The sequence below is a fragment of the Cryptomeria japonica genome, chromosome 6 (assembly GCF_030272615.1).
Source record: "Cryptomeria japonica chromosome 6, Sugi_1.0, whole genome shotgun sequence".
NCBI classification, from domain to species: Eukaryota; Viridiplantae; Streptophyta; class Pinopsida; order Cupressales; family Cupressaceae; genus Cryptomeria; species Cryptomeria japonica.
This window is the reverse complement of record NC_081410.1, coordinates 105,126,328-105,270,506: the sequence shown is the minus strand read 5'-3', so window position 1 is coordinate 105,270,506 and position 144,179 is coordinate 105,126,328. Positions and strand designations below refer to the sequence as shown.

The 144,179-nt window shown below is 35.7% G+C and overlaps 1 protein-coding gene across 1 annotated transcript; it reads right to left on the bottom strand.

The window, feature by feature from the left end:
* Positions 1–31,980: 31,980 nt before the first annotated feature.
* LOC131876509 (uncharacterized) lies at positions 31,981–86,784 on the bottom strand. Its single transcript, XM_059221929.1, has 4 exons — positions 86,760–86,784; positions 65,280–65,520; positions 38,923–38,986; positions 31,981–32,217 (listed from the first exon to the last, which is right to left on the bottom strand). Exons 1-4 carry the CDS (start codon positions 86,782–86,784, stop codon positions 31,981–31,983), a joined length of 567 nt encoding a protein of 188 aa, XP_059077912.1.
* Between the last annotated feature and the right edge of the window lie 57,395 nt (positions 86,785–144,179).

Here is a 144,179-nt window from a genome sequence, read left to right as displayed (position 1 = left end):
AACAGAGTAGTTGAATCTATGAACAAGAACATCCTAGATGCTATTAAGAAGCTACTTGAGAAAAATCCCAGGGATTGGCATAATCAGTTGAGATACGCCTTATGGGCTGATCAAACCAGAGTAAAAGCCACCTTGGGAATTTATCCGTATTACCTTGTATATGGCCAGACCCCTATCTTCCCAATCAACTTACAAATACCGGTCCTCCAATTAATGAAAGAACTTGACAATGAGGATCCGGTAGAGGTTTGCCTCTTAAATTTATTGAGACTTGATGAAAAAAGTGTTAGGCCCAATATGGAAAGCTAATGTATTGAGAGGGGAGGGGTGAATCAGTACTTCAAAACTTTTCTTCAACAATAACTTTACTGTTATGCATAAACCGAATAGTGCAGTAACATAATATAAAGCTAAAACAAATAGATAAAAATCATACATGATTCACTCCATAACACATATATTTTGGTTACGCAGAAAATCTTCGTTAGAGAGAAAAACTACGGTGGGGATGGCACCCACAACTTCACTACTACAATAATAAAGGTTGCTTGGTTAGAGCTACATGTTTAGCTATTTCTGATAGCTTACCCTGTTAGGAGTATCAAGATCTGTTAGATCTGTTAGGCCCAATATGGAAAGCTAATGTACTGAGAGGGGAGGGGTGAATCAGTACTTCAAATCCTTTTATCAACAAAGCTAAAACAAATAAGTAACAATCATACATGATTCACTCCATAACACATATATTTTGGTTACGCAGAAACTCTTGGTTAGAGAGAAAAACTGCGGTGGGGATGGCACCCACAACTTCACTACTGCAATAATAAAGAGTGCTCGGTTAGAGCTACATATTTAGCTATTTCTGATAGCTTACCCTATTAGGAGTAACAAGATTTGTTAGATCTACCTTGCTAAAGGATTTTACAACACTTTATATAAATGTTACACCTAGTTAGAGGCTTTACAATTTATAGACTTGATTAGAGTCTTTTACCCTGTTAAAGGTTTCTCTTACAACTTCAAAATATTACAATAAGACTTTACAAATATTTGCAACTTTACATCTGAAATGTTGTAGCAGATTCTATGTGCTCAAAATAAGATTACCTTGCCTATAGCATACCTTAGTAACTCATAAAGTAACTCGGTAAACCCTTCCGTTTACTCTGTTCTTTGACTGTTCTCTAAAAACCTTCTCAGTGACCTCTGTGTCTCTGTAACAGTCATAATACTCTGTGATTTCTCATGTATCACATAAGTCTTGCTTCATACACATATGCACACACATTTCTCTCATTCACATATATCTCTAACCCTAAATTCATGCTATATAAATAGATTTCTTATGTCAGTGATTTGATTCATTGCTTCGATCTGACAAACATGATTTCTCAAATGAATATCCATGCAAAATATTTCATTGGTTAGATGACCTCAAACTTATACAAAATCTATATGTGCAATTTCCAATGCGATAACGGTTCTATGTGCCTCGATCTTGTAACACATTTTCATATGTGTGTCCAGGTTCAATGAATTTGGTAACACGTTTCACTTGGTGTATATCAACTTGGTGTATTATCTTTACTGCTCGGTAGACGTGAAATAACACTTGGTAGACAGTTCGGTGTATACTGGGCTTTGTGACTATTTTCCTTCTGTAACCAACTAGACTATTCATACCGACTAAATATTTCGGTAGTAGTAACCGACTAGAGTATATAGAATGACTTTGGATATAAAACTAATGGCAATTTGATAAGTAGTAACAATCTCCCCTTTTGACATTAGTTGAGATGTTTGACAAAACTACTTTCAAAGTCATTACTAAAAAATTTGTATACTTTACAAAATTTGACTAAACATATAGTATATACATTAGTCAATGAAATAGTATAATGAAATATACTCCCCTTATCAATATACTATACAAAATTCTGATTATGTGTGTTCGGTGATCAATACTCTGTAATCATTGTTCTTTCCTCTGTTCACTACTCGGTTCACTACTCTTGGATACTCTGCTTATTCTACTCATCCTGCTCGGTATACTCCCCCTGTATACTACACTCCGATTGTTTGATACTTTGAATACTATACACTCCCCCTGTGTACTTTGATGCTATATATACTCTGATGATATACTCCCCCTTTTTGACAAACATCAAAATTTAGTTACCATTTGGAGGTGGCAACTGATCAAAAATGGATTTGTACTTTGTCTTGGCTTTGGTGAGAGCGACAGAGAGTGCATCCTTTACACTGTCCATTAAAGAATTCTGTGCATTAATATTAGCCAATAATGAAATTAAGCCATCTAAAGTGCTTCCCTCTTGTGTAGTAGAGATGTAAGTGGCTCGGTTGAGCTGTTCTTGAACGAATGAAAGATGAGGAAGGAATAATGTTTGAAGTGTCATTATGTCCATCCTGATCTTGTGTTCTTCATTCCTCAGTTTCAATTGTTGAGCCATGAGCTATTGTAGCTTAGTATAAAAATTCTGAACTGAATTGGGCTCGAGGTCAACTTATTTGAGAGATCGGTGATCTCTTTCTCAATTGATTTTGTTTTATTCTTAATGTCCTTAATGAATAAAGAAAATGTGCAGAGTTTCTGAAATAATGAAATAATGTGCTTGAGTTGAGGGGACAACTCAGCAATAAATTTGACAAGTTTTACCTTGCCAACAACAATGGATTTCTATACTTCCTCTATCATTTTAGCAGTTAGCTCCTTGTCTTTTAGTTTGCTCAAGTATTTAGATGCATCTACTCTAGATGTCTCAATCTAATTTAGGAGTTCATCCAATTGAATATGGATGGCTGCATCAGTTGATACTGTAGTTGAAGGTAGCATATCTGATAGTAAGGTCTTTACCTTCTGAAGTACTTTATTCTTCTTTTGTATGGCTAGTTGCTTCTCCTGTTCGGCCTTTTCTTTGCACAGTTCATCAAATTCAGTGAGTGCTTGCCCTTTCAATTTGGAGATGTTTACATTGGGCAACACTATCGGTTTCAATAAATCTATTTTGAAACTATGCTTTTTCAACTTCTTTTCTTTACCTTTCACCGGGTGAACCACTACAATAGCTTGAGAGGCTTGAGGACGCTCGATAGGTTGCTCGGTAGAGACAACACTTTGGTCAGTTTCTTTAGCCTTGGTAGTGTCCTTCGGTGTCTCGGTGCTTGGTGTCTTAGCTGTAACATTTTCCGTGCTAGAAGGTGCTTGAGAGGTTTATTCTTGTGAAGTACCTTCTGCTGTAGACTTTTGACCTTTGGTGCCTTCATCTGTATCCTGAGGAGCTTCGGTTGTAGCAGGTTGATTGATCAGTGGGTAAGGCTGAACTTGTTCCAAATAGATTCACTGGAGACAAGTTTTGCATAAGCATTGCCTTCTATCATTTCTTGTTCAGGTGCCTCTACATCCATGATATCTTCATCTATTTGAATGGTGTCAACAGGGTCTTGCTCGGTGACATCAAGCTCTTGGTCAGTGACATCGACTAATTCCACTGTAGATTGTTCACCAGCATTCTTTCTTCGAAAGATGTCCTGCCATTGCTCTTTTGTTTCCTTCTCCACTTCTATATACAGGCCATTCATCAATTTCAAGGCCTTTTGTTTTACTGTAAATTGTGTTTGGCTATTTGTCAGATGTTCTTTTATTTCATCAACCGACATATTAGGAAAGAGATGCACCAGACTTCTTTCTCTGATTTGTTTCTCCGAGTCTAGGGCATATTGCCATCTGGTTTCAATATGTGCATATAATTCCTTAGGAATAGAATTACATACTTCTAATGGGACCACTCAGAATTTTAGAAGTGTGCAAATGATAGCTTCTTCAATTTGCCTCTTTTCATTAGCAGATCTGGATTCATATTTGACAAATCTGAATCCACCAAATCCACCATATTCCTTCAAATTATTACAAAAATTTTCTACACTATGTACATCTACCTTCTTGCTTTTCACAATCTGAAATTTACTTGCATCTTCAGATTCAGTATCACTTGACTCTTTTGGCAAAATGAGTCTCTGAGTAGATTTCTTGTAAGTTCTAGTTACCTTAGGAACAACAGTAGTCTTTTGTTTCTTACTCGGTGATGCAGTAGATGCCCTTGTGTTAGGTCTCTTTGTTGGAGGAGTCGGTAGGGCCATTGAAGTGTCCTGTTTCTTTCTCTTCAACACTTTTCCCTTAGGAAATTCAGTGCTAAGTGTTATGGCTACTTCTTGGGCTTCTGTCTCCTCTTCGATGATGGCTAGAATGCCTTTGATAGGTGTGGAGGAAGACTCTTCTCCGAATTTCTTAGTTAATGCCTTAATCATCTTTGATGCCTTCCTTGTAGCTTTGGGTACTACAATGTTCATCTTTACTTTTTCTTTCACCTCTTCATAGGTTCCATACCTCAGCTCAATAGTATGCCTTGGTAGTGTCAGAAATGCATCGATTTGCTATTGTGTGATATCAAAATCAGTCTCGTAACCCATAGGTGGCAAAGATTGAGTCCTCAGTTCCACAACATTCTCATAACAGTAATCGGTGTCGACTTCAAAACATATTTCATCTTTGTATTTTTCTACTAGCTGGGGTGGAATCCGGTACTTGTTATGCATTTTCTCTTGGAACTTACTGAAGTAATCATCCATTATATCATTAAAGTTATCACCTAACTTCTTGATGAAGTCATTGATCTGATGGGTGATTGGTCGGTGTAGTTCCCAAACAACTTTACCTACTGTTGGAAAAACTTCTCAAAGTAGAAAAACATACATACAAGTAGTGATCCAAATTTTAGAGTATTTGCCGAGTTGTTCTTCTTCGACTTCCTGATTGTGTTCAGATTTTCAAACAATTTCTTCAACAATACTTCACACAAGTCAATTTTCATGCTTTTCTTAACAATTTTGTATGCTAAGTCCACTGCTGCACAGGGTACACTATTTTCCCTTGCCGATTGGAAGAAACAATAACCAATTACTCTAATGGCAAATTTGAGTTCAGGATCAGTGACATTGTTCAACTTCAGACCTCTGCAATTAGATTCTACTCTAGTTAAACTGATCAATTCCTTCTGTGATATCATTTTCTGTGCTCGGGCATGATCATAGATAGGATAATCGGTGATCAAATGAATGATTTCTATAGTGATCTTAAATGGTTTCTCTTGTAGCCACATGAAATCATCATGCACTCAGCTTAGTACAACTTGACCCACTGGGGTTTGAACACACAGGGATAGGTTAGGGATTTAGTCAATCCCTTGACTTTGATGTGCTCATACTTGCTATCCATTTTACCATTTGTGCACAATTTATCATATGCATCTTTGATCTCAACATGACTGAGTTCTTCAACACGACATTTGGTGAAGAATCTCACATCCTCGACTAACAAGACTCGATCCGGGATGAGTGAAAAGGCAGTTTTGTCATCCAATTCAGATGCAAATTTGGGAGTCAAAGAGTATTTTAGTGAGGGCTTCTCTACATTCTTGACAACAATGGGGTCTTGGGTCTTAGGTGCCATTTTGATTTCAGATAAAAATTGACACAGGAACATTAGGGTTTGAGAACTTAACAAATGACAGACGCTTCACACTCAACAGATAATAACAACTTAATGAATTCGGTAAACCAGCTTAGCAATGCGATGAGATTTGATGTAAATACCTTAGATTTCACTTTGAAGATGGTTTGATCGCCTTGATTCACTCTGCTCTACTTCTCGAAAACTTGGTGAATGAAAATGACCTCGAAGAATGCTTTAAGTACATAATAAACTTTATCGGGCTCCGTGCAAGTTAGGTCAAAGACATTAAATGCACTTGGTTCTACTTAACTTTCTTTCCCTTTTTTTGCTTTAACCGAGTAACCAAATTTCCTTCATATACCAACTTGACAGGCTTCCTGAATTCACCAACTTGACAAATTTCTTGTAAAGTGCTCCAAAAGACTTTGATAGAATTTCAAACTTACTACTACATCTTACTATGCAGATTTTGAATTCAGTACATACTAAAATAGGAACTGTTTAAGATTTAACCTTGTGAGAATGCAATCCCTTCATACCTTTACCAAATAATTTGGAGTGGGAGCACCTAACTCGGTAGGTAAGGTGCTTTCTTTATTTGACACACTTTCCTTCTTTCTCCAAATCATCTTTAATTTCTCTTTTATTTCCTTAGTGTCTTCTCTAGGTTGATCTTTGCAATCTCTAGCCAAGTGTCCAACTTCGTGACAATGAAAACATGCCATACCAGGATTTCTCCATGATCTTCAGTTGTTCATTCCAAACCTTATAAAGTAGTTGGCACTTATATGTCCATATCTTCCACAACATTCACACCATATCCTTGTATTGTAATCCCATGGTACTGCAGAATATTGTCGGTAAGGATCTGTGTGAGTTCGGTAACCTCTAGTATTTGCTCGATGTGCAGACCACATGTGGTTCTTTTGCTTAAACCAACACTTCTCAGTACTATGTCCATATCTATTGCAGTTTTTACAAAACCCTTTGAATTTTGCCTTCTGATAATTGTTAACAGACTTTGTCCTACATTGATTAGATGTGTGACCATATTTATTGCAATTGTAACAATAACCATTGGTCTTAGTGGCATTCGGTTGCTTACCTTTTCTGATTTGACACATGTTGGCAGTATGACCTTGATTTCTACAGTAGTTGCAAATAAGCTTCTTTCTTTTGATGTTCTTCTTGATTCCAGCTTGCTTTGATGATTCTCCTCTCTCGGTAGTGCAGATTCCCTTCTTGGTAGAGTCTTTTCCTTTGTAACCGAGTCCTCCTTCTTTGTAGGGTTGTCTTGTATTCAATTGCTCATCCAACATCTTTGATGCTTCATAACTCTTCTTCAGTGTTTCCTTGGATTTCTTCTTTGTTTCAAGTTCATTGCTCAACCTTGATACTTCAAGTTTTAATGCTTGATTCTCATCATCTTTCAGATTTGCTTCATGATGTGCATAACCTAGTTGATCTAACAGATTTTGTTGAATCCTAGTCAACCTTATGATTTCATCATCCTTATCAGATACTAAAGCTTCAAGTTGTTGTTTCTCTCTTTCTAGATCTCTTACTTTGTCCTCGGTTGTCCTCAATGCATCAAGATTTTTAGTCATCTGTGTGCTGAAATGTTCATGTTCTCTTTTCATTGTTTTTAGTTGATCAACCAGTGCTTTGTTCTCTTCTTTCAATTGTCCAATCATTTCTTCAGTCTCTTTAGACATACTGTTCTCAGATGATGTCTCAATTTGTTCCACTAACTCTTGAGAGTCCTACAAATCATGAGATAATCTTCTTCTCACTTTCATAGATTTTTGCATTTGCCTTTGCATGTCTGCAATCACTTGATTAGCATGATCCAATTCTTCTTGCAGATACACAATCCTTTGAGATTGTTTGTAGCCTTCCATTGATAAGATCTTTCTCTTTAGGTAGTTAAACCCTTTTCCAAGATTCAAGCTTTGATACCAATTGTTAGGCCCAATATGGAAAGCTAATGTACTGAGAGGGGAGGCGTGAATCAGTACTTCAAATCCTTTTATCAACAATATCTTTACTATTATGCATAAACCAAAAACTATTGTAACATAACATAAAGCTAAAACAAATAAGTAACAATCATACATGATTCACTCCATAACACATATATTTTGGTTACGCAGAAACTCTTGGTTAGAGAGAAAAACTATGGTGGGGATGGCACCCACAACTTCACTACTGCAATAATAAAGAGTGCTCGGTTAGAGCTACATATTTAGCTATTTCTGATAGCTTACCCTGTTAGGAGTAACAAGATCTATTAGATCTACCTTGCTAAAGGATTTTACAATACTTTATATAAATGTTGCACCTGGTTAGAGGCTTTACAATTTATAGACTTGATTAGAGTCTTTTACCCTGTTAAAGGTTTCTCTTACAACTTCAAAATATTACAATAAGAATTTACAAATATTTGCAACTTTACATCTGAAATGCTATAGCAAATTCTATGTGCTCAAAATAAGATTACCTTGCTTATAGCATACCTTGGTAACTCATAAAGTAACTCGGTAAACCCTTCTATTTACTCTGTTCTTTGACTGTTCTCTAAAAACCTTCTCGGTGACCTCTGTGTCTCTATAACAGTCATAATACTCTATGATTTCTCATGTATCACATAAGTCTTGCTTCATACACATATGCACACACATTTCTCTCATTCACATATATCTCTAACCCTAAATTCATGCTGTATAAATAAATTTCTTATGTCGGTGATCTGATTCATTGCTTCGATCTTACAAACATGATTTCTTGAATGAATAACCATGCAAAATATTTCATTGGTTAGATGACCTCAAAATTATACAAAATCTATATGTACAATTTCCAATGCGATAACAATTCTATGTGCCTCGATCTTGTAACACGTTTTCATATGTGTGTCCAGGTTCAATGAATCTGGTAACACGTTTCACTCGGTGTATATCAACTTGGTGTATTATCTTTACTGCTCGGTAGACATGAAATGACACTCGGTAGACAGCTCGGTGTATACTAGGCTTTGTGACTATTTTCCTTCTGTAACTGACTAGACTGTTCATACCGACTAAATATTTCGGTAGTAGTAACCGACTAGAGTATATAGAATGACTTTGGATATAAAACTAATGGCAATTTGATAAGTAGTAACAAGATCTACCTTGCTAAAGGATTTTACAACACTTAAACTAAATGCTGCACCTGGTTAGAGGCTTTACAATTTATAGACTTGATTAGAGTCTTTTACCCTGTTAAAGGTTTCTCTTACAACTTCAAAATATTACAATAAAATCATTACAAATATCTGCAACTTTACATCTCGAATGTTATAGCAGATTCTATGTGCTCAGAATAAAATTACCTTGCTTATAGCATACCTCGGTAACCCATATAGTAACTTGGTAAACCCTTCTGTTTACTCTGTTCTTTGACTGTTCTCTGAAATCCTTCTCGGTGACCTCTGTGTCTCTGTAACTGTCATAACACTTAGTGCTTTCACATCTCTTGCTTCATATATTTCTATATCTTCCTTTCTGTCATGCTACATGTGTATTTCTGATCTTAATCCATGTTGTATAAATAGACCTCTTATGATGGTGATCCATTCATTGCTTCGATCTTACAAACATGTTTTATCGAATGAATAACCATGCAAAATATTTCATTGGTTAGATGACCTCAAAATCATACACAATCTTTAAGTGCAATTTCCAATGTGATAGCGGTTCTAATATCCTTGATCTTGTAACATGTTTTCATATGTATGTCCAGGTTCAATGAATCTGGTAACACATTTCACTCGGTGTGTCATCTTTGCTTCTTGGTAGACATTGAATGATACTCGGTAGACAGCTCGGTGTATACTGCGCTCTTGACTACTTTCTTCTATAACCCACTAGACTGTGCATACCGACTAAATATTTCGATAGAGATAACCGACTAGAGTATATAGAATAACTTTGAACATAAAACTAATGGCAACTTGATAAGTAGTAATAAAAAGGATTAATACTCTACAACACTTTACCAAATACCAAGTCGTTGTTAAGCAATGGTTTGATAAAAGGGCTAAGGTGAAAGATTTTCGGATCTTTGACCTAGTCCTGTTATGGGACAAGGCCAAGGAGAAGAAAGGTGATCACCACAAGTTTGAAAGGTTGTGGTTAGTTCCTTACCAAATAGCTAAAATTTTAGGCGAAAACACCTTTAGGTTAAGCTCTTTGATTGGAGAAATTGTACCATTGCCCGCCAATGGTCAGTTCCTCAAACATTACTTCGATTAATCCTCAATGAAGCTTGACCTGTTGTATATAGTAGATTAGTTATTTCTTTTGTTTTGCTTCATTGGTTGTTTGGGTTTTTGTTTGTTTGCTGTGTTTTTGTTTTGCTGCATGCTTTTTTCCCTTTTGTTTTGTTTATTTTGCTTGTTTGTTTGATTGTTTGTTTTGTTTGTTTGTTGTGTCAGGATGTACATATTTTGTTCTCAAAGATTCTAAAAGTAAGGTATCCTTTGCATAACATGTTGCCAAATTTTGAGAGACTTCGACTCTCTGCTATTTACGACTTCATTGTCATTTGGTTAATTTTGAAACTTTTGTCTATACTCGTTCAAGGTGGTATATAATCGTTTAAATGTGATTTGAGTTTTTTATTTTCAATTGAAAAAGGCTAACTTGATAAACTCAGCACTACTGTCACATTACATTAGAAAGTTTTGTAAGATATCAGATAAATTGGTTTTCAAGTGAAAAATCTAAAGTCAGGATATTTCACATTATCGACCATTGTTCCCAACCCAGTAATCGAACTTCAATGTTTGAAAAGTTTCTTTAAAGGTTATTAAGGAAAGAAGTCATTTTGTGTTCTATAATGTTTTTAAAAAAAAGAGAGAGAAAAGAAATGATCCTCTTAAAGCAACTAAAATGGGTGTCTCAAGTAACCTCCACCGGGGCTATGGACACCTGGCTGGCAGTGGAGCACTGCTTGATGGGAAGCATAGGTATCTCTGTTAGGGCTATAGATGCCCGGATGGTAGCAGAGCTATGCCCAGGATAACATTGCATGAAACACATTGGTTGGATTCACCTACGTAGCTTGCACCCAGTTTCCTCTGATTATCTGCATTACTGAAAAATGATGGAGTAATAAATTATACACACACTTAAGAGTTAATCATGTCAAGTTCTTGACTTGGTTGTTTGTTCATTGGTTCACTCATCTTTTTCTCTTATACATCCTTTTGAATGATAATAGCCTTAGGCGTTGGGTTAACCAAAGATTCTAAAATTCTAAATTTCCTAGAGCCATTTTTCTCAGATAGTCACCATTTGTTATGCCTTGCATATCCATTCCCCATTAGTTTCCTTGTGTTACAATATGGGTCCCCTTTTGTTGCTCGCTTTTGCTTTGTTCTTTTCCTTTTTGTTCTTGCCTCAGAACTCCGGAGTCCCGTGGTCTCTCTTTTTGTTCTTTTGCTTTCACTAACCTCAAAACTTCGGACCCCCGAAGTCCCGAGGTTGGTCTCCTTCTTTGTGTCTTTTGTTTTGCTTGTTCTTTACCTCGGAACTCCGGAGTCCCAGAGTCCCGAGGTATGTCTTTTGTTTGCTTGTTCTTTACCTCGGAACTTCAAAATTTTAGAGTCCCGAGGTATGTGTCTTATGTGTGTTTGAGTCCTTTACCTCAAAACTCCAGACCCCCAGAGTCCCGAGGTATGTGTGTGAGCTCTTTACCTTAGAACTTCAGAGTCATGTGTGCCTAATCCGCCCCGGAACCCCGAAGTCCCAGAGTCCCGAAGTGGATCCTAGTTTGCTTTCCTTCATACCCCAGAACCCTGGATCCCCGGAGTCCCTGGGGTAGGATGTCTTGTTTGGTGTTTTGTTTGTTGAGCTCAGAACCTTGGGACCCCGAAGTCTCGTGGTCCTGTTTAAATCGCTTGTACAGATGGGTTTTGGGAGGGGGTATAAATAGGAATGATGAACTTTCAAAATTCATTTGTTCATTTAGAGCTCCTTGTTCCTTGCCTCCTAACCGCGAGCCTCCGAACTACCGAGCTTCCTTTTACATTCTTGATCCACCAAGTAGGTGATTTTTCTTGCCCTTTTGGTCATTTTTAGGTTAGATTTTATTTCTTTGTCATTTTTGTTATTTTTTGTTTTCTTTTATTTTCATTTTTGTATGTCTTTCGCGTATCCTGTGTGCCCTAATTTACATACCTTAGAACCCCATAACCTCGAAGTTCCGGGTGGTTTTCTCTTCTCTACCCCAGAACCCCGGAGTTTCGAGATTTTATTGAAACTTTCTTATCACTGACCCCGGAACCCCAGAATCCCAAAGTCCCAGATTATTTGTTTACAAGGGAGCTCGATCAGTTACCCTAGAACCCCAGAGTTCTGAGGTCTATAAGTCCTATTGGTTATTTGGCTCAGCACCACGAGATCTCGAGATGAGCTTAAACTCCTTACCCCGAAACCCTGGAGTTCCGGAATCAAGTGCTATCCACCCAACCTAGAACCTTAGAGTTCCAGACTGTAACCATGAGTACCTACCCCAGAACCCTAGAACCCTAGAGTTCCGGACCTTGTTTTAAAAAGAAAAACTCCCTTCTCCGGAAGCTCGAAGTGAAGGAACTTTTTATGTTTTTTTGTAAAGAACTGATCCTTGTTTTCTTCTCAGAAGTTCAACTACTTAGATGGACTCATCTTCTAGCAAAAGAAGCAAAGATATTGACAAACTTCCTACTACCATGAAGTACCACTATCAAGGACAAGTCTACTCTTCAAAGTTGGATGATCTAGTCAAATGGGTTACCTGTTGGCATTATAATAGACAAGAAGAAGGTTGGCATTCCAATTACAATGAGAGATTGTTGGAATTTTAATAAGGATATTGAGAAGGTTGTTGATGACTATGGATATAACTAATTAAGGATGATTACTGTCTTAATATTATTATTTTGTCATTGATGTCAAGAAATTGATTTTCTAATTCAGTATGATATTGCCATATCTTAAGAAGTATGATTTGATGAGTATAAAGATGTTGGTAAAAGACACAGAAAGAATATGATGAATAAGGGGATAAGTTATTCAATGGGTAACTATTACCGAGTTAGACAACGATGAGATCATGATGTTTAGATTGTTTTGATATCCTACATATGCTATTGTTTGAAAGGTTAATACTATACTATGTTACCGAGCAAAGAACCTAGTCGGTAAACCCAAAGGTTATCGCTATCGGTTAATGAAGGCAGAATGTCTATCGAGTGAAGTTTAGTATTTACCGAATTACAACCGAGCTATAACAGAATGCATTAAATGTTTACATGTGATATTTAATAAAGGAAGCTGATGAGCTAGAGCGGATTAAATGAATGGTAAGCCATGTATGAAGATTGTTAAAGAATCTATGGTAAAGAAAGATCGACAGGAAGATCTACAACTCAGATTGAACCGTAATAGCCTAACACAAGTTCCAAGGTGAAAATGCAAGTTCCAAGGTGGGGTAAAACATTTTCAAATTGAAGGATACATTGAACCTGGACAAGATTGAAGATCTAATAGCTATGATTGATCATGGGAAATGTGATCAAGGAGATTAAGTGGTTGGAAGATTGTTTATAAATAGGAAACTGTTGATAAACAATGTATGCGGGCAAGTGTATGCACATGGATGCTACATAGTGATTACCGAGCACAGAAGCTTGAAGATTTGTTTTGATAACAGAGTATAGAGCCCAACAGAGGGACAAGATAAGTCCTATGAATTGATTGTATTGAGCAAATAAGAATCTGCTTCAACATTTTTAGATGTGAAGTTGCAGACATATTTTTATTACTGTTATTTTGAGAAGTAGCAGAAAATCTCTTAACCGAGTGGACTTAACAGTCTTATTTGTAAAATCCTCTAGCAAGGTGACATTCTTATTGAGTGTTTGAAATCCTTTAACAAGGTCACTTCTAACAAGGTGAAGATCCTAACAGATTTGAGGGAAATCCCTTAACCAGGTCACATCTAGCAATGTGTTTGTAATCTTTAACAGGATTTGCTTTTAACCAAGCATACTCTAGAAGAGTATATTTCTTAGTGGGTCTGAAATCCCACAGTGGTTTTTCCCTATTTGGGTTTCCATGTTAAATCTGGTGTTATATGTTTGTGATCTTATCTATTTATGGGTCTGCATGCATTACTATTTTTCTGATAAGGTTACCAAGGTTGAATCTATTATTTTTATTGAAGATTAAGTTTGAATGATTCACCCCACCCTCTCATATTGTTAACTTGGCATCTGTACTAATCATATTTAGTATCAGAACTATCAATTGGTATCAGAGCTTTGGACTACGGAAGAAAAGTTTAAAGGCACTTAAGTTAAAGATCCAAAAGATGTATAAGAGGGATGCACTGAAGCTGAATAAGTCAAGTTTCTCTACATGGCAGAAAAGGATGAAGCTGCATCTATCAGGAATTGGAGAATATGCTATCTATTATCTGGAGAATGATTTCATCACACCAAGAACCTATCCATTGACAATGGAAGAGATAAAGGCAAAGTAGGAACATATTCAAGCAATGATTGAAATAACATCTGCATTGACCGACTTAGAGTTTAATGATCTAGAAGGATGTACTGATGCAAAGGCAATGTGGGCTAAGCTCATATCTGTGTATGGTGGAGATGAACATGTTCAAAGAGCAAAAGTGGATAGTCTACGAGGACAACTTGAATCTATGAGGATGAATGAAGGTGAGAACATAACCTAGTATAGTACAAGACTAAAGGAGATTGTAAATCAAATCAAAGGAGCAGGAGGAACTATTGAAGAAAAGGATGTAACAAGTAAGATGTTGAGAACCCATCTACCTGCCTATGCAATCTAAGTCTCTGCAATCAATGAATTGAGGTCTGTACCCAATATGCCAGTTTCTTTAGATGCTACTATTGGTAAGCTACATGCATTTGAGTTAAGTAACTTTGATAACAGTGGGTCATCGGTAAATAAAGTTGAATCTGCATTCAGTTCTTTTCATATTGATGAAACTGATGATTACAATGATAGAAAGTATAAGTACTCTGAAGGGAATCACAGTGGAGCAAGTGAAAGATTTCACAAAAACATGGAGGAGGTACACAAACTGTATGAGGAAATTAGAAAGCAAGAAGAGTTTGAAGCACTATTAGCCAGAAGGCTACCGAGAGGAAAAGGTAAGTATAAAGGAAAGCTACATTTAAAATGTTTCAATTGTGATAAGATAGGACATATGGCTTCTAACTGTCCTGACAAAGAATCTAGTGAAAAGAGAAATTACCGAGATGACAGACAGAAAGATAATCATTACAGAGGACACTGAGACTTTAGGAGAAGAGATAAAAAGACATGCCTAATAGTTGATGAGGAATCTAATGATGATAAATCAGATGAAACTGATACAGAGGAAGTTGTTTATGTGGCTATCAAAGATGGATCAGATGAAGAATGGTATGAAGAAAAAGCTTTAATATCTCATATAAATACTAATGATTCTTGGATCATAGATAGTGGTTGCTCACATCACATGACAGGTGATAAACACAAGTTTATTAAATTAGATGGTTATGATGGAGGCTATGTAAGATTTGGTAATGATGCACCATGTCTAGTAAGAGGTAAAGGATCCATAACACTTGTTGACAATGCTAAATGTAATGATGTTTATTGGGTTGAAGGTTTGAAATACAATTTGTTGAGTGTAGCACAGCTAAACAACATAGGCTATCGAATAGAGTTTGAAAAAGGAATTGTCAAAGTTCATGACAAGCATGGAAAGTTAGCTGCTACCAGGACACAAACAAGAGGTAATACATTTCATCTTGACTCAACTCAGAATAAATGTCTATATGCAAGGATAGATGATACCTGGTTATGGCATAAAAGGTTTTGTCATGTTAATTTTGATATTCAGATCAAAATAAGTAAGAAGCATCGAGTAAGAGGTCTACCGAGTCTTGAAAAACCTGAGAATGCTATGTGCCAAGGATGCCAGATGGGTAAGATGACAAGATCAAGCTTTACAAGTAAGTCCTACACTTCTAAGGGAATTTCAGATCTTGTGCATACTGATCTTTGTGGTCCTATGAAAGTTTAGAGTTATTATGGTGATAAATATTTCATATTATTTGTGGATGATTACTCAAGGATGATGTCAGTAATGTTTTTAAAAGAAAAATTAGAAGCTTTTCAAATGTTTAAAAGGTACAAGGCTAGAGTTGAAAATGAAATAGGAAGACAACTGAAATGTCTCAGATCAGATAGAGGAGGAGAGTTTACTTCTGATGAGTTCAACTTATTTTGCAATGATCATGGTATAAAAAGACAAGTCTCTGCACTGAGAACTCCACAGCAGAATGGGATAGCTGAGAGAAGGAACATATCTATTGTGGATTGTGCCAGAACCTTGATGATTGAAAAGAAAGTTCCACAAACATTTTGGAGAGAAGAAATAAGCACAACAATTTACACCTTGAACCGAGTACAACTGAAGAAAGGAACTTTGAAGACACCTTATGAAATCTGGTATGACAAGAAACCTAATGTAAGTTATTTTAAAATCTTTGGGAGTAGATGCTATGTTCACAAAGATGATAGAAATGGTAAGTTTGATAAAAAAAGTGAAGATGGAACATTTCTAGGTTATTCTTCTAGAAGCAAAGCATTTAAATGTCTAATCAAATCATCTAACAAAATAGTAGAAAGTGTAAATGTGAAAATTGATGAATTTACAGAAAGAAATGATGAAGGAAACTCCAAAGAACCAAAAGATTATGAAGGATTTGTCTATGTTCAACTGAGAAGTCCTACCGAGAAGACTACTGAAGAAAATGAAGAGAATATCCAGTTATCGAGTGATGAAGAAGATCATACAGAGCCTACCGAGCCTGTATTAGCCAAGTATGTCAGACGGAATCATGCACCAAGTCAGATTATAGGAGATAAGAATGATCTAGTGATGACAAGGAACAAACTGAGATAGAACACATGTCTAATATCTGAATTTGAACCGAGAATAGTGAAAGAGGCTTTTAATAGTGAAGATTGGATAAATGCTATGACAGAAGAGATTGATCAAATCAAGAAGAATGACACATGGACACTGGTCCCAAGACCGAAGGACAAAAATGTAATCGGTACAAAGTGGATCTTCAAAAACAAGCTAAATGAAAAAGGTGAGGTCATTCGGAATAAAGCAAGACTAGTTTGCAAAGGTTATGCCCAAGAAGAAGGAATTGATTATGGTGAGACTTTTGCACCTGTGGCAAGACTTGAAGTAGTAAGAACATTGTTGGCATATGCTGCTTACAAGAATTTCAAGGTATATCAAATGGATGTCAAATCTGCATTTCTGAATGGTATATTAGAAGAAGAAGTTTTGATTGAACAACCTAAAGGATTTGTTTAAGGAGAAAATAATGATCAGGTATGTAAATTGAACAAAGCTTTATATGGTCTGAAACATGCACCTAGAGCATGGTATGAGAGATTGCACTCATATTTGATCAAAATTGGTTTTATAAGAACAAGTGAAAACAACAATATGTACATGAAGAATGATGAAAATGGAATACTGATCTCAACCATATTTGTTGATGATATTATCTTTAGTGGAAATGACTCTCTATGCAAGAACTTGGAAATGAAATGAGTAAAGAATTTGAGATGTCACTAATCGGTGAGATAAAGTATTTTATAGGTCTATAGATACTGCAAATGAAAAATGAGATTTTCATTACTCAATCCAAGTACATAAAGGAAATCTTGAAGAAATTTGGAATGGATGATTCAAAACTAGTAAGTACTCCTATGACTACCAGCTATAAATTATCAAAGAATGATGAATCTGCATTTGTTGATGAGACACTCTACTGATCCATGATTGAAAAACTACAATATGTTGTTCATAGTAGACTAGACATAACACATGCAGTAGGTATAGTTGCAAGATTTTCTGTAGATCCTAAGGAAACACATCTGATGGCAATCAAAAGAATTTTTAGATACTTAAAAGGCACTGAAGGTTATGGCTTAGTATATCAGAAAGGAAATGTTTTTGATTTAAAAGTTTATACTGATGCTGATTGGGTAGGCAACATTGATGATAGGAAAAGCACAAGTAGAGGAGCTTTCTTTTTAGGAGAAAGACTAGTGAGTTGGCTTAGCAAGAAGCAAGGATGTGTTTCTTAGTCAACATCAGAAGCTGAATATGTTGCTGCAACACTGAATTGCACCAATATAGCATGGATCAAACAATTGTTGGAAGGTATAAATGAGCAAATTATCGAGCCAATAACTATATTCTATGATAACACTAGTGCCATTAACATTTCAAAGAATCTTGTTATGCACTCTAAGACAAAGCACATCTCTATCAAATATCATTATCTTAGAGAAGAAGTTCAAGAGAAGAAAGTGGTTTTGGAGTATGTTAGCACAAATGAACAAATTGCAGACATCTTCAACAAACCACTGTCAAAGGACACTTTTGAGTATCTCAGAAGTCAGTTAGGGGTCCTACCCCTATCTTCCATTCATTGACCGAGTTCGGTGAAAGTATCAATTCGATGACTCTGCAGAATATCTTTTAGGAGTTGATGCTGATTTACACACTTTAGGAGGTTTTCTAAAGGTGTGCAGAAAACAATAAACAGGGAATAGGAATTGAAGACAAAATGCTCTGACCGAGACTGAATTGATACATAACAGTATGGAATTCACTTCTCAGAGGAAGAAATTATGTTTTTAGTTCTTTTCATTTTTGGCATTGTTGTCAAAGGGGGAGAAGACTAATGTATGGGGGAGAAGTCTACTGACTGAAGAAGAAGACTACATTTCAGAACCAGGGAGAAGACTAATGACAGAGGGAGAGCATTTTAGAATTTCACAACAATCTGAATCTGAATCAATAAAGTCAAATCAATTGGTTTTGCCATCAATGCCCAAGGGGGAGATTGTTGGCATTTCAATAAGGATATTGAGAAGGTTGTTGATGACTATGAATATAACTGATTAAGGATGATTACTGTCTTAATATTATTATTTTGTCATTGATGTCAAGAAATTGCTTTTCTAATTTAGTATGATGTTGCCATATCTTAAGAAGTATGATTTCATGAGTATAAAGATGTCGGTAAAAGACACAGAAAGAATATGATGAATAAGGGGATAAGTTATTCAATGGGCAACTATTACCGAGTTAGACAATGATGAGATCATGATGTTTAGATTGATTTGATATCCTACATATGATATTGTTTGAAAGGTTAATACTATACTATGTTACCGAGCAAAGAACCTAGTCGGTAAACCCTAAGGAACCTAGTCGGTAAACCCTAAGGTTATCGCTATCGATTAATGAAGGCAAAATGTCTACCGAGTGAAGTTTACTATTTACCGAGTTACAACCGAGCTATAACAGAATGCATTAAATGTTTACATGTGATATTTAATAAAGGAAGCTGATGAGCTGGAGTGGATTAAATGATTGGTAAGCCGTGTATGAAGATTGTTAAAGAATCTATGGTAAAGAAAGATCGGCAGGAAGATCTATAACTCAGATTGAACCGTAATACCCTAACACAAGTTCCAAGGTAGGGTAAAACATTTTCAAATCGAAGGATACATTGAACCTGGACAAGATTGAAGATCTGAAAGCTATGATTGATCATGGGAAATGTGATCAAGGAGATTAAGCGGTTGGAAGATTGTTTATAAATAGGAAACTGTTGATAAACAATGTATGCGGGCAAGTGTATGCATAGGGATGCTACATAGTGATTATTGAGCACAAAAGCTTGAAGATCTATTTTGATAACAGAGTATAGAGCCCAACAAAGGGACAAGATAAGTCCTATGAATTGATTGTATTGAGCAAATAAGAATCTGCTTTAGCATTTTTAGATGTGAAGTTGCAGACATATTTTTATTACTGTTATTTTGAGAAGTAGCAAAAAATCTCTTAACCGAGTGGACTTAACAGTCTTATTTGTAAAATCCTCTTGCAAGGTGACATTCTTATTGAGTGTTTGAAATCCTTTAACAAGGTCACGTCTAACAAGGTCAAGATCCTAATAGATCTGAGGGAAATCCCTTAACCAGGTCACATCTAGCAATGTGTTTGTAATCTTTAACAGGATTTGCTTTTAACTGAGCATACTCTAGAAGAGTATATTTCTTAGTGGGTCTGAAATCCCACAGTGGTTTTTCCCTATTTGGGTTTCCACGTTAAATCTGGTGTTATATGTTTGTGATCTTATCTATTTATGAGTCTGCATACATTACTGTTTTTTTGATAAGGTTACCAAGGTTGAATCTGTTGTTTTTATTGAAGATTAAGTTTGAACGATTCACCCCCCCTCTCATATTGTTAACTTGGCATCTATACTAATCATATTTAGTATTAGAACTATCATTACTGACATAGAGATTGACCATATTGAAATTGAAGATATCAGAACCTAGTTAAATTAGCCCAAACTAGAGGCCCTACATAGGAGAATCAAAAGATCAGGCTTAGTGGAGACAACTATTTTTCCACAATTAGTGCAAGCGCCATAATTTATAATGACAATATCTTAGTTCTACAACCCAGACACTAGAAAGTGCACTGACGCACAGAGAAGGACAGTTATAGACTTGTCTCCCAACATGCCGGGATTCATGTTTGGTATCCCAACCAGAGAAGATATATTCCTCTCAAATGAAGAGGAGACCTTGAAGGCATGGAATGACAAAGTTGCAGCAAATAAAAGACACATGAATGAATAATGGCTAGAAGAAGAGAGGAAAACAGGTCTCAAGGCAACATAGATCTCGAGGGCGGACTTCAAGGAGCCCCAAAGAGACTTGATTATTATGCTAAGTAGGGCCTTTGTCAAGCCTGATAGTAAGCATTTCCATCCATGGATGTTCCAGTTTATGACCACTATCCTAATTAGAAAATAATATTTTGATTGGCCGTAGATCCTCTCTGACAACATTTGCAAACAAATGAAGGAAGTCCACCAGACTCAAAAGTTCTTTTTCACATCTTATGTCATCTGGGTGGCTGCAAGAGATGGAAAGTTTTCAGGACTACAAGTAGAGGTTCAACTAGGGGAAGAGGAAGGACAGAAGAAGGTATGGGAATATTATTACCAACTCCCTCTAGCCAATGCAAAGGCTCATTTCAAAAGAATTAATGATGCCATTATTTTTCCAATAATAATTAAATTGACAGGAGACACAGGATACCAGATTAGCCCAGAGGCCATGGCTATTATCCGAGAGTGGGCATGTTGGTTTATCCAGAACCCATGCTCTAATTACATTAGGGTCAGTAGATTCCCAAGGAACCCAATGTTGCTTCCCAGATACTACAATGATAGAGTAATCTTATTGGAATATGTAAGGCAACTATTGGGCATCCAATCTCTCTTATCTTCAAAACATAAAACAAGCATTGATTTTTTAGTATCTATTGGATACTTCTCATGTTCTAAGATACAGGTTGCAAAGATAGCAGAGCCAGAGCTTCAAGATTTGAACTTGAAAGAGTATGATTATGCTAGGGAGTTTTATGATCCCTATGGGAAGCTCAAACAAGCTATGCCTAAGGAATATGAGGGACACAGGTCGAGACTGGAGGATTTTTGGGCCAACCTCTAGGATAATTTTGAGGTTAGAGAGAAGAACTATAATAGGTTATTTGTACCATAGATAAGAGATTTCAAAATTGAGACCAATCTCCCTAAAGACCTTAGGGATGATGGAGACCTGCTCGATGCGGCTTATAAAAGATTAGAAATGAATAAGGAGCCCCTCTCCCCAATAAGGTGGTCCGCAAATGATGATGTGAATATTGAAAAGGTTTCTCAAGTGGTCATCAATAGGACCAAGCAATGGTTAAGCCAGAGGGTAAGGTCCAGTGTCTCAAAGGCGAAACAGAAGGAGTCCACTTCAGGGGTACCCCAATCAAGGGGTTACAAGAAGTATGCTCGGAAGATGAGGTCAAGCTCAATAAAAAATACATCCACTGATCCTGATGAGGGGGAGAAACCTCAAGAAAGCACTGAGGACTTGTTGAAGAAACTCCAAGAGAAGATGAAGGAGAATGAGTGTTGAAGAAGGCAACAGGCCTTGGAGTGACTGATGGATTAGGAGCAATACCACTGGCTAAAGTCCTCCCACCAAGGACAACTATAGGGCAGACTCCAGGAGAGGGTACCCAAGAGAAGGAAGAAGAAATAGAAATCACTAAAGATATACCTACTCAACCACCTTCAATAGATGCCACATATGATCCAGGTACCAACACCCCTACACCACCACAAGTTAATATACCCACAAAGCAGCCTGGAGTGTAAGGCTTCGGGTCTACCACTTAAGGAATAAAAATTAAGAACATTGAATCTGATTCAGATCAGGAAGAAGAGGATCTTGAGAAACATTGACTGCTAGAAGGCGAGAAAGAAGGGGATGAGGCAGAGGACCTATTGAATGAAAGACTAGTTCTAACCCCTCAAGATCAAGAGGACCTCCTCAAGGATATAGCAGTTGAGCAAGGTGAAACAAAGGTAGGTGAGGAAGAGATGAAATTCAATGAAGAGGTCAGTGGAAAATTGGGAGAGCTACATAAGCAACAGGCTCTCCAAACCAATCTAGCCCACCAAGCTACCTCACCTCAAGATCCCAGGCAAACAGAGGCAGAGGAAAGAGATGAAGCAGAGGAGCAGACAGAGGTCCATGTTATAATTGTAGATATAGTGTCACATCAAGGTGACAAGAATAAATATATACTGCAATGGCTTGAGTTCACTTTTGAGAAGAAAAAGAGAAAAGAAGAGCTTCCTAAGGTCACTTTGCAACAAGTAATCATTGAGGAGCCACCAAAGGCTAAAAAGCTAAAAATTGTACATCATTTATCAAAAATGGGCTCCGGTGAAGTGATTGCAGATGTGGTAGTTCCACTCCAAGCTGAGGGACAAGCTTCCTCCAAGTATCAAATATCCTAGGTAAATTTGGGTAAACAAACCAAGTGGGGAGAGGTAGATACTTTGGAGCTAGCCACAAGTGTTGTCAGGGGGCATTTTGAAAAAGAGCATACTTCAAACATGGAGCTCAAAGTGAAACTAGGGCAATACAAGAAGCTCTTGATTGAAATGAGAAAATCATTAGACTCTTATGGTGCCAATGACCTACCTTCAACCTCATCACTGCCAGAAGGAGAAGTGAAGGCACTAGTGGAGGTGATACGGGTGGCCGCTACATCCAAATCATGGACCCAAGTAAATGCAGCTAAGATTAGATTATTTTTACAAGATACTATGAGGATATACTAGAGGGAAGTACAGACAGATGAAGCTCTTCTTGTTCTATGCAATGGGAACAAAAGCTAAGCATTTTTAATAAGCAGTTCCGAATTTTGAATAAAGTATTGCGGTTATGGGAAGAGACAATAATGGAGGAAGAGATTTTAGGAGGGGACAGTTGTGAAAACTTACAGTCCTTTGTGTACATTTTGGAGCTGAAGATTGAAATGTTTCAACATTATATGAAGGATGTGGTAGAGATTTGGATCCCTCTCCTCAGACAAATTTTGTCATATGAGAATTTTGTAAAACATATGCTTGGAGCCTTCGATTTAGGATTAACTAGTACTAGAATAATGGAGCAACAACAAGTTTTGAATTAGTGGGATGCATACGAGGCTCAACACTTAGGACCTTCAGTCCAGTTTGATGTTGCCCTCATGGACAGGTACACATACTTGATCACTCAGTGTCAAGAGGTGGCAGAGACAATAGGGGAGATAGAGAAAGGAAAGAAGCATGGAGATGAAGTTTTGAAGAAGTATAAATTTAGAATTAAACACATAGTTGATCTTCCTATCCAAGTAATCACATGCATAGTGGATAATTATAGAGATTTTATTAAAAAGTGAAGGATGAACATACAATTACTAAAAATAGCAAGGTTTTTGCATGACCCCAATTTTGTATTTTCAAGTTGCAGCTCCAACTCAAATTCCAATTTTGAGCAAAATTCTACATGACTATGAAATGTGGCTCATCCAGCATGGTCTTCGTAGTTCTCATGCAACCCCCATTTCGTAGTAGTTAATTGCAGTGTCAAGGCAGGAACTTGCAAGTCAACTGCAACTCCTAGTTTCAGTTCTTAACTTAGGTTAGATTTATTTCCTAGATAATAGGGTAGAAAACTTCTATAAATTGAGAAGTTGGATTCATTTGTAAGGGTCCACGAATTGATGACTTGAGGTCCAATTAGAGATTCCATTTAGAGGGTCCCCAAATTGATGATTTGTGGCCCACTTAGAGATTTTAGAATATTTTGTAGATTGTTAAGAAGTTGAGTTATTTTGTTATACATTCATTAAGATTAATATAAGAAGAAGCTTGTATATTGGCTGATCTACGTCTATATTCTACCAAAATGTTCTATGTAATCTAGTAATGTCTATTATTTGGAGTTAGCAATGTGGTTTGATCTTTTTGTTTATCACTTTATGAATCATATTGTGCATGTCAATGGTGTATGAAAATTACTGTGATAGGCCATATTGTTAATGATTTTGTTTCTATAAGTCTATGAAATTGATGATTTTGCAAGTTTTCTGGAGGTCTGTTGTTGAATGCTAACTTGGATAATATTTGATAACTTATTGGATTGCAGGGATTTAACTGAGTAGTTCACTAAGTTTTTATTAAGTAAAAATAGGTATTTGAAAGGTACCCGAACCTTTTACAAGCCAGGAGAACAGAAAAGCATAAAAAAGTGCTCGATCACTTCAAAAAGTCAAAATGAACCCACCGGAAGGGCACAACTTAAAACATCATTACATAATTACATAAAACTTGGAACATACAGCAATAAGAAAGCAAAAGACAGCAAAGAGATAGAACCAAGGACAAAAATTGGAACTAAATACTATTCAGGATCTCCTCAGCATGAACAACCATTTGTTTCATGTTATTCGTTGAGGTCTTCATATCCTCCAGCTCACGACCTTCGATGTCGACCTTATTCTTTGTGTTGGCTCTGGTCCTCCTTTCATGAACCTTCTTGTTCACTTGCTCTTTATCACCTTCCTTCTCTGCATTGTTCTCATACCTATTGATAAATATGTTCATGTTGTCCACTGAAGATTTAAGAATTTGGAAATTTTGATCAACAAGCTGCTTGACATTGTGCTCTAGCTTGTCAATTCTGCTACCAAAATCTTTTAGTTTGTTGTCCATTTCCTTTCTATATCCCACCTCATTGACCTTTTTCTCAGTGGCTAAGATTTTTCCAACCATACATTCAATAGCTTGCGCATTATGCAGAATGACCACTAACTCTTTAACATGCTCCGCCAAGGGCTTGTCACCAACTGTAATTCTTGCCATGGCCTGTGTATCTATTTTCAAACTATTAATATCCTTCACCAAAGTAGTGATGGTCTCATAGAAAGCCTTAATGGTATCTTTGTCACCACTATCACTTTGACCCCCTTTTTCCTTGTTATGCAGTCTAGTGGTTTTCACGGTCTCCACGGTTTCCAAATTATCCTTAACCAGGTTACCCTCCCTTTCTTTGTCCTGACTATCAATCCTCTTATTATCATCATCCTCCTCCTCAGACTCAACCAGAATATAATTGAGATTAGAATTGCTACCCTTTTTAGTGTTCTTTTTCTGAGCCTTCTTTCTAGAGGCTTTCCCTTTCTTCTTTTTAATAGGTTTTTCCTCAAGGGAATCAGTTTTAGAGTCTGACATTGCAGATTCCACAATAATCCTCCTCTTCTTAGCCCTAATCCTCCCTTTTTTGCTAGTTTCTTCTGACTCTCCCTCGGTCTCAGAATCAAAGTTGAAACCACTATCCTTACTTTCCATAGTCTCATCTCTGACATTTTTGCCTTTAATAGGCTTTTCAATGCACTTCCCCTTTAGCATTTTATAAACCAGGACCATGAGCCCCTAGTGGAGGGCATGATCACCTTTAGGGTCCTTCTGGATCTCCTTTATAGTATGATCCATTGAACATGCCAGGTAATAGGGTAGGCTAACCCTTTCACCATGATGGAAATGGTTAAGAAGGACGAAGTGATGCCCATAAGCCCTGGTAAACCTACCATCTAAGGTAATATATTCAATAGAAGCAAATAAGACAAACCTCCATGGCTTACAAATTCTCTTCGGGGAGTGGTAGGAGTTGTCAATTTTGATCATCTTTCTTCTCTCACCATCCATAATAGGAAACTTGTTTGTAACCTTATCTGATATCCCTCTATCCCTGTAAAATTTTATACCCTCGGTAGTCGTCCCCGTGGCCTCAGGGATAACCTCTTCGTCTACATTCATCATATGTGATCCAATCAGAACTTTTCCATTTTTCCAGTTCTTGATGAAGTAGCTAGTAATTGTGGGGTCCTTCCCATTCAGTCATTCCATGAAAACATTGAGCCCCCCTGCTGAAGGATACTCCAGACTTCTTCATTCTTTCTCCATTTAGAGCAGGATGCAGATTCAAATCTCTTCTTGTTTCCTCCCATTTTTCTAGCACCTTCCTTGGAATGCCTTCTCTCATTTTGATAACTTTTCCTCTGGTTTCTATGGTTATTCTATAAGAGTGCCCATAATCCATGCCAAATAATAATGATATGACACCTATTTAATAGCTCATTATCTTCAAGCAAGCCCTGCATCGAAAAAGGCGGAAAGGTCATTAGAAATAATGATTAAAAGTACCACATTGCCTTGTATAGCTTCGGTCCTGATTGAGCAAGGATTTCATTTCACTTGCAATCTCCTTTTCACCACAACTAGTGATGATGTCTCCCGATTAGCAGGCCAGGTTGGTTGCCCAATCGGCACAAGAGTTGGCCTCCCTATAAACATGTGTAAAAACACACATTCAAACTCTTCGCTGATTTTCCTTGTTGCTTTAATAGCATTACTAATCGACCATGACGGTGGGAATTTCATATTTAAACAATTGATAATGTTTAAGGAGTCTCCTTCACACCAAACTTTAGTGCATTTGGCTTCTTTGGCAAGGATAATCCCATGATAAGCCACCATGGCTTTGGCAACATGGTTGGTTTGTTTTCCTATAGGAATACATTTTATGATTTTACATATTCCCCATTCATCCCTTAGGACCACTCCACATCCTGCAACCCCTGGGTTTCCCTTAGAGGCCCCATCAAAATTAATTTTCATCCATCCCCTAGGTGGGCTGGTCCATATCACTCCCTCTCTAGGGTTACTCTGGATACTCTCTTCAGCTTTTAATCTCCATTTTTTATAGACAAATTGATCCTCCTTAGTGTTAGGATTATCAATACCACCTATAATATTCATATTTTCCACTATGCTTCTTCTTAGTTTTTCAAACACAATGTTAGCCTTAGTATACTTTTCTCTAAAATTCCTATCATTTCTCTCTTTCCATATACCCCAGCACATGTGTGGTAAAGCAATTCTCCATAGCAAGGTATTGGTTCTATATTTTGAAGGATGATGCCATGACTTGAAAATCTCCTGAATCGAGTTGGGGAAGCTCCAACTGATATTGAATTGATCCAGACAACTTCCCCAAACATCAACTGAGAAGGGGCAATGAAAGAGCATATGATTTATTGTCTCCTCATTCTGCTTATAGAGTGTACAGAAACTTGGTATGCTGGTACCTCTTTTTCTTATATTCTCTGTTGTAAGAATTTTGTCTTGGAGGGCTATCCAAAAGAAAATGTTGATCTTGAGGGTAAGGCCTTGCATCCATGCTTTAGCCCAGCAAGGACTTTCCATGTTATTGTACTATTGATGATAAAGAGATGCCACAGTAAAAGTACCACTAGCAGTGAGTTTCCAAATTAACTGGTCTTCTTCTTCAATCCTCACCATTGAGTTCATGACTTTGTTCAAACTACCCAAAGACTGATCCACTTGAGATAAGTCTTTCCACTGTCCATCTTTCCAATAATCCTCCACCTTGGTTCCAAATCTTTCCTTGCATTGGTTCTGATATCTGTTCCACTCAGGGTTTTCATTTAAAGGGATCTCCATAAGCCAAGGATCCTCCCAGAACTGAATAAGATTCCCTTTCCCCAACTTCCATTTTGTACCTTTGATAATTAAGTCTCTAGTCCTAGAGATATTTTTCCAAATATTGGATCCAATTGGGATAATCTCTGCTTTGAGGAAACTTTGAAGATTTGGACATTGGCTTTTATATTTGTTGTCCCATATTTTTTTCCACTCTCCTTGATTTCTATATCCTCTCCAAATCTGCTTAGCCATAAGGTATTCATTTATGTCTCTTATTCTTCTAAGGCCCAAACCACCTTTATTCATAGGCTTACAGACCTTCTCCCAAGCAATTAAGTTCATTCTCTTCTTCTCCTCAACCCCTGTCCATAAAAAGGATCTCTGTATTTTTTCAATGGCCTCAGCATACTTAGTAGGAATCCTAAACAGACTGATGGCATAGAGAGGGATACTTTGAAGAGTGGTTTTTAGCATTTGAACCTTACTTGCTTGACTAAGTAGAGCTCCCTTCCATCTAGATAGCTTTTTATGGAATTTATCCACCAAGGCTCCCCAAAAGGTATCCAGAGGATCTTGACCTAAAGGGAAACCCAAATAGGAGGCAGGCAAGCTACCAATTTGGCCACCCAGAATGTTACTAATTTTAACCCTCCTTCTCTTTGGGGTATTGATAAAATAAACAAAGATTTTAGACCAGTAGCCTCTCCATAGATATCCAAAGTTTTTTTAGTCTTCTAGCGTCCTTCACAGTGGCTTTTCCCATTATTATAGAATCATCAACAAACTACTGATGAGAGCATATTTGATCTACTGAAGAAGGTTTCAAACCACAAAACTCCCTTTTCTCAACTAGTTTTCCAGTACATCTCCCCAAACATTCCACCATGATGATAAAGATCACTAGAGATAGGGGGTCCCCTTGCCTAAGACCTCTTGAGGCTTTAAAGAAAGGAGAGGGGGAGCCATTCATTAGCATAGAGAAAGTGGCCGAAGAAACAAGTTGCCTGATAAGTCCAACACTCCTAGGATTAAAACCAAAAGCTGAAAGAACATCCATCATAAAATCCCAATCCACTCTATCATAGGCTTTAGAAAGGTCAAGCTTCAGAAAAAAAACCTTCTTTTTTAGAAAAGGCCAGAGAATGGATATTTTCATGAACAGAGATGATAGAGTCCAAAATTTGCCTTCCTGGGACAAAACCACTTTGCTGAGGCGATATAATGGAAGGAAGCAAATTGAGAATCCTAGAGGTAAGGACCTTAGAGATAATCTTGTAGAGAAAGTTGCATAAGCTTATAGGTCTGAAAAGATCCATTGAATCAACCCCCATCTTTTTGGGTATAAGAGCTATAAAAGTACCATTAACTTCTTTCAAAAATTTTCTAGCACCAAAAAACTCTTTCACAGCTCTGGTAACATCATCTCCAATAATATGCTAGTACATTTGGAAGAAGAAGATGGGAAAGCCATCCAGACTTGGGGCTTTGCTGCCCTCAAAGGACTTAATAGCTGTCAGAATTTCATCATGGGAGGGAATGGCAGTTAAACGGTCATTGTGATCTTCCCCCAGAATGGTAGGTATATTGTCAAGAAGTTCCCTTTGGGCCTGTTTATTCAGATTCTGATCCTTAGCAAGTAGATTAGAGAAAAAATCCATTGCAGCCTTGCTCATGGAATCATCATCTTCAACACATTTGCCATTCACTTTAATCTGTACAATTCTATTTATGGCCTTATGTCTAAGTGTGGACATATGGAAGTATTTAGTGTTCATATCCCCCTCCTTTAACTAGACATTTCTCGATCTTTGTTTCCAGTAGGTTTCCTCTTTAGCTATTATTTCATGATATCTCATCAGAATAGCATCTTCAGTATTTCTAGACATATAGGTATAGCCATTGTGTTGTATCTCATCATGGATCTCCTTGAGTTTTAAGAGTGTTGATGCTTTTGAGGTAAAGATGTTCCCAAAGAAGTCCTTATTCCACTTCTTGACATTATCTTTAACATTCTTCAGCTTTTTGACCACTTTATACATGGCATTGCCTTCAATACTGACCTGCCACCAGTCCTTAATCTTACTTTCCAGATCTAGGTGTCTAGTCCACATTTTTTCAAATCTATAAGGGAAATGTCTCCTTCTATTTTTTTCTTTAGCCGTTAAGGTTATAGGGTAGTAATCTGATCCTTCCCTTATGTGAGAAGATAAAGAACATTCATGAAGATTAAACTAGTCTAAGGAAAGAAGAGCTCTATCCAGTCTGACCTAAATCAAATTCTCACCACTTCTTCAATTAGTCCATGTGTATTTGACTCCTTGCAACTCCAGATCATGAATGGCATTATTGTTTATAAAGTCCATTAGGTCCAATCTGCTATCCAAATTAGCATGACTCCCTCCCTTTTTCTCATTTTCCTTCAGGCGAGTGTTGAAATCTCCCATAATTATCAAGCTATCCTCAACAAATCTTCTTCTCAGCCCAGTAAGATATCTCCACATCTCACTTCGTCCAGTCTTAGAGTTAGGAGCTTAAACATTTGTTAGGACCCACATAGTGCAATTCTTAATGTGCTTAAATCTAATACAGGCTAGGTTGTTGTCCTGAAGTAACACCTCTCCTTCTATATTGTTTTTGTTCTAGAATGTAACAATTCCTCCTAAGGCACCTTCTGAACTACCTCCGCCGACTCCTCCATTTTTGAAAATATTCAAACTTTCAACTTTATCTTTCACCATCTTAGTTTCTTGAATTAAAAAAATGTCAAGGTTTTTGTCTCTAATCATGTTTCTAACTAAATTATGTTTGTGAGGACTATTAAGTCCCCTAATATTCTAGGAGATGATTTTCATGGATTTTTAGAAATACCTGCCTCAAAGATGGTTCTTTGGGTACCATTTACTAAATTCCTACTTGTTTCCAATGTTCTTTTTTTGGCATTTGAGTGTCTTCCTAGAGAAGTGTGTTGTGCTCCCACATCACCAAGCCTGCTTTTGGTGTTTCTAGTCAGCGTACTATTTATTGGGTTATTGTTATTCTTTTTCTTTTGCTTGTTCTTTCTTTTATCCTCTGCAACTTCTTCGTCCCCCTGCTTTGATTCATTCTTCCCCAATGCCTTTTTTATGTCCTCTTCATCTCCCCATTTTGGATCTTGTTCCTCCAAATAAGCCAACTTTCCCTTTGTTGGGGTGGTTAATGAGATTTCCGATAGCCCTTGGCCCAAAATGGTATCAGGTTGGGCTTCTTGGAACTAGTCTATTTCTTTATCTTGGTCTTGAGATTTTGAGACAAGGTTGAAGTTATCTCCTTCCTCTTTATTATCTATGGGATGTTTATCTATTTTCTCTACCTCTGTCTTGTCCTCTTTCTGATACTCTTGCTGAGTGTTGTCTTTTTCTTTGTGTACAACACCCTGTTCCAACATCTGAATCTTTGGTTCATTAACCACTTCACTAGTGATTTCTTCCTCCACCCTTACTATCTGGGACTGCTTCTCCTAATTAGGGTCATTGGAATCCTGAACTTTTACTAGCTTGTCCAATTTTTTCCAAACCTTAGTTTGGGTATGGGGTTTATCCTCTTTAGATGGACATTTTTTAGCCCAATGTCTGACTCTTTTACAATGATAACAGGTGAAGGGGATTGTTTCATAAACAATGTTCTGCTTCCACTTCCCCAATTTTGATTCTATCTCTATTTCCTCTAGCAAGTTCGTGTCAGGTCCAACTCCAACACAGATCCTTGCATAGATCAGCCTTCTTCTAGAAGCCATGATTTGGTCAATGACGATTAGCTCCCCAAAGGTATTGGGAATTCCTGCAAAACCGTCTTCCTCCCAAAATTCCATTGGGAGCCCAAGGAATTTGACCCACACTGGGACTTGGGCCAAAAAATTCTTTCCTTTCACTACATTAGGGTACCACTTCTGGATGTACATGATGTATTTACCTATTGCCCAAGATCCACTACATAGAATATTTCTTCTATCCTCATCACAAGAAAAGGAGAAGGATAGACAACCTTTGTTCATTGCTACCGCATCAACCTAACCTTTCAAGTTCCACTTTCTTTTGACAAATCCACAAACTATTTCTATGTTAGGTCTAGATCCAAAGAAATAACCAATCAAAGTGTTTTCCATTCTAGCGATGTTTTGATCAATGATTTGGTCAGGAACAAAGATAGCAAACTTGCCTTGAGACACATTCAAGGAGTTTTTAACAGGAGGCAATGAGGACTTACCTTTGGGCTTGACCCCAAACAATGAGGACCACTTATGTGTCTGTCCATTGGGTCCCCCTTTAGGATCCATTGACAAAAGAACCTTTTCTGGATGATCTTTACCTTCCATCGTGTTCTCTGAAACACAAGTCTTTTGCTATCCTTGGGCTCCTTCCGAGTTGCCATCTTCTATTTTTGAAGTTTGAACCTGCCCTTTCCCACTCTCTAGTGCTAACTGCTCTTCATGTGGTGTTGTTCCTCCCCCTGGGTCCCCCAAGTTCATGGGATCATCGGGGTCCTTACCATTTGAACCTTCTCCTTCCGCAGGAATCTCTGAATCATCTGCCGCATGTTGTCCTGATGTCGATCCAGAATTCCCGCTCGAATTTGAATCCTAGAACCGCCCGCCTTCCATGTTCCCCCTGTGTAGTTCACTAAGTTGTTATTGTATTGGTTTTATTATTATTTTCTTGTCCCCTTTACTCTTCGCAATTATTTTCCAGAGAATCTTAAATCATAAAATACAAAAAAAGGAAGCTCAACTATTCATGACCAACGAGATTTAGTTTCAACTAGCAGGCCCCTTTATAGGTACAAATACATCAAACATTGGGCTGCACATCACCTTTGTGACCTGACTATAGAGACCTTGGGGTAGTGAGTTTTCCCAAATTCATTGCTTTTCAGGAGAGGTGGTGAGTGTTCATATTGGCTACCTGACTATTGGCGGGTGTGTCAAAACAACCGTCAACAGTACCTTCATGCGAGGATTGGCTTCGTTGGTGTACCTTTGGTTCACGATTCGTGTATCAGCTCATGTTTGTGATTACTGTACATTTGAGACCCATGTGGTCATTGTATCAGTGAACTATGTAACCTTGGTATTGTAATTTATGTATTTTATTTGTACTATTGGAAGCCATGTAATTATTGAATATTATAATCTTAATTCAGTTGAATGTATGTTATTTCAGTGATCTTTATTCTTATGTGTAAATGCTTCATTGAAAGTAAATATATTGTATCACCTTAAATCTTTCAATGTGGAATTCAATTTTATGAATATGATTTAATTAGATGTATTTGAGTTCCCTAATTAGATGGATAATTGGATTAACCTTATGATGTTGTTTTAGTTACAAATTAATATTTGTTGGTAACCCTTTAGTAATTCATGTGTTAGACTTCCTCTTGTGTTATTAAACGTGCAATGTTATAATTAATGCACTTAATCTTTAAAAAAAAAAATTATTTCACCCTTTAGTTGCCTAGTAGTGTTGTTTTCCTTTAGCATTCCTGGTGGGGCATCACATCCACCATGACTCTTCTGAACATAAGGGATTCTCCTTGCTCCAATGTATAGTCAGTTTCGGTAACTTCACCTTCTGGTTCCTCATTTTCCACACAACTTCTTGGCATTCCCTACTTACATTCATAAAATCTATGTCCGGTTTCTCCACACTTGAAACATTTGCCGAGAAATTCTCTATCGGTACTGCCACTGTCTTTCCTCTGTGTTTTCCATTCAAGTTCTTTACTCCACTTGGGTTTTGATTCTTCTTCAATATTCTGCTTCTCTATACTCATCTGTCCCTTGAATCTCTCCTTCCCTCTAGGGTTATTCGACTGTCTTCTTCTCACCTTCTCATCAACCTTCAAACCATACTGGTAAGCTTCTTCAAATGTAGAAACCCTCAACATACTCATCTCATCCTAAATGTTAAATGCAAGTCCATTTATGTACCTCACCACCTTTTCTCTATCCATCTCTCTATGTCCAGATCTAATCATCACCTTGTATAATTCCTTAGTGTACTCTTTCACAATCATGTTTCTTTGTTTTAGGTTCTGTAATTTCTTGAAAAATTCCAACTTATAGTCTCCCGTTATGAACTTGGCCTTCAATATTGCAACCATCTATCTCCATCGAGTGATCTTCATTTCACCATTCTCCACTCTATCTTTCTGCAATTATTTCCAACATAAGGCAGCATGCCCTTTCAACTTAGTTTGTGCCAACTAGATGATCTGTGGGTCCTTGACATCCTCAAACTCAAATTAATCCTCCAATCTTTGATCTAATCAATCGGATCCTCCAGGTTCAATGTTCCTAAAAAGTTTGAAACTTCCACTTTATGAAATTTACTCGCTTGCGCCACTAGTCTCGGGAATCTTTCCTCTTTTTCATCTTCTGGTCCTTTAGCCTCTTCTTCTTCAAGCTCTTCATTGGCTTCTTCATACTCATCCTCAGATTCAAGGTTCCTCCTCAAACCAGCCAATGCATTCTGGATTTCATTCCTCATCTCATTATTGAAGTCCTCCATCATCTGATCTACCCTCTGGGGGTTTCTCCTTCTAGGCAACATCTCCTCTTCCATTCCGGTTAACTACCTCAACTCGACGATCTTACTACTAGTTTCAATTGCCTCTCCTCGGTGATCTATTGAACACACATGCAACCTACCTCCAATCGGTGATCTGTCCACCAAAGGAATGCCTCAATGTTCACAAACAACTCTTCCACCAACTAATTCATAACCAACTCTGATACCAATTGGTGTAGCCAAAACCGGTAAAACCCTCAAAAGAGAATTAACCGGCTTATGCAACAAGAGTAACACAACGAAAGCAATAAGAAAACATAGCAAGATCACTGAAATAGATCATTTTATTATCTTAGAACCTCCGGTAACCAATCAATTATCAACATACAACATCATAGAACATCCGGTAGTTAACCGGTTACATGCAGGCTACAAGCCAGATACAATCCAACCGCGACTCTCAGAATCAACCAGATCACTAATCACCAATCTTAATCCTTATCCTGATTTCTACTTCCTCTACTTTATAAATGATTACATAACACCCTATATATACCCTCCGGAACATATCCAAGTCGACCATAAAAGATTACATTTACCAATGCAGGAAAATGAAATGTGTAACTAGGTCGGCCCTAAGAATCAAAGAAATTCTCCTAGAAAATAACAACCAAGAAGTGCAGATCAGCAGGAAGGTCAACCACATGCCAAAGAACATCGGACAAGACCCCAAATAGATCCATGCACCAAGAACCGCTTTGGTAATGAAGGAAAGTTAATCAGTAAGCACAAGAATTATCCCGGAACCCAGAAACAGTCAATCGAGAGCGATAACTAGCCATAAAGAATCCAAATGGTCTGAAAATATGGAATTAAGTACATGAACCACACTGGAAACCGAAAATAGGATCTGCAATGAAAAACAAGCAACTACCGGTACCTAACAGTAGGAACACATAAAACTGCACACTGAACTGAACAAGAACTAATCTGAAAGGAGATATTTTTGGTTGATGCAAGTTTTCTCATAGAATGGGGATGATCTTGCGTCAATACTTAAGATGCAACTTACTAAGTTTAGGTTGCAACATGAGCATGGTTTATTCATCACAAGTGTTTAAGTTCTTTACACATGCTAACAATGCTTTCTAATAAGTTGAATAACCATACATAATAAATGTTGCATATGGACCATTACATAACATGTCATAAGAAGAATTCCATCGGTTGCCTAAATCTAATGTGTAATTTTGGATACATTAAATGCTACTATTACATATTCCATATACTCATTGAGATCTACTCAATCTTTTCAAATGATTCTTACACTATTATGTAACAATTACATCTCATAAATCATGAAGTCTTAATACATAAATCTTCTCCATATAATCCATAGCCATCATGAAGAAAGATCCAAGTCCACGCATGAAGAATTACAACAACAAGAAGGGAAAAAACCCAATAGAAAAAAGATCCAACCACTCGACCAATGTGGAACCTACAAGGCACCACCCCCCGAGCTAGAAGATGTCACTAGGTCCCAACACACACTTTACACCTAGGTTGATGCTTAAGACCAAAGGGACTAACACCAAGAAGGACTCCCACACACATGAACCAAACATCGATGCAAACAACAACCAAGGAAACTCCTAGAGGACAACACATCATCAAGACAAAAATGCGAATGTAAAACTTAAGGGGACACATGTACAAGGGAGTGTCATCACGTATCGTACCAAAAAAAAGGTTCTACCTTAAGGGCATGTGAAGCCATCTCAACCTTTGAGAGACCAAGAGATATTGGATTACCATCTCCATGACCTTCTCATGCTCATTCTAAAACATCCTCCCTAGGACTGAGTCATGAGGCACTACCAAATCATTATCTTTTAATTACCTAACTACCCATTCCCATTCATTATTTAGTTATCACTTGATTAAAATGCAAGGTAAACTCCCATATGCCCAAAGGGTCTGGACGTCATGCATCCTTACAAGGAACCTCATGATAGTCCATCTCTTGTGACCCTGAGTGTCACAAAGGAGACCACTCCCTTTACATGGACCTATAACAACATCGCAAGAGGCTCAAAGTTAAATGAATAATCTAAAATAAAACATCATGCAACACCAAATCATGAATAAACTCATACTCATAAAATTTAAACATCAACACGAGAGAAATTGAGCCTCTCGACCAATGAAATACATAAACCAAGGTATAATACTACTGCAACCAAATAAATACAAACCCAACAAGGTCTTCACACTTGTTGTCCTTAAAATCAGAAAAATTAGTAAATCAACTCTCATTGCAAAACATCATGAGGCACATACAAATTACATCATAATTTTGCATTCAACAATGGCATCAAATCTGAAACTAAAATTAATCTAAAATACAACATATACAAGATGGCCTCTGGTACCAAGATGCAACAAGACACTTTACAAAAGTGACTTTCACGGTAGAAAATGATAAAATAGGTTGGGGAATTGTTTATATTATGCTTGGTCCACATTGTAACTCGCGAGCTTCACCCCATACTCACAACTGAACTTAACACCTTAAAGATATGAATTAATATACCAACATTACATAGACTCTCACAACGATTTTGGAGCACACACACACAACAATTTGAAAATATTAAATGATTCGCAACTTCATATACACATAGATATGTTTTCACTCAACAACAATATCTCACATCGTGACAAATTTGAAAACATCTACTAATACACACTCAAACAATTCAGTGATTGGTTCGAAGCAAAAGAAAAGAGAGATAGGATTCAAAATACGATAATAAACTAGGCAATCTCACACCCTCTAATACATTCCTTCTCTGCCCAGCCCATCGAATATGGGTGGCGAGTGTGGACAGACCCATCAATTGGGTGTTTTGGTTCAACAAGCATCCCATTTGAATATGGGTATAACAAGCAGTAAGCCACAATATGGGCAACTTGGCATATTGACAAGCCCATCGAATGGGCAACACAAAACACACAATACCCATCAAATTGTATTTTACCTCTAACACCTCTGACTACAGACTGGGAAAAGTATATAATCCAACAAAGTGGGTGTATATGTTGCAGACCATGATATGTATATCATGGTGCAGCAACCATGATACATGTATTGTGGGTGCTACATCCATGATATATATGTATTGTGGAGTAGCATCCATGATATATATATTGTGGGTGTTGCATCCATGATGCATAACCCAGTAGGGTGGCAGGGATAGTAATATGGGGTGGGCGATAGTGAATAGCCAGCAACCCATCAAACATGGGTGCAACATAAATAACTTGCCCCCCCCCAAAAAAAAACAAAACAAAACAAAACAAAAAAAAAACATTTATAATAGAAACACAACTACAGTGGTTGCAGGAAAAATCCTACGATGGGTGGGTATTCCAATTCCCAAACCCATCGAATGGGTAACATAAAATATAGACTCCAAATTTGAATGATGGTTTGCACAACAAGTTCTCAGACAATTTCAACAAATGATAACACTAAATTTAAGAGGGGACGATAGAAATTTGATTACAGTAAATTCCACAAAAGAGGTTCGACAGTTAACATTGCCCTATTGTAGAATACATGACAATAGAATTTCCATTCCTTATTTATTCACAAATCATATTGTTAGATTAAACTGTAAAATCTACCCTGAATTTTACAAGCAATCTTAGTCACAAAGAATACACACAAACATTAAAACTCTGAGAATAATACAAAAGAGAAGCATGAGGCCAACCTCTTTCCTGAGTTATGGAAGAGAGCCTCTGATGAAGAGCCTGCCCACTGCCTCCAGCAAAAGCACAATCCCAACTCCAGATCAAGCTTCAAAACCACAAGTTGCACAATCCCCAAATTCACCAAGTGCAGATGAAAAATATGTGCAGAGAGAGCCCCCCCATCAAAAAAATGCTTTCATGACAAGCATAAAAACAAAAGGAAGAACAATGAAAACCCTAGCCTTTCAAATAGCCAATAGGAATATTTTATTTTAAATATTTTCATTCTATGTAACTATAGCATAAAATAAATTTATTTTTCCCCATTATTTTGATGGGATTTTCAAATATCAAAATAGATATAAAAGTCAAAATATTATTAAATCATTAAATACAATAGATAGGGTAACTATTTATTATTTACCCCTTTTATTATTATTATTTCTAAATATTCAAAATGTTGCTATTAATTAAAATTATTTAAATAATCAAACCCATAATAATTAAATAAAGATTAAAATCGTCAATAAATAAATAATATCAATAAAGCAAAATAATTAAATAGACTCAATAAATCAAATCAACTTAAGACATTAATTATTAAATATGATCTCAAAATCCCAAATAAACATTAATTAAATTCAAGCGTGGAAAATAATAAATAATAAAAAATTATTAAATCTTAATAAATTAATATAACACTATCACTAATAAAATCATAAATCATTATTAAATAATTACTCAATCACAATAAACCATTTATGACAAATTAAATAAATTAAATAGTAAATATATTACTATTCTTAATAAACCTCAATTAAATAAATCAAATAAACTATATACATAATCTCACCATGCCACATACTCACAAATCATGACGATAATGACGACATGGTGAATCACGCGAAGACCGACGAGAACACTAGGCAACAATCCTAGACCTAGAGTGTGAGTAGGGAACCATGGACACCTCTGAAGTACATATTCGCCACTGGGAAGAGACACACTCACACCTGTAAGCCAGGGGAGCTCGCACCCGGTTGCTCGAGAGGAATGAATGTCTTAGTACCTGCAACCCTGCAACCATAACAAAGATACATGTTCATATATATACATATACAACAAGCAAGTGGGAGGATATCACATTGACACATCTACTCACAATGAGCAATATGACGTTGATTCCTCATGAAGATAGTCAAACAGTATCCATATAGGGAACACATAACTCATGAATCATTGTATCATAAGTAAATCAAAATTAGGGTTAGTATATCCATCCCAAGATGAGGCATAACCAATAAAATCTATCAAAGCATATGATAAATCAAAATGCTATTACTAACCATCTATGCATCAATCACGATATAAATTCATTTGGCGATTACATCATAATAAATATCTAACCATATAAAAGTCATAGCTAATCATGAGCATAGTCAATAACATCAAATAGTATGAGATCATGTAGTGTCTATCATCAAAAATCATCAAATGAGAAAATGTAAAGTGCCATAATCAATATTCATGCATCACATAAGTCAAATCATATCTAGCATATCCATCACACAAAAATAAAGGTCCGATCAAGTCTATCAAAATGAAACAAGAGTTTCTCAAGAGTGGGCACTACATTATAGCTATGGTGCATATATTACAAATGTTATCTTGGTATTTTATAGTAATCTAAATTAACTTATATTTAATTGGTATCAAATATAAATAGGTTTACTATTCTTCCACTTTAATTTTGCAAGTCCAAACTTCTTCATTGCAACAATGTTCTAATAACAATACATTTAATTTATGTCAAACATGATTTTTGTCATAGCTATGGTGCGCCCAAGATTGAATTTTGAATCAAAAGAGCGAAGGAGCAATATCAACGACAATAGAAAAGAGAATATCAAAGGGAGTATCAAAGATGACAAATGATAGGAGTTGAAATGGAAGAATGAAGAATAAGAGAAAATGAAGCTCTCAAAGATAGATATGCTAGAATAAGGGCAGAAGTACCAATACAAGAATTAGAATTTTAAAATAGAGAAGAACAAAATATAATTAGAAATAGACTTGAAGAACTCTCTCATTTTGAAAAAAAGAAGAAGCCATCAATATTATCTACAATCAAGTGAAAGCTCCAATCAACCTTTTGATGTAAATATTGAAAATGAAAATTCAAGATCAACAAAACTTGTACAAGAAACGTCTCAGCATGAAACTCCAATTGGCATCAATTTAACTATAGAAAGAAATGAAGAAAACATAAAAACCCAAATGGAAAGCTTCAAGTTGATTTCAAAAGATTGCAGTTGCAGTTTCACCATCAATTGGACAACTTTACAATGATAGATATATGTTATATATGTCAACAATGTTACTTAGGAATCAAACTACATTGCACATCTAAAGGTCTGATATGTAATAGATATCGACAAGAGAGAGGTGTTCACATATTTTCAGCTTCAAATAACATGGATCCCAGACCACAACCAAAGGAGCTCACAAACTTGACTCAAGTAGAAGAAATGTTGATTGCACGTGTCAACCCAATACTAAAAGTAACACATGTAATAGGTGGCCAATATAAATACAAAGGACACATGAAAAGTTTCTCGCAAAATGTTGAACATGTTTCAAAAGTTTTACCACATACAATAAATCATTTGACAATCATTATTGTTCAAACAAGGGATAAATGTAGCACCAATTATAACTTTACAGTCAATCGAGATCATGTGTATAAAGCGCTTAAGTACAAAGTAGACCATGACAATTTTTACTCTGATGTTAGAATTGATGAAAATTCTCTCGACAATCTATCAAGAAATTGTGATGAAAATGTTTTTTCACAGATTAAAAATAGTGCACATGGAATTCAATTATGATGCAAATGAAATGATATTTGTGGGTCCAATGATGAACACAGATGAAATTGATATGATTAACCACACAACTTCAATGGCTTCCAAACTTCCTAATGCTCAAAGAGAGATAGAATTGATTTGTGCATGGGTTAATAACTGTGACACAAATCCAACAACATTAATTGATTGGCTAGGGATTGGTGCATCTCCCATTAACGAGTATGTCATATCAGGATTACTTGATATGACATTCCCTACATTATTTCCTAATGGACGTTGTGATTGGTTAGAACCTCAAATGAGGCAAGTGCATCTACATGAATTTGTGAAGCACCTATTGCAATATAGGGACCACCATTTTGGATGCCCTCCGAGATTTAGATATTTTATGATGAATATGATAATCAGACACCGTGCACAAAGTTCATCAACTATATTTATGAAAAGAAGACTTCAAGACATGCCAATCACCATTAATGAGTTACGCCAACACATGGAAAATATGCCATAATCCCATCTAGCTGATAGACTAATGCGGTTTGGAGCCAAATTGAGGGGTACAAGGTCATATTGGACCAAATGTCATGCAGAATTGACAAACATGCTTCATCAAATAGGCTCTCCTTCAATATTCTTCACATTAAGTGTTGCAGATATGTATTAGCCTAATTTGTATGCATTAATGCCAGGCGTATCACCAAGTAATCCACAAGAAGCTCAAATTTGGCAAAAACAAAATGTCATAGACTATCCTCATATAGTCGCACACTACATGTACGTAAGACATTCAATATTTAGCAAAGAGATTCTAGAAAAGGGAATGAATATAAAATATTATTGGATTAGATATTAGTGGCAACACAGGGGGTCACCAACTGTGCATGGATTCATCTAGATGAATGGAGCACCAAATATGAAAAATATTGATTGGTCAAATGAAGAGCAACAAAAAAATGCTGAAAGGTATTTCCATTCCATTGTTCATGCATGGAATCCCAGACAAGATTCACATCAACAAAATATGTAGGCATGTACCCAAAAATCCAAACACATATATCTAAGATATCACATAATATTCTTATACTTCATAATATAACTAACACATCCGTTTGTATTTCCTATTGTAGTCATTCCAAAGTCTCCCTGAACATCCATGTTTGAAAAATACAACACGACTTGTAGAGATAGATATTGAACGTGACTATGAAGAGATACTAAATTGTGTAGAATGGCACATAGTTTGTAGGGAGGGTGCATGCCTACAAAAAAAAGGAGGAAGAATGGTTTGTACGTAAGTATTACATTAATAAAAAAAAATTAAAATGATGTTTAAATATACAAAAATTATGCAAAACAATAAGATATGTGAGTTCATATTCATTGTAGGTATAATGCTCCTTGGCCATTGAATCTAGGGGGATCCAGATTATATGAAGACATAGAAATAAGAGACAAAAAAATTGAACCAACAAGAAATGATCAAAGACTCAATACACATAATCGCTAGATACTGCAATTGTGGAGAGAAAATATAGACTGGCAACTTGTTGTTTCCAAACATGTAGTAATAAAATATATTGCAAAGTATGTAGCAAAAGAAGAGAAAAACTCAAAAACATACAACCAAATGTTGATGCGCCTGTCAAACATGGAAAATCCTGATGATTTGGCTGCATGAGCATATAGAAGACTTCTAACAGAGACAATTATAAAAGAGACATTGGAGCTCAAGAAACATGTCACATGTTGCTACAACTTCCATTAGTAGAGAGCAGTAGAAAATTTGTTAATCTAAATGTCATGTGAAGTATTCAAACCCGTAGCTATTCATACTGAAGAGACCAATGAAGAATAAATTATATCTCTCATTGATGGATATAAAAAAAGGCCTCTTTCTATGGAAGATGTCTCATTGATTGATGCAACAAGATCATGGATATATGATCCTAAACCAAGAAGAGACAATAAATGGGAACCAAGACAAAAGCCATCTATTGTCAGAGTTTTCTCTAGGTTTGTATCTTTTCCTCCACGTGACTCAAATAAATGGATTGAATTTTGTCTATCAGAGTTATTATTGTACAAACCATTCCGTGACATAGAAAGAGATATTGATCACGATAATGATTCCATAATAGCAAACTAGGAATCATTCAACTACAACCCTTGGCATGTGCACCAAACAACAACTATAAAAAATGTTGAAAATAATGAGGATTATGAAATTGAAGATGATGAACCTGTTCAAAGAAATACCATAGAGCATGAAAGGGAGATTATTTCTGGATTGCATCATGACCAAAATATAGAAGTTTCCAAAATAGATATGTTGGGTAGAAGAGACATTGATAGGCATACAATTTGGTCTCATGAATATCAAGGTGAAGAGTACACAGATAGAGCAATTAATTTTATAACCAACATGAGAGATCATAGATGTCTCATGAATGAAAATGTACCACAATACATCAACTATGCAAACCTCAGTGCTAAACAAAGAAAATCAATCAACATAATTATGACACACTAGCATACAAATCAAAATGGAATAGGAAAGTCATATTTAATTGGTGCCATTAGTCAAGCTCTTCAAAATGCAACAATCCCATATCATTCTCCCCTTCTATTAATTGCACAAACATGAGTTGTAGAATTCAATATAGGAGCCTATATAGTTCATTCAAAATTGAAAATCCCAATACGAGATTTTTCTCAGCTAGAAGGAACAAGACTTACAAGCTTTCAAGAAGAGATGACACATATCAAATATATTTTGATTGATGAAATGAGCTTCACTGGTCAAAACATGCTAGAAAAAATAGATTCTCGACTCCAACAAGCATTCCCACAAAATGCAAATAGAAGCTTCACAGGTACACCTTTCATTATGACTCATGAAAATAACTATTTTATATAATACCTAATATAATTCATTACTAAAAAACTTCTACAATATTACTATATATTTTTGAAAATGTTTTTTGATAATTATTTATCAGGAATATCTATGATTTTGGTTGGAGATTTGGGCCGGCTGCCTCTAGTCAATGATAGACCGGCATATGAGAGCAATGGAAGGAAAGGTTACTCTGGGAGAAATTTAAAACCGTGATTACATTAGATAAATTTTTTAGACAAGATGGAGAAAACATACAACAATAAAGATTTTGTCAACTTTTGACAAATCTAAGAGATGCAAACCCAAACATTGATGACTGGAGGTTGCTTATGACAAGAACCCCTTCTAGCATAGATGCTCCAAGATGTTGAATTTAAAAATACTATCCATTTGTTTTCCATAAATGGTAATGTACATAATCATAATAACAAAATGTTATATTCGTTGAAACATCCCGTTGCATGTAGTGTTGCAACAAAAGTAGCAAGTGCACATCCAACAGATGATTGCTCGAATGATGAACTTGATCTAGAGATATTGATTAGTAATAATTCAAGGGTCATGTTGACTTCAAATCTTTGGATAAAAGAAGGACTTGTAAATTGAGCTCTCAAATATATTCGAAATATTGTTTACAAACCAGGCACTTCCCACCCAAACCACCAATATATGTGATGATTGAGTTTGACAATTATTTAGGAATACCATTTGAAGATAACCATCCAAATACAATTATGATAACAACAATGCAAAGGGGCAGAACATATCAATTACCATTAAGATTGGCATGGGCATTGACAATACATAAATCTCAAGGTTTGACTCTCTCAAAAGCTACAATTGATATAAGACTCAAAGAAAGAATGAGATTGACATTTGTTGCAATATCTCATGTAAAGTCTCTAGAAGGTTTGAGAATAATACCAACATTCACATATGACAGTTATCAAAAAATGGAAAATGGTAGACAACTTGCCAAGTGCAAAGCTGAAGAAAATAGATTGAAAATTCTAGAACATAATTGATGTAATATATTTTTCTCCAAATTTCCTTTGTGACTTTTAAGGGTTTTAATATAAATATAATAGCTAATAGCACTTTCTCAAATTATAATATATTTTAAAGAATCATTCATTGCATTGTGTATAAACAAAATGACAACTCAAAAATCTAAAAAATTAACGTAATATATTCATCTTCAAATTTGCTTCCATGACTTTTATATGCTTTCACAATGTCTATGAAATAAACTTACATCATTTTATAAATAAAATTCATGCAACCCATTTCTTATTTAATTGCAGACATTTGTATCAAATGAACAATGTCTATAAATTTATCTTTTATATTAAGTTTAAAATATTTATCTTCTACTATTCAATATTCATTTAAAAGCTAAAAATAATTCCAAATATGTAGCATTTCTAAATATACTTCACGTAACCTTGCATCATTTTTTTTGTTATGATACAAAGAAATGTTACATATATGTTTCTCTTTTCTATTTCCATGCAGGTGAGCAAGATGTCATGTAGTGCACATGCATGGGTGTCCAATTGGTCGAAAACATACCCCTATCATCTTCCAATCAATGTCATCCTTCATATAGAGGAATTAAGTGTTCACTTTTGGTTGAGACAAAAAATTGTCAATAGAATTGACAAAAATGAAATAGAGAATAGTCAATTTTTTTTTGAAAATTATGCTTCATACTTTAACTTCGTCTATGGTTCCAAGGTCAAAATGAACTTAGATATAATATTTTATAATCTAAAAAATTGACATTATAGATTTATGTGATTGGTCAATTTCTCAATACCATGAGCTTCGAGATCTTTACCTTGTTGGATGTATTTGGAAAGTCACTATTAGGCCAACAATGACAATGAAAAAACACCACCTAACTGAACAACTCAGTATGAAGTTCATGAGATTTCTTAAGGGACAATCATAGATAAGTTACCACACCTAGAAGAATAATTGCTTGCTACTCTTAAGTTTAATTATTCAATCAGATTCATGGTGCATTAGGTCATGTCATCATTCAGATTGTTACATGCATAGTATGAGACACCTACATTATATGTCGTGAAGTCCAACATCTCAATCAAAGTTCAGGCTCTTCTTGATGATATTGAAAATGAAGAGATATTACCAGTGCATAAATGGTTAACAAAGTGAAATTTTCCTACAAAATTTGAAAAACTATTTACACATTGTATCCATGACTAAATTTAATGTTTATAATATAGTATAGATGATGTTTTGACAATTATTACTATTGCATGAATGATTAACAAAGCAATTCTAATTCTTTTTTACAATATTATTCTATAAATCATACTTTATCATTCAATATATAAACATTACTTATTTTAAAGCTGGATATCTCTCGATGTACTTAGATTTTTTTAAAATATAGGTATGCTAGTTTATAACATTACTAGCAATCGCACCTTGGTGTGCAATGGGTATGCCAAAAAAATGTGGAAGGCCAATTAGGAAAAAAATGTTCCATTGCTTGCATACATTTGTGCATCACATGAGGCCAACTGGTTAGTTATTTAGCAAGTATTGTTGTTTGTGCAACAATGGTTTAAATGGAGAATTGATAGCTTCAAATCCACTACTTGTCCACTTACGAGTATTCAAACATGAGAGAAACTAAACCTCTGAATCAAGAAGACAATTAAATTGCATTACCAATAGGGTACGAGGGAGATTGAGTGATAGAAAGATAGAATGCCATGAAGGAAGAGAATGAGAGAGAGACAATGAGATGGAGGAGAAGGAGATGAAGAGAAGGAGAGGGGTAGATAAAAAGAGAGAGGAGATGGGGATGGACAAAGATGAAAGAGATAAATATATAGAAGGGGAGAGGGAAAGAGATGGATGAATAGAGAGGGTTATATGTCTAGAGAGAGGGAGAGAAATGAAGATGGATGGAGAGAGGAAGAGGGAGAGAAATATATAATAGGGATAGAGAAAGGTATCTAGGGAGAAATAAAGATATAGAGATAGGGATATAGAGGGGGAGACCTAGAGAGGAAGAGATAAAAAGATAAAGAGGGAGAAGGAAATATAGAGAGAGATATAGATGGTGAGATAGAGAGATAGAGAGATGGAGATATAAGGAGATATAAAGATAAAGATAAAGAAGTAGATAGAGAAGCAAGAAAACAAGGAGAAGTATATATAGACAAATAGAGATGAAGAGAGGGATAAATAAAGAGAGGGAGAGAGAAATGGGGGATAGGTAGAGAGGGAGAAATAGCTCAATAGAGTGAGAGAGGGAGTGAGAGAGATGGAGTTAATATGAGAGAGAGTGGAGGGGGAAAAGGTGGGAAGATGGATCAATAGATAGAGTGTTTTAGGGAGAGAGAAAGAGATAATGAGATAGAGGTAGAAAGATATGGACAAAGAGAGAAGTAAGAGGAGGAGAGAGGAATAGAGAGATAGAGTTACAAAGTAAGAGTGATGGAGTGAATAATGAGATATAGATAGAGAGGAGGGAGAAATAGGGCGATAGAGATAAAGGGGTAAGAGAGAGGGGGGGAAGCTGGAAGGATAGAGGAAAAATGAGATGGATAAACAAATATAGGCAGAGGGAGACAATGATAGAGGGGGATGGAGAGAGAGAGAGAGAGAGAGAGAGAGAGAGAGAGAGAGAGAGAGAGAGAGAGAGAGATTATAAAGCAAGAGAATAAGAGATTGGAAGATAGATATATAGAGGGGCCACGAGTGAGAGATAAAGGAGTTGATAGAGATAAGTAATAGAGAGAGTTAGAGGGGACAAATAGAGAGATAAAAATAGAGATAGGGAATGAGAAATAGCAAGTGTTGTTTGATAATGTGAAAGAGATATAAAGATAGAGATGGAGGGAGAAATAGGGAGTGTATGTATGATTAAGAGAGATATAAAGATAGATATAGAGATAGATATAATGAGGGAGAGATCTAGATAGTTCTAAAAATAAATATATAGAGAGGGAGGAAGAGGGAGGGAGGGAGAGAGATAGAGGATAGAGAAATATAAAAATATAGAGGGATAGATATGAATAGAAAGAGGGAGAAATGGATAGGTAGGTATAGTGGGAAAGGTTTGGAGGAGAGAGAGAGAGATGTAGGGACAATCAAGAAGATAGTGATAGTGGAGAGAAATAGAGAGAGCGGGGTAAAACTATTAGATTTGTACATATTAATTTAATTCATATAATTTATAATATAATATGTTATATTTATATTTAGTAATCTCTATGAGTATAATATATAATAATAAATATAACTATAAGATTATTTTGAAAATGATTATAGTGATTTACATTATATAAATGTAATATAATAATGATACAATTTATATTATAACAAATATTATATATAATACTAAATGTATGTTATCTATAATTTAATGTGTATTTAAAAAAATATATTATTCAATTAAAGTTATAATATATTTATATTTAATAATTTCTATTATAAAATATAATATAGTTATAAAGATATATGTAAAAATATTTTTAATTTAAATTATATAAAATAAAAAATAAAAAATATTTTTTTTTGGATAGATAATGGGTCGTAGCCAAGAATTTTATTTATTAAATTAAAATTTTACAATCCTGGTTCAAGCGAGTATACCGACAGGAAAGAACCAGGAAGAAAACCTCTGGTTGTAGCTCACATCCAACTAAAATTTAACATGATTACAAATGGGCTAGTGTCCACACCCATATACATAATGTATAAACCCAATCAGATGATACAAACCCCTACCCTACTAATGCAATATTTCCCTGTTTACAATATTTAATCAACTTTCCTTCTTGAGCAACTAATTTCTCTGTTCTTTATCCCCCAAACAAGAAAATTGGATCTGATCCTTCTGCATCAGATCAACTGTTATCTGGAACTTCTCCTAGCAGTCCCAACTTTATAAGATTCTTCAACAAGAAGGAAACTTTTGCCTGCAATTCTATTGCAATCAAGAAACTCAAAGACATTTGTTAGCTTAAAACAAAGGAGTTGTTATATATAAACTTGAGAGATAAGACAACCTAAGAATTGATTACAGACATCCGAATAATCAATTCCTACAATAATATATACCTATGCAGAGATCACAAGAACCAATCTAGAACTTAATCACGCAGATATGTCATATATAATATAACAATCTAGTGAACAGAGGTAAATTACCCATCCTTAGTGACTATCATAATAACCATGGGTCTCTTAGCCAATGCTAAGTGTAGACTAAGAATATAGGGGAGGAAAATATGCCTTGGGTGTTGAAAGAAGACCGGAATTAGAATCATATTTAAACAACCATCAAAATCAAACCTCATGTTTATATACTAAAATGTTGAACTGAAGCAATACTCGGAGCCGTAGATCTGCTAGAAATGCTTAAATATCTACTTAATATAAAAGATGAAATAGAATCCAACTTAATTTAATGCATTGGACAACCAATCACATGTATTGACAAGGAGTGCCCTTGCCAGCCAAATGTGCGAGCAAAGGAAATGTACTTGTAGTTTACTTTGGTTAGTACAACCAAAAGTATTTGAAATGAAAAACTTAGATAACAAAGACCCACTTAGGAGCTTACATGATTTCTTTTTGTGAGGCCCTACCCTGACTCAGTCTAGCATTTCAGTGATTTTTATGTTGAGACTATTATGGATGCTTTATTTTATGCATTATGGATTTAGAACTTTTATGATTCCATGATTTGGATAACATTGCTATATGTTGATGCTTCATTTATATACTTTTTGATATAGAACTCTACATGATTTTTGAATATGATGAATTTGCAATTATATATGTCATTATTGGATTTACAAGACTTTACTATGATGATAGAAATAGGATGTATGTTTTATGTGTGGATCAAATTATGAGAATTATGATAATTGCTTATGTGGATTTGTTGGATATAAAGTGTATTGATTTGACTAAGTGTATATTGGTTGTAGAGTGTTTGAGGTGTATTCTTATTCATGTGTTTTGTATTATATGAGGTTATTTGAAATTACTAATGTGTAATTGAGATGCGTAGGAAAATTATACATGTGACCATGGAAATATTATGGAGAACCAAACCTAGACCTATGTGCATTCGTAAAACCAGGGTTTATCTATTTGGAGAGACAACACCCCGTTTGTATCGTATTTTATTCGTGAAAGTGATTGTTGCATGAATGTTAAATTGAATTTTATTTATGTAAATCCAACAAGAGACAAGATTTCATGTATAATTTTGTAAAAGTATTTTCTTTGTGTCTGTCACAACCCTCCTTTATCACCTTTTGATTTAAATACAATTCTTTTATATTTTTGGATAAGCTATTTAAATGATTGAATGAATATTATAAAAGAATGAAAATAATAATACACACACACACACATGGAAAATATACATTATTTTTATTTATTTATTTTCCACATCCAATTATGGCACATGTTGTAGGAAGAATAAGAAGCCTCTAGAGGATTCTCCACCACCTTGCATGTAACTCCTCCACTAAGTCTAATCAATTTGCATGAAGTCCAAAATTGGGAAAGAATCTCCTTTTTAATTAATTTTCTAGATAGTGGAATGGAGGGAATTTTCTTATAAAATTATATGCAAGTTTCAAAAAAGGGAGTTGATTTTGTTTTGAAGAAAATTTCCCAAGTTTTAGAAGTAAATCTTTTCTTTGGTAGTTCATTTTTTCATTGCAGGAATTTTAAGTTATTGTTGAAGGATTTATCTCAAGTTGCAAGGAAGGATCAAAAGGATAACCAGTGGATTCAACATCAAGCTCGATAAACCAGGTTCTTTCCTTGTTATTTCACATTCACTTATGAGGAATTCGTATTTTTCAAAAAATAGTTATAGATCTTCCTTTACATAAAGAAATTCTTTTATTAAAATTTAAATCTTTCATTTGGGGATAAATAATAATGATAATGCTTTCATAGTTATTTATTTATTTTATTTCCCTTAAGAAAATATGCACAAGATCTTCCTTTTTGTTTTTTTTTCTTTTTCCAAAGATTTTAGCAAAAAGAAAATCATATTCTTTTATTTGTTTAAAATCTCTCTCTTTCTGAGATTAAAATTCTCCCTGTGTGATTTGAATCTTTATTTCTTCCCTTTAATCCATTTCTCTGGTTCTTCGAATGGAAATCTGAATCTCATTCTTTAAATTCTTCTTGTGAGTTGAGTAAGATCTCTCTCTGAATAATAGTTGAATCAAACACAAGGATTAAATTAAACAAAAAAAAAAGAATGGTCAATTTTGTTGGGTTAATTAAGGTGGGTTATTACATGTGGTATCAGTGCAAAGGTTCAACTCTAGGCCTTGTGCTCACTTCAATTTACACAACTAAGGGAATGTTTTGCAATGATAGAAATTAAATTTTAAAAATCTTAAATCAAGAACTTACTAAGCATTTGCCAAGGGCAAGGGTACAATTTCCTCAGTTTGAACAAGGGTAGACCTCTATGTGGCACCCCTAGGATTATATGATATAATTATTGGAATGAGTTGGTTAACAGACCATCAAGCTAATGTAGATTGCTATAACAAAGTTGTTGAATGCTTGGATGATGGGGAGAAAAGAGTCAAAATCCAAGGGAAGTTTAATCCCATTAATATAGAAACCATATCAGCCATGCAACTAAAGAAGGAAAGAAGAAGAGGAGGCCTAATCTATATGGTTGAAATTGATGAAGGAAAAGAGGAAAATACACCAAACTTTGAAAATACCCCTTTCTTAAATAAATTCAAGGATGTTTTTCCAGAAGAATTACCCGGCTCACCCCGTAAAAGGAAGTTTGAATTTTCTATCAAAGTACTACCAGGAGCTGAACCAGTATCAAGGGCACCTTACTGAAAGAACACAACTGAATTACAAGAGCTCAAAATGCAATTAGAGGAACTCTTAGCTAAGGGATTAATAAAGCCAAGTGTATCACCATGGGGGGCGCCAGTCTTATTTGTTAAGAAGAAGGATGAAACCTTAAGACTATGCATCGACAATAGGATGTTGAACAAGGTCACAATAAAGAATAGGTATCCCTTACCTCGCATAGAGGATCTTTTTGAACAAATGAAAGGAGCAACATTTTTCTCAAAGATAGACCTCTGATCAAGGTACCATCAACTCAGAATTAAGGAGGAAGACATTCCAAAAACAAGCTTTTAGGACTAGATATGGGCATTATGAATTCACAGTAGTTCCTTTTGGTGTAACCAACGCCCCAGCTGCATTTATGAACCTAATGAATAGTGTACTCCATGTCTACTTGGATAAATTTGTTTTGGTATTTTTGGATGACATATTGATTTACTCAAGGAATGAGGAGGAACATTTAGTACACCTACAAATTGTTTTGCAAAGGTTGAGAGAACATAAGTTATATGGGAAATTGTCAAAATGTGTCTTCTTTGAGTAAAAGATTCACTACCTTGGGCATATAATATCTAAGGAGGGAATAGCAGTTGATCCAGATAAAATAAAGGCAATAGTACAATGGCCAATCCCTAAAAATGTTTCAGAGGTAAGAAGCTTTATGGGGCTAGCAAGTTACTATAGGAGGTTTGTGGAAGGATTCTCTCAGATAGCAAACCCCATCACCTCATTACAAAGGAAGGGTAAAAGGTTTGTGTGGATAGAACAAAGTGATAAGGCATTCCAAATTTTGAAAGGGAAACTAACATCAACACCCATTCTAAAAGTACCAGATCCGAATGGACACTTCACAGTCATAACTGATGCTTCTATTGAAGGTTTAGGAGGAGTACTTGTCCAAGATGAAGGGGTAGTAACTTATGAATCCAGAAAGATAAAGACTCATGAAGTCAATTATGCACCCCATGACTTAGAGTTGGCAGCAATTGTGCATGCCCTACAAAAATGGAGACACTTCTTACTAGGGAAGCCCTTTGAGTTAAAGTCAGATAACCAAGGACTAAAGTACATCTTTACCCAACCCCACTTAAATGCCAGACAAAGAAGGTGGTTAGAGTTTCTAAGTGAATATGATTTTGAAATTGAATGTATTAAGGGGAAGGAAAATAGGGTGGCAGATGCTTTGAGTAGAAGGAGACACTTGATGACTATAGCAACATTCAAAACTTCTTTCAAAAGGCAAGTGATGGATGAGCAAGGTCACGACCCATGGTATGAGCAAGTCAAATTGACATTAGAACACGATCCAACTGATCCTAAGATTGGAGGGTATACATTAGACGAAATGGGTTGCTCAGATACAATAATAGAATCTATATTCCTAATTCATGAGACTTAAGGGAAGTAGTCTTGTTGGAGGCTCACAATGCCCCTTACTCAGGGCACCCAGGAGTTAACAAACTTTATGCAGATCTAAAGAAGTTATACTTTTGGCAAAGGATGAAGAATGACATTGTCAAGTATGTGGCTAAATGTTTGGAGTGTTAAAGAGTAAAGGCAAAACATAGACATCCAGCTGGATTGTTACAGTTACACGATGTACCTCAACACAAGTGGCAAGTTATTAGCATGGATTTTGTGCAAGGGTTGCCCATGTCACCTTTTAGGCATGATACAATAATGGTGGTAATTGAAAAAATCACTAATGTGGCACACTTTATACCAAGGAACCTAATGGATGATGCACCTACCTTGGTTAGGCGCTTTGTTAAGGAAATATTTAGGTTGCATGGAATACCAGAGAAAATCATATCAGATAGAGATGCTAGATTCACTTCAAGGTTTTGGACCACTCTTCAATCAGCTCTAGGAACTCAACTAAATTTTAGCACTGCATACCAGCCTGAAACTGGCAGTCAGACAGAAAGGAGAAATCAGATTATGGAAAACCTACTTCGCATGTACTACATGGACCAATAAAAGAAATGGGAAGAGTACCTACCTTTGGTAGAGTTTTCTTACAATAATACATATCAAACATCTTTAAGAATGGCACCTTTTGAAGCTTTGTATGTCGAACACCTTTGAGTTCGGATAGTCTTGAAGATAGAGTAATTGTTGGACCAGATATGTTGAAAGAGATGGAGAGGAAAACTAAGGAAATTAGGCAAAGATTGAAGGAAGCCTCAGATAGGTAGAAAAGTTATGCAGACAAAAACAGGACACCAAGGGAGTTTGAGGTGGGAGAGAAAGTCTTCCTAAGGGTTAGGCCACACAAGAGTTCCATAAGGTTTGGGAAAAAGACTAAGCTTGCACCTCATTATGTTGGACCCTTTGAAAGATTGGGAAGGATTAATCCAGTTGCATATTGGTTGGCCTTACCTCCCCAGTTGAGCTGAATCCATGATGTCTTCCATGTATCTCTTCTTAAAAAGTATGTACCTGATGAGAAACACATTTTGAATTGGGATGCCTTACAGGTCCAAGAAATGGGAGGATTAATGATAGAGCCATTCAAAATCTTGGAGAGGTGCTAGTGCCAATTGTGCAACAGAGAGGTTGATCAGTGCAAAGTACAATGGAACTAGTATGATGAAAGGAATGCCACGTGGGAGGATACTAAGGAAATGCAACAGTTGTTTCCTTTTTTGTTTTAATCATGAACTATAGACTCTTTTGGATGCATTCAATAAGTGCATCAGGACAATGCACAAATTAAGGGGGGGAGGATGTCACAACCCTCCTTTATCACCTTTTGATTTAAATATAATTCTATTATATTTTTGGATTAGCTATTTAAATGATTGAATGAATATTATAAAAGAATGAAAATAATAATACACACACACACACACACATGGAAAATATACATTATTTTTATTTATTTATTTATTTATTTTCCACATCCAATTATGGCACATGTTGTAGGAAGAATAAGAAACTTCCAGAGGATTCTCCACCACCTTGCATGTAACTCCTCCACTAAATCTAATCAATTTGCATGAAGTCCAAAATTGGGAAAGAATCTCCTTTTTAATTAAATTTTCTAGATAGTGGAATGGAGAGAATTTTCTTATAAATTTATATGCAAGTTTCAAAGAAGGGAGTTGATTTTGTTTTGAAGAAAATTTCCCAAGTTTTAGAAGTAGATCTTTTCTTTGGTAGTTCATTTTTTCATTGCAGGAATTTTAAGTTATTGTTGAAGGATTTCTCTCAAGTTGCAAGGAAGGATCAAAAGGATAACCAGTGGATTCAACATCAAGCTCGATAAACCAGGTTCTTTCCTTGTTATTTCACATTCACTTATGAGAAATTCGTATTTTTAAAAAAATAGTTATAGATCTTCCTTTACATAAAGAAATTCTTTTATTAAAATTTAAATCTTTCATTTGGGGATAAATAATAATGATAATGCTTTCATAGTTATTTATTTATTTTATTTCCCTTAAGAAAATATGCACAAGATCGTACTTTTTTTTTTTTTTTTCTTTTTCCAAAGATTTTAGCAAAAAGAAAATCATATTCTTTTATTTGTTTAAAATCTCTCTCTTTATGAGATTAAAATTCTTCATGCGTGATTTGAATCTTTATTTCTTCCCTTTAATCCATTTCTTTGGTTCTTCAAATGGAAATTTGAATCTCATTCTTTAAATTCTTCCTGTGAGTTGAGTAAGATCTCTCTGTGAATAATAGTTGAATCAAACACAATGATTAAATTAAACAAAAAAAAAAGAATGGTCAACTTTGTTGGGTTAATTAAGGGGGGTTATTACAGTGTCGCTTGACACATGTTTTGATTTATGTTTGAGTTTTTAAATTTGTCTCTTGGAGGGAGTTGTTTAACTATAGTTTATTTTCAATTAATTTAATATGATTCCATAAATGCCTTGGGTAAAGAATCTTTGGGATGGTCAACTTAACTTTGACCCGAAAATTAACTTCAGATGGGTTTAAAAAGGGTTAAATGGACACCTAGGGGTAGTTTAATAGGGTTTCCTAAAGCCCTTAAGGTATACCTAAGGGTTAGGAGTAATTTTAGGCATGTACCAACTCTCATGTGACCTTTTAGACACCTTAAAAAGTGACTTTTCTAAGTTGTGCGAAAATTGAAATTAAAAAACTTGAACTAATTTGTTAACCTTCCTTTTTGAATGAGAGTTCCCTTTCCCATTTTACCTTACTTTCCTTTTCAATTTTAGAAACTTGTGAGAACTCTCACTAGGGTCTTCTTAAGCAAGAATGAGAGATTTTGGGGGTAATCACCCACTCTGCATTTTTGGAGACAAGGAATTTTGAAAGGAAAAAGATAGATTTTTGAATTAAGAATTTGGCTAAGTGTAGAAAGGAAAGACTTGTGGAATTGGGTTGCTCATCCTAAAAAAAAATAGCATACCTTTGGGCAGTTGAAGGTTGGTTCTACTTTTTTTGTAATGTTTTCATATTGCGTGTTGTATTAAAAGAATTGCATGTGTAAAAAGGCTAGTTTCTTGCATGTTTTCCCTTGGAAAAATTATTGTGTTTTATGTTTTACTTTGTGTGGCATTTTATGTGCTTTGGGAGTAATCAAGGCCTCCTACTCTTGGGAGAGAGGATGGTCTTGTGGGTGGTAGAAGTAACAGCCCTCGAGTGAGAGACTCTCGTAATGAGAGTGATCACAAGGGATTTTATGTGACCCTTGCTACATGGCTTGTTTATGTATTGGGGGTCATAAGGAGGGGAATAAGGCATGAATGCCTTGGGGGGCATAAGGAATGTGGGGTTGTTATACACTTGATGTATTTGGTTTGTCATGAGGTGGCTATATGTTTTACCATACTTGTAGTCTCTTCGGGGTACTTGGTCCACTACCACCCTTGAAAAGGCATCACAATGTGTGGTGCAGTGTAGCCCTTGGTTGGGAATGTGATTGTGGTTGTTTTCCCTTGTTTATTTGTGTTTTGCATGTGTGTTACCTGTCTAGGGCTTGGTTTTCCAAGCTCGAGGGTGGCTACCAGTTAGCCTAGGCTAGGAGGTGAGCTCTCCATGGTCATAGCCTATGTTTTATTTGCAAGTTGTTGGAAGAAAGAAAAAAAAAAGAGTCAAGTAGAAGTTGTTGTTTTGTATTCATTACAAAAAAGATTTGGGAATGGAAAAATTTATGTTTTAAAGTTGCAACTATGTAATGGGAAACTAGTTTGTATCTATTTTCAAGAAAAAAGAGAAATGTATCTATTATTTTTAAGATCCTCGTTTAATAGAAATGAGAGATCCATTTGTATTGATGGTTATATTGTATTTTAAATGTTCTTTAAAACAAATGAAATATTTTATTATGGTATACTAAATTTAATGAATATATATTTTTGGATTTAATTCCTAAAGTTTGGAAATTAATATTTGTTGAATATAATATATTTTATTGGAAGAGCAAGAAATTTATTTTATCCTACAATGCTTATGAAATAAAATAGGAAGACAATGAAATAGTTTAGCATGCATGTAGAGGGCTGGAAAAAAAAAAAACAATTAGATTTATTTATGGAAGAGCAATTTTATTTTATTTAAATCAGTCATTTGATTTAATTGCAGAAAATAAAATCTAAAGTTATTATAACCATCTCTATAGTTTAATTTAATAATTTCTAAAATTAATATAGTTGTTGTTTTAGGATTAGTTAATTCTGTTATTTACTTTTATTGCAGAAAGTAAATTTTATTAAATTCTGTCAATCATCTATTACAAAAATTACATCTAAAGTCATATAGTTTATCTTTGACTTACAGAATTTAAAAAAAACAAAAACATGTACCTTGATTTAAAATCAGAATATTTTAATCAATTTGTTTAAAAGGTTTTCCTTTTTATCCCGTTCTTGCCCTAAAGTTTGGGCATGACATTTTGGTATCAGAGCAAGGTTTCCAACACTAGGAACCTTTCTCCATTACGTTTCGCTTTAATTATTTAATTAATTTTATTATATTGATTTTCTAGGATATTTAAATTTAATTAATTAAATATTTTTCCAAAGAAATTAGTTATTTAATTTATTTTATTTTATTTTTCTCTTAGGATGCCTTCGACTACGCGACAAGCTTGCGAGCGCGGAAGGGGTCTTAGGCGTGTACGCATAGCACGCGAAGAGGTAGTTAGGGAGGAATTGGCTCCGGAAATGAACCCAGAGGCTCCTCCCGAATAGCTAGTTGACCCAAACCGAAACCTCTTAGAAGCAATCCAGAACCTAATTGGTATAGTCCAGGATAGGATTCCAGTTGGGGCTCATCATGTTGAAAATCAGATTTTAGGGAGTCATAGATCAGTTGATAGGGAATGGAGCAGGAGTCCACCTCCTATTCCCGTAGAGAGTTAGGGTGGGAATGAGCTAGAGTTTGTGCACCTACCAAGACCACCTCTAGGGGTAGAGCCAGTGTATTATGAGAGAGCTCGTTGAGAGCTAGGGGATCTTATCAGGGAGGTTATGCACCTCCAGCAACCATCTTTTGGGGGATCTATCGACGGGGTAGAAGCTGAGGCTTGGTTGTTGAGCCTTGATAGGTGCTTTGCATTGCGCTCTTATGAGAGCAATCTAAAAGCATGTGTAGCAGTCCATCTATTGAGAGGGACAACCTCCACATGGTGGAGACAAGAAGAATACAAGTGTGGTTTGGTTGCTGATACTCTCACATGGGAGATTTTTACAGAGAGGTTTAGGAAGAGGTACTTGTTAGAGCATTATAGACAGCATAGGATAGACAAGTTTCATGATCTCTAGCAGAAGGGTCTCTCAGTGACCCAGTACAAGAGCAAATTATTTGATCTCTTGCCATATGTGGACTATCTAAAGGACAAGAAACTTCTCATTAACCATTTCATCAGAGGGCTGAATGTCGGCATAGCAGGACCAGTGAGGATGTCCACTCCAGGGAGCCTTCGGGTTGCTATGCAGAAGGCACTGATAGCAGAAGAGATTCAGGTCAGACCACAAGATACTAAGGATTGGTTCTAGAACCAAAACCCTACACCCCAGACATATAGATTTCAGAAACCCCATTGGAAGGGAAATAATAGAAACTCACCGGGGTTCACCAAACCCCCTCCTCTGCAATAGTCTCAACAGAACCAGAGGCAAAAGCCTCCATAGTATCAGTAGGGCACAAAGCCCAATTAGCGACAGTCTTAGGGTTAGAGTCAAGATCAGAGAGCTTAGGTGCCTTACACACCTCTGGTGAGGACTCAGCAGTCCTCCAGGGGTGGGTACAGTGCATCTAGTAGGACAAGAGGACAGACCTTCTCTAGGCCTCAGGGCACCCAGTTTCAGGCACGCGATACTTGCTTTACATGTGGAGCCATGGGACATATGGCAAGGGATTGCCCCCAGGGTCAGATGGCAGGAAATCAGAGGATGGCCGCTTCTGAGCCTACAGTTGGTGATATGGGCAGGTCCCATAGAGTATTCGCAGTGGTTGACAACCGCCAGGCTGAGCATTAGGCCATGGTCATTGAGGCTGTAGGTATGATCAAAGGTAATAGTGTATCTATTTTATTTGATTCAGGAGCTACTGACTCCTTTATATTTGCATTGGTTGTGGAGCGTTGCGGGCTAGTGGTAACTAGACAGGGTGTCAGTTGGGAAGTGGAGTTAGCTTCAGGGGCTAGAGTGTCAGTGGAATCAGAGGTTAGGGCATGTCAGCTATAGATTGGCAAGACCACCACTTTAGTAGACCTTAGAGTGACACTACTTGGATCTTATGGTATCGTACTTGGCATGGATTGGCTCTATGCCCATAGAGCCAAGATGGATTGTCACCTAAAAAAGATCGAGTGTGAGGATGATCATGGTTCACCCGTAGTTATCGCAGGGATTTAGAGACTCGTGTCTCTCCGTATGATTTCCGCAATGCATCTTAAGCAGAGCACATGGAAGGGATGTCAGCTTTTTGCCATCACCATTAGTAATAGAGAGGAAGAGGATGAAAAAGAAACATCGATTGATGACCATCCTATCCTTGAGGGATTTTCAAATGTGTTTCCTTTAGAGTTACCTGGTATGCCGCCTTGTAGAGAGATTGACTTTCATATAGACCTTGTACCAGGAGCTGAGCCAGTTTCTAGAGCACCTTACAGGATGACCACAAATGAGCTTATTGAGCTCAAGATGAAGCTTGAGGAACTCCTTGAGAAGGGGCACATTCATCCTAGCATGTCCCCATGGGGTGCACCAGTCATCTTCGTAAAGCAGAAGGATGGATCTCTCTGATTATACATGGATTATCGTTAGTTAAACAAAGTAACTATCAAGAATCCATATCCATTACCCAGAATCAATGATTTATTTGACCACCTTCAGGGTGCCAAATTCTTTTCCAAAATTGATCTGAAGTTAGGATACCATCAGCTGAGAATAGTGGAGAGTGATATCCACAAGACCATGTTTCACACTAGATATGGCCACTATGAGTTCACCATGGTACCATTCGGTCTTACGAATGCTCCTGCTATTTTCATGAGCCTCATGAATGGGGTATTCCGCACATTCCTTGACCGTTTTGTGATCGTGTTCCTCAATGATATTTTGATATATTCTGGAATGAGAAGGAGCATGAGGAGCACCTGAGGCAGGTTTTGCAGTGTTTGAGGGACAATCAATTGTTTGGCAGTTTGTCAAAGTGTGCTTTCTTTCGATAAGAGGTCAAGTACCTTGGGCACGTTATTTTCGATGATGGGAACTTAGTTGACCCATCAAAGATTAGAGCTATTATGGATTGGCCAGCACCAACCAGTGTGACAAAGGTCATGGGCTTAGCAGGTTATTACCGACGCTTTATTGAGGGATTCTCCAGAGTCGCTCATCCTATTACTTCTCTTCAACGTAAAGGGAAGAAATTTGAGTGGACAAAGAAGTGCAAGAGGGCCTTTCAGGAACTCAAGAAGGCACTTACTAGCGCACCTATCCTTGTAGTACCAGATCCCTCAGCTAACTTCATGGTTTGTACAGATGCTTCCCTAGAGGGTTTAGGAGCAGTTCTTATGCAGGATGGTAGGGCTATAGCGTTTGAGTCTAGGAAACTAAAGACTCATGAACTTAATTATCCTACTCATGACCTTGAGCTTGCAGAAGTAGTGCATGCACTTGTGAGGTGGAGACACTTCCTTTTGGGTCACCATTTTGAGCTTCTTTTAGACCATTAGAGTCTTCAGTACATATTCACTCAGTCAAACCTTAATGCATGACAGAGGAGATGGATGGAGTTCTTGTGCGAATATGATTTTGACGTTCACTACATCAAAGGAAAAGAAAATGTAGTTGCAGATGCTTTAAGTAGGAGACGTCACGAGGTATACACCATTTCTATAGGCACGGATTTGAGGGATTGTATACTATAATAGTTTCCAAAGGATGGATGGTATTTGGAGGTTTGTCAGGTGATACGATCTTAGGATACTCTAGAGGGGAAATATGTGGATTATTCTTTGGAATCCGATGGACTATTACGCCATAGAGGGCGTATCTATGTACCTTCTTCTGGGGGATTGCGAGAGTTCATTGTCACGGAGGCTCATAGAGCTCCTTATACAGCACATCCCAAAGTTAAGAAGATGCATGCTGACTTGAGACAACTATATCATTGGCCAGGAATGCGGCAGCTCATTGCTGAGTTAGTAGCCCGATGCCTTGAGTGTTAGAGAGTAAAGGCGGAGCACCGCCATCCAGGTGGGTTGCTCCAGTCTCATGCTATACCAGAGTGGAAGTGAGATACTATATCCATGGATTTCATCATTGGTCTTCCTATGTCTTCTCGTCGCCATGATGCCATCTTGGTGATAGTTGACAAGTTGACCAAAGTGGCTCACTTTTCACTAGTTCGGACTACCTTCACAACACCAGCGGTAGCACAGGTGTTCTTGTGAGACATTGTCACACTTCATGGCGTTCCATGCAAGATTATTTCTGACAGGGATTCCCTCTTCACTTCTTCCTTTTGGAAGGCATTATAGGCAACTATGGGCACTAAGCTCAACTTCAGTACAGCCTATCATCCGGAAACAAATGGTCAGACAGAGAGGGTTAATCAAGTGTTAGAGGATATGCTTCGCATGTACGTCATGGATCATTAGACTAGATGGGAAGAGTACCTTCCCTTAGTGGAGTTTCCCTATAACAATGGGCATCACACTTCGTTGGGAATGCCACCCTATCAAGCATTATACGACAGACCTTGCAGGACACCATTGAGTTGGGACTGCATAGAGGATAGAGTTGCTATTGGTCCAGAGATAGTCCGGGATATGGAGCAACAGGTGGATTTGATTAGGCAGCGTCTTAGAGAGGCTTAGGATAGACAGAAGAAATATGTGGATGCAAAGAGGATAGATCGTAGCTACTTGGTTGGAGACAGACTCTTTTTGAGAGTGCGACTGCATAAGAGTCCAATTCGTTACGGAAAGGGTTCTAAGCTCGCACCTCATTTTATAGGACCATTTGAGATCCTTGAGAGGATAGGACCGGTTGCCTACCATTTAGCATTGTCACCTAGCCTATCATGCATCCACGATGTGTTTCATGTATCAATTTTGAGGAAGTATATCTATGATGAGTCTCATATATTAGATTGGGATGCCTTGCAGGTGGAGTCGGATGGGCAGCTAGCTTTGGAGCCCATTCGCATTTTGGCACGCCGGACGCTGGCCCTTCGAGGTCGAGACCTGGACCAGGTTAGGGTCCAGTGGGATTGCTATGATGAGGTTACGACTTCATGGGAGGATGCAACACATATGAGATCAGAGTACCCCCATCTTTTTGATGAACTCCAGGAGGAAGTTCATACCTAGAGGGGGAGGGTGTGAGGCCCTACCCCGACTCAGTCTAGCATTTCAATGATTTTTATGTTGAGACTATTATGGATGCTTTATTTTATGCATTATGGATTTAGAACTTATATGATTCCATGATTTGGATAATATTGCTATATGTTGATGCTTCATTTATATGCTTTATGATATAGAACTCTACATGATTTTTGAATAGGATGAATTTGCGATGATATATGTCGTTATTGGATTTGCAGGACTTTACTATGATGATAGAAATAGGATGTATGTTTTATGTGTGGATCAAATTATGAGAATTATGATAATTGCTTATGTGGATTTGTTGGATATAAAGTGTGTTGATTTGACTAAGTGTATATTGGTTGTAGAGTGTTTGATATGTATTCTTATTCATGTGTTTTGTATTATATGAGGTTATTTGAAATTACTAATGTGCAATTGAGATGTGCAGGAAAATTATCCATGTGACCATCAAAATATTATGGAGAACCAAACCTAGATCTATGTGCGTTCGTAAAACTAGGGTTTGTCTATTTGGAGAGACAACACCCCGTTTGTATCGTATTTTATTCGTGAAAGTGATTGTTGCATGAATGTTAAATTGAATTTTGTTTATTTATGTAAATCCAACAAGAGACAAGATTCCATGTATAAATTTGTAAAAGTATTTTCTTTGGGTCACTTGACACATGTTTTGATTTATGTTTGAGTTTTTAAATTTGTCTCTTGGAGGGAGTTGTTTAACTATAGTTTATTTTCAATTAATTTAATATGATTCCATAAATGCCTTGGGTAAAGAATCTTTGGGATGGTCAACTTAACTCTGACCCGAAAATTAACTTCAAATGGGTTTAAAAAGGGTTAAATGGACACCTAGGGGTAGTTTAATAGGGTTTCCTAAAGCCCATAAGGTATACCTAAGGGTTAGGAGTAATTTTAGGCATGTACCAACTCTCATGTGACCTTTTAGACACCTTAAAAAGTGACTTTTCTAAGTTGTGAGAAAATTGAAATTAGAAGGCTTGAACTAAGTTGTTAACCTTCCTTTTTGAATGAGAGTTCCCTTTCCCATTTTACCTTACTTTCCTTTTCAGTTTTAGAAACTTGTGAGAACTCTCACTAGGGTCTTCTTAAGCAAGAATGAGAGATTTTGGGGGTAATCACCCACTCTCCATTTTTGGAGACAAGGAATTTTGAAAGGAAAAAGATAGATTTTTGAATTAAGAATTTGGCTAAGTGTAGAAAGGAAAGACGTGGAATTGGGCTGCTCATCCTCAACAAAACTAGCATACCTTTGGGCAGTTGAAGGTTGGTTCTACTTTTTTTGTAATGTTTTCATATTGCGTGTTGTATTAAAAGAATTGCATGTGTAAAAAGGCTAGTTTCTTGCATGTTTTCCCTTGGAATTTTTTTTTTGTTTTATGTTTTACTTTGTGTGGCATTTTATGTGCTTTGGGAGTAATCAAGGCCTCCTACTCTTGGGAGAGAGGATGGTCTTGTGGGTGGTAGAAGTGACAGCCCTCGAGTGAGAGACTCTCTTAATGAGAGTGATCACAAGGGATTTTATGTGACCCTTGCTACATGACTTGTTTATGCATTGGAGGTCATAAGGAGGGGAATAAGGCATGAATGCCTTGGGGGGCATAAGGAATGTGGGGTTGTTATACTTATGATGTATTTGGTTTGCCATGAGGTGGCTATATGTTTTACCATACTTGCAATCTCCTCAAGATACTTGGTCCACTACCACCCTTAAAAAGACATCACAATGTGTGGTGCAGTGTAGCCCTTGGTTGGGAATGTGATTGTGGTTGTTTTCCCTTGTTTATTTGTGTTTTGCATGTATGTTACCTGTCTAGGGCTTGGTTCTCCAAGCTCGGGGGTGGCTATCAGTTAGCCTAGGCTGGGAGGTGAGCTCTCCATGGTCATAGCCTATGTTTTATTTGCAGGTTGTTGGAAGAAAGAAAAAAAAAAAGAGTCAAATAGAAGTTGTTGTTTTGTATTCGTTACAGAAAAGATTTGGGAATGGAAAAATTTATGTTTTAAAGTTGCAACTATGTAATGGGAAACTAGGTTGTATCTATTTTCAAAAAAAAAGAGAAATGTATCTATTATTTTTAAGATCCTCGTTTAATAGAAATGAGAGATCCATTTGTATTGATGGTTATATTGTATTTTAAATGTTCTTTAAAACAAATGAAATATTTTATTATGCTATATAGAATTTAATGAATATATATTTCTGGATTTAATTCCTAATGTTTGGAAATTAATATTTGTTGAATATAATATATTTTGTTGGAAGAGCAAGAAATTTATTTTATCCTACAATGCTTATGAAATTAAATAGGAAGACAATGAAATAGTTTAGCATGCATGTAGAGGGCTGGAAAAAAAAATAAAAAAACAATTAGATTTATTTATGGAAGAGCAATTTTATTTTATTTAAATCTATCATTTGATTTAATTGCAGAAAATAAAATCTAAAGTTATTATAACCATCTCTATAGTTTAATTTAATAATTTCTAAAGTTAATATAGTTGTTGTTTTAGGATTAGTTAATTATGTTATTTACTTTTATTGCAGAAAGTAAATTTTATTAAATTCTGTCAATCATCTATTACAGAAATTACTTCTAAAGTCATATAGTTTATCTTTGACTTATAGAATTTAAAATAAAAAAAAATATGTACCTTGATTTAAAATTAGAATATTTTAATCAATTTGTTTAAAAGGTTTTCCTTTTAAAAAAATATATATATATTTTCTATATTTTTGCATGGCAGAGTTATCTTGATTTTTAAATGTATATATATATATATATATATATATATATATATTTAATACATTATTTTTTTTTAAGAAAAAGAAATATAGCAACCCTTGGGGACCTGGAGCCTAGGGCTTCCACGGGCTCGCCGGGCGGCACAGGCTCCCTGTGGGCCGTGTTCCACAGAGATGCCGCGGGCGCCGCTACAGGCACGGACCACAGAGGCGCCAACGACTCCACTATGGGGGCTGCGCCCTCCTCACCACTGACTCCTCCACTTCCTCCGCCACTGCCGCTACCTGCAACAATAACAAATGCCGTGCGGCCTCCCCCTTCCCCACTTGCCAAGTTCGGCCCTCTTCCTGCAACCAACAAAAAGAAAACATGAAACCCTAACCCAGTATGGGTTAGGGTATTTCGAATAAGTTGAAAAGAAAAAAATAATAAGGGTTAAGAATGAAATGAAATGGGTTTTTCATTTATAATAAAAAAGAAATTAGGGTATTTGAAAGGAAAGGAAAAAAAAAAAAGAAACTTTATTTTATATTAAATTCTTGGTTAGGGTTTGCATGGAGATTTTGTTGTAGATATGGAAAAATGATTATATATATATATATATATATATATATATATATATATATATATATATATATTGTTTGAATATCTAAGAGAATAAGGTAAATCTTAGATTAAGTATTTTATTATGTGTTGTAGATATTATATATGTGTTTTAAAATCAAGAGGGCAAATATTGTGTTTAAATAAACCTATGGGCATTTTAAAAGAATGATGTTAAAATTTAATTATTATACTTGGATATAGGTTAATGAGATTATTCTTTTGGGGACATATGTCACTGTAAATTTAATTGACCTTTTAGACAATTTAGTTTAAATAGCTTTTAATTATTGATAAAATTAAATATAGACATTTGCAAGCTAAGTGCTAGGACTAATTTAATTAGTTTTTCTTTAAAAAAAAAAAAAAAGTTTAATGGCTATTGGAGGTTAATTTTATCTACGTCAATTAATTGATTTAATTTAGTTATTGATTAAAATCGATGAATTCATAAAATAATACTTTTAGTATTCCGCATTTGATTTAAATTATTATCACTTATTTTAGTTAGTTGTTAGAGATAACTCTCACATAGTTAAGACAAACTTGCTAGTAAAATTTCGTATTAGCGAATTTATTGTTATTTAAAAAAAAATTTAATCCCATTCTTGCCCTAAAGTTTGGGTATGACACTTTTGATATTGAAAACCATTCTATCTAGCCTATACAGAATCCAATTCAATGATATAGAGGACTATCTATACCAAAATCAACTAATATCAACTAAAGCCAAAAATAGTACACCCACGCATACACATATACAATCCTGGTTCAAGCGAGTATATCGATATGAAAGAACCAGGAAGAGAACCTCTGGTTTTAGCTCGTATCCAACTAAAATTTAATATGATTACAAATTGGCTAGTGTCCACACCCATATACATAATGTATAAACCCAATCAGATGATACAAACCCCTACCCTACTAATGCACTATTCCCCTGTTTACAATATTTAATCAACTTTCCTTGTTGAGCAACTAATTTCTCTGTTATTTATCCCCCAAATAGGAAAAATGGATCTAATCCTTTTGCATTAGATCAACTGTTATCTGGATCTTCTCCTAACAGTCCCAACTTTATAAGATTCTTCAACAAGGAAATTTTTTCTTGCACTTCTATTGCAATCAAGAAACTCAAAGACACTTATTAGCTTAAAACAAAGGAGTTTTTATATATAAATATGGGAGATAAAACAACCTAAGAATTGATTACAAACATCTGAATAATCAATTCCTACAATAATATATACCTATGCAGAGATCACAAGGACCAATCCAGACCTTAATCACGTAGATATGCCATATATAATATAACAGTCTAGTGAGTAGAGGTAAATTACCCATCCTTAGTGACTATCATAATAACCATGGGTCTCTTAACCAATGCTAAGTGTAGAATAAGCAAATAGGTGGAGGAAAATATGCCTTGAGTGTTGAAAAAAAGACCAGAATTAGAATCATATTTAAACAACCATCAAAATCAACCCTCATGTTTATATACTAAAATGTTGAATTGAAGCAATACTCAGAGTTGTAGATCTACTAGAAATGCTTAAATATATACTTAATATAAAAGCTGAAATAGAATCCAACTTAATTTATTGCATCGGACAACCAACCACCTGTATTGACAAGGAGTGCCCCTGCCAGCCAAATGTGTAAGCAAAGGAAATGTACTTGTAGTTTACTTTGGTTAGTGAAACTGAAAGTATTTGAAATGAAAAACTAAGATAAAAAAGGCCCACTTAGGAGCTTACATGATTTATTTTGATATTGAAAACCATTCTATCCATCCAATACAAAATCCAATCCAATGATATAGAGGACTATCTATACCAAAATTAATTGAAGCCAAAAAGAATACACACACACATACACACACACACACACATATACATACACACACATATACATATATACATACATATAGATGTATATATATAGATGCATATATATATGTTATACACACACACACATATACATATATGTTTGTGTGTGTATACATATACATACATATATATACATATGTGTGTATATATATATATATATACATATATACATACACACACAAATAAAAAAAAAAAAAAATTATATATATATATATATATATATAAAGTTAAATAATAATAATTTTTTTTATATAAAATATTATAATCAATTGTTTATATAGATATATATTATTTAATAATTATTAAAATAGTACAACCCGAGTTAGTCTAGTGGTGGAGAACTTGTGCTCTTGAAATAGAGGTCATGAGTTCAAATCCCACATAGGGGGTAGGGTATGTACACCTTATCGGCTTCGGCCCATTACCTATAAAAAAATAATAATAATTATTAAAACAAATATGTAAAAGGATTTAAGCATATAATTTGTTATTTATATATTATAATATAATAATTAAAAATAAAAAAAATTAAATATATAAAAAACAAAAAGGGGTAAATGCACAAAGTTGGGTCCCAATCTCGCAGAAGTCCGTGGGTTGGGAAAAGAGCCCGCTAGAAACAAATCGGGCACTCGTTTCGCTTCGAGTGCCCAAGCCATTCAAAAACGGGTGCCCGAAGCTAAACGGTCGCCCGTTTCTTGAATGTATTTTAAAAAAAAAAAACCATTTTCCATCATTTTCACTGTTTCAAAAACGGGTAAACATTTTAGAGGAGCACGGGTACCCTTTTTTTCATCCCAACTGACCCCCCAGACCATTTTTTACCTCCTTCTAGGTACGTAGTTTTATTTATTTTTATTATTTTTCATAAAAAAATGTTGATTTATTGTTATTATTTTTCATAAAAAATTGTTAATTTATTGTTATTTTTTAATTTTAGTGTTTTAAAGTTTGAAAAATGTTTTTTATTTTATTTTATTTCATGTTTAAAATAGATTTTAGTTTTTAAATATTACAAAAAACATGAACAATAAAAACCGTAGGAAAAAAACACAAAAAAAAAACGTAAACGAATAATAAACATTAGACACAAAAAACAAACAATAAACCCTGAACAGAAAAATGAACACTAAACCCTAGATAGAAAAAATGAACAATAAACCTTAGAAAATAAACAAACAACAAATCCTAAAAAATTAACAAACAATAAACCCTAGATGAAAATCAACAATAAACCCCCCTTCTCTCTCACACACACACGTACACGTTACCATCTCTATCATTACGCTCTCTCTCTCTCTCTCTCTCTCACACACACACACACACACACACACACACACACACACACACATTATCCCCTCTCTTTCACACACACACATTACCCCCCCTCTCTCTCTCTCACACACACACACACACAAATTACCCCATCTCTCTCTTTCACACGTTACCCTCTCTATCATTACCTACTCTCTATCTCTCAAATTATCTATTCTCTCTCTAACTTATTGTATCTCAAATTACCTACTCTCCCTCTCTCTCTCTCTCTATTTTAATCATGCGTAAAAGTTTGAATGTTTAAATTTATATTTCTAAATGTTGTATTTAATTATAGGATTCTTTTGTAAAAGTTAGATGTTTAATTTATGTTTAAATTGAACTTTAAAATGATAATGAATATGAATGTGTTTTTTTGTGTGTGAAAAATAGGGTTCTTAAATTTGATAATACTCTAACTATCACTATTAATCCTCACTACTTCCTAACTTAGCCCAATCTCTAAAGATATACTATATATTTACAAACATGATAACATGTCATATACTTTGACTTAATAGTGGAAAGAGAAACCACAACCTATCACCTACTCATCCAACTAATTGCATCACCACATAGACTAAATACATAGTCAATGTTAGACTTCCTAATGTCAACATCCCATATCCAATTTGAGTTTGCAAGTCCCTATATTTTTAATAACATGTGGAATAATCCTACTACTAAACTTTCTTCTTTCCAAACTTTGCGCTTTGAAAACATGGATTTTTCTTCTTCTTTTAGATTATTCCACGAATCACCAATCATTTTAGTGATCTCCCTATCCTTGCCAAGACGCAATTCTTTCAATTGTTTATACTGCTCAGCAAAGTAAAAATTGTAGCCATTCCTATTTTGCTTTGAAAACATGGTTGTTGAAAGCATTTTTTCTAAATTTGAGTCATTGAGATGCTAGATATTAAATTCCAACCCAGAGGTAGTATGTCCATAAAGTCCAATGGCTACCAAAGTGATAGATTTCCACTAAATGTTAGCTCTTGTTGATGTAACACTAAGTGTTGCTAAAGTGTCTTAAAAAGTTGTCAAAGATTCAACTTGTCCTCAAAGTGACATTATTGGTGAAGTATCCTATAATAACCCACCTTAATTAACCCAACAAATTTGACCATTTCTTTTTTTTTTTGTTTAATTTAATCATTGTGTTTGATTCAATTGCATGCTCTGGGCATCCATCCATTTGGATTAGGCATTCATCCATCTGGGATGAGCATCTAACCATACGGGTTAGGCCTTGATCCATACGGGACATAAGAGTTCATCTATCCAATATGGGATAGGCATCTACCCATACGGGGTAGGCATCGGTCCATACGGGACATAAGATTTCATCTATCGAATATGGGATAGGCATCTACCCATATGGGGTAGGCATCTATCCAATCGGGATAGGAGGTGCTCTAGCCAGAGACTTAGACTCATCAGGACCATTCAGGTCCTGAGCCACTCACTAAGTACTACACTCTTCTAACAGAAGTGCACCGAGGTCGCCGTCCTTAGGAGTAATTAAATAACATAATACAAGCTTGAATTCCACCTCAGAATTTGGCTTAAAGCCTCAAGAAGTCAAGCGAATCCATACGGGATTCCTTCTGAGTATGCATTGAATTACTTTTTCCAATTTAATTATCTTATCTTTCAAAATAGGATTCTTACTCATTCTTTCTTTTACCAAGCCTAGACCCCACCCACAAACGTCTGAGTACGAGGGACAACTCCATCCCAAGACTGCCTACATACTTGCTTCGACATGGGATCAAGGCGTAAAGTATTTAGTTCTATTTTCTATTCTATGGTTTGATGTAAACTGATTAGTGGGTACGCAACCCTTTCTAGGGTCAATGTCCCAGACAGTTTCTCTGCAGTTGCTACCCACAATGGTAGCGCTTAAGCAAAGACTCAAGATGGCCTATTGCTTGTGGCCTAAAACAACTAGATCCTAATTCTTATCATGAGCGTCACCCTTGACCAATTGTCAATCGACAACAATCTTCAAGATTAAAACAATTTCATAAAATCATTTCACTCAACATCCCTATAGGAGTTTACTATAGTTTAACTCAGTGGATGAAAGATCATTTAGAATTATCTTATTAAATTATCGATCCAAGGGGGATTACCCACCCCTTGGATTTTAACTTCCAAGTGTCCCTTATTACTCCCTGACGATTTATAGGGACGATGCCACAGACGTCATTGATGTAGCTTTATTAGGCGTTAAGTGTAGTAGTTCAACATGACGGCATTACCCGTAAGCGTGACCCATAGGCACTGTATATACCGAACGCTACTAGGTTTTGGTTTTCCAACTTCCTTTATTTAATTTTCTGACTTATGATAAACATCGTGCTTGAAAAATAATTATGAATTTAGACATTGCAAAGCTCAATTACTTGAAATAACTATTTGATGAATTACATAGAATAAAAACCGTGACTAACATTATTTATTACTCAAAACTTGAAATATAACTTTGCATAACAATGACCATCATGAAACTTGCATATTAATAATTACATGTGTAAAAAAAACATCAATAAATGTAATTAATCTATAAGTAATTTGCATGTTATAAGAATAGTACAACTTACATGAAAACGTCAATAAATGTGATTAATCTATAAGAAATTTGCATGTTATAAGAATAGTGCAACTTGCATGAAAACGTCAATAAATGTAATTAATCTATAAGTAATTTGCATGCATGATTAAACAATCCAAAAATAGCGATTAAATTTAGGCATTTGATTCGAATCATATTAATGTGAATTATTTGCTTAATGCCAACTAAGTGCCCAATGGATCTTAATAGATCGAATGATTCTAATTATAACATTTGATATAATATAATTTACAAGTATTTATTATAGATAAGTTAATCGTGAATTCATTCCTCAATAATCCCCAATATTTATTAATTTTCTAAGTTAATTTAATAACTTAAAGTTTATACTAAGGAAAAGAAAATTAACAATTTCAAATTTTCAATTTATACATTTATTTCTAAATTGTATTTTATACTTTTATAAAAAAAACTAAATAATATAACAACAAAAAAAAAAACATGGCGAATGGTTAATGTTTAATAATCAATAGGGGGGTGGGGACCACGGGGTCCCATCACCCCTGCGGTCCTGCATGCGCAGTCCCCTAGGGTTGAGGGGACACCATGGGCCCCTCCACTCCCCTGCGGCCACTGTCGTGACAGTGACCGCAAGGGTAGTGGGGGGTACCACTGTCCTCTCTAGCGGTTACAATAACCGCCCCCCTAATGCCTCCGTGCATCATTCAAATAATTTTCGAAGTCCGTGAATTACTTGCAACATTAAAATATTTTAACTTGAAATAAATTTAATATATTTATAATGCAACATTAAAATATTTTAACAATTGAAATAAACTTAATATAATTATAATGCAATATTAATAAATTTTAATATAAACTTAATATATATATATATATATGGTTTCATATTCCCAATTACTTAATGATATATAAAAACAAAAGAGAATTTATTTGTGAAAACAAGAACATGGATAAAATAGATGACCAAACAATTGTTTTAGATTGATTCTACAGTAAATAGGAGGTTGACATTTACACAGAGAGAGAGAGAGAGAGAGAGAGAGAGAGAGAGAGAGAGAGAGAGAGAGAGAGAGAGAGAGAGAGAGAGAGAGAGAGAGAGAGATTATTCCAGCATTCACAGGCAGGAGGTTTGTTCCAGATTTCACAGGGGAATTGTTTATTTCCAGAATTCGTTTCCAGTATTCACAAGAGGATTTTATTCAACAAATATTCATAGAGTTTCAACCAATATTCACAGAGAGATTTTAATCAACTCATTTCACAGAGATTTTATTCAACTCATTTCACATAAATTTTATTCAACTCATTTCATAGAGATTTTATTCAACTCATTTCACGGAGATTTTATTCAACTCATTTCACAGAGAGATTTTATTTTAATTAATATTCACAAAGAGATTAAAATAATCACAGAGAGATTTTAAAAATAATCACAGAGAAATTTTAAAGATAATCACAGCGAGATTTTAAAGATAATTGTAGAGAGATTTTAAAGATAATCACAGAGGGATTAAAGAATGAGATTCAGGTTTCCATTCGAAGAACCAGAGAAAAGAATCAGAGGGAGGAATAAAGATTCAAATCACATAGGAAGAATTTTGATTTCAGAAAAAGAGATTTTAAACAAATAAAGGAATATGATTTTCTTTTGCTAAAATTTTTAGAAGAAAAACAAAAGCAAGATCATGTGCATATTTTCTTGAGGGAAATAAAATAATTTAAATAACTATATTTTACATGCACTATATGAAAGCATCATCATTACTATTTATCCTTAATAAAAGATTTAAAATCAAATAAAAGAGTTTCTTTATATAAAGGAAGATTTATAACTATTGATAATACGAATTCCTCATAAGTAAATGTAAAGATAAACAATGAGGAGAGAACCTGGTTTATCGAGCTTGATGTTGAATCCACTAGCTACCCTTATGATCCTTCCTTGCAACTTGAGAGAAATCCTAAACAACAACTTAAACTTCCTGCAACGAAAATGAGACTACCAAAAATATCTATTTCTAAAACTTGGAAAATTTCCTTCAAAACATAATCAACTCCCTTCTTTGAAACTTGCATATAATTTTATAAAAAAATTCCCTCCATTCCACTATCTAGAAAATTTAATTAAAAAGGAGATTCTTTCCCAATTTTGGACTTCATGCAAATTGATTAGACTTAGTGGAGGAGTTACATGCAAGGTGGTGGAGAATCCTCTAGAAGCTTCTTATTCTTCCTACAACATGTGCCATAATTGGATGTGGAAATTAAATAAATAAAAATAATGTATATTTTCCATGTGTGTGTGTGTGTTATTATTTTTCATTCTTTTTATAACATTTACTCAATCATTTAAATAGCTTATCCAAAGATAAAATAAAATTGTGATTTAAATCCAAAAGTGATAAAGGAGGGTTGTGACATCCTCCCCCCCTTAATTTGTGCATCATCTCGATGCACTTATTGAACACATCCAAAAGAGTCTATAGTTCACGATTAAAACAAAAAAAGGAAACAACTGCTGCATATCCTTAGTATCCTCCCACGTGGCATTCCTTTCATCATACTAGTTCCATTGTACTTTGCACTGATCAACCTCTCTATTGTGCAACTGGAACTGGCGCCTCTCCAAGATTTTGGATGGCTCTATCATTAATCCTCCCATTTCCTGGTCCTGTAAGGCATCCCAATTCAAAATGTGTTTCTCATCAGGTACATACTTTTTAAGAAGAGATACATGGAAGACATCATGGATTCAGCTCAATTAGGGAGGTAAGGCCAACTGGTATGCAACTGGATTAATCCTTCCCAATATTTCAAAGGGTCCAACATAACGAGGTGCAAGCTTAGTCTTTTTCCCAAACCTTATGGAACTCTTGTGTGGCCTAACCCTTAGGAAGGATTTCTCTCCCACCTCAAACTTCCTTGGTGTCCTATTTTTGTTTGCATAACTTTTCTGCCTATCTGAGGCTTCCTTCAATCTTTGCCTAATTTCCTTAGTTTTCCTCTCCATCTCTTTCAACATACTTGGTCCAACAATTACTCTATCTTCAAGACTATCCCAACTCAAAGGTGTTCGACTTACAAAGCTTCAAAAGGTGCCATTCCCAAAGATGTTTGATATGTATTATTGTAAGCAAACTCTACCAGAGGTAGGTACTCTTCCCATTTCTTCTGTTGGTCCATACAATACATGCAAAGTAGGTCTTCCATAATCTGATTTGTCCTTTCTGTCTGACCATCGGTTTTAGGGTGGTATGCAGTGCTAAAATTTAGTTGAGTTCCCAGAGCTGCTTGAAGAGTTGTCCAAAAACCTTGAAGTGAATCTAGCATCTCTATCTTATATAATTTTCTCTGGTATTCCATGCAACCTAAATATTTCCTTAACAAAGCACCTAGCCAAGGTAGGTGCATCATCCGTTAGGTTCCCTGGTATAAATTGTGCCACCTTAGTGAGTTTTTCAATTACCACCATTATTGTATCATGCCTAAAAGGTGACATGGGTAAGCCTTGCACAAAATCCATGCTAATAACTTGCCACTTGTGTTGAGGTACATCGTGTAACTGTAACAATCCAGCTGGATGTCTATGTTCTGCCTTTACTCTTTGACACTCCAAACATTTAGCCACATACTTGACAATGTCATTCTTCATCCCTTGCCAAAAGTATAACTTCTTTAGATCTGCATAAAGTTTTTTAACTCCTGGGTGCTTTGAATAAGGGGCATTGTGAGCCTCTGACAAGACTACTTCCCTTAAGTCTCCTGAAATAGGAATATAGATTCTATTATTGTATCTGAGAAACCCATCTTCGTCTAATGTATACCCTCCAATATTAGGATTGGTTGGATCATGTTCTAATGTCAATTTGACTTGCTCATACCATGGGTTGTGACCTTGCTCATCCATCACTTGCCTTTTGAAAGAAGTTTTGAATGTCGCTATAGTCATCAAGTGTCTCCTTCTACTCAAAGCATCTGCCACCCTATTTTCCTTCCCCTTAATACATTCAATTTCAAAATCATATTCACTTAGAAACTCTAACCACCTTCTTTGTCTGGCATTTAAGTGGGGTTGGGTAAAGATGTACTTTAGTCCTTGGTTATCTGACTTTAACTCAAAGGGCTTCTCTAGTAAGAAGTGTCTCCATTTCTGTAGGGCATGCACAATTGCTGCCAACTCTAAGTCATGGGGTGCATAATTGACTTCTTGAGTCTTTAGCTTTCTAGATTTGTAAGTTACTACCCCTTCATCTTGGACAAGTACTCCTCCTAAACCTTCAATAGAAGCATCAGTTATGATTGTGAAGTGTCCCTTTCAAAATTTGGAATGCCTTATCACTTTATTCTGTCCACACAAACCTTTTACCCTTCCTTTGTAATGAGGTGATGGAGTTTGCTATCTTAGAGAGTCCTTCCACAAACCTCCTATAGTAACTTGCTAGCCCCATAAAGCTTCTTATCTCTGAAACATTTTTAGGGATCGACCATTCTACTATTGCCTTTATTTTATCTGGATCAACTGCTATTACTTCCTTTGATATTATATGCCCAAGGTAGTGAATCTTTTCCTCGAAGAAGGCACATTTTGACAATTTCCCATATAACTTATGTTCTCTCAACCTTTGCAAAACAATTTGTAGGTGCACTAAATGTTCCTCCTCATTCCTAGAGTAAATCAATATGTCATCTATAAATACCAAAACAAATTTATCCAAGTAGTCATGGAGTACACTATTCATTAGGTTCATAAATGCAGCTGGGGCATTGGTTACACCAAAAGAAACTACTGTGAATTCATAATGCCCATATCTAGTCTTGAAAGTTATTTTCAGAATGTCTTCCTCCTTAATTCTAAGTTGATGGTACCCTGACCGGAGGTCTATCTTTGAGAAAACTGCTGCTCCTTTCATTTGGTCAAAAAGATCCTCTATGCGAGGTAAGGGATACCTATTCTTTATGGTGAATTTGTTCAACATCCTATAGTCGATGCATAGCCTTAAGGTTCCATCCTTCTTCTTAACAAACAAAACTGGTGCTCCCCTTGGTGATACACTTGGCCTTATTAATCCTTTAGCTAAGAGTTCCTCTAATTGCATTTTGAGCTGTTGCAATTCAATTGTGTTCATTCGGTAAGGTGCCCTTGATATTGGTTCCACTCCTGGTAGCACTTCGATAGAAAAGTCAAACTTCCTCTTAGGGGGTAAGCCAGGTAATTCTTCTAGAAAAACATCCTTGAATTCTTTTAAGAAAGGGGTATTTTCAAAGGTTGGTGTATTTTCCTCTTTTCCTTCATCAATTTCAACCCTATAGATTAGGCCTCTTCTTCTTCTTTCCTTCTTTAATTGCATGGCTGATATGGTTTCTATATTAATGGGATTAAACTTTCCTTGGATTTTGACCCTTTTTCCTCCATCATCCAAACATTCCACAACCTTGTTATAGCAATCTAAATTAGCTTCATGGTCTGTTAACCAACTCATTCCAATAATTATATCATATAATCCTAGGGGTGCCACATAGAGGTCTACCCTTGTTCAAACTCAAGAAATTGTACCCTTGCCCTCGGCAAACGCTTAGTAAGTTCTTGATTTAAGGTTTTTAAAATTTAATTTCTATCATTGCAAAACATTCCTTTAGTTGTGTAAATTGAAGTGAGCACAAGGCCTAGAGTTGAACCTTTTCTCTGATACCACATGTAATAACCCACCTTAATTAACCCAACAAATTTGACCATTTCTTTTTTTTTTGTTTAATTTAATCATTGTGTTTGATTCAATTGCATACTCTGGGCATCCATCCATTTGGATTAGGCATTCATCCATTCGCGATGAGCATCTAACCATACAGGTTAGGCATTGGTCCATATGGGACATAAGATTTCATCTATCTAATACGGGATAGGCATCTACCCATATGGGGTAGGCATCATTCCATACGGGACATAAGATTTCATCTATCCAATACAGGATAGGCATTTACCCATACGGGGTAGGAATCTATCCAATCAGGATAGGAGGTGCTTTGGCCAGAGACTTAGACTCATCGGGACCATTCAGGTCCTGAGCCACTCACTAAGTACTACACTCTTCTAACAGAAGTGCATTGAGGTTGTCGTCCTTAGGAGTAATTAAATAACATAATACAAGCTTGAATTCTGCCTCCGAATTTGGCTTAAAGCCTCGGGAAGTCAAGCAAATCCATATGTGATTCCTTCCGAGTATGCATTGAATTACTTTTTCTAGTTTAATTATCTTATCTTTCAAAATAGGTTTCTTACTCATTCTTTCTTTTACCAAGCCTAGACCCCACCCACGAACGCCTGAGTACAAGGGACAACTCCATCCCAAGACTGCCTACATACTTGCTTCGGCATGAGATCAAGGCATAAAGTATGTAGTTCTATTTTCTATTCTATGGTTTGATGTAAACTGATTAGTGGGTACGCAACCCTTTCTAGGGTCAATGTCCCAGACAGTTTCTCTGCAGTTGCTACCCACAATGGTAGCGCTTAAGCAAAGACTCAAGATGGCCTATTGCTTGTGGCCTAAAACAACTAGATCCTAATTCTTATCATGAGTGTCACCCTTGACCAATTGTCAATCGACAACAATCTTTGAGATTAAAACAATTTCATAAAAGCATTTCACTCAACATCCCTATAGGGGTTTACTATAGTTTAACTCAGCGGATGAAAGATCATTTAGAATTATCTTATTAAATTATCGATCCAAGGGGGATTGCTCGCCCCTTGGATTTTAACTTCCAAGTGTCCCTTATTACTCCCCGATGATTTATAGGGATGATGCCACAGACATCGTTGATGTAGCTTTATTAGGTGTTAAGTGCAGTAGTTCAACATGACGACATTACCCATAAGCTTGACCTAGAGGCACTGTATATACCGAACGCTACTAGGTTTTGGTTTTCCAACTTCCTTTATTTAATTTTTTGACTTATGGTAAACATCCTGCTTGAAAAATAATTATGAATTTAGACATTGCAAAGCTCAATTACTTGAAATAACTACTTGATGAATTGCATGGAATAAAAACCATGACTAACATTATTTATTACTCAAAACTTGAAATATAACTTTGCATAACAATTACCATCATGAAACTTGCATATTAATAATTACATGTGTAAAAAAAATGTCAATAAATGTAATTAATCTATAATTAATTTACATGTTATAAGAATAGTACAACTTGCATGAAAACGTCAATAAATGTAATTAATCTATAAGAAATTTGCATGTTATAAGAATAGTGCAACTTGCATGAAAACGTCAATAAATGTAATTAATCTATAAGTAATTTGCATGCATGATTAAACAATCCAAAAATAGCTATTAAATTTAGGCATTTGATTCGAATCATATTAATGTGAATTATTTGCTTAATGCCAACTAAGTGCCCAATGGATCTTAATAGATCGAATGATTCTAATTATAATATTTGATATAATATAATTTACAAGTATTTATTATAGATAAGTTAATCATGAATTCATTCCTCAATAATCCCCAATATTTATTAATTTTCTAAGTTAATTTAATAACTTAAAGTTTATACTAAGGAAAAGAAAATTAGCAATTTCAAATTTGCAATTTATACATTTATTTCTAAATTGTATTTTATACTTTTATAAAAAAAAATAAAATAATATAATGACAAAAAAAACAAAACATGGCGAATGGTTAATGTTTAATAATCAATAGGGGGGTGGGGACCACGGGGTCCCATCACCCCTGTGGTCCTGCATGCGCAGTCCCGCAGGGTTGAGGGGACACCGTGGGCCCCTCCACTCCCCTGCGGCCACTATCGTGATAGTGACCGCAGGGGTTGTGCAGGGTACCACTATCCCCTTCGGCGGTTACAATAACTGCCACCCCTGATGCCTCCATGCATCATTCAAATAAATTTTGAAGTCCGTGAATTACTTGCAACATTAAAATATTTTAACATTTGAAATAAACTTAATATAATTATAATGCAACATTAATACATTTTAATATAAACTTAATATATATATATATATGGTTTCTTATTCCCAATTACTTAATGATATATAAAAACAAAAGAGAATTTATTTGTGAAAAAAAGAACATGGATAAAATATATGACCAAATAATTGTTTTAGATTGATTCTACAGTAAACAGGTGGTTGACATTTACACACACAAAGAGAGAGAGAGAGAGAGAGAGAGAGAGAGAGAGAGAGAGAGAGAGAGAGAGAGAGAGAGAGAGAGAGAGAGAGAGAGAGAGAGAGAGAGAGAGAGAGCTTATTCTAGCATTCACAAGCAGGAGGTTTGTTCTAGATTTCACAGGGGAATTGTTTATTTCCAAAATTCGTTTCCAGTATTCACAAGAGGATTTTATTCAACTGATATTCACAGAGTTTCAACCAATATTCACAGAGAGATTTTATTCAACTCATTTCACGGAGATTTTATTCAACTGATTTCACAGAGATTTTATTCAACTCATTTCACAGAGAGATTTTATTTTAATTAATATTCACAAAGAGATTAAAATAATCACAGAGAGATTTTAAAAATAATCACAGAGAAATTTTAAAGATAATCACAGCGAGATTTTAAAGATAATCACAGAGAGATTTTAAAGATAATCGCAGAGGGATTAAAGAATGAGATTCAGATTTCCATTCGAAGAACCAGAGAAAAGAATCAGAGCAAAGAGATTTTAAAGATAATCGCAGAGGGATTAAAGAATGAGATTCAAATTTCCATTCGAAGAACCAGAGAAAAGAATCAGAGGGAGGAATAAGGATTCAAATCACACAGGAAGAATTTTGATTTCAGAAAAAGAGATTTTAAACAAATAAAGGAATATGATTTTCTTTTGCTAAAATTTTTAGAAGAAAAATAAAAGCAAGATCATGTGCATATTTTCTTGAGGGAAATAAAATAATTTAAATAACTATATTTTACATGCACTATATGAAGGCATCATCATTACTATTTATCCTCAATAAAAGATTTAAAATCAAATAAAAGAGTTTCTTTATATAAAGGAAGATCTATAACTATTGATAATACGAATTCCTCATAAGTAAATGTAAAGATAAACAACGAGGAGAGAACCTAGTTTATCGAGCTTGATGTTGAATCCACTAGCTACCCTTATGATCCTTCCTTGCAACTTGAGAGAAATCCTAAACAACAACTTAAAATTCCTGCAATGAAAATGAGACTACCAAAAATATCTATTTCTAAAACTTGGAAAATTTCCTTCAAAACATAATCAACTCCCCTCTTTGAAACTTGCATATAATTTTATAAAAAAATTCCCTCCATTCCACTATCTAGAAAATTTAATTAAAAAGGAGATTCTTTCCCAAATTTAGACTTCATGCAAATTGATTAGACTTAGTGGAGGAGTTACATGCAAGGTGGTGAAGAAACCTCTAGAAGCTTCTTATTCTTCCTACAACATGTGCCACGATTGGATGTGGAAATTAAATAAATAAAAATAATGTATATTTTCCATGTGTGTGTGTGTGTATTATTATTTTTCATTCTTTTTGTAACATTTACTCAATCATTTAAATAGCTTATCCAAAGATAAAATAAAATTGTGATTTAAATCCAAAAGTGATAAAGGAGGGTTGTGACATATCCCAATTTTCTAAAATGACATTATTATACTAAATTTCAACTACTCCTAAAGTCCACCTTCTACCAATGTCGCAATGTGCATCTAAAGATGTTTTTTAACTTAAAAAATATTACACTAAATGTAAAATTATGCCTCAATGAGAAATAGAATGTCATGTGGAAAGAATCTCTATATTTAATCATCCATGTATCCTCACATATATGCATTCCAAATATATAACAGTTATATCACTATTGTCATCCTAATAATTAATTGAATCTAAATCATCATTTAATTCATTCTTGTAATATTTTTCTTGCATTCATTTTTATGTGGATTTTCTTGACATAATTATAAAGTTTAACATAGGATTTATTGAGAGACTTAGATCTCACTTTAGATTTGGAGCTTTGTCCTTTTTCTTATTTTTTCTCTTTGCTTTATCCTTTTATCTTCCTCTAATAACCAATGCCTCCTTTAAAAAAAAAGAGTTTTTTTTTTGTTTTAACTCCTCCAAGAGTAGAGAACCTACTATTTATTCAAGCTTCAACTTAGTGTAGTACTACTAGTTGTGATCACTAAATCATCCCATGATTCTAGCAAAGAACACAACAAAGCAATACATATATTGACAAGTTCATAGATATAACTTAATTACTTTAATGAATTTAGTTATAACCAAAAGAGAGTAGTTGAATCGATTCCTATGAAGTTGAAAATATAAAGGGGTAGCCTAATTGACGATAATGGTTAAATATTGCAAGGGGACTAAATTGTAATTCCATGGAAGTTACCTTCTTTGAAAAGATGAACTACACAACGCTACCATTAAACTATGATTAGAAGCCTCTCATGACAAGATGGTCAACTATTATGGGTCCCAAAGTACAACTATCATAGGTAATGTAATCATCCATCTCTCTATAACAAACATACAAATGCACCATGATGGCCCAAAATGCCAACTAAAAAAAATCTTAATCGAGAATGAGCCCTTAGTGGAGTCTAGAGGAGATGATTATTCATTATCTAATTCGGTGGAGTCATTTTATTCATTATCTATTCTCTCTCTCTTTCTCATGATTATTTTTATGATTTTGATGGAACTTATACTAATGCATCTTTAGATGCTAAAAAGTATTGTTTGAGTTTCATGGGCATTATGATATTTTATTTTGTAGAATATTTATTATAATTTGATTTAAGTGAATAATATTTCTTAAATGATGCTTATTATTAAAATAGACCCACCTATTAATAATATTATAGATCTATGTGAGTTTCCTTTTTTATATTTAAGTTGGTAAATTGTATTTAATTATAAGTTTTTTTGGAAGGTGAAATGTAAATTAAATAGAAATTGTAAATTTTCATGTTTGTATATATATGCAGATTATTTTCACAGAATGGATGAGTTTGAGATAGATGAGCTATTAGGTCTAGCGCCACCTCCACCTCCACCTCCACCTCCACCTCCACCTCCACCCGATCAGTTGAGGTAGACCATTAGGAGGAATATTGATTCTTTGATTAGAGATATCCATACCATTAGACGTGAGCCTCATCCACCTCCGCAATTGTTATGCCTTGTAGATAGTATGCAAGGGATTGCACAATCTATACAGGCTTTAGATAGCGAGCTGGATAGCTATCGTAGTTAGTAGGAGGGATTGCATGCATTTTACATTGATGGCCTAACATACAAACAAGTCAATGAATTTAAAATAACAAAAATAGATTTGAAACAATATTTTGTGAACCCTAAGACAGGTGAAGAGATAGATCCGAAGAAGCCACAAATCTCAATTAGATAGTGTAGGCACCTAGGAATAGCTAGACACTTTTGGGAGCGGTGGTGGATGGTCTTTGACTATCCACCACACTCCAGTCATGAGGTCCCAATGTATTTTTTAAAAAAATTATGGGCTGATTTTGAATTGGGTAAAAAGCCCAATTACTTTGATATTAGATCATTTTAGGGGGTCAGGAGAGGCATGCCCCAGGATAGGCCAAGAGCCAAATTGAGCGACAGGGTTAGAAATCATGTGCATGATGATCCCTTGATTCCTCTTCCTGCACTAGTTGTTCCAACACTTGCCCATCATTGAGTAGTGGATTCTGCTCTTGGCTCATTGAGTGCCCTGTCAGGCAATTTGGTACAACAGTTGCGCAAGGTGAGGGTTGCCCCCAGCTTAGCACATGTTTGCATGAGCTGCGGGAATGTATGTACAGGTCCACAGAGTGAGGCTGCCCTTGGAGGAGATGGTGATTTTGATGATGCTGATGCTGCACATGCTGATGTTGTCTCTTCATATGTTGATCTCTTGTGGGCAGATGATGATTAGCCTACAGAGGTACAAATTTATTTATATAATTTACAGTGCTATATTAAATTCCTTATATATACACATATGAACCATAACATGAGTCATTTTTTTCTAAATAGAGGATGGATCATACCACATCATTGAGGAACTGACATCATCTTACCTCGATACCTAGAGATGTTGGTGCCCCATTTATGGTATGCACTTACATTTAAAATAAACAATAAATTTTTTAATGTAATGATGTGTATCATATGTTTTTTCAATTTTGTAGGGTGCTTCGTGTAGTACCAAGGTGGGTAGTTCTTCACGTGACTCGTGGACTGCTGAGGCTCAACCTCATATACCACTAGTATGTTTTTTATCCATTAATTTGAAGTGTTTATATGCTTACTAATTTATGTACAACTTTGATTCATGTTTGTAAATATTTGCAATTGTAGGCTTCTAGATTGTTTGATGGTGCATCACATGTATGCCTTCACCCATCAATTACTTTGCCTACATCACATGTATGATTTTGTATGATAAACTTGTAATCTATATATATACTTTATAATTTATGTATATATACAAGTTTGATTCATGCTTTATATATGTTGTTCAGGTTGATACCACTACCAGTATTGGTATGTCTCTGGGATTGAGCTAGATGCAACCATCGACATTGTCATTTGCGGTGATGGTACATTAGGTTGAATCAAATATATCATAAAAAATTAGAATGATTGTAACACAATTACAATGTGCACAAAATAACATTAAGAAGAAGATAACTAATACAATGTTGTTTATGAAACCAAAATTTTATCAAATGTAGACAAGTACAATGTTAAAAAGACAAAGAAAAACAATTATCATGATTAAATATAAAAGAGTTCACACAAGTAACACAAACTTACATGCATATAAATTTGATTCAACCTAATGGACCATCTACATCCTCTCTCTTCTCCAATGCATCTATGATTGCCTCATGCTCTTCTATTGAAAGTGTCCACAATACCTTATTAGTAGGTCTACCTTTGTATATTTCTAATTTTATGTTTGTTGCCACCACCAAATGAGAATAGTGTATAATCTTCTTTTATGATTAGTAGTCCATAAGCTGGTAAGCCATTCCTTCTTGTTAAGTATTTGCATAGCCATGTGCCAACTACCACAACAGACCCAACTAGATACTGAAAACCATCATCATCTACTTGATCACATATCAACTTTTTCTTAGGTTCTACACATCTAGCTAGCCAATACTCAACCTGCTCATCATTATCCTTGGGTGCAACAACAACATACACATTTCCTAGAAAACAAATTTAAGTACATGTAGAAATAAAACTTGTTAGAATTTATAATTCAAATACAATCATAAATTATATGACAATACATAAAAATATATAATTTAAAGTTATAAACAAGAAATTGAATTAAATTACCAGGTTGTATGAGGTTTGAAACACGATCATAATCTTCTGATGCAAATGCATGATCTGGGTCTTCATTTCTTCTAACATCTTGATATTGTGTCTCACTAGGTGTTAAGGATTTGTGTTGCCATTCTTTGACCCATTCCATATACTCACATTCTTCCCATTCACCTGCAACACAAAATTGACAGAAAAATGCAAGCTCTCTAGTCCATATAGTCCAAGTGTTAGAATTAGAACTCTTAAATGAATGCCATCTAGCTGACCCATTGATTGTATCACAATCATATCCTGGAAGGATATTCTCCTCTTTAACTAGCTAGAAGAAACATCTAATTGTAGAGTTCTGACTTGATCCTGTGGATAAAGTTGCACTACACCAATCCACAATTGCACTTGTATTTTTAAATTTATCCTTTTCCTCGAATTTGAGTTTCTCTCTGCAAAGGGCTCTGTTAACACATGCACCGGAACCATCATGTTCTCCTTTCCCATCTCCAACCTAAAAAAAACTCCACATGTGTTTGATATTAGTTTTCTTATGAATCCTACTCAACCAATAAATCATTCTAGCATTCTTGAATTGCCCTGTGCAATTATTAGACCATATTAGATGTTGTGTCATCTGAATTTTTCTCTCCCTCAAATTCTGAAAAAAGGTCTTGAAGAAATACTAGACAAACTCATATGAGTGTAATTTATTATCACTCATATAGAAATGGTACTCTCTCAAAATTTTGCGATCCTCTTCTATACTATCTGGTGCATTCCTATAGACAATATGGAAAAAAATCTATACTTACACTGAATTGTAGTATTGTGATTGGACCTCATCTTGTAGTGCAAGCGTGTAGTTCTCTACAAATTCAACAACTAAAAGTATACTACCAACAGGAAATGTATCCTTACATATTCGAAACTGACCATTGAGCCATCTAGCATTTTGAGTGTGTTTAACATATTTAGATACAATGTTACTCTTAAATTCATTCATAAATGCACGAACACTAACTTTTTCAGTGATTAGATCGCATCATCTTCCAACCTTTCCATCCTTCAGTGGATACTCAACAGTTTTAAATATTTTAACATCAACTAATTGTTGTCCAAAATCATTTGAAAGATTTTCATGCAAACATTCATCCAACAATGCAAGATTGCCACATATATCATATACACTGGAAACACATGCATTGAAAAGAAAATGTTGCTCATTTGGTGGGTTGCAAAACAAACTTGATATAAACTCCTTTATAGTTTCAGGTGGTATATTTATACCACATTCTTGGAACATTCCATTACTATGCATGGTAACACATATATATCGAAATACGTCATAATGGTAGCGAAATTGAACATGAGATTTGCAACAACATGTGACTCTTTATTTGTTAATTCTAACATACCAAGGTTTACACTTTTCAAAAGACCTTTGACAAATGCTAATAGTCAATACCTTATCATCTAGATTTTTTTTGTACAATTCAGTTTGAGTCATGTCCAATAGGTGTTTTGGATGTGGATCACAATTTTTTAACCTAACTCTTAATTTAAGATCATCTCTAACATTAGGTGATACTCTCGTATTATCGTGCCAGAATTTTTCAATCAAATTTTTTACTTCACCAGTAAGTTTCATATCAGACCTTGGTAGTCTACCACTAAAAGTCCACAATTTGTTTGCCAGATCACTTTCAAAATTAACTCTTCTTTTTACAGCTCTTCACAAATTTTTACGATGAATATTAAGATATCCACTTATGTTACTCATCATTCTTTTATTTAAAGTTGTTTGGCTTACTAAAGCTGTTGTTATTGCCCGTCATGCCGCGTTTTTATCTTTAGAATGACTTTTCTTTTCGATTGTATCAAAGGCGCTAGCAACAATCGATACAACTTGTTTTAAAGACTCGTCCTTCTTCTTGGGTTTGACATAAAAGCCTAACTTCTTCATCACTTTTCGCATTTTAGTCATTTTAATTAGTTGTACCATTAATTGACATTGAAACCCAAATTTCTTATTATAAAAAAAATATCTAAACAATCTATTTGCATGTGTCCTAATCTGTCTCCATGAAACCAAGCTAGGAAGGTTGTCTAGTACATCACTTTTAATTTCAAAAATTTCATTCGTTTGATTATCATTCAAACATGTTTCATTTTCAATTGGTGTTTCCATGTCTACATACACATTATTGGTTTTAGTTGCATGTGGATTTTCAATTTCATTTGGAGTTTCAAATTCAGTTTCAATTTCAGTTTCAAGTTGAGATCTAGTTTCATTTGGGGTTTCAATTTGGATTTCAATTTCAGTTTCAACTTGAGTTCTAATTTCATTTGGGGTTTGATTTTCAATTGGCGTTTGATTTAATAAGTAACTTGCTTGTACTAAATCACCAATTTCTCCATGAGAAAAAACATAGGGCTATGAAGACATACATGTATCCAATAATGGATTAAAAGATGCACCTGAATTAAATGGTTCTATTGTGTTTCCTTCGTCAACATTTATGGTCTCACTGATATTCTCCTCTTCTGAAACGATTGTGGAACTTGAAGCTCCTTGTCTCATTCTTGATCTTCTCTCTCGTTGACGTATTACCTCCTCCTCCCTATTTGTTGCAATCTCCTTAGTTTTTCAGAACCTTCCTTTGCCTCTTCCTGCGTTGATTTGATCCCATGGCTGCACCAAATTTTGAATTTGAATCGATATCCTTATCAAATCAACAATAAGACAAAAAAAGAGAATGATTAATCAAAACATTCTCTTTGCAAATCGTACTTGTTAGGCAATGATTGAAGAATCATTCAATCATTAGGATTTGTGCTTGTGGGCCAGATTCTAGCCCAACGAATCTTTTCAGAAATGGGTGGCCATTTTTTAATGAAACGAGTGCCCGTTTTATAATCGGGTGCCTGTTTTTAAAAAATGAGCGCCCATTTCACTTTCAACGGTACAAAGCGAAACAGGCGCCCATCGCCCATTTGTTAAAATTAGGGGCAGGAAACAACCCTTAGCATTGTTTTTTGCTTTGGGATAGGTTTGGTCCCACCAAGCCTATCCTTGGATCTTTAAAAAAATGACTAAGGTAAAATGGCATCAAATTTCTACCTTGGCCTAATTTTTTGAGGGCCTTTCTGATTGAATTTTTTGACGAAACGAAAACTCATTAGAGTTTTCAGCGTCCTAATTTCAGAAATGTAAATTTCATAGTGATAAGATTATTTTTACTATTTGTGTATTATTTATTAATCAAAAGTGGAACCTAAACCTAAAATACTAAGGTTCACTAAACCTGTAATAAATTTTTTGTTTTTAGGATTTTAGAAAAATAAATTATATGAAATCGATCTACATACAATTTTTTTGAATATTAAAAAAATAAAATTGAAAAATATGAAATTTTCATCAAATTATGGTGGTTGTACACCCGATGTTTTGAAAATATACTTTATTGTCAGTTAAAAATTAATTAAAAAAATATATTCAATAAAAAATAATAAAAAATATTCTCATCTTTGGTGTCTTAGGTATCGTTTCCCAGAAGGATTTGCAAAAATTCATTTATTTGCATCAAAAAAAGGTGGTCGTACACGTGTGGTATGGTCCTGAAATAGGCATTTTGAAAAACTGGTTTTTAAACATGCCTACTAAAAGTATTTTCTACCATGTGAGCATTAAAATAAATTACATATTTGAAAAGTAGATTTCGAGAACTACATTTTCTATTACTGAAGTTTTTAAAGATTCAATCTCTAAGTGCATCAAATTTTGACATCAATCGACAGAAAATTTGAAAAATAGAGAAAACACTTCCACTTTTTGCCCAAAAGTGGGACTCAACTTCTTGTAGCCACCCAAAGGCTAATATTTTAAATTTATTAATTATTTTTTCTTTCTTTAAGTATGTTTTATTTTTGACATAACAATGTTTTGATTAATAGGATTGGACTAACTACGTTGCACACTCAAATGTGGATGTTTCCTTTTTCATCTATGACAAATGCTTATTCGAATACTGATTTCATAAAATAAGTTGTCCATTTCAAATAAAGAAATGCCTTCGACGTTAAATATACTTATCTTGGTACTAACATATATAATATATCTACTATAAAATTAGATTATAAATAATATATAACAATAATAATACACTATATATATATATATATATATATATATATGCAAGTTCAAGGAGTAGCGAGAAGAATATGGACTTCAAATAAAAATGAATATTAGACTTAATCTGCACCCTGCATAGCCCCAATTTTATATTCTTATTCCATATGGAACACTAATATATATCAAAATGGAATGGCGAGCATATGTCTCCACCGTTCTCACTACAAGTGAAAATTAAATTAATGAATATATTTAAATAATAATTTATTATTTTTTGATTGGTTAAATATAGTTTTATATTAATATAAAATGGTTTTACAAAGCATATTTCTAAAAATCCGTGCACACTGAGAACCTAACTCCCAAAATTTCCTTCCATACAAACACAAAAAAACAACCGCCCACCCAACCCCCTATAGCATATCCAGAAAATGGCTAAAGCGATGAGAAATTACAACAAGAGATGCAAAGTGTCAAGTTCTTGCCACTAGTGTGCTTATTTTAGAGTAGATAAAAGTAGAGGGGGGGAGGAGGGAGAGAAATAGATAGAGAGATCCAACTAAGCTTGTGTAATTTTTTATTTTTTTTAAAGCAAAAAGTGGCAAGCCACTGATATATATATTAATTAGAAAACTAATTCAAGAGCTCAATAGTGAAAGAATCAAGAAGAAACCCTATATCCTTGCTCAAATACAATGAAAAAGAGGAAAGGAGGCTATGAGGAGAAGCCCCTCGAAGATCTGGAGAGATAGATAGGACCTACCCATAGAATGAGCTTCTTGGAGGCCAGATTTGGAGTAGCAGGTCAGAACAAGACCGGGTGAAACCTTAAAAAATTGACCCCCACAACCGGTTGTCATGAAGACTGGGAAGAGGAAATCTGGTTGTCAGAACACTGAAAAGATGCCACGACCGGTTTTCGGTTGTGTTGTATCGGAACTATGAAATTGGTATGTTGTCCTCGTGACCGGTTCATAGAAGAAAAGCCTCCATTACTGGTGCTAGCCAACATGCTAAGAAGATGGCTCCACAACCAGTTCTGATATACCAGTGAAAATAAACACCAAAACCAACACTGGTAAACAAGGGGCAGACAAATTTTTTTAGGGTCATATCGGTTGCCATCAGATTTTCCACCTCTCAAAAAAGAGCATATTGTAAGTAGCAAAAAACAAAGCCAGGATAACTTTACTCGTCCATGGCGTCCTCCTCATGGGACTGAATTACAAGGGCATCAAAGGCAGGCCATCCCATGGCTTCATCCTGCACCGGTGCGTTGAGGTCTGGCACCCTATCTGTAGTCTGTCCCCTTTCCACCAGTTGCAAAATTGGCAAACAGGGATCAACGTTTTCTATTTCCAGGATCACCATGAGGGCCCCAACTTTAATTTTGACTCTGTGCACAATGTGGTCATCCAATTGTCTATCAAATTGATGCAAGCCGTTCTTCACATGGCGGATTTTTTTCCGTTCGAGGGCATGTTTTATTCAGTAATAAAGTACCATGTAAGCATGACTAGATTGAATAAAGTGATTAGTAAAGAGTCCCCCAAGGAGAGCCAACCCCTACCATAGATTATATTTTACCAGGGTTTCATGGAATGAGGCTGGTGCAAGCACATCTTGTCTTACCATCTTGAAGAACACTAGTTAAAGTAGAGGAATAGATTGCAAGAGATCTAGAGCATTTGACATAAAAGAGTTGAGAAGTTGATAGGGATAAAGAATCCTTTTAGCTTGAGGGGATAAGATCTCCTCACTGATGAAGTCTTTGACAACTCCTCTCAATTGTGGATTGGGTAGAAGAAAAAGTTGGTCGAGGTCCCTGTCATTGATGTGTCCATGAAAAGATGCTGAGGGTTCTGAAATTTGCACTGAAACTCGGTCGTTCCATGACATGTACTCCCAATGCATTTGCCTGCACCCTACGCAAGAGCCGTTCTCCATATTGCAAAGCACTGAGATACTTCAAAAATTTAAAAGATTTCAAAAGTTTCCGCTAAGAACTGTGTATATAAAAACAAGTTGATTCCATTTATAAACAAAAATTAACATCTCAAAGTACAATAAATGATCAAATTTTTAGGATCATGTTTGTGATTCTTGCATTAATTTGTGACCGTAACACAGTTGAGAGGATGTGTGAGAGGCTTGAGTCTGTTTTGCCCCATGTGAAGTGACGTTGTGAAAATCCTAGAGTAATTCGCACTAAAATTTCATTCATACCATCTACCAAGTGCGTTTAAAAACATAAATGCTAGTGTCCTGTCAGCCTTCTTGTACACAGGCACCGGTTAAATGCTTCCATGGGAGTATTTATTAGGAAGTAATTTGTGATTAGAGTATTGTACTTTCCTTTTGTACCAATTCAAGCAATTTGGGAAAAGAAGACAGTTTAGTGGGAATTGCAACCGACTCAACTGAAATGCCATCATAGCCCATATTTTCTAACATGTCAGCAATGGAGTTGCCCTCTCTTAATGTGTGGCTAGCAATGTAGTCTGAAAAAGTGTCGAGAAGATCCAAGGTGTGCTTCAAAACATACGAAAGATGCCAGGTCTTAGATCTTTTTGAGGTAATTGAGTTGATAATAACTAATGAATCCCCCTCTATGTGTATATTGGAGAAGCCACACTTCCTTGCTAACACCAGACCAGCTAGTAAGGCATTTGCCTTCGCCAAGTTATTTGTACCTAGAGGGATGGGTGAAGCTTGGAAAGCACACATTTTTCTAAATTGATCTTGAATGCAAACTCCAATTCCCGACTTCCCTGGGTTTCCATGAGAAGAGTCGTTGAAGTTGATCTTAAAGAAATTAGGTGCTGGGGGTACCCATTTTATGGATGACCTATCTCTCACATGAGCTAAGGACCAGTTTGGGGGAGTCCCTATTGGAAAAATAATACCGTTCCATGATTTTGCAATTACCTTATCCCACTGGGTAAAAGACTGGATGTCCTTGGAATTAGTGAGAGAAGAATTTATGATTTCTGCAATCGAATTTTCCAATTTGATCAAAACTTGATCCAGAGAAGAGGATGTTTTTCTGAAAATTCTTTTGTTCCTCTTCCACCAAATGGCCCAAATAATGTGAGCAGGAGCTTGTGTAATTTTTGCTTGAATTAGATATGAAAATTTATTATTAGTTTTAATGCACTAATTAGACCTTTTTTTGCCATGGATTGTTCCTTTGATGCTTTATGATAAGAAAGAGTATATGAGAGTTCTTTCAACATGTAAAATGATTGCAATACTAACAAAAATTCAAATTTTACAAAGCATTCACTTAGTTGGCTCCATTACAAAAACAAAATGGAAATAGTTGACTATAGTTTGAATTGGAGTTTTGGAAAGGCAAAGAGTCTACCCCATAGTCACATTAATATGGATGGATAAATGGTCAAATCTTGGTAGATAATAGCTATATTTTGGTAGGTGTATGTATAAATATAATAAATATAAGGATTAACTATGTATTAGAGTATACACATATAAAGATAAGGTGGAGACTATAGATGTAAGTGGGCATGTATGGGGATATATAATTTAGCTAGGGAAATGAACCCAACTTCATACAAGATTGTGTCATTTGTCAATATATACATGCATCAAGACATTTCATTAAATTAGACTAAAACTAAATAAAAATGATGTGAATATCTAAATTTGTACATCACAATACTTAAATACACCACAATATTATTCATATACTTTCTCATTTAAATGTGTGAAAATCACTTAAATTGTTAATATGCACTTAAGTTAAACAAATCATTTTTTTCCAAATTACTTATATTTAAACAGAGCTTAATAAAATAAACTTTAATACAAACATTCATATTATTCTTATATTATAGATAAACAAATTTTTAAATAGAGTGTGCAGTGAATACTAATTTATCAATATCATTGTGATCAATAAGTTAAAAAAATAACATATCTTTTTCTACATATAATGAAGTAGTAATTATTTTTTAATAGACTATATAATATATACTAATTTATAAATATCATAATTAATAATTCAAAGAAATAATTTTTTTTCCACATATAATGAAATAAATATCATTAACATTGAAGTCAACAAAATTAAATATTTTAATAATACGTAATAATGAATAAATAAATTTATTATTATTAAGTCGATAGGCTTTTAGTATGGGGTTTTAGCTCGAAAAGTGTCAGTCATCTCAAAAAAATAATTCTCGGGCACCATTTTCTTCCTACGCTTTTCTTTTTTGTTTCAGTCTGCAAATTGTCAACATTTATTAATATTTATGGCTTTTACTCATACTCATTTGTGGACATGATAAACACAATAATTTTATCTTTACCGAGGTTTAAGAGGCTTCTACAACTATCTGCGCAAGTCTATTGCTTTTGGCATCTTGTCTCACTTGCAGGTAAGCCATTTTTTACTTTTTGGAGTTCATTCTATAATATGCCATTTAATTTTATTGTATTCACAAAACCCAACTGATGGTAAGGGTGTTTTTGAGCTCTTAGGTGTGTTGCACTTTAGGGTTTGTAGGTGCTAGATTTGGAAATCTATAATTATTATTTGACTGATATTGTTGTTTGTAGGCTTGAAAGACAATGGTGGCAGTAGTGGCAGCTGGCATTAAGCCTCGTTATGCTCATCGTGATCCCATGCTTCCCCATCCCTGGAGAGCATTAGTTGATGGCAATACTAGCTATGTGTAATATTGGAATCTTGAGACCAATGTTACCTAGTATGAAAAGCCCCTTCCTCCAACTCAACCTCCTCCTTCATTACCACTTGGTCCACCACCCAGTCTAACCCCCTCGCATGCCATCCCTGTGGAGGCCACTACAAATGGTGCTCTCATGCCTTCCCATCACAAGATTGCAGTCATTCCCATCATGTGAAATCAAGACCAAGTGTGCCTTTTCTCCAATATTTAGGGTTTATTTTTACGTAGCAAAAATATATTTTGGGTTTTCAATTTTTTTGCTTTTAATATACTTTTTGGAACTAATCTGTACTCATTCTTTTGGCAAGGGTTTTTTTGAGCAATTCTTAGGTGTGTTACACTTTAGGGTTTGTAGGCACTAGATCTATAAATTTGTAATTATTATTTGACTAAAATTGTTGCTTGTAGGGCTTGAATGACAATGTTGGCGACAACGACCGTTGGCATTAGGCCACATTATGCTCCTCACAATCCCATGCTTCCCCATCCCTGGAGAGCACTGGTTGAAGCCAATACTGGCTATTTGTACTAATGGATTCCTATGTCCAATGTTACCCAGTATGAAAATCCCCTTCCTCCAACTCAACCTCCTCCTTAGTTACCACCTAGTCCACCACCCAGTGTGACCCCCTTGCATGCCATCCCTATGGAGACCACTACAAATGGTGCTCTCATGCCTTCCCATCACAAAATTGCATTCATTCCCATCTTCCAAAAACAAGACCAAGTATGCCTCCACTCCAACATTTAGGGTTTGTTTTTAAATAGCAAAGATATATTTTGGGTTTTCAATTTTTTTGCTTTGAATATACTCTTTGGAACTAATTTGTACTCATTCTTTTCAAAATTAAAAGAAATGATAGAAATTGAATGCACGTCATTTCTTGAAAAATGGAGGGCATTTTTTAATATCTATCAAGGTATGTTATACTCCCATATTTTTGGTTTTGTTAATGTATCAAAGAGATTTTGGGCAAATATTTTTGTTGTGGGTTTAATGCTTCATGTTTTTTTGCAGGCAAACTGCATCGACTCTACTATTCTAGTAGAGGCAGTGTTTGCCTAGGAAGTCAAGAAGTTGTAGAAGGAGCAGTTCAAACCGTCCGATCAGGTGATGCTAGAACATTTTGAAAGAGATCATGTGTGTGCTGTAGGTGGATATAGGGTGTCAAATAAGCCAAAATCAATTGCCACTACTTAAAATTGTTTGATTATAAAGCGGAGTGGATACACTTAATGAGAATTTTTTGATTGTAATATTTGTATTACTTGCAATTTTGTGTAAGGCTATGTATGTCTATATTATATGCCATTTTTTCATTTTCAAAAGTTGTGTAGCAAAGTTCAATTTACAAATTATAAGCAATTTTAAGTTTCAATATACGTTGAAAATACATTTCTTGGTTTGATTATCTTTAGTTAATTGATGACATTTTATTGATTATCATTCACACACACACACACACAGTAATACCCTACCAGGACAACCCCAAAGGAATAAAACTTAAACACTAGATAAGAGTGCAAACAAATTTTCTTTAAAACTTTAATTAGTTTAATGATAAATTGAGTTAACATTAAGTTCAGATTACACAGCAGAAGACTTAACTAACACCTAAGGGGTTTCCCAACGTGGTTACTTGGTTCACCACTAACTCAACTCATGCTAATTAATCCAATTAAGTTGATTAACTTAATAGCATAATTATACTTAATCAATGGTTAAATTTATTCGATAGGTTAAATATTAGATAACATGATTAAGTTCATTCATTGCAATTTAACCATACATTACATCCAATATTAAATTAAAACACATGCCTTACATTTAATTTCCTTACATAGTTTGCTTGCATTATATGATAATAATTTCTTGGCATTTCACTAAACCTACATTCTTCATGATCCATATTATGACATTTAATTAGATAAATTCATACATGCATTTAAGATTAATATCATCTAATCTACATTATACATTTTAACCATAATGCCATTCATACATCCAAAATAAAAAGGAACCAGATGAACACATATGCCACACAACACCAAATTGATATCGAAGTTCACCCCTAATGGGCTACATCTTTGGGTCTACTTCAGCTGCTAGACCCCTATTTAATAGGGTGAAGAATACATAAGGTTCACATCAATTACATCTTGCCATCAAGGTGTACAAAAGAAAATATAATAAATATGACCACATTGGTCTAAGAGATACAAGAATGATCCAAGAAGAAGAAATAGGATCCATCTGAAACATGGAATGGAGCAAATACAAAAGAACAACTAGAGCACCAATGAAACTAAATCCTCGCAACCCATCACAAGCATCACATGGTCTATCATGAATATTAGGTACTCTCAAAGGCATAAACAATCAGATATGACTCTACAATAGTGCTCTAAGCAAAGACAACACAAATTGCACACTAGTGAACATAAGGGAAGAGCGTCATCACATAGCTTGGTATGGCTACCCTAATAGGCCTCCATAGGTCCCGACCCCTATCTATTGGGTTATCCTGAAAACCTCTCTCGAACCTCCATCCCCATCTAAGTCTCATGTGGACCCAACACATCCTTTCGTGAAGATAAGGTTGTTGGTTTGCCATTTCGGGCCTTCTCACTGCATCCTGAGTCTGTCTATACTAGCACTCATCCCATGCATGAGGCACAATGACCTTACTTAGTGTTTCATCTACCAATTCCCCAATATACTATTAAGTTACCACTTATTTAGACACACTTTTGATGTGTTACCCTCCTACCACTTTGGGTGTGGCCCCCACTCAAAAGCCACTCTCCCATATGACACTTGACCACAAATCAAATGAACTCACAAAACCAAGGTATACACAAGAAATAGTACATAGAGTTCAATACGGTAGGAAAAACCCACTTGGCCAAACAAGCCCTCACACGAGGTGTACTAACTGACGATTCTTTGACTAGAGACATGACTAGTTACAATTAACCACATGACAACATCCAACACTCGAAATTAAGGACTTGCCATTTCAAAATCAAATGCGAATACATAAATTAAACACGCATTTTCATTAATCTATAATGACAATCATTTTTCTATTTTTTTTTTGTTTAAAATATAAGTCGGCCAAGTTTTTCTAATTCAACTATATTTCAATATACACCATAAAACAATATCAACACCCCACAATAATTTTCAAACCAAAATCCCATTTATATAATTATATTTATATGCTATACATATAAAGATATAATTTAATTTATATATTAATTAACTAAAATTGATATTTATTTTTCAAAATAAAATCATCATTTCCATTCTTTTATAACATAATTTATCTATTCTAATTTATCCAAATCACATATATTTTCCAATATATGAAAATATAATTTAAAAACTAATTATTTAATTCCAACATAAAATAATCATTTCTATTCTCCTCAAAAAGAAACATATAGTTTATCTTTTTCCCAAATCAGGTTTATTTCCTTGCATAAAAAAAAATACAAATTAAATATTAATTAATATTTAAGAATTAAAAATTACTATTAAATAAAAACTTTTTAAATAAAATAATATTAAAAAAACTTTATTTATTTATTTTGTTTTGTTTGCAAGCAACAAAAGCAAACCCACATGGGCCTCCCTTTCCCAAGGGAAGGGGTTGTTGTGGAGACCATGGGTCGAGGGCCATGGTCCCCCAATAAGCCACCCCCATATATATATATATATATATATATATATATAACAAATTACTCTCCCAAAATACACAGACTCGTAATTTTCTAAGAAAATTTCTGAGAACATTTTTCCAAAATACATAATGCTTAATTAATTTGTTTTTTAAACTATAACCTCCAAACACAAATACACCCAAAAAATCTCTGAGAAAATCAAAGAGGATGCCATTTTTCTTTTGGAAATTACCAGTCCACTGGGAAAATTTCACCAGCATAACCCCATATTTGGGCAAATTTGAACAAATCACACACATTCATCCAACCAATTTGCCAAACACAAACTAATTTTATAATTTAAAACTTGAATTTGAATGCATTCATATGGAAGTTTAAGAAAAATTTCACTATGAACAACCACCCCCAAATTTTGACTTTGAAATCAATTTGAGCAAATAAGAATCTGATTTGGAGGTAGGAAATGAGAAACAAGGAGGATTTACATTCCAAATTTAACTAAACTCTTCCTATTCCACAAGTTCAAGAGATTTTTCAAACAAAACAAACACAAATATTTCTTTTAAATCAAAACAAAATCTCTTTAAAAATCAAGGAGGTAAACAAGAATCCAACCTCTATTAGCAATCATGGAAGCGATTTGATGAAGAGCCCAACCTGCAAGCTCAAGAATTTCTTCCAACAAAAAATGCCCCCAAAATTTCTCCATTCCAAATACCCTCCCCCAAAGTACATGAAAACCTGGGTTAAAAGGAAATTTTGACCTAAAATCTATTTTTAGGTTAAATTTTTATTTATTTTTTTTACCAAATTAAAAATCATTTCCATTATTCAAAAATGCTTTTCTTTCCAAAATTTGATTTTCTCCCTTTTAATTAAAAACTAACATTTCTAGGCCTGCTAATGGGCTTTTGAGGGAAAATCCTTAGAGGATGGGTGAAGTAAGACAGGTGTGGGTCCCACCAGATAAAGGTTGGATCAAGGTCAATTTTGATGGCGCCTCGAGGGGAAATCCAAGGGTCTCTAGTGCTAGAGTAGTTGCCCGGGATGCTTGTGGAAACATTCTAGCCCTAGGAGCTAAAAGATTGGTGGATGGATTGAACAATGATGCAGAGTGCCAAGCGACTTTAGAAGCTATTCTTATGGCTAAGAAATTGGGAGTGAAAAAACTCCATCTGGAAGGTGACTCTCAGATTGTAGTGAACGTGATAGCTAGAGGTCATATGGAGGCATGGCATTTAGACAAACATGTTCGAAGAATGAAACTTCTTCTAGGTGGCTTTGAAGACTATAAGGTGACTCATGTTCTTAGAGAAGCTAATGTGGAGGCTGATAAGCTTTCAAATGTGGGGGCGAATGGTTCTTTGGAAAACAATTTTAGAATATTTGAGGACTTTCAAACTGTTAGTTCTCATGATTTTGGTTGAATTGCTTTTATTAAGGGAAGTGAACCCGAGTCATTCTTGATGTGGTTGATTGACACTGGACTTGTGGGAAATTATGGTCCTCGTAGATTGTGATCTATGATTTAGTTGCAAGTGGCCTTGGCAGCTTTGGAGTGATGATGGAGGCCATCAGTGAGTTGTCTTGTTGATGATGTGTTGTTTGAGGTGATTCATGTGGTGCATTCATGCTATGTAATGGTGGTGGCTTTTTTAAAGGCCTTGGTCTTTGTTTCCTTGGCATTTTGTGGTTGTTGGTTTCTAGCTTTGGTTGTGTGTGCAGGTTTTAGTGAAGAGGCGAGACAGAATGGAGGCAAATTTTTCCTTGACAACGGACGGTCAAATGCCATCATTTCATGGGTTGATCTCGAGCAATAGGCTGATGAATGTCTTCAAGGTGGATGGGGAGGAGTTTTTGACGGGAGTGTCATTGATGGTCGGGGACGAAATTCTGGAGTCTGACTTCTGACCTCGAACCAACCTCGACATCTCGTCGCTGTTTATCGCCCTAGCTTTGTCGATGGGAAAGTCAATAGAGGAGGTGTTGCGGGTGGCAGCTTTGGTGCTGAGTCCAAAGTGGGCAGAGGTTTAAATGATGTGGTGGCTCGAGCTATTGTTGGGAAAGGGTTGAAGATGATGGAAGATCCATGGCAGAGGATTGGAGTAGAAGCGAGGGAGCTACAGCCATTTGTTCTCTGGTCGGCTTCTCGACCTATTGAAAACCAACTTGAGAATGCACAGAAGGGTTGGAGGGATGTTGTGCAATATATGTGAGGTTTGGGGCTGACTGAGCGATGGAAGATACGCGGGAAGAAGACCTACCATCAGATTCCATGAAAGCAAGTGAAGGTGGGGGAGTGCGAGTCGCTGCATGGTGGCAGGTCGGGAACACTGACAAGTGGAGGAGGTGAGGTGCAGGATGCAGGGCCCAGCAGGGGCAATCCAAACTTTTCTAGGGAAGAGGCTTTGGGATGGTTTCGATAGACGGGTCTCTAGGGTGGGTCAATTTTTTGATGGCGTTTAAGTAAGTATGGCTGGTTATGTAGGTCTGGTGTCATTTTTTTGGGTTCTGTTGGTTTTGTAGGGGCGAGACCCCATGTAATGGTAGAAAGTTTGTCTGCATTTTGTATAGGAGTTGAGAAAATACAACACCACAGGAGCCTGAAGATCTTCTGCAAGCCGAATAACCTGTTACAAGGAGAAGCAATGAAGCAAAATCTGAAGAACATACAAAACAAAAAGAATATGCTCAAAAAGAGAGAGCTCAATATTCACAAAAATGTGTAATGTGATTCTTACAATGAAAAGAAAGAACTCAACCTTTAATAGGTCAAGAAACCCTAAAAAGGGAAAACCTAGGTTTGCACATAATAATTAATTAAAATAATTAATTATATGTACCTAAAGTTAGCTTAAGTGTAAAAGAGATAAAGGGAACTTAAATAATTAAACAAAGAATGTTTAATTAATCAAGTAAATACCTGAATACTCTAACACCCCCCCTTAAGCTAGACTTAGGGAGAAGCTAAAACGTAGTACAGCTACTGAAAGCAATAAAGATGGGTCCTGGCAACAAGGCCTGATCAGGTACCCAAATACAATGAAATCTCTATGAAACGGAGACAAAGGAGAAAACCCAGTGGGAAAAAACTCCTCTCCAAAAAGAGATAAAAGGACACCACTGAAGCATGAAGAACATGCAAACTCTGTCGAAGAATAACTGTTGATCTGAAGAACATCCACTGAACTAGAACATGACCAGGTAGAGAAGACTATAATCTACATGAGTGCCCTCAAATGACACTACTCGAATCAGGAGGAAAACAAGGCAAAACAACTGAAATCGAAGATACAAATGGCATGAGAAACCAAAGCTTGAAGAGCTGATCAATCAAACCACATAAGCATTAGAACCAACAGGATAAACCTCTCCATAATGCGGAAGTGGGAGAGGGATAGGAACACTGAAAAGGACAGCCAAAAACAACTGCATGACGAAGAACCAAGAACATCAAAGGTGCTGAGACACATCATCATGAGGTGAATGTCGTGGAAGGAACACTCACTTGACAAAGGAAGATGGCAAACAAAGGCAAACATCAACCCCCTCATGGCACTTGATCAATAGTGCATGTACAATGAGACACAAGATATGCAAGATTCCAAGTAAAAAATGCATGATGACACTTTATCTCAATGCGTTTGCATAATCATAAGCTACAATGATAAGAAGACTAGAAATAGAAATGAGAATCAAAACAAAGACACCCTACTTAGAAAAGAGATCCCAAGACCTAAAACAACCACGATATCCACCAAAGTGCTGAAAAGCAAAAAACTGAATAAAATATGCATGGAGTAGAATTTGGAAAAAAAAAACTCATATTTCTAGAAAGTACACAGAACACGCTTTCCGAAAATATAAAGTTTTCAAAAAATGGAGGTCGGATGCTCATTCTACGTCTCCCGGAGTGCAAAAAATAGACCTCACTTTGACTATAAAAAACATAGTCAAACAGAAAAATTGGAAAAAATTACCAACACCATGAGGTTGGCCTCGGAACCAGCTTTCCGACGCCTATTCGTTCTCGAAAAAATGACTCCATATGCCCAAGATAGGGCCAAAAAACCAAACCCCCCCTGAAAAAGCCAAAAAAGGGGGTCTGGTTGCCTGTGGGTGGTCCGGTGGCCAGGGAGTGGAGCTCTGGTGGTGCACCGGTGGCGGCTGGGTGGCAGGGCGGCAGTCAGGTGGCGGCCCGGTGGTCGGCTGGAAAAAAGGGCCGGGGATTGAGCGGTGTCGGAGGTGCTGCATGGAGGCCGGCGACGACGGTAGGCAAGGTGGCCGGGAGGATTCTGACGGCGGGGAGACCAGCGGCGGTGGGAGGATTCCGGTAGCGGGGAGACCAAAGGAGGCGGTAGGCAGGGCGGCTGGGAGGATTCCAACGGCGGGGAGACCAGTGGTGGCGGCCGGTAGGACGGGAGGGCCAGCGGGGGCTGGGAGACCAACGATGTGGCCGGTAGGACGGGAGGGCCGGCGGGGGCTGGGAGACCAATGGCGCGGGGCTCAAGGTGATGGCGACAGCCTGCAACAACGCAACTTTGCCACAAAAAAAAAAAAATTCTTAAAAAGAAATATATCTCTTTTTTTTTTTCGCTTTTTTTGAAAGATATTTTTTTAAAAGCAAATTTCGGCCTGCATGCCGTAAAAAGACAAATTTTTTATTTTTTTGAAATTTTTTTCTCAATTCTGCGTGCCAGGGTCGTACGACCTGGATCTGAGAAAAAAATTGCTCCTAGAGGCTCAAGAACCAAAATAGGTCGAATTTTATATGACCATAGGGGTTTTCGGGCCTTCTGAGCATGATGGTGAGGTTTGTTTAGGCCCAAAGTGCTCAGAAAAAAAGCTCAAACCCTAGGTACATAAAAAATTCCTGAAACTTCAGATCTGCTTCCAAAGCCAAAAATCTCAAAAAAAGAACAGGTAGCTACAGATCTGATGCTCTAATACCATATGAGAAAATACAACACCACAGGAGCCTAAAGATCTTCTGCAAGCCGAATAACCTGTTACAAGGAGAAGCAATGAAGCAAAATCTGAAGAACATACAAAACACAGAGAATATGCTAAAAAAGAGAGCTCAATATTCACAAAAATATGTAATGTGATTCTTACAATGAAAAGAAAGAACTCAACCTTTAATAGGTCAAGAAACCCTAAAAAGGGAAAACCTAGGTTTGCACATAATAATTAATTAAAATAATTAATTATATGTACCTAAAGTTAGCTTAAGTGTAAAAGAGATAAAGGGAACTTAAATAATTAAACAAAGAATGTTTAATTAATCAAGTAAATACCCGAATACTCTAACATTTTGGATGTAAATCTTCCCTATTTCAAGCAATATATAATCTTGGTTATCGATCAAAAAACAACAACTAACATTTCTATTTCAAAATGCCAAATGAGGGTAAAATATTAATTTTTCAATTTCTAAATAACCTTTTTACAAAAAATGCATACAAATCATTTAATTCACAATTTAAAAATGCAATAAATCAAATTTGTTGGGAACATGAATTAAACAATTTGATTTATTGATTAATCACCATAGGGGTCCTATTTAATTTAGTCCCTTTTATTTACGAATGTGTAAAACCACATTTAATCTAATTAAATACTTAGGATTTAATAATCAATTTTACCAAATGCACAACACACAACTCAAGAAAACCAAACAAATACACAACCCACATACCCAACAAAGGGAAAACTGACGAAAAATTGACAACGCTCACTTGAGCACGATTAGGGTAAAACGTAGGGTCTTACTATTACCTAATCCACTTCCATCGAACCGATAAGGCACACTTAGACCTGCGAAGCTAGGTGGAGATGATACCCCATACCTACATGGTACTTGTACCTACAATCTCCTGCAACAACGAACCACACATGCATACATATATATTCAATGAAAGTGCTAGTTTGGGGTTAATAACACGGATCAAATGAACAACTAATCATACATAAGAATCAATGTGTAATCAACATTCACTGATACAAACATCAAGCATAATACCTGAATATAACATCACAATATGGTATATCAATCATGCAAGTAGGCCACTAAAAAGTCAACTAAGGTCAAATTGGGTTTAAAAAGTCTGATTAGGGCAGGGGTACTACACACACAGATACACACACATATATACATATACATAGATATACATATATACATATATATGCATATACATACATATATAGATCTATATATATATACATATACATACATATATACATATACATATACATATACATATACATATACATATACATACACATACATATATACATATACATATACATATACATATACATATACATATACATATACATATACATATGTATGTATGTATGTACACACACACACACACACATGTACACACATATACATATGGGTGAACTCACAATAATGGTTCCAACTTTTTTGCCACTTTTGACACTGAGATGAATAATTTTAAAATAATCTCCAACTTCCGAGAACTATAACTTTTAAACTATTAAAAATTTGAAGATGATGTAAATTAGTGATTTGTAGCATTTTGTCTGTATATTCTATATATTTTTTTTTCAAGTTTTTACCCTGGAAGTCACCCTAGAATTCATATGGAAAGACTCTATCAAGATCTCCTCAAATCATGACAAAGGTAGAGGAGGTGTTGGGATTCTTATCAACCCCAGATGGAAAGAGTGTATTGTAAGCCAAGGATGCTCACCCTATAATAGAGAAGTATGGGTATCCCTAGATGATAATGGATCCAGATTTGGAATTTGCTCCATTTATGCCCCTAACAATTACAGGGATAGAACTGCACTATGGGACTGGATCGCCACATTGCCAGATATCCCCTGGTTGGTGGGAGGTGACTTTAACATGATTGAAAATCAAGAGGACAAGTATGGAGGTATACCATTGGAATGGAAAGGGATGGAGAAAATTCACTGGGAAAGATTGAAGAACCGGAAGAGACTGTTTGACCCTCTGTTCTACAAAAAGAAAGATGTCTCTGATATTTGGTACACATGGTGCAACTTCCATAGTGGGAAGCACAGGATCTTTTGTAGGTTGGATAGGTTCAATGCTAATAAAGACCATTTCACCTTTGACCTAGGCGATAATGGCAGTCCTGTATCAGTTCTTCCGACCACTCTTTTAGACCACCATCCTATCATATGTCAAGTTAGACTCAGGGACTACCCTAAGAAGCAGGGGACCCCAAAGGATAAATTCTTTCTGAATTCCAGCCTTCTCTTAGATACAGATGTGTTGAGTGCGGTCAAGATTGTCAGAATGTTTAACAAAAGGAATAGATTATTGAACTCTTGTGTGGAAAGATGGAACCAAAATGTGGATAGTTGGCAAGTGTTGCTCCAAACCATAGGGCAAAAGAAAGCAAGGGATTTTAGATGGAAAGAAAAAACTCTAGTTGAAAACTTCCACTTGTGTGAAGCTAAGATTCAAGACAACCCAAGTAGTATTGAACTTACCCATGAAGTAGCCTTGGCCAAGGATAGACTCATAAAACATCAGCAGGCTAAGACCATAGGGGCCATAATCGGGGCTCGAGCACATTGGATGCAAGTTGGGGACAAAGGATCCAAATTTTTCTTTAATATGCTAAAACAGAAACAATGTAGAGAGCAGATTGGTAGGATTTGGGTAGAAAGCAGAGAAGTTAAAGAATTGGAGGATATCAAAGAGGCGTTCTTCCATTTCTATAAAAGTCTCTTTGCATCTGAAGAATCTGCTACCTCTCAAGAAGCAAGAGAAAAGTGCAGAAAGATTATTCCTCCTAAAATATCAGAGGCAGATGCTCAGGCATTAAGAGGACCTATCACTCTACAAGAGGTAAAGAATGTCATCAAAACCCTGAATAATGACAAAGCTCCAGGCCCGGATGGGCCGACGATAGAATTCTACAAAGCCAATGAGGATTGGGTGAGTCATGACCTACATGAACTCTACACTGAAGCTTTTAACACTGGCTCTCTAGGAGAAAGAATTAACAGTGGGATTATCAAATTACTTCCCAAAGATGGAGACAAATCCCTTATCAAAAACTGGAGACCGATAACACTTCTTAATGTGTCTTACAAAATATTGGCCAAAGCTCTAGCGATCAGACTAGAAAGCATTCTCCCTAAATTCATCTATTCTACACAAACAAGCTTCATCAAAGGAAGATATATACTAAAAAATTTAATTACCAGCTGGGAGGCCATGGAATGGGTGAGGACCTCAAAACAAAACGCAGCCACGTTCCTCCTAGATTTTGAAAAAGCATATGACAAGGTAGAATGGGGCTTTATCCTGACTATGTTAGAAGCTTTTGGTTTCCCAACAGAATTCTGCAAATGGATTATGGTTTTTCTCAAAGATGCCTCAACTCAAGTTGAAGTTAACGGATCCTTGACTCAAAGTATCTCTCTAGGTAGGTCCATTAGACAGGGGTGCCCCTTAGCCCTTGCTCTCTTCATTATTGCAGTCGATGTCCTATTCTACATTCTTAGAGACTCTACTATCTCTCCTAAAGTTCAGGGGATCCAACTCCCAAATGGGGAAGAGTTGATCAATGCACAATTTGTTGATGACACAACAGTCTTTCTAGATATCAGTAAGCATAAATTGAATGCTCTAGAAGGAAAAATCAAGTTTCTAGGGGAGATTTCAGGAGCTAAAATCTCACAAAGCAAATCTATCATGCTTGGATGGGAGGAGCAACCTCCGGGCTGGTTGCAACAACTTGGGATCCAATGGGGAGGACCTAACAAGATAGTCAGGTACTTAGGAATTCCATTTGCAATATCCCCATCTCTTAAAGATATGTGGCAATTGGTTAGAACCAAAATAGAAAATAAGCTTGACAGATGGGATAATAAATATCTTTCACTTGCTGGGAGAATGCAGGTTTGTCAGAAAATTCTTTCTTCTTACAATATTTATTACTCTTCAATATGGATGTTCTCTAATTACCAGATCCTAGAAATATAGAAAACCATCAGGAACTTCCTGTGGTTTGATGGAAAAGGTAAAAAGAAAATTCACTCTGTTAAATGGGAGTGGTGCCATAAGGATAAGAGCCTGGGAGGCCTAGGACTTAAGGACTTGAGACTCCAAGGAATTTCTCTTGTAGCAAAGTGGAGTTTGTAGGCTCTAGATGGGAATGAATCGTGGAAAGTGCTGGTTAGGAATAATATTCTAAAAGTCATGCCAAAGAAGGCCAAAACTTGGAAATCCCTCCCTTTCTGTGACCTTGTGGCTAGAGACTTCAAGGTCTCATTTCAAGGGTCCAATGTCTTCAAATCTATCTAGAAGGCCTAGAGTAGTGTGAAGCCCTTTATTAGCAATTATAGAGTCAGCAAAAATGAGTTTATTTACAGGTCTAGATCCATTTGGTGGAACCTCCTACACTCATCCAAACCCTTGGCCCTTACTCAGGGGTGCTCTGCCAAAGCATGGGCGGCAAAAGGCATCTATTGCTTTAAAGATATCATTGAGAATGACACGTTGCTTGATTGGGACACCCTTAGAGATAAATTTAACCTGCTAAGTTCCCATAAGCATGCATATACTTTGTTACAGAAAGCTTGTGAGAAGCTTTTGCCCAAAAAATGCAATAATGATGCAAAGTGCTGTAAGGACCTTTTGTGGAATAATACCATCCTAGTGCATAATGTTAAAACTAGTGTTATTTATAAGATCCTAACTTATGGTGAAACAATAATTTCCCATGCTCATAAGCTATGGTTTGCAGATTTTATAGTTAAACAGTGGCAGAAGGTGTTCAATAGGCTCTGGAGTAGTCATGTCGCTCCTAAGGAAAAATGTTTTAAATGGTTGTTGATTTTAAACAGGCTACCAATCAGAAAAGATCATAACAACAATGACATCTGTAACATTTGTAGGGTTCCTGAATCAATTAAACATATATTTTTTTATTGTAGCATTTCTAAAGAAATCTGGTTATTATTTGGTATTCAATTTCCTATTCAATTTACTGTCTTAGATGTTATAGTCAAATACATTTAAGATCTAAAAAAGGACACTAACCTTTTCTGGTATGTTCTTACCTCTGAGATTTTATGGCACATTTGGAAATTAAGAAATGAAGATAAATTTCAGGGCTCAAGTAGGGCCCTTACTAAGTCTTTTCGTGGACTCACCCTTCATCGAATTCTCTTGCAGGTAGCAGTAATAATGAATGTGGAAAAGAACAAATTCTTCAGATTCATAAAGGATGGAAATGCAAGGATGTTCCTTCATGAGATGGAGAACGGGTATAAATGGAAAAAGACACTCAAAGGGAAGAAAGAGGTGGACCTGGCTCTGGAGACCCTGCTAGCAGAGGTGGCCAGAGCGCAAGACCCTATTAGAGACCAGATCTAGATTCTTACAGAGCTCCTTGACGGAAAACAAGTCGTTTGGATGGAGGGCCCTAGGGGTTGGACCACATGGATGGAAGCTCCATAGGAATAAATCCTTCAAGGATAAGTGACATGGATGGATGCTCCTTATTGAACCTCATGGACGGTTGTTCCATTTTTTTTTTAAACACTATTGTACTATATGTATAAACTTCTATATCTCTGTTTATATTTTAGGTAAAATTGTTAAACTGGTGATGGCTGAACCTGTTGTCTAGATTGAGAATCTGTAATTGTTTTTTGTAATAGTCTTATCCCCTTATATGCAATATAAAAAAGTTTTTTTGAAGGATTTTAAAAAAAAAATTCCATCTCCCTCGAAAAGTAGTTTTTTACAACAAATTACATTTTTTAAGAGTGATGTGCCTCTTGAAATGCATAACTTTTTTTTCTATAAATGATAAAAACTCAATTCTTTTGAATTTTGGTTTGTAACATCAATATCCAGGGCTTGCAGTTGGTTTGATAGTGATATGTTGAATATATTTCATTTTATTAAGTTTTGAAGTCCGACTAGTCATAATTCAAACATAGGTTTAAGTTTGAACACATAACTTGTTCTATATATATATATATCAAAATTCAATTTTTTTTTTGTTAGAAAGAAGACATCAATACCTGGGGCATAGATATTTTTCAGAATTCTTTTGAATTAGTTTCCTATTTTTTCCAATGCGTTGAATAGAGAAGTTCATGTTCGGTGAAAAACCAATATTCCATAAAATTAAAAAAACAAGAACATAATAAATTCACAATGTAATAAAATTATACTCATTGGAAAGATTTCTCCAAGTACTACCATCTAATATTTTTGGGTTATCAATATTATTTCATTTGTGCCTTGAGCTAGAGGTTCGAAGGCAAAAATTCCTCAGATTGTTTTGGGAGAGACCTCTAACAAGAGGGTTCGAATGAACACTGGTTCGAGCGAAGAGGGGTTCGCTTGAACCCATAGGCAAAATTATGACACGTACATTTACGTAACGGTCGGGTTCGAACGAACCCAACCTTTTCTAACTGTCGGCGTTCATTGGAATCCTGGTTGACTCAATTTTTATTTATTTTTACATTTTAGTAGAGTCGTATAAATATACATATTTTTTTTTATTTTTTAACACACAAATAATTAAAACAATTCGCATTTTTGGATGAAAGATGACATTTGAAAATTATTTTAAGGGCAATAATTTGAAGATATTTGAAGGTTTTTTTAAAAGCATGGGGAACAAGAAGAGAAGGAAAAATAAGACTTCAAGGAATTATTCTCCCAAAACGGAACAAATATATCGAGAACAAAGAAGGCAAATATATCATGATGCAAGTATGTATTTTTATTTTTATTTCTATTTAATTTAATATGTATTATGTACCAAAAATTGTGTTTATTTGTTAGTATTAGTTATATATTTTTTATCTAATATTTTTAATGAAAATTAATTTAAATAATATTAATTAAATTAATATATTATTAGATCACTTAATAGATACTATCAACATAAAAGCGAAAATGTGCGAAAATAGGCAGGGAAGGCATTGAGTGATTTTTTCATCCCGATTTCCTTTAAGAAAATCGCCAGATCTTCTCCACCAACAATGGATTTTTGAGTGGACTAAATATGCGATCAGATATGGCAACCCAGGGATTAGGGCTCCCCTGCCTCAGGAGAAGACAAAATGGCAAGTGTTGAAACCTAGGAGGGCTCGCAGGGAAGCCATGAAAAACCCTCCAAGGGCTATGAATGGCAGGGAATGCAACCAAGGTAATTATAGGTCGACCACTTCCAATAGGTTCAATCAGCTGCAAAATCTTGAGGAAGGTTATTTAAAACCAGATCCCTGGGCTAGCCTTTTTTCAAAAAATAATAGTAGAAGCAAAATTAAAAATCCCAAAAGGTCGGTTCAAACTCAATCTACACCTAAGGCTTATTTAAGCAAGGGCAAGATAACCTTGCTGCCTCCTAAACCCTTAATGACGGGATCAGGTTCAAACAGGGACCCTAACTCAGACTTGGTTAATGTTTTAGAGATTAATGAGAATCTGGTTAAGCGGATTCAACAATCTTGCAAGGCCTTTGGAGTTTTTGCAAGATGGAAAGGTCTTGGAATTTCATTTAAGGCTATTGCAGATTGGTTTATGTCATCCTTCAATTGGATAGTAAGTATAGCTATCTTGTCCGAAGGTTTTCTGTATATTGATTGTGGTAATTCAAGACACAAGAAGAAACTCTTAATAGGTAAATCTCCAACTTTCAAATGTTTTGATTTTTGTTTTTTAGATTGGATTCCAGATTTTAACCCTAATAATATACAATCTCTAAAGATAGATAGACCGGTATTGATACCTAACCTACTAGTCGAATTAATGGATATTGAAATTATTAGGAAAATTGGTAATCACATTGGCAAATTTGTAGAAATCAATGATAAATATAGGAAGTATGCAAACTGTGTGATGATAATTAATATGGACATTAGTGTTAAAACCTTAAAACCTATTGAGATTAAATCAGGGGTGTGGTCCTTCCTTATCTATCCTGAATTCTTCAAAGGGATTCTCGATCTAGACCCTGCATCGACTCCAGCTTTGCTTCCTTCTCAATTGAGATCCAGCAGGATTCTTGGGGTCGACATTAGTTTCAATCTAGAAAAGGGAGGGTCTGTGGTTGAGGAAATCCCTTTGCCATCTAGGCATTTTGAGGAAACTAAGGATGTTGAGGATATTGAAGAAGGAGAATTTATCATTAACAAGGGATAGGAAGACTGTACGATCTCCATGGGGATTTCAATAGAAGTAAAATTATCCCCTTCAGAGCAACCATTGGTGAAGGAATTGTGTCCCCCTATTAAGGATAAAGGATCTGAGAATGATCAGTCGACAACACAAGATAAAGATATTGAGGAAAGTGGGGGGGGGCAAAGGAATATAGATCATCCCAGAATATTGATCCAGTGGTGGCAGAAGCAGAAGAGAAAGAACAAGTAGAAAGGGAAGTCAACATTATTGCCAACTTTATTGGGGAAGAAGTAGTTAATGACCTAATGGAACATTTTGTTGATGAGGTTTGTGACTCTAAAGATTTGGAAAGGCAGAGGGAGTTATATGTGAAAAATTTATTGGAACGTACTAGAGTTAATATGGAAACAAAAGAATTGTTCATTGACCTAGATAGTTTGGAAAATGAGAACCCAAAAATTCTAGGCATCCATAATATAGAAGAGAGAAAAGACTCTCCTAACTATGCCAAGCCCAATAAAAGGAGGGGTAGGAGATCCCTTGCTGAATTAAGAGCCAAGGATGGGGAAGCTATGGGCCAACCCAAAATTTCATCACTATTTAATGTAGGGGAGGGGAAGTTCCTCCCCATAGAGCCATGAAACTCTTATCATGGAATGTTAGGGACATGAATGCCCCTAACAAGCAGTGTATCATAAAACATTGTACATCTGAATCAAAACCAGACATAATTCTAATCAAAGAAACTAAAATGAACTCAACCGAGATAGACCTCTTTGAGAAGAAATTAGGTTTTAGAAAATTGAAGTATTCCCTAGCACATAGGGCTTCAAGAGGATTAGAAATCATCTGGGATCCTAGATAGTCCTCTTTTACACCATCAGAGATAAAACAGAATTGGATAGGTGGAAAGGTAAACTGTTATAATAATAAGTTAAGATTTAACCCGATCAATGTATATGGTCCTATTCAGAATAGGGATAAAGCTCAAGTCTGGTTGGAACTTGAGACTTTCTTAAGAAACAATCTGAATGAGATGTGTATTATTGGAGGAGATTTCAATGCCATCACTAAGGCATCAAACAAAAGAGAAGGTAGTAATAATTTACCTACCACAACACTGGACTTCAATGATTGAATCAATAGGAATTCTTTGTTGGAAATCCAAACAATAGAGAACACCTTTACATGGAACAACAGAAGGAAAGGCTTTAGCAATATTGCTGAAAAGCTCGATAGATTTTGTATCCATGGGGGGCTTATGAATTTCAATTACACTATGGAAGTAGAGATCCTACCTTTATCTGGTTCTGACCATTATCCACTCCAACTTAACATTCTGGTAGAATAAGGACCAAGAAACTACCCGTTCAAATTTGAGAACATGTGGTATAAGGATGATAACATCATCAACTTGATTGAACAATGGTGGAATGAATCATTATTCTCAGGCTCAATGATGTATATTGTTGCAAACAAACTGAAGTTAATCAAAAGGAGGCTCTTGGAGTGGAATAGAGAGCACTTTGGTAACATCTTTGATAAGAAACTTTTAGTAGAAAAGGAGCTCAAGGATGTTAATAGGGAAGTTTTGGATCGAGGGATGGATGAACCTCTCTTCTTAAAGGAAAAAATATTACTAAAAGAGTATGAAGAGATTTTGGCAAAAGAAGAAATCTTCTGGAGACAAAAATCTAGAGAAACATGGTTGAAAGATGGAGATCGCAACACAAAGTTCTTTCATAACAACACCAAGCAGAAAAGATGGGTAAACCGAATCTCTAACATTAAGAACTACCAAGGAGTAAATTTGGAAGACCCATCAGAGGTGGCAGAGGAAATGGTAAGGTTTTTTGAAGGAATCCTTAACAATACTATTGGTTCCAACCTTAGAGGCCAACATAATATAATTAGAAATATTCCAAAACTCATTGATGCAGAACACAACAAATGTCTGCTTGATAAATTTACAGAGGAGGAAGTTAAAACTGCCCTCATGAAAATGAATCTAGGTAAGGCTCTAGGCCCAGATGGCTTCCCAACTAGTTTCTTCCAAAAATGCTGGGGTTTTATGGGTCTAGAGATCATAGAGGCCTTAGAGGGTGTTAGAATTTCAGGTAAGATAATGAAGGAGATCAACAATACTTTCTTAATTCTAATTCTGAAAAAAGAGAAACCCGATAGCTTTAATGAATATAGGCCCATAGTCCTGTGTAATACCCTTTATAAACTACTTACCAAAAATCTAGCAACTAGACTTCAGAAACTTCTCCCTATCATCATTAGCGAAGAACAAACAGGCTTTGTGCCTGATTGATCAATTTATGATGGGGTAATCATAGCTCAAGAAGCTATACATTTGGTCCAACATAATGGAGCACCAAGCATGATGGTCAAATTAGATATTAGTAAAGAATATGACAAACTAGATTGGAGATTTTTATGCAAATGTTTGGAAGCATTTGGCTTTACCAAATCTTGGATCAACCATATTTTTGAATGCATATCCACCCCCAAATTCTCTGACATGGTCAATGGCACACTTGAAGGTTTTTTTAGTAGCTCTAGGGGACTTAGGCAGGGAGACCCTATGTCTCCTTTCCTCTTCATCATTATGGAAGAGGCTCTTGGTAGGTCTATCTCAAAGGATAGGGAAGAGGGTGGAATCATAGGTATACCCATTACCAGTGGTCTAACTCCCATTACCCACCAGCAATTTGTACATGATACAATTCTTTTTGGTCGAGGCGACATTAGGGAAGCAAGGGCCTTCAAAGGTATCCTCAAATCCTACATGGAAGCCTCGGGTCAAGCGGTCAATTTGGAGAAGTCAGTTGTGTTCATGTCAACATAGAAATCACATCCAAGAAAGAGATATGCAGGGTCTTGGAGATCAAGCTTGGTCTCCTCCCTTGCAAATATTTAGGCATCCCTTTGGATAAGGGGAGCAGGACATCTAAGTCTTGGGACCACATGGTAGAAAAAATCAAAAAGAAAATTAACACTTGGAAAGGGAAATGGTTGTCCTCTGCAGGCAGAGCAACCTTGGTCAAATCAGTTCTAGTAGCAATGCCCATTTACCAACTTTCTTGTCATAATTTATCAGCTAAAAAATGGGATGAGCTAAATAAACACCTTATAACTTTCTTTTGGCAAGGTGCTAATGAAGATAAGAAAATATCACTCCTATCTTGGGATAAGATTTGTAGACTAAAAGAAGGAGGAGGAGCTAGCATTAAAAATATATGTGACCAAAGCAGGGCGCTTAGGGCAAAGTTAGTATGGAGAATGTTCAGACATCCCCATTTAAAGTGGGCGAGAATCTTGTACTATAAATACCTTAAAGAAGACAACCCTATCCAAATATTTAGAGAAAACAATATGCCCGAAGGCTCTCACATATGGAACTTTATGCTGGAATGCAGAAATATTATCATAGATAAACTCACATGGAACCTAGGGTCAGGGGAAGATGCCTTGTTTTGGTCAGATTCTTGGGGAGGGTATAAGGAAATTGAGAAAATCCACGACTTTGGTCCTACAAGAGCACTCCTAGAATCAAACAGAGGGAAATTGATTGGGAACTACATTTCCCCCTCAGAGGATGGAGCGGGATGGAAATGGATAGTCAGAGAAAATGAGGATATCTTTGTAAGGGATAAAGATAAACTCATGGCAATTCTAAAAGATAGAAACATCTCCTTTAGTCTAGGCAAGGATAGGATTGTGTGGGATGGCTCCCTGAATGGGCAATTCAACTCCAAGGATGGGTATAATCACATCACTAAAGCTCAACTTAGACCCAAGATGGAGCTACCTCTGAAACTTTGATGGGACAGGTTTTGCCTACCCAAGGCTAGAGTCTTCACATGGCTTTCTCTCTAGAATAAGCTCTTGACTGCTGAAAAATTTAGGAGGATGGGGTATGAGGGACCTAGTAGATTCCCTCTATGTGAAAAGGATGAAGAGGACACAAACCACCTCCTCCTTAATTGCAACTATGCAAACCAATGCTGGGTGTGGTTTACCCAGAAACTAGGCTAGTCCTTTGCCTTTCCTCAAACTATTTTAGAAATGCTCAAAGCCTGGCCCATCCTAAGAAGCAGTTGTCTATTTGAAGGCTTATGGATATCTCTTCCATCTACCATAACTTAGGAATTATGGAAGGAGAGGGATAGGTGCCTTTTCAAAAATGAAAAATTAGAGGTTAATTGGGTAATCAATAAAATTGAGGCTGCTATGATCGAAAAAATCAACAATATGATTAACTTCGGTCTAAAGAAGAATGCTACACTAACTTATTGGGATGAGAAGATGAAGGGGATATGGGAGGAACTATCTATCCCACCCTATATTGGGGATGGCTCTGAAGTAAATCTAAGGAAAAGAGTTGAATGTAAGTGGCAACCTCCAAGTGAGGGATGGTTGAAGCTAAACTTTGATGGGGCCTCCAGAGGCAACCCAGGGGTGGCAGGGATAGGATACTCTATCCATAACTGGGAAGGAAAGGAAATTTCCCTCAAGGCTTAACCAATAGGTAATAAGACTAATAATTAGGCTGAACTGGTTGCCCTGCTGGAAGGCCTTAATATTTGCAGAAAGATGGGAGTGAAGAATTTGGAAATTGAAGGGGACTCAATAATTATTATCAACGCTCTAAGAAAAGGTAGTATTCCCAATTTGATACTCAATTCTATATTGACATGGGCCATTGAGTTATGCAAAGGTTTCAAGAGATTTACGATCAATCACATCTATAGGGAAGGCAACAAAAGGACTGATGAGTTAGCTAACTTGGGAGATAATGGCATTCATCTTCCTTGAAGCTCTATCTTAGGTCATCTCATTAAAAGTTAGATAACATAACATTTAAACAAGGAAACAATAGAGCAGATGAGCTTGCTTACTTAGGAGTAGATGCCCTGGAGTTCAAAATCCTAGGCAAAACCAATGCTCTTCCTGATAAGGCAATGCCTCCATCAGTCTAGCGAAATCCATATGTCATCCCCAATAGGAGGATAATCCTCCCTCTTTCTCTCTCAGATGCTAGAAATAGCTTATCCTTGTCCCTTTTAGGCACTTTAACCTCTCTAGGTTCATTCTATTACTCCTTTTTCTTCCTCGGCCTCCCTTTAGCTATCCCATCTTAAGAATCATTTGTTACGGAGCTCAGAGAAGTAGATTTGAAGTCATCCCGATGACCCGATGAAGTCACCTTTGGTCATCGGGGTAGCATTGGCTATCGGGTGGACTTGTTAGACGTTACACCGATACCCAGTGGATTCACCTTAGGCGATTGGGGTTGTCATTGGCTATCGGAGGTTCAGGATTGGAGTTGCGCCGATACCCGATGAAGTCGCCTTAGGTGATCGGGTTGACATCGACTATCAAGAGGACTGCATGGAAGCTACGCCAAAGTCTGATGGATCCTCCTTGGGTCATCGGAGTACTATCGACTATCAGAGGAGTCTGTGAGAAGCTACACCGATATCGAATGGATTTGTCTTTGGTGATCGGGTCTGCCATCGATCATCAGAGATGTAGTTTTGGAGTTATGCCGATACCCGATGGAGTCGACTTGTCTGGAGCCGCGTGTTTAGGAACCGCATACTTGTTCATCGGGGATCCGGGTAACCTCGTTGAGGGTCTTCTGATGACCAATAAGGTACGATCGACCATGAGTGCTCACTTTGAACCGAAGTCCATAAGATGAGCTCGTGGTCACATTAGAAGTTCCTGCCGATGCATTTGAATACAAACCGGTACGATTCCTGGGTGCATGTGGGATAATTATTAGATGTCTAACCAATTGGTGCAAACTGATAGTTGAACTTGGCCTCCCTTTAGCAAGCCCATCTTAAGGAATCACACCATCATATCTATTCATATATATATATATACTCTTATATATGTGTGTGTGTGTGTGTGTGTGTGTGTGCATACTCTCACAATATATATACAATTAACATCTATAGTTTGATTAGCAGTTTTTGTTATATAAATATAGGTATACATTCAAGATATAATCCAAAACTTATATATACCGTGCTAGATATATGAATATGGGTATATACATAAAGTATAGAGTTATATGTATATGTATAAACCATGAATATTATACATAGATATATATATAAATATCTATACATATGTATATATATATTTTGATATATAGTATCAGATGATATATATATATATATGCACACATAAACGCATGTATATATGTATGGGTATATAAAGGTATAGACATCACATTTATATATAGTCTCGACATCCACCCACCTTCCCACCGTCAAGGCTCGGACTATTTCAATGGAGATTGCCAGGAAATCATTGTTTCGGTGATCCTAACTATTATAAGTGTTAGATCTCGCCCCCCCCCCAAATGATTATCTCAAAAATGACATCTTCCGACACTCATTAATCCACCTCATTAACCCATTTCGAATTGTGAATCCTGACCATACCTTCTTATGATAAATTCACCTCATCGACTGAGTTGTATCAATCATCTCCGCACATGTCGATCATGCATATATTAACCAGACACTAAGCATGTGTGATATTGAATGATGGAATCTCGAGGATGGTCTTGCATTCATTTCTATGTGATATGCCTCTTAAGAAAGTACTATCTCCAATGTTTTAATCATTCGGGCTCATTCTCAATTAAATTCATTTCATTCTCACACCCAAATTTCGAGACAAACTTCTAGCTTTATAAAGACCGGTTTTTCTCTGTCTCTTCATTCTTTGCAAAGAAAAATTCAAAATACCATGGATACTATACTCAAGCTCTCGATCTCTAAAAGACAAATGACCATTCCTGGGGAAATAAAGGTAGCTCGGTTGACAGGCGTCTTGAAATATCCTCACGATTTGGTCATCAACAAGGCTACTCAAATTTTAGGGGAAGATTTCATCACCAATGAGGATAGGACCAGAGCAAATTATGATATTTCCTCTATGTTCCTAGCCGTAGTACTCCATTTTGAGCTTAATAGGGATTTCATCAGGGAATTATGTTTAAAGGTTTTTAAGAAAAGCATTTTCATAGAGCTTGACCGAGTAATGGTGAATGTTACTTCTGATCTCTTGGCCCCCAAGCCAAGGCATTATGATATCTTCATGCAGAACAATTGCCAGGTTCCTTAGTTCCCAATACTGATTCATGATAATCCTATGAAGTTTTCCAACAGAAGGCCCATCATCCAGAGGAATGTCAATTTCCTCATGTGGTGGTTCAATATGAAATTTCCTCCCTATAGCCACTGGTTGGCAATATACCTTGGGGACGAAGGTCTCAACATGGACATGATAGCTGAGATGGAGAATCTTAAATCCTCTGATTCGCCAAAGGGCTCTCCATCAAACCAGGCAAGGGCTCGAGGGAAAGGGCTTGCCTTTTGAGGAAGATGTTGTTGCGACAATCTATTTAATCTAAGCTAAGCTAATTTGTATGAAATACTTTTATACTTTACTATTTTTAGATAGCAGATGAATTTCTTTTTGAAGCTATATGTTTATAGTAATCATATGCTCAAGATAACTACTATCATATGCAAATGCTTAAGATATCTCCTATGATATGCAATAGCTTTTTTAGTGGATTTCACATATTTATATCAACGATTTTAGGATGTAGAAAGGATGCAATTTTAAGCTATAGGTTTTATTAATGAAGTATCTATCTCAACATACGTATACACACATAGACGCAGGTGTGCTCATATAATGCAAGGCAGACATATTAACACATTTGCATTTCATGTGGCTATAGGTATGATTTTGCAGATACTTCTATTAATATTTCACCTTCCTGCTTCTATGATCATGTGGATGGGGTACATTGGGTACCTTTAACTCCTTCGATTGTTTGACCACGGCTGTAATGGCCCTGGTTCATTTTATATTTTTATTTTTGTAGAATGCAATTTTACAGGACAACCTTATTCTGGGAACTTTAAGGGCACCGGTATCAGTCATAGATGGAGCCGATGCAGGCGGCTTCCTTCCTTTCATGATATTACATGGTTAAATGGTATCCTAACTTTGAGTTTGTAGAAAAGCATTGCTTTGTGTTTGCAGAATTCAGAATCCAGCTCGTTCATCCCTCGCTCGATCAACACTCGAATAAATCCTTGGTCTCCCCACTCGCTCCTTACCACCTGAAAGATTCACCTATAATTCTGATCCTTGATGTATAAGTCATGTTTAAATTGTCAACAACAAGATGTATTTTTCAAATTATTATTGTAATCCCTTAAGAAGTTAGATTTCTGGCTACCAGGGACATGTAAATTATTCCAGGATTTTTCCTTGGGCAAGACCAAAGGTTTTCTTCATTCGGTTTTATCCTATAGGTGCCCACACTGAACCGAATTTGTACAATATTGTAATTATTTTCTTCAAAATTAATAAAGTTTACGGCCTCAACCCATTATCGATCAAAAAAACTAAATTTTAATTTAATTAATTTAATTTATATAATAATTAATTCTAAATGATGTTATTTTTATTAAATTAATTGGAAATAGTAGGATTAAAAATAATCTAGTTTTAATTAAAATTAATTATGCTTTAATTTGAAATAATAGGTGTATTTGCAAATTCCATTAACTTGCTTGTTGTGTAATTGACTTTTTCTCCTATATAATTAAGTCCATTTATAATAGATCATAGCTTTAATTTAAAATTTAGATCTTTAAGACCCCTCTCTTTCCCATTTATTATTCATAATTTATAATTTAAATTTAGATAGTCCATAAATATATAATTTAATTTAGATTTTGAAACCATCTGTCTTTATATTTTAGCAAACAATTCAATTGGTTCTCTAAAATTAACAAACTTGTTTTTTGTGTCTTCAGCAATAGGGTCTTTTTGTTTTATCCTTAGAAAGGGGCCTGCCTTCCCAGTAGCCCTTAAGGCTTGGTGAGAGGGAACGACCCAAAGTGGTAACAAGCTAAAGCCAAGCTCTTCCAAGCCACTATAAATGAATGTGTTTGTGATGAAAGTTGCAAGCAATGGGTGTTACATGCTACTATAATGATGTTATGACTCCCCATAAACCCTATAGAGCGCAACCTCTATAGGCTAGGAGGCCTTCCATTTAACGGAGCGTAACACGTTGCTGATTATAGCCACCCAAGTGGACGCCCTTACTAGACACCTTTTGTGTTAGAAGCCAAAAACCTTCTAGTTGTTTGTGCAGGAGGTCGGACCTCTGAAGCAGCTCACATTCTTATGGTTCTTAGTAGAGATACAAAGCTCGCCACGAGGAGTTTTCATGGGGACTAGTGCTTGGCTGCCCCAATGAAGTGAGTGTCATGGAGGGGAGCCAGTGGGGTCAAGCACCTAAGTATCCACTCTGAATTGCGTAGCTCGGAGTAACCTCCCAAGTGAGATTCAACAACTACAGTCTCGTCTAGCCCTAGGATTTGTGCTTGCATGATCAAAACAATCAAACACTTTCAAACAAACAAACATTGTGTCTTCTTTGTTTTCAAGTGTATGCAAAAATATTTCACATTATACTTGAGTCCCCTTAAAACATATATTATGTGATACTAGGACCTATTATGTGATATTAAGACCTATTATCTGCGATAATACCTATCTTAAATATGACATAATAGAACCTATTATGACATAATAGGTCATATTGTGACTTAATAACATGATCATGTATGCAATTTAAATATTTCACATTATATACTTGAGTCTGGGCCTTAAGAGGTCTATATTTATGATATATTAGGGCCTATTATGTACATGTGATAAATTAATGACCTATTATCGCATAATTTGTTGGCATTTTGAGTTTGTTTGCATTTTAAATAGAGATTGCATTAATGATATGTTGTCATTGATGTCAATTGAACTGGTAATGGTATTCATGTTATTGTTGATATTGTTGTTTATGATATTGGCTAGTAACCGATAAGAAGAGCTTTGTAGAAGATGTTGTAAACCGGTATGTAAAGTTCGTGAGTTGAACCGGTGAACCGGTGTAAAGGGTTAAACCTTTCTATGTAATGTAACCAGTAAACCCTATCAATTGTTAAACCTTAACTGATAAAGTTTGTTGGTTGATTATCTGATAAGTGGTAATGATGGAGATACGTGTGATCATTGTATGAGGATATTTTCAAATTGTTTTGGCGCGTTTGTTTTTTTTCTAGGGAAGGAGCAAAGTGGATTGCATCTAATGCACAACGCGTGATGAGTTACAAAGTCCGATGAAGCGGTGATCATGGAGCAGTTGGAATTTTATTGAAGAATGTGAAGAGATTGTCATTATTTCTAACGGTCAAGATTGTACCGACTTGTTTGTAATCTCGATGATGAGAATTAGGTTTTTGTTGTGTTACCGACCTAATTGATTTGTATTTAAGGTCGATGAAGTTGTTTGTAAAGGTTGTTGGAAAGATTGATAGAAACCTGTTGAGTGTGTAGCTACTTAACCAGTGAATGGATCTGCACTTTGAGTGAAGGCAAATTGAAGCTTAGAAGGATCTGATCAAGAAAATGTAGTGCTACTCAGACAGATCAAGAAAACCTGTTGTTTTCTAACAATTACAGTAGAAGTGAAATCCCTTAACCAGGTAAGCTCTAACAAGCTTGGTTACACATCTAATCCTCTAACAAGGTGGTCCATTAGATTGGATTCTTAAATCCTCTAGCGAGGTTACTCATAACAGGGTATTTTTCTTTTCATCAAGGCATATTTGTAAATCCCTTAACCGGGTGATTCCTAATCGGAATTAGTTCTTAACAGGACTTATTGTAAAGCTTTAACAGGCTTGGCTCCTAACAGGGCAAACTTCAGAAGAGTTCAAATAGCTATCCTTGTGAGTCTCATCTCATCGTGGTTTTTACCTATTTGGGTTTTCCACGTATAAACATTTGTGTCAAGTGGTGAATGCTTTTGTGGTTGTGATTTTATTTGTTGATTTGGTTAACTTCTGATAAGGCATGTTAAGTAGAAGCATTGAGAGATGAATATGTTGAGTTATGATTAAGCATTGTTGATGTTTACAAGATTGAATTTGTTTACTATTAAAGTTGTCATAACAGATAAACTGGTTGATGTCAAGTATTCTTATGAATAATGATCTTGACTGAGATATGTTTACTTTGTTTGACTGAGTTTGAGTTTGGGAAATTTGTATCAGTTTTTCAATATACTGATTCACCCCCCCTCTCATTATTCTACTAGATACTTATTCTTTCATCATACCATCATAATTTAGGTCCTAATATCACATACATAATAGGTTTTAATATTTGCATAATATAGCTCTTAAGGGGAGACAAGTATAATTTGAAATATTTTTGCATATGTGGTCTTGTATTAAGTCATAAAATTAATAAGACCTATTATGTCATAATTTAGGTTCTAACTTATATTATATTTAAGACAGGGACTTAATTTCATGTGATAGGTCCTTTAATATCACATAATATATCTGTCTTAAGGGGAGTCAAGTATACTAATGTGAAATGTTTTTGCATACGTGGTCATATTAAGTAATAATAAAGCCTATTATGTCTTAATAGGTTCTATTTATATGACTTCATGTATGCAAAAACATTTCACATTATACTCAAGAGTCCCCTTAAGACCTATATTATGTAGATCATATTAAGACCTATTGCATGTGATATTAGGAGGTCTATTATGCAATAATAGGTCTTAAATACATGACATTATAGTCCACTTGTTATAACATAATTTTTAAACGTCTTACTAAATATCTTAAAAATTTGGTTTCAAATTAAACTTGGAATTTTGTTGCATTAAAAATATTCTCTGCAATCTTAAATTATGTGCAAAATGGGCTTGAGAAGACGGGAGTTCTGAAGTGGGAGTCAAGGCAAACGAACCTGTTGAAGAAAACAATATAGTTGATGAACATAGGGAGGAGCTTGCCCAAGTTGAACCAATGGAGGTTGAAGGAGAGGGGTTAGGCTTCTTACTTCCTACCACTGGTATGGATGAGCATACTGTGGATCTAGCTAAACAGGTGAAGAGAAATATTTCTTATAAAAATTTAGATCATTTACTTGAAATGGATGTGGATGAGTTGAAATGTCTTAGTGAAGAACCTAGACATACTAAAAGGAGGTGAATGAATAAAAGTGCAAAATAAATAAAGTCTCATTTCTACAATCTTGATACTACACTATCTTGATACTACACTAGAGAAAGCTCAATTGTTATCAATTGTACTTACTCATAAAGACTTAATAGATCCACTAAAATTGCTGGGTATAGATACAACATGTCAAAAGAGGAAAAATTCTCAGATACAAAAATCTATTGTTGATAATGTTAAGAAAGGTTTGGTGAACATTTGTAAAAAAATATCAAACAATAGATAAGACCATTTCAAGAAGAGTGATGTTGACATCTTTAGTAAATGAAAGATTGCCTAAAAAAGACAAATCTCTTTACTATCATCTGAGTTTGGTTTTAGTAGAAGGATAATATCAAAATATGTTAAAAGGAGAAAGAGTTTGGATGATACTACCTCAGAAGGGAATTGGGCAATTATGTGCAGAGCTCCCCATTCTGATAGAATTGAAGATGTTGTTAGGAACTTCGTGACTAGTTTTTGGAATGATAATACTCGTCCTTCATCAAATAGTAGAGATGTTATCAAGCAAAGGATTGCCCCTAATTCTTATGATCCCCATGTAAAACATTGGATAGACACAACAAAACATGACTTGTATGTGTTGTTTACTAAAACAAACCCTCATATAACTATTGGACAAACCATGTTTGAACAGTTAAGGCCATATTATGTGAAGGTAAACAAAGTTTTTGAAACTTGTTGTTGTCACTATCACATCGAATTTGATCTGTACTATCAGGTGTTTCAAAATATTAGAGAAGATAGTGATGGTTATGAAAAAGCTCCTCCTAAATGAACAATTCAATTCATAGCATCCATCTTATGTGATAAATCAGATGATAATGTAACTGGTCATAAAAATTGCATAAAAGGAATTTGTGGAACATGCGGGGACTTGGCTAAATTGCCTTTGAGAGATGAAGATACTGACATGAGGAAGATGGTAAATTGCAAGAGTTACAAGTACAAAAAATTTGAAACAAAATTTGGAAAGGAATCTACAAGGTTAGATTATGTAGAAGAGGAAATACCTATTGGAACATTTATGGAAAAAAATTTGTAAGTTGATAAAACCATACATATGCCATGGTTTTTTTGCCAAGTGGCAAGTAAAACAATTTCAAAGATTAAGAGACACTTTCCCATTTGGAACTATTCTATCTGTAGTGGACTTCGCAAAAAATTACTCTTTTGCACATCAAAAAGAGATTCAATCAGAGTATTACTTTTCAAAGAAAATCACTATTTTGGTGCATGTGTGTTATCGACATGCACAGATGGATTTGGATGGTGTTGATAGTACATTTGAAAATCATGTCATTAAGAAAGAGTACTACTTCTATATCAGTGATGATAAAGAGCATGACAAACTTTTTGTACAACATTGCTTTAAGAAGTTTTTTGAATATTTGAAAGAGAGAGGCATAACAATAGTTAAACATTTTATTTGGTCTGATGGATGTGAGACACAATTCAAATCTTCAAGGCCATTTTGCGCACTATGTAGATATCATTGAAATGCCAAAATACCACATGTTTGGAGTTTTTTTGAGAGTGGTCATGGAAAGGGTGAACATGATGGTGCAGGAGATTGTATCAAATGTGCTTTAAGAAAGCATCAAATAAATTACACAGGAGATCGTATAGACGATGCACATGATGTTTTTGAATGGTGTAAGAAACACTTTGAGCAACCTAATTATCCTAGTGAATCATCATCAAGAACATACAGACCCATTCCATATAGAGTGTTTTGGGAGATAACTGGTATGTGTTCTCTTTTAGTGTTTTATTTAAATTTTTTGAAAATGTTCCTAGTTCAAATGTTTTAATTTAACAACTTGATCTACATGTATGTTCGTGTACACATGTACATTAAATGTAGATGTGGATAGAAGATCAATGCATGGATGTAAGAGCGTGGAGAGGACAAGATCTTTGCATTGTGTCATGAGTACAAATAATCGCCCATGGACATTATACACTAGGGATTATTCATGTTTTTGTTCTGATTGCATTTTGGATAACTATGTTGATTGCAAGAACCAAGAGCTTGGATATGTTAGTGAATGGAAATTGGTGCCACTAGATTTTTCTGACACATACAAGGATTCAAATGACGACAAAATCTTTGAAGACATTCCTTTGATTTTTGGTGATTATGATCATATTTCAAGATTGATTAAAAAAGGTATATGACGTACACATATATATTTAAATTATATATATATATATATATATTTATTTATTTCCTTAAAAAATGTTGCGTATGTAGACACCCAAAATTGTCATGTCTAATTAAATAAATATTTTATTTATTTAATTATCTAAGCTTAATTCTTCTATTAATTAAATAAATCTTTATTTATTTAATTAATTCATTTATCCTCTTCTAGCCTTATTTCTCATTTAAATAAATACATTTATTTATTTAAATTATCCTTTTCTTAAATTAAATAAATATCTTATTTATTTAATTATCCCACTTCTTCTATTAATTAAATAAATCTTTATTTATTTAATTAATTCATTAACCTTTTCTACCCATGACACATGTCATTCATCTCTTAATTCATACACTACCTACCCCTTTCATTATTTTATTATTTCTTTTACCTACCCTCTAATCATAGCCGACCTCCTTTTACACCTCTCAATCTTATCCCTCCATTTAATATAGTGTCTTCTATATAAGGAGATGCTTCCTTCATTATCAAACCCTAATCAATCATTCTAATCATCTTTTATGCACTTGACTACACTACGATCCTACTTGCAACCACATTCCGTTCTTTGTTGAGCTCTTGTGCACATAAAATCTGAGAGCAAATATATCAAGCAAGATCAATGGAGATAGGAAGAATGGAGATCAAAACCCTATTGGACATGTGATGGTATAATCTTTGTGATTTCATTTGATTTGCATTGTCTTAGGTAATCTTCATATGTTATGGTGGATCTTTGTTGTTGTTAGGCTAGGGTTTTGTGGTTGAATTCATTTAGCCTTTCAATATTGTTATTATTGTTATCCATTTTCACCATATACATTTTGGCACGCCCCATGGGACATGGATTTTTGTTAGATTTATGTTTTTTTTGCAGATTTTTCTAACCCTATATTGTTGTTTTGTAAAACAATTTGGAGAATAATCTTGTGCAGCTAGGGTTTTGGACACAAAATCAAGATCTTGGAGAGATTCGATCATATCTCACAAATGGCTAAGAAATTTTGCACCAAATTGTTTCTACAGGTTGAAGAACATATCAGGAGCTCTCAATCGAAAATTGAGAATTTTTGGAGCACATTTTCATTTTCTATGAATTTTTTATGATTTTTCATAAAAAATTAATTTTGAGAGCAAATGAGAGAATTTTTTGGATTTTCTTACATTTTTAGAAATCTCTCATAATTATACATAGGATCTATTCTTTTTTATTTTAATTTTGATGCAAAATATTTCCCTAAAATTCAGATCTTTAAAAATTAGGGTTTTTCCTTATTTTGATCAGATCTCACAAATGGCTTCGAATTTTGACATAAAATTTTTTGTACAAGTCAGGAAAAGTATTAGAAGAATTTAATAAAAAGTTTAAATTTTTTGGATCATTTTGTCAATTTATATTAATTTTTTATGATTTTTCATAAAAAATTAATTTTGAGAGAAAATTAGCGAATTTTTTGGATTTTCTTACATTTTTGGAAATCTCTCAGAATTATACATAGGATATATTTTTATTTTATTTTAAATTTGATGCCAAATTATTCTTCAAAAATTAGATCTTTGAAAATTAGGGTTTTGCATTATTTTACTCATATCTCACAAACTGCTTGGATTTGTTGCAAAAACAAATTTGTACGAGTTTGGATGACCATCAGGACTCTCCAGTAAAAATTTCAAATTTTTTGGATTGATTTTGCATTTTATATGAATTTTTTATGATTTTTCATAAAAAATTAATTTTGGGAGAAAATTAGCAAATTTTTTGGATTTTCTTACATTTCTGGAAATCTCTTGAAATTTTACAGTTATTATTTTTTTATGATGAATCAGATCTTTGAATTAGTCAACAAAATGCATTGTTGAAGGCCCCTATTTCACAAAGTCTTTTAGATCTAAAATTTACCTAACTTGTGTGCTTGCAGGAAGGGGTGATCATTTGAAACAATCCAAACTACTAATAAATATTTGTTGTAGGTCCTTGGCAAGGGTTTTTGGATTTTTATTGTGTGCCTTGTTTTCATAGACTAGCAAACACTTCATTTGGTGCACTAAAATTGAATCATTGTCTTTTGTGTCTTGAGCAATAGGCTCTTTTTGTTTAATCTTTAGAGGGCCTGTCTTCCCATGTGGTCATTAGGACTACTAGTGAGAAGAGAATGACCCAAGTGGTAGCGAGGAAAACCCACCTCTTCCGAACCACTATAAACAACTATATTCATGGTGAAAACTATGGATAACGTGTGCTAATTAGTTCATGCCGACATTGTGTCTCCCCATAAACCCGTTTGATCAAATTTATTTGATCAGTTGTAGGGCGTAACCCCTACCAGCTGGGAGCCTTCTGTATTTACAGAGCTGAAAGTGCCGCATGTATGGCCACATGAGTGGATGCCCTTACTAGCACCTTTTTGTTTTAGAAGCCCAATTCCTTCTAGTTGTTGGGGCAAGAGGTCAGACCTCTAGTAGCGGCCCACTCACATACGGTTCTTAGTAGAGATACAAAGTTCACCACGGGGAGTTTTCATGGGGACTGATGCTTGGCTGACCCGAGAAGTGAGTGCCGAGGGTGGATCCAGTGAGGTCAAGCATCTAAGTATCCGCTCTGAATAGCATAGCCTCGAGGGTAAAACCTCATGTGGGATCAACAACTATTTTCTTGGCCAGCCATAAGAATTGTGCTTGACTTATTTTAAACATTCAAAACATTCAAGACCAAACAACAAAACATTGTGTCTTTTGTGTCTTCAAGTGTATGCAAAACATTTTTACATCAAACAACACACTTTTCTTGGAGTCATTTTGAGTCTAAACACTTGCAAGCATTGAGTCCTCATCAACATTGTGTCCTTTTGTCACGAAAAATAGTCAAACATTCAGATTTGGTCACAACCAACAACTTCACAAATTGGAAAAATTTTATAGTCCATCAAACAAGAGCAATCAGTTTCAGAACTCTTAAGCTTCCTAGGTTATTTCTCCAGGTTTTCATCTACCATTCAACTTGTCTTTGTGTCTCACAAAGTCCACCATTGCTTTACATCTTGCATTAAATTTACATTTGTCTAAACTTGAGTCAAAAGGTCACTTGCTTGTCCTCATCATACTTTGTCAACACACTACATACAACAACATTTTGCTAAGTGGTCCCTCATCAAGGTCTATCACCTTTGGGTCTCATTTGGTCTTACTTAGAGTCAAGGTCAACTTGCCTCATCAAGAGAAACTATCCTCTCTTTGGAAGTCACACCTACTCTACTACATACATTCTATCCATTTACAAGTACATTTCAGATTCATTTACATTCTATCCAACTCTTGGTCTTCCATACTTTTTCCATTTTCATCTAGTCTCACACATCTTGGTCAATACCTAGTTCATGGTTGAAACCCATCTTCAAAAATCTAGGAGAGAAACTAAAGAGGCTCAAGAGTCCGCAAACATGAGTTCTTATGAGTATGACAATGATATCTTTTTCAATTCTGATCATACTACATTACCTGACATGGATGCCTATAGAAACATTCCAAATGTTGAGAACATGGACACTACAAACAACAATGGTACACACAATGATGATATGGACAACTTTTCAGTACATTCAGCAGATGTGGAAGAATCCATAATGGATCCCCGCTTCAATCGATTGATTGAGGAAATAATGAGGAGGGATGGACAATACTTCTTACAAATGATGACACAAAGTGGAGCCAAGATACCTCATGATTTTGACATGTCTCAAATAATGGAAAATCGACCTTTGCAACAAACTCACTCCAACATGGATCAAAGGAGACCTAATAGTGGAGGCAATAGAAGACCACATCTTGTCCCTGAATCACCATCATCTTTGTTTCAAAAACCAAAGGTCCCACATACACATGGTCAAGCATATGATACTCACCTTCATAGACCATTATGGAAGTCTTATGCAGAAAGATATGCTCAATCACATACCAATGCTAAGGATCAACCACCAAAGCAATTGGATATTCAAAGGCATGCTCAAAATTTGGACACAAGGAAACCCCGTGTCAAATCTGGGGGCAACACATTAGAACATGACATGCCTATAGAGTATGGTATACATGGACAAAATAGATATTTCGTTCCTCAACATGAATCTATACCAAGTGGTCCATATACACAACATCATTACATACCTCCTCCATATGAACATGTGTATGATCAATATCATCTATATATGCAACATGCTTCTCCTCCAATTGGTGCCTCAAGCATGGGGTATGGTCCAAGAAGTCGATCTCCACCTAAGAATAATTTGGAGCAACAAATCAGGAACTTACAAAAGAAAATGGAGGACATAAATACACCAAAGCCAACATACACAATGAGAGACATATGTCCCTATCCATTTGACAAAAGCATTCCAATGCCTCCATTTCCTACACACTTTGTGACGCCTAAGTTTGATAAGTATAGAGGAAAACGGGATCCTAAGGCACACATAAGACAGTTTTTCATAGCTTGCATTGAGGTAGCTTCAGAAGAAACATATTTGATGAGATTATTCCCACAGAGCCTAGGCGATCAAGCTATGGAATGGTTCTCCCAACTTCCACCTGGTATTAAGTCATGGGGTGACTTAGCAGAGGCATTTATTCAACATTTCTCCTACAACATAGAGACAGACATATCAATCACTACTCTGTGAAACACCAAGCAAAAAGAGGGAGAATCTTTTGCATCATTATTACAAAGATGGAGGAATCTAGCCAGCAGATGCTCTTGTGAAATTCCACAAAAACAAATGGTAGAAATGTTCACCCAAAATGTTAACAAAGACATTGGTTATGATCTAAGGAAAGCTTGTTTGTCCACCTTCAAGGACATCATTGAAAAAGGCTTAGCGACAGAAAAGGTCCTAATTGAACAAGGAGTCATTAAGATATTCAAGGAAAACAAAGATGACTTTAAAGGAAAAGACAAGCCAAGATTTTGGAATAAAAACAAGAACACAGTCAATGATGGTGTGGTTGATGCCAACACAGTGCGACCCAAATTCATCTTTTCGGGATCAAGTTCTACAAACAATCAAGTGAATACTCAAACAACTTCTAAGTCACGAAGGAAGTACACTCCATTGGGAGAACCACTTGAGTTAGTTTTCAAGAAACTAGTGGCAAACAAAATAATCACTATTCCAGATTTTCCTCCATATGAACCAAAGGTTAAACCAAATTGGTGGAATGATGATGAATATTGTGAATTTCATAAGAGCAAGGGTCATAAGATAGGAAATTGTCATCGACTGAAGAACATCATACAAGATCTCATTGATAGAGGTGACATTGAGATTGAGGGACACTCATCCAATCAAGAACATGAGATGTTTAAGGAACCATTCCCAAAGCATGACAAGGGAAAAGCTAAAGCCACAGATGACCAAACCAACTATACAAGAGCATCTTATAACTATGATTCAACTATCAATCACATCTTGATGGACAATTACGTCTCTACCATTATCATCAAGGACAAAAACCCTGAGAATTCTACCCAGAGACCCAAGATTGTCTTAAAAGGTGTTGGATCTTCTTCCGAACCTACCTCTGAATGTCATGTTACAACCTGTCGAGGTAAAATCACTTTGCAAGGTGCTCCAGCCAAGAACACCACTTTCTCATCAACCAAACCTGAGTATGACTTTGTAGAACAATTAGGGAAGATACCCGCGCTCATCTCCATTTTTGAGCTCCTACGCATATCCCCTGCACATAAATCCATTCTTGACAAAATCTTGAGAGACACTCCTGTTCCTATTGATCTGAACGTGGACCAGTTTCAAGCCATGGTGGGATACCTTTCCATTCCACACTCCCTTACATTCACAGAAGCTGATGACGCCTCCATAAGTCAGCCACATGATGCATATTTACACATTGAAGCCTTCATACACAAACATAGAATCAAACGAGTCCTGATAGATGGAGGAGCAGGTCTAAACATTTGTACATTGAGCACAATTAAACAATTGGGATATTCTGATAAAGCTGTGAATTCTACAAATAAAATTACCATCAAGGCATATGATGATGAAGAGTGTTCATCTAAAGGTACAGTCACCTTGCCTCTTAGAGTTGGACCAGTTACAAAGGATGTGGTTTGTCAAGTCCTAGACCTGGATCTCACATACAACATATTGCTAGGACGTCCTTGGATTCATGAAATGAGGGTAGTCCTGTCTACATATCACCAATGCATTAAGTTTCCTCACAATGGAGTTGAAATAATAGTTAATGCTAACCCAAATCCATTCATATATTGCAACAATTTGTGACCTAGATCAGAAATAACAATTCCAGCTAATTGAGAAGTTGTTCCTTCATCAACATATGTGGATCTAGAATCCTTGAAACCTTTTACATCAAAGCAAGCAGAGCTCAAAGAAAAATTCAAGATTAAAGACATGGGATGTGGTGAGTATATCTTTCATATTGATCAACTCCCACTATCTCCTAAGACATTCAGTCAATGGGAACAATCTACAAACAATTTACAATGCCAAGGAATTGGGTGTGAACCACCTAGTGTTGTAGCTACTAGGTCTCAATGCAAATCTCCTCTAGTGGTGCAAGCAACTTTTGATATCAATAGTCCTAAGAGTGGTTCCAACGAAGAATCTATTAAGCATATCGCCAGCCCTCTTGATAACTCACATAGCTTTACCATATCATCCACTCATTCCATTTCCACTCCACTCCTAGACTTGGGTCAACAAGAATTACAAAAGCCCTTACTAATTGGGGATCATATATCAATATTTGAAAAGAAAAATCTAAAAGTCAAAAATAAAGAAAAGTCCTTCAGTCCAAATCAAAATCAAAATCTATTGGACTCTGAAAAAATCAAAGTCAAGGATAAAAATCCTATGAAGTAAAAAGAGCAAGAGTTGATCTCCCCTAATATCAAAATAATTGGGGGCAAAAGTTCTACAATTTTAAGTCAAAAACCATACTTGTTGATCCTAAGTCTCCATCATGCTATCCTACTTTCACTTCTTTTCACAATCATAAGCCTTCATCACTCATCTACTTGTTCCACACATCCTTTTCCTTCTAGTGATACATCATGGACCTTTAATGGAGCTTCCTTGAAGGACTTTGTTATCAGGGATGCCCAAACTTCTTCAGGTGACACGCATACGGGCATGCGTAGTCCACACACTAGTAATTCTATCTCAGTTCCTTTATCAAGGAAGACAGTCACTCGAGCTACACATCATTCAGTCAAGGAACAATGCAGCTACAATCATAAAGTCAATCCTCACACATTTGAAGTAGGTGATTTGGTTCTCAGAGAAAATCCCAAAAATCAGCAAGACAGAGAGAAGAAGGGCAAGTTCGAACCAAATTGGCTTGGTCCTTACATCATTACAATAGCATATGGATCTGGGGCATATCAGCTCTCAACTACAGAAGGTGAACCTTTGGAGGATCCTATCAACAGTATGCACCTTCGCAGGTTCTACACATAGCTCTTCAGAGTATCCCAATTCAAAAATACAAAAAAATCAAAAATTTCAAAAATACAAAAAAAATAAAAAAATTCAAAAATACAAAAAAATCAAAAATTTCAAAAATACAAAAAAAAATTATAAAACAAAAAAAATCGTTACTTGGTGAAAACCTGGCAAACAGGCGCCTTGTGACACAAAAAAACATTGAAAATTTGAAAAAAGTAAAGAGAAATAATTTCGTCCAACGGTGAAAACCACTTCGGTGGCACCCTGGGCAAGTACCATGGTGAAAACTGGGTCACCAGTGCCATGCGTAGAGACATTGCTCCTCCCTCCTTCAGGATTCACTTTCATCTCTTCACTTTGCACACACTCACGACCAATTCATCCATAATAAACTTACCATTCCCATCATGGCTTGTTATTGATCTCCCTAAGATTGGTTAGCCATTCATAATAAACCTCCCTTTTCACTCCCTTTCCATCCATAATAAATCAGATCCTATCTATGGCTAAGGCAAATCCTATGTCTAGTGATGGGTGTGGAACTGAGAACATCACATGTTTCGAGGAGTACAGTTTCTTCCAGCTTTCTTCAGTCTATCTGCGCACAATCCGCAATAAAGCAACATTTGCATCACAGATCCGCAATAAAGTTTCATCTTCTCCACAATAAAGTATCGGTTTCATGGATTCAGTCAGTTTTAGATGAGACACAGCAGCAACAATGGGCTTCAACAAATCAAATCTTTCAACAAACTTAGACAAATATGGTTCTGTGCTATCTATCCTTTTTGTGAAAGTAAACATTGTGACCACAATCAAATAAGACTTATACAAGTGACAAGAGACACTAAATTTGAGGACTACAGTGGATGTTCGTGTTGAGTCTTGGTTTTCTTTTGATTTTATCTTTTGGTGACATGTCTTTTAGCTTTTCGAGGATGTCTCTGACCAGAGATTCTATCTCCAGGATGTCTTTGACTAGAAAGGTGAGGATGGGGTATCGTCACCTATTTGTATTTGTTGTTTGTGGATTGTCTCTTAGTAATGCTATGACTTGTCTAAGGATATGAGGACACTGTGAGTCTAGTGTGAACTGGGGCATTCCTTGTTTGCGACTGTCTTATCTCCATGCAAACAGGTACAATGACTTTCTGGGTTGAACATATGCCTCGATTGTCATAACCTTGTAATGCCCCGCCAGGAAACCCCGAAGGGATTAAGCCGAAACACAAGAATAGAGTGCAAATTTTTTTTTTTAAGGTTACAACACATAAGATGCAACAAGATACCAAAGATTCAGATTGCATAGCGGAAGACTTCTACTAACACCTAAAGAGTTTCCCAACGAGATTACTTAAATTTCACAATTCATTTAACTCACACAATTAATCCATTAAGCTGAATATCTTAACAACGAGATAATTCATAATCAGGATAATTTCTTTCAAAGGACGGAAATATAAATCACAACAAAGATTCATCCATTAAGATCCATTCATCAACCTCATTCAAGCTTTTCAATTTAAAATTACAAACCATACATCTACATTTTCTAATACCCTAGGATTTCATCATAACATAAGAGATCTTTCCAAGCATACTTAGATTCCTTAACAACGACTGAGCCTAATTCATTACTCTAAGTTACAATCTTCCATATTCCAACTTATTGCATTTCAAAAGATGATTACATACATACATCTACGATAAATCTCATCTAAACCTCTTATGCATTCAATCAACATGGCATTTACGAAGTGACTGAATATAAGCATTTATAGTTAATTCCCATTTATCCACTTAACCATTTTAACATAAGCTAAACATACATGATAAAGCTGAATAAAGGAAACATAAGAGAATACATCACATAACACCATAATGATCTCGGAGTTCAACCCTAAAGGGCTACATCTCCGGGTCTGCGCAACTGCAAGACCCCTCTGATAATTAATAAAGTTAAGAGTACAAGAGATTACACCATACAATCCAGCCATCAAGGCGATACATAAACAATATACAAACGACTGCATCAGTCAATTAATACATAAACGATCCTTAAAAAGAACAGGATCCAGCTGAACATAATCAAGCTAAAATAGAGGTCCAGAAGAGCATCCATAAAACTGAGCCATCACCACCCAAGTTCTAACATGAAAACGACACTCACAAGGGCAGAGACAAAAAGGATGACTCACAAAGGTACTCCTAACATGACAAAACGACAACACACTAGCGAACGTAGGGACAAGTGTCATCACACGACCTGGTATGGATACCATGGCAAGTCTTCATAGGTCCCGGTCCCATCACTGGGTAACCCTGGCAACCTAATCCGAGCTTCCGACCCATCCAAGCCTCATGTGGACCCACACATCCTCTCGCGAAGACAAGGAAGATGGTTTGCCATTTCAGGCCTTCTCACAGCATGTCGAATCTATGATAGCACTCGTCCCATGTGTGAGGCACATTATCTTACTTAGAAATTACATTCTAATCTACTTAAAGGTTATCACTTATTAGACTCACTTTCGACGGGTTATCCAGCAGCCACTTTGGGCGTGGCCCCCAATCGAAAGCCACTTTCCCATACGACACTAGAACAAACTCAGACGAACTCAAAACCAAGGAATACACATGGTCAGATGAACGGAGTTCAAGAAGGAGAAACAGTCATCTGGTCAAACACGACTCAAAGGTGAACACTTACTGACAGTTCCCTAACTAGAGACCTGACAACTAAGGTCAGCCACGAATCATCATTCGACTCACACATAGAGGATATGACCAAAATGACACTACCACAATACAATAGTCAACTCAGAATCAAGGATTGAAACAGGTACCCCAAGTCAATCCAAATGACAGGGTCCTACTAAACAAAGCAAAACATGCCATTTCCTAATTAAAAGCGAATACAGAAATTAAACTCGCAAAGCAATAATCAGAAAAGACAATATTTCCTCAAATTGATTTAATCATTAAAATCGATCAAGTTCTCTACATGATCCAAATCAGATTACAGTTATCTACCTCAATTAGGGATAAGTTATTCTTGGTTTTCTAACTCCTAAGGTTCAAAGCATCGAACAGGCAAATTAAGCCATAATGAGTTATTAACCAATTCATAATAATAAAATTCAGACAACCATTAATCAACTAAAATAAGATATTTAATCTCCAATCAAAACGTTATTAACATACTGGTCTAAAATCAATCTCTACAGATTCATAATTTCAATTCCAGATACATTATACGGATTACGGAAATAAAAATGTAGAAAGAGAATCTAAAGAAGCTAATCATTTCCAAAGGCACATCGATTCAATTCAAGCACCCAACGATGAATATTTCACTACTTCTCAATTAGCCAAATGCTCTAATCAGCTAGAAGGTAAACTCCAAATTTATTAATCCAAGATCACTCGGAATGACATCAATGATGTTCAGTTGCGAAGTTAACAGTCTTAAAACTTAATTTAAAGGAGGCATAAGTCACGAAATGAAGTAGAATAATGCTTAATCTATAATCTCCATTATAAAATTAAACAATTCCAATTTAACATTTATCATTTTTATGCCCCTTAATCATAACTATGCAACTAATTAAAGCTTAATATTAAAAATAATATTTAAAGATATTATATGCATCTTTATTTTTTTGAATACTAAAAAAAAATACATTATAAAAAACCACGTTAAAAAAAACCATGTTTTCTTTTTAACAAACAAAAAATGCATTTCAAAATTTGGGGAGGCGAGCTGGGAAGGGCCGTGCCCTAACCCTAGCCGCAGCAAGGTGAAGGCACGCAGCGGCGCTCGCAGGCAGCGCCCACAGTGGTGCCCGCAGGTGCCGCGGCGCCCTGCGGCCACTGCGGCCCCTGAGGCCACCGTCGTGAGCCGCAGGCGGCGTTGGACGCAAACCACCACGGATGGGAGCGGAGGAGAAGGGGGGGACGTGCGGGGGAGGGGAGGGGAGCGGGTGGAGCTCCGCTCCCCGCCTCCCAATCCCCAAACACAGTTCGAACCAATAAAAAAAACAAACGCCCAGATGGATTTCAAACAAAAACGCACAGCGCTAAAAAAAATAAACACAGTTCGAAAATGATATATATATATATATATATATATATATTTTAAAACACAGTGCGGTTTTCAACAACCACAAAACGCCCACCACAAAGATTTACAATCAAATTTTGATTTACTATAAATTTGTTTTAAACAAACTGAGATTGAAATCACGTTTTCTTGATGGGTTTTCTCATTCTTTCAAACATCCAAGGGTTTCAAAGATCCAAGAGGAATGGAGGAAATACACACCCAAATTAAAAATCTCCAACCAAATACATAATGGACAGTCAAATTGATTTTCAAACACAAATTCATTCCTTTCAACCAGAACAGAAAATTCCATTGGCAACAAGAAATCAATTCAGAATCCTACCTTCATACGCAATCCTGGATTAGCTGAAGGAGAGCCCATCTGCCAGATTCAGCAAAACTGCCTCCTCTCCCAAAACCCCCAAAAATCTTCCAACCAAAATCTTCTCCAAAAATGTCCATCCTCTCCAAATTTCCCCAAATTTGGGTTATATGGAAGAGTTGACCCAAAATTTCTATTTTTGGAATAAAAATCTTTATTTTCAAATAATTCTCAAAAATTAATTCTTTTTAACTATCAACAAATTAACTTGCTTTATCAATTCAAAATTCGATTTCCCATCTAATCAAATTTAACCTTTCGATATAATAATCCAACATAATGCAATTAAATCTATTGCGATAAAATACAAATCTTTCTTTTCAACAGCATATACAAAATGCATTTAATATTCGAAAACAGTCATTTGATCGAATTCACTCCCAATTTAAAACGAGCAACCCAATATCAACGAAAATCACATAACGTAAACCAGATTAATTTAATCCATTAATCATCAATGCACAAACGCATATTTAATCAAGATAATTACTAAGGTCTAAATAATCAAATTAACCATGCACACCAAGCACGCAAACCGAGAAGGTCAACCAAACAGATGACTCGCAAACCCAAACAAACAGGGATTACCGACGACGACTGGCGATGCTCACTGGAGCACGACTAAGGTCAACTAAGGTCTTACGACCACCTAATCCAACTCTAAGGATTAAAAAGGTACACTCAAACCTGCAATTCCAGGTGAAGACGAACCTCGCATTCAAGCGGCGTTGTACCTGAAATATCCTGCAACCAAAGAACATACATGCATACATATATAATAACTTAATGAAAGCGTTAGCCCGATCAATACCACGAATTAGGTACACTAATAGCTTGCATACAACTAGTGAGAAAATCACATCAATAGCTATGCGTTAATCAAACATCTGACAACAACATAATATTAAGATAATCTGACCAAGATTAAACCAAGATTAGAAGTAGATTAGGGTAGGGGTACTACATTCTCCCCCCCTAGGTTCCGACTTACTCCTGGAAGTCGTAAGGCTAGATGGAGAACATGTCGTACGCATCAGCCCTGAAACTCCTTCAACAAAGATCAAATTGCACATAGAAATCTTTCCATAAATAAATGAAATATAATTGCAAAATCCTTTACAAACACCATTATCCATTGGCAAGATACATCTAAAACCATACATTCCTTAAAATATTCTAGGAATTATCCACAATCATAGCAGAGAAAACAGGAATTTTCTTCCATTCATTACACCAAATTAAAACATTACCAAGAGGTAAACAACAACTACCATAATCATCTACCAAAAATGACAAGAAAACATGCCATAATGATCAATTTCCTTTCCAATCCATCTTTATCATAAAATTTTATTGAATAGAACTAGCTTCAAATATCAATTTCTACAGCCAAAATAACTTTCATGAAATAAGAGCAACAAAAATAACTCAATTGATTACACTTGCCAGGCATAAGAAAACCTTTCCAATGACTATGTCCCATAACATAGTGACAAGTTAACACAATTTACTCCATGATACACATAATAACCATCCACATAACTGGAATGCATAACAGAAAAGGCCACATGTGAGCATGTCTAATGCTCGGTCAAAGATAACATGCACGATCAGCATCTCTATGCCTGATCTCATAACAACAATATGATCATAAATATCCAATATCTCACTCAAGGGCTCGATGGTGCTAGGCACACCATAGCGGTGCTACCTTCCATACAAGACCTTTGTGAATATCCCTTGTTGAACAAGGTGGTTAGCCTCCAAGAGATAGTCACCACACATAGGTAGGTAGTGGGTACTAGTTGTGTCACAGCCTCACATACCCCCTATCCTCACGGTTCCCTATATCAACTTCCTCGCACACACTCTACCAATTCCGTATCATACGTCCTTGGAGAGGAATTTCACATTTCGACACAAGACCAGCATCCGAAAACAATAATGATAAACCAGTTTAGCCACCAAAGTACAGATGAATAAAGATAATAAATCATCAATCCCAACAATAAGGTAAGAAAATAATCCGGAATTTCAACACCAAATCAAAGTGCAAAAGATCACAAGATCGTGGCCAAACCTTCAAAGTCAAGGTAAAATAAATTGCTGATCCCCAAAGAAATATAAAGAATATCACAACTGCACATAACAGCACTGTGTGACTAGCATCTAGCCACCAACGAGGAAGGAAGGAACAACTGACTAGCTATTGCAGTAGCTCATCATGTGGTGCGACATAGTCACACTATCCACATGGCATGGCGGTGTGCACCTCGACATCACCCCGCATCACGTCGTCACGTGGCATGGCAATACCCCAAGTGGAGAAAACACACAATGGACATATCCCGCATGGTAGTGCACCTCGCGAAAAAAGCACGCGCAAGCCACATCCCGCATAGCGACATATCTAGAAGGATACTCGCCGTAAGTCAGAGGTATACATGACTATGGTCCACCCACATGCCCACCAACACATACTAACTGGCAGCACATGTGAATAAACCTACCTTTCATGAAGACAAGGCAAAGGATCCTCCAAATCATACCATCACTATACACAAGAATCACCATCCAAACTGCTCAATTAAGGAAGAGGAATAGGCTGACACACATAAACCTATAAATAGGTTCATCAAAGGGAAAGTATTGAGTACACCTTGATACAGTTTAGTAGTACAACTATATCATTCCTCGAAGTAGAGAAGCTAAAGTCACTTCGCGCCGACATTACTCGTACGCCAATCCATACTATTCAAGGAACGGTCGCTTCGAATACTACCCCTTAACATACTGAGTTACCCACAACCCGAGGTTTGGTACTCAGCAGGGAAACAAATAAGCAACATCACATAAACAGTATGGTTTCCCATACTCATAAGCAACATATCCTCCATGGTTGATTACTTCACCAATCCATGGGCACAAATAATAAGCACTGGTTTCTCACAATACACACAAATACACCAATACTGGTTTAGTCACATTTACGGGGAGTACTTTTCAGTACGCTAACATCTATACAAGGAAGATTCCAATTATGCTTTCTATATAATTAACTGAATCAAGTTTACTCTAGATTCAAGTACTGAAATTATTAACAATTCACAATTACATAAGGAAATAACATCATTCCTATATCTTTCTCGAATCTCACTAAGCATTCATAATTAAATTACTAGCTAAGCAAATTCATTTCTAAAGCTTAAGGCTTTCATCTATCACTATGAAGCCAAAAAGCAACATACAATCTCACATGTTTTATAAACATTCTATTTAAATCAATGCCTTCTTTAATATCATTACTAAAAATCTTAGGATTAGGTAAAGAGAAGGAAAAGAGAGTTTGATAATCAAACTGTTTTCTATAAAACGCAAGATCAAACAAGATCACTCTGCATTATACATTTTCTGACTATAAGCCTATCATTTAAATTACACGGTTTTCATTTCACTACCATTTTAGAAGGATGACATTCAGCGTAACAAACATTTCCAATAATTCTGGTTGCAACAAGAGGGTTCTAGTTTTCCAAACAAAACAGAGATCGAGAGAGGCAATCTTTTCGATAATGCAAGACCTCTTAAGAACACTCACATAATAATAATAATACACTATAGACACATGCCATAATTTGCAACCTATAAGAAATCACATTACGATCAAAGATAAGCAAGGAGCTATTACCCAAATAAAACATATTAATGCATGCACATCAAACAAGCTTTTCATTCGCACTTACTAAACACATCAAGGTAATTACTTATACCCAAAAGCGAGTTCAATGGAGCATTTGCTAAAATAAATCTTCAATCAAACTGGTTTAATAAAACACATAAGACAATCTTTCAGGGAACACATTAATACTCTCTCAAAGCTACAATAACATGCTCTTTTAACACTTCTTCTACCAATCAAGCAGTTTCACATAATTCCACTATTCGCATAGCAATGCACCTTACTAAGGTAGAATTTAATCATGCTACTCCTACAACATACACATGGAGAATTCTTTAAACATACACATACAGTTTTCTCCCATAGCCAAAATAAATTTTTTTTTTAAACCCATAGCCCTTTAATAATCTACAAACATAAGCGACATAAGGCTCACTCAAGGGCTCAAGAAGTCACACCCTTTTCTCTCTCGCAACAAGGAACTCAAATCAAAGATAATTACACATATCTTAATCATTTTAATTTCCAGAAAGAAGCGAAAGAGGAATGGTGATGATCATTTAATTTTCTACAAATAAGCATTCAATAATTGCCATACTAGTCCTTCAAGTGGACAACACTAAGCTAGATCATAATCTTTTAGCAAACACAACTCGCACTTTCAAATTCAAGACAAGCACGGACCAATCCAAATGGATTAGTCTAAAGAGTACAACACTCAAATGCCAACATCAAGAAGGCGAAAACAAGGTGTGAACACACACGTTACACACCAGCTAAGGTCTGCTCAATCACTCACATGCAAAAGGAGGACAAGCATACACATAAGGTCGATACACCTCACACAAATAGAGGGCACACGCGACACCAGAGATCCCAATGTTTGCAACATGGGCTCTGATACCAAATGTAATGCCCCGCTAGGAAACCCCGAAGGGATTAAGCCGAAACACAAGAATAGAGTGCAAATTTTTTTTTTTTAAGGTTACAACACATAAGATGCAACAAGATACCAAAGATTCAGATTGCATAGCGGAAGACTTCTACTAACACCTAAAGAGTTTCCCAACGAGATTACTTAAATTTCACAATTCATTTAACTCACACAATTAATCCATTAAGCTGAATATCTTAACAACGAGATAATTCATAATCAGGATAATTTCTATCAAAGGACGGAAATATAAATCACAACAAAGATTCATCCATTAAGATCCATTCATCAACCTCATTCAAGCTTTTCAATTTAAAATTACAAACCATACATCTACATTTTCTAATACCCTAGGATTTCATCATAACATAAGAGATCTTTCCAAGCATACTTAGATTCCTTAACAACGACTGAGCCTAATTCATTACTCTAAGTTACAATCTTCCATATTCCAACTTATTGCATTTCAAAAGACGATTACATACATACATCTACGATAAATCTCATCTAAACCTCTTATGCATTCAATCAACATGGCATTTACGAAGTGACTGAATATAAGCATTTATAGTTAATTCCCATTTATCCACTTAACCATTTTAACATAAGCTAAACATACATGATAAAGCTGAATAAAGGAAACATAAGAGAATACATCACATAACACCATAATGATCTCGGAGTTCACCCCTAAAGGGCTACATCTCCAGGTCTGCGCAACTGCAAGACCCCTCTGATAATTAATAAAGTTAAGAGTATAAGAGATTACACCATACAATCCAGCCATCAAGGCGATACATAAACAATATACAAACGACCGCATCGGTCAATTAATACATAAACGATCCTTAAAAAGAACAAGATCCAGCTGAACATAATCAAGCTAAAATAGAGGTCCAGAAGAGCATCCATAAAACTGAGCCATCACCACCCAAGTTCTAACATGAAAATGACACTCACAAGGGCAGAGACAAAAAGGACGACTCACAAAGGTACTCCTAAAAGGACAAAACGACAACACACTAGCGAACATAGGGACAAGTGTCATCACACGACCTGGTATGGATACCATGGCAAGTCTTCATAGGTCCCGGTCCCATCACTGGGTAACCCTGGCAACCTAATCCGAGCTTCCGGCCCATCCAAGCCTCATGTAGACCCACACATCCTCTCGCGAAGACAAGGAAGATGGTTTGCCATTTCAGGCCTTCTCACAGCATGTCGAATCTATGATAGCACTCGTCCCATGTGTGAGGCACATTATCTTACTTAGAAATTACATTCTAATCTACTTAAAGGTTATCACTTATTAGACTCACTTTCGACGGGTTATCCAGCAGCCACTTTGGGCGCGGCCCCCAATCGAAAGCCACTTTCCCATACGACACTAGAACAAACTCAGACAAACTTAGAACCAAGGAATACACATGGTCAGACGAACGGAGTTCAAGAAGGAGAAACAGTCATCTGGTCAAACACGACTCAAAGGTGAACACTTACTGACGGTTCCCTAACTAGAGACCTGACAACTAAGGTCAGCCACGAATCATCATTCGACTCACACATAGAGGATATGACCAAAATGACACTACCACAATACAATAGTCAACTCAGAATCGAGGACTGAAACAGGTACCCCAAGTCAATCCAAATGACAGGGTCCTACTAAACAAAGCAAAACATGCCATTTCCTAATTAAAGGCGAATACAGAAATTAAACTCGCAAAGCAATAATCAGAAAAGACAATATTTCCTCAAATTGATTTAATCATTAAAATCGATCAAGTTCTCTACATGATCCAAATCAGATTACAGTTATCTACCTCAATTAGGGATAAGTTATTCTTGGTTTTCTAACTCCTAAGGTTCAAAGCATCGAACAGGCAAATTAAGCCATAATGAGTTATTAACCAATTCATAATAATAAAATTCAGACAACCATTAATCAACTAAAATAAGATATTTAATCTCCAATCAAAACGTTATTAACATACTGGTCTAAAATCAATCTCTACAGATTCATAATTTCAATTCCAGATACATTATACGGATTACGGAAATAAAAATGTAGAAAGAGAATCTAAAGAAGCTAATCATTTCCAAAGGCACATCGATTCAATTCAAGCACCCAACGATGAATATTTCACTACTTCTCAATTAGCCAAATGCTCTAATTAGCTAGAAGGTAAACTCTAAATTTATTAATCCAAGATCACTCGGAATGACATCAATGATGTTCAGTTGCGAAGTTAACAGTCTTAAAACTTAATTTAAAGGAGGCATAAGTCACGAAATGAAGTAGAATAATGCTTAATCTATAATCTCCATTATAAAATTAAACAATTCCAATTTAACATTTATCATTTTTATGCCCCTTAATCATAACTATGCAACTAATTAAAGCTTAATATTAAAAATAATATTTAAAGATATTATATGCATCTTTATTTTTTTGAATACTAAAAAAAAATACATTATAAAAAACCACGTTAAAAAAAACCATGTTTTCTTTTTAACAAACAAAAAATGCATTTCAAAATTTGGGGAGGCGAGCTGGGAAGGGCCGTGCCCTAACCCTAGCCGCA

What these genes read in the sequence shown, in the direction of transcription:
- LOC131876509 (XM_059221929.1), bottom strand. Translation starts at nt 86,784, where the DNA reads ATGACGGGCAATAACAACAGCTTTA. An exon ending in GGGCAATAACAACAGCTTTA is followed by an intron (nt 65,521 to 86,759) that starts GTAAGCCAAACA and finishes TGTTGGTTGCAG; the next exon opens with GAAGAGGGCCGAACTTGGCA. An exon ending in GTGGAAGCCCTAGGCTCCAG is followed by an intron (nt 38,987 to 65,279) that starts GTCCCCAAGGGT and finishes TTATGGTTGCAG; the next exon opens with GGTTGCAGGTACTAAGACAT.